This window comes from Emys orbicularis, chromosome 24 (assembly GCF_028017835.1).
Source record: "Emys orbicularis isolate rEmyOrb1 chromosome 24, rEmyOrb1.hap1, whole genome shotgun sequence".
Lineage (NCBI taxonomy): Eukaryota > Metazoa > Chordata > Testudines > Emydidae > Emys > Emys orbicularis.
Genome location: NC_088706.1, coordinates 10396140 through 10536529, shown reverse-complemented (window position 1 = coordinate 10536529; position 140390 = coordinate 10396140). Strand labels below are relative to the sequence as shown.

The 140390-nt window shown below is 50.8% G+C and overlaps 6 protein-coding genes across 7 annotated transcripts; 3 read left to right on the top strand and 3 right to left on the bottom strand.

Moving 5' to 3' along the window:
- Positions 1-2880: 2880 nt before the first annotated feature.
- TLE5 (TLE family member 5, transcriptional modulator) lies at positions 2881-23558 on the bottom strand. 2 transcript variants are annotated; one of them, XM_065422029.1, is made up of 7 exons: positions 23495-23558; positions 20042-20139; positions 17921-17984; positions 14865-14909; positions 12476-12538; positions 5369-5443; positions 2881-4208 (listed from the first exon to the last, which is right to left on the bottom strand). In XM_065422029.1, exons 1-7 carry the CDS (start codon positions 23519-23521, stop codon positions 3987-3989), a joined length of 594 nt encoding a protein of 197 aa, XP_065278101.1. In that variant the 5' UTR covers positions 23522-23558; the 3' UTR covers positions 2881-3986. The 2 variants fall into 2 exon arrangements, with proteins under 2 accessions (XP_065278101.1, XP_065278102.1); XM_065422030.1 differs by having other exon boundaries at positions 2881-4205.
- Positions 23559-60083: 36525 nt separating this feature from the next.
- On the top strand, positions 60084-75522 carry GNA11 (G protein subunit alpha 11). The gene is made up of 7 exons (XM_065422310.1): positions 60084-60219; positions 66077-66261; positions 68232-68386; positions 69707-69835; positions 71495-71624; positions 72437-72590; positions 74689-75522. Exons 1-7 carry the CDS (start codon positions 60084-60086, stop codon positions 74877-74879), a joined length of 1080 nt encoding a protein of 359 aa, XP_065278382.1. The 3' UTR covers positions 74880-75522.
- Positions 75523-87813: 12291 nt separating this feature from the next.
- GNA15 (G protein subunit alpha 15) lies at positions 87814-93404 on the top strand. Its single transcript, XM_065422343.1, has 7 exons — positions 87814-87961; positions 89255-89439; positions 90338-90492; positions 91359-91487; positions 91951-92080; positions 92327-92480; positions 93163-93404. Exons 1-7 carry the CDS (start codon positions 87814-87816, stop codon positions 93402-93404), a joined length of 1143 nt encoding a protein of 380 aa, XP_065278415.1.
- Positions 93405-97536: 4132 nt separating this feature from the next.
- On the bottom strand, positions 97537-106407 carry LOC135894147 (granzyme-like protein 1). The gene is made up of 5 exons (XM_065422195.1): positions 106300-106407; positions 106051-106198; positions 102627-102762; positions 101539-101790; positions 97537-98752 (listed from the first exon to the last, which is right to left on the bottom strand). The coding sequence occupies exons 1-5, from the start codon at positions 106361-106363 to the stop codon at positions 98621-98623; spliced, it is 732 nt and encodes a 243-aa protein (XP_065278267.1). The 5' UTR covers positions 106364-106407; the 3' UTR covers positions 97537-98620.
- A 3411-nt stretch (positions 106408-109818) lies between these two features.
- LOC135894278 (tryptase gamma-like) lies at positions 109819-127537 on the bottom strand. Its single transcript, XM_065422342.1, has 10 exons — positions 127474-127537; positions 127220-127367; positions 125648-125786; positions 124461-124712; positions 123721-123851; positions 112988-113115; positions 112734-112881; positions 112436-112571; positions 111782-112033; positions 109819-110740 (listed from the first exon to the last, which is right to left on the bottom strand). The coding sequence occupies exons 1-10, from the start codon at positions 127535-127537 to the stop codon at positions 110609-110611; spliced, it is 1530 nt and encodes a 509-aa protein (XP_065278414.1). The 3' UTR covers positions 109819-110608.
- Positions 127538-134503: 6966 nt separating this feature from the next.
- On the top strand, positions 134504-137432 carry S1PR4 (sphingosine-1-phosphate receptor 4). The gene is made up of 2 exons (XM_065422199.1): positions 134504-134604; positions 135713-137432. Exon 2 carries the CDS (start codon positions 135789-135791, stop codon positions 137097-137099), a length of 1311 nt encoding a protein of 436 aa, XP_065278271.1. The 5' UTR covers positions 134504-134604; positions 135713-135788; the 3' UTR covers positions 137100-137432.
- Positions 137433-140390: the final 2958 nt, after the last annotated feature.

The window sequence follows — 140390 nt, the reverse complement described above, 5'->3', positions numbered from 1 at the left end:
AGTTAAAGGAGAATCGCCATTAGCAGTATAGGGCCTAGGACACACAGTGGAACAGTTCTGATTCTCTCCAGCAGAGGGCGGTGTACACACTTGCCATTCATTACACCACATATATAGCACTCTATCTCCCAAGATCTTTACAAACACCAACTAATTAATTCTCCAGACAGAGAAGTATTATCCCCATTTTACATATGCAGACCAGTTAAGTGACCCAACCAAGGCCACAAAGAGAGACTGTGTCAGAGCTGGGATTAAAACCCAGGAGTTCCTGGGGACCCTCAGCTGTTCTGTGATCCCCCTTCTGCTCTTTCTAGTGACATAAAACAAAACAAAAAACAGCTCCAAAGAACTAAAAAAAAAAAAAGGCCACAAAAAATAGCTGCATGCGGTTGATTGACCCTGGACCAAGTGAGTATTATACAGGGCCATACGCTGCCCCCATGGTGCAGGGAGCTGTGCCCACAGATGGAGTATAAGGCCCTGCAAGGCAGTTGTGAAAGGGACATCGAGGACCTGCCATCTAAACCCCATTTCTGAAACTGACAAGAGCAGCCTCAGATTCGACAGCCACCAGTTACTGCAATTTGACAAACCCACTTCCCTAGATTTTAAAACATTTTTCCCTCCCCTGTTGGCGTGTGAAAGCCCCCCACACCCACGCATGACCGTCACACACTCCATGGGAAATGATGAAATGCTCCAGGTGCAAAGTGCTGTCGAATGCACAAGGTACATGTAAATGAAAAAACAAAGCCACCCTCCCCCCAAATCGCTGACAGAGAAGCTTGAGGTTATTGAGGGAGAGGTAAAAAAACTGTTTCAGGCAGCAGTGGGATTTTTAAGTGCACAACCTCCTTTAGAGCAGCAGAGACACAAACTGGTCTCTTATAAACCTACCTTGTTTTTTCAGGCCAAGCCTAACAAACTCCAAGGGAAGGGGAGGGGAGGGACCCATGTTTACTATGTAGCCTCTTGCACAATTTGCCGGTGGATTATAGTCTACACCCCTCCACACATGCACACACCGTTCTCCGAAGCAGCCCAAGGCAGGATTTGCCTTGCCAAATGGGACCAATCTTCTTAAAAGGGGATGATCTTTGCTAAATGCGATCGGTTTGCAGGCCTGGTGGCTCACGCTCCCCGACAGCCAGCACGCAACGTTACCAGGGCCTGAGCCTGCTTTCCCCTATCGACTTGAGATCGTGCCGCCAGGCAGCAGAACTCTCCCCACGCCAGCTGGTCTAAGAGATACCAAGAGCAGAGCGATGTTATTGGAGCCAGAGGACAGCTACGATTAAGAGCTAGCAGCCAATTCCATTAGCGTGATCTCAGCCCCAGGGCAGCGAGGGTCTGGATTGTCCAGAGGTGATGAGATGCTCTGCACCTCTTGGGGGTCGGGGGGAAGTATCAGGCCTGCAGCATTTCATGGAGGGGACTAGTCGTGCGTTATCTATAGAGGTCACATTATAAACAGCTGTAGGACAGCACAGATCATTTGCACCAGCCACGTCTACCGGCCCAGCGCTGTAACATCCAGCCCTCAAGAAATCCCATCACAGAACTTGCTCCTGGCCAACCCTGGCATCAGCTGCTTTTCCCCAGGAAGTCGCCTGCTCCTCCCATTTTATCTTCTCTTCGGCTTGCTCCTGCAGGAAGCTGTCGGCCTATCCCTATGTCAGGGACATTTGTTTCACCTAAAGCACCAACAGCAGCAGCTGCTTCTCCCACAGCGCAGCAGCAGCTTGGGGCGCAGGGTGAACGTTGACAACGTGGTGCAGTTGCAGAGCTCCGCACGCTGCCAGCGAAAGGCCCGTGGGCTGATGGCTTGTATGAGGCCAGATGGCGGCGACTGTGCCCTGGTGAGTGGGAGCGCAGAGTGGGGAAGGGAGGTTTTCCTGAAGCAGGGAGAGCAGAGAGGGCCCATCGCGGTTCCTGGCCGAACCGCGCGTGCCAGCACGTGAAAGGTGCTGGGGCCCAGACAGCAAATCCTTGCACAGCCTGTTAGTCTAAGCACCGCAATCAACCCTTTGCTCGGTTTCACGTGCACAGACGGTGAGATTTAACTCCTGTGACAACCACCTGACTGAAGGTGATTCAGGCTCCCAACCCGCCTCTGAAAACCCCAACGGCACAGAGACTCTTCTCCGAGAGACAAGGAAATCTCACTGCCACTGGAAGGCCAACTTCAGCTGTAGCCCTGGTTTGGGGAAACCAGGAAGAGCACACGTAGCCAGGTGCAGAATTGGGGCAGGGCTTCCCAGCCTCAGAGACTCCCAGCAGAAGCCCCTGTTGAGGACAGGGTACTGGAGCAGATGGCCTCGGGGGGAAAACCCTTCCCCATGTTCAAAGTGCACCTGATTCCTATGGCCGCCGGAGCGTCCACTCACGTGACACCGAGCGCTCACAGCCTGATGCTATGTGACAGCGCTGCAGGATCGGGGCCTTCGGAGTGTTCTTCGCCCACCATTCCGAGCACCTGGCAAAGGCAGCACCGACCAGCGAATACAGCGCTGAGCAGTCCAGGGTGCTGACCTGTGGGGTGAGTCGTCTCCTCTCTCTGTGCCTTGTTTCCCTCTCCCATCCTCCCTCTCTTGTCTTTAAGTCTAAGCCCGTTGGGACAGACCCCGCCTCTCACTAGGTGCTGGGCGCTGTACATACACAGCAGGGCAGTGATCTCAGTTGTGTCAGCCACAATATGAAGGCCCACCCCCCTTTTACAGATGGGGAAACTGAGGCACAGAACAGGGCCGTTCACGGCCACACAACCAGTCAGGTACAGAACCCAGGTCTTTTGTGTCTGCCCGAGGGGGGAAGAACAGAACCCTCCCTCTCCCCTTTTATTTACCAAGGGCCCAAAGAACAGCAGCTGAGTCGCGGTTTTAACCAACCTTCTTATTTCTTTATTTGAAAGGCACAGCTAGTAACATCCTCAATACAGCATTTTCAGTTCCTCTTAGTATAGGTTGAGTGATTAAACACAAAAAGCCAAACAAGATTTCTCTCTAAAGGACTATATACAAACACGAGATTCTTTTTTTTTTTTTTTTAAATTCCATTTTGTTTTTTTGTTTGTTTTTTTTTAAAAGAAAGACACGCTAGCGCACTGAAATAGAAACAGAGAAAGCTGCAGTATCCTTTTCCAAATGGTGGGGGGCAGGGAAGCAGAGGGAGGTTCTAAGCTGGTCTGATTTCTCCCCCCACCACCCACTCCTCCCTTCCTCCCACCATCTTAGACAGCCAGGTCCACTGCTGAGGAGGGCCAGCGGGCGGGGGAACTCCAGCTAGAAGTGGAGAAGCAGCGCGAGGAGACACACCTGGCACCTGAGGGCACTGGACTAGTATTGTGCTCCCAGGACTGGTTAAACAGGGATACATGCAGGACAGCAAGGTGCAGAACTGGCATTAGTGCAGGTGGGGGTGCCGAGACGGAACAGGGCCCAAACCAGTGAGACGCAATCGAAACCTACAGAGGTCGGGGCGTGGAGGGGCAGGGACAACGGGGCTGGAGAATGGGTTTGTATCTTTAAATACGCACCGGGGCCGGGGAGAGGGGGAATGGTGCCACTGCGCTTGCATGCAGTACATGGAGTCTGGACACGGCTGGGCCCATCTGCCCAGCACGGGGTCAGATCAACGTACTGCGGGCCAAGAGCTGGTGACCGCAGCGCTCGGTGCGGGAGTGACTGAGCGAGCCCAGGCCGGCGAGGGAGCTGGGGGAGAGTGGAATTTAACAGCCCCGTGTTCGTAGCGGTGGCGTTTATTGCTGCCGCGTTTCTATTCCGTTCTCAAGGGAGATGGATGCTGAGACCCCCCCCCCCCCCCCCCATCATGGGCATGGGGGGAGGGGGGGCCACGCACCGCATGGGTTGTGTGCCTGGCAGGCTGCCACCGTACCGACTACTGCAGTTCTGCGGAGCGTTGACTAGAGTGATACTGCATCTTTTACTGAACACCTCTTCCCCCCCACCCCCCAACCCCTCACTTTAATCCGACTTCTCCCCGTCGTCATCTTGGTGGGTGTCCCCGTCGTGCCCGTTCTTGTCCTCCTTGGAGAGGTGAGCTTGGGAGCCCAGGGCAGACAGCGAGAGGAGCCCGGTGCCGGCGCTGACAGCCGGGAGGGAAGGGGGCTGGAGGCCCACGGGCAGTGGAGTCAGGGGGAGAGCCAGAGCCTGGAGCTGCGAGAGCTGGTGAGCTTGAAGCTGCTGCTGTAGAGAACGATAGACAGACAGACAACGGGAGAGGGTCATGTGTCGTTTGGAAAGCGTGCGGCCCCCACTCCCACTAAGGGCCCCTCTCCCCTGGGGAAGCCGCTGCCGCTGGATAACCCAGCTACAACAGGGCTTCAGCATAGAATCTCAGGGCTGGAAGGGACCTCAGGAGGTATCTAGTCCCACCCCCTGCTCAAAGCAGGGCCAATCAAAGTGCCATCTTGGCCAACAGCTGGGATGGAACCCGCGACCTCCAGAACTAAAAGCGTAGGCTGCTCCAGCTCTGTACGGCCCTGTAACCGACTCGCGCCCCTCTGCGGATCAGGCACAGAGGGGGACCGGTCACTCCCTGCCACTCCTCAAGAGTTACACTCATGCCTGAGCCACGTCCAGACCAGGCTACAGCTTTAGGCGCTGCCGTGTTCCAGGCCCTGTGGGTGCGTGGAGCCAAACCTGCCACCGCGCTAGCCCTGCCTCATGCTTTGACCCTGTGCGGGAGCAAGGCCGCTGGGCAGCAGCCAGGCTCTAGCCCTGTTCCTGTGCTGTGTGTCCTGGAGCCAAGCCAGACGGACATCCACAGCCCTGTCCAGACGCTCCCATCCCCGGTGCACACAGCTCGGCTGCTGATGGCTGAGGCAGCTTAGAACACGGCCTGGCCCAACGCAGCCCAGGTCGGTCTCTTATCAGCCCCTGTTATTACATGCGCTGGCCGGGCCATGCCAGCCTGAGGCCACTCATACAACCCAGCCTGGCCAGGGCAGAGCTGCAGCCAGCAGGCTTCAGCGGAGGTCAAATGCACTGCCGAGGGCACATGTGTGCGTGGGGTCTGTGTATGATTTGGTGAGCAGGGCTTGGGGGCCATGCTGCTGGCAACAAGGGTGTGCAAAGACCCTGCGTTGGTTTGGATGGGGAGGGGGGCAAAGGCCAAGGGGACGGAGCTCAGAGCCCCACCGGTCCCCCTGTAGAAGAGCTAAAACCTTCTCCACTCTGGCCACACCCTGTGGCATGCCAAGGCCTGTCTGCTTTAAAGAATTCAGGCGGGTGTCACTTGGTTCCTGCACCGCGTTTAGCCAAAGGGATCTGAGCCTGGCGTTCACGCTGCCCTCCCCCTCCCCCCCGCTCCTCCCCACAGCCGCTCCTAACCACGCATCACGTACACGGATGATGGAATTCAGCTCTGGGGCGGTCACTTGCTTGGCTCGTTCAATGGCTCCCAGGACCTGCTGTTGGTGCTGGGGAGGGGGGAAGGGAGAAGAGAGGGGGAAAAACAAGACAGCCTTTGAGTCATTTAAAAATCGCTGGGCGTTACTCAGCATGGCTGGGTCCAGCCCAGGCCAGTGACCCCTAGGTTCCCCCAGCAGGTTGCACTGCCAGGCAGGTTAAACTCATCCCCACCTGGTTAATTCCTGTCCTAGGAGAGGCTCAGGCGAGGAGGGAGATTGTAGAAGGGCCTGATCCTGCAATGCTCCCTGTGTATGAATGGCAGGAGGGACGTCCCCCCTGAGCGTGCGCTGCAGGATTCGTCCCCACATACGGACACTGCTGGGGGTAGCAAGCCGAGAGATTCTGCTTGCAGGAGCTGAGCTTATTCCCTACCGGACGCCCCTGCCCCCTCTGGGTTTACTTGTACCTGCACATGTGAACTCTGACCCAGGGAAAGGTGCCCGCTCGCCAGCCCTGGCGACGGACGGCCTTCACCTACAGAACACACAGCACCGGCAGGGCAAGATCCCCCCCTTCTGCCCCACCCCGATGACTCGGACCCTGACTCCGTTCAGTCCTCTGCCTACGTGCCACGGCTGCCAGCGAGCAGCCCTCTCTCGTGCGACACCCCTCCCCGCCCGCAGCATCAGACGAACTGCCCAGGGGAGATACACAGCAGGAGAGTGGGCAAACCAGAGACAAGGGGTGGGACTAACTGGCACCTTAATGGCCGGGGAGCAGAGAGAGCAGGCTAGCCTCCAGCCCTAGACGGAACAGTCCCTCCAGATCAAGGGGGAGAGAGACTGGCAAAGCCGGGAGCAGTAGAGGGGCAAAGGGAGGCCACGTGGCCACTGCCCGCACTGCATGGATGGCAGGCGGCTTTCGGGTTATCAGCCTGGCACGTGCCCAATCACAACATTCACGTGAGGTCTCAGGGAGAGAAGTTGCCGATTAGTGGGCTGCCTTCCCCTCCCCCACCCTGAAACAGCTCCCCACCCCATCCCCAGTCACCTCAGCTGCATTTCCAAGGAACGGACGCACCATTTTGCAATACTTTCCACCCCTACCCCCGCCAGCCCATCTCAACACAAACAGATCCAGCAGCCACAGACCAAACCCTTGTCTGTTGTCCAGCCCCCTACAGACCCCGGAGAAAGAGGGCCCCGTTAAATGGCATAAGCACAACACAAAGAGTTAAAAATCAGAGGATCACCCGACATCAAGGATCAGCCACACGCTACGGAAAGAGAATCAAAGGGCAAACTGCTGCCACAGCACACGGGGCACAGGCTCGTACTTAGTCAGGAAGCTGCAAATTTCCTGCTTCTTGGTGAGAGAGTTCCAGGTTCTCCGCTCCAGGACAGATGCCGTCCCTGGAGGGAACGGAGGAGCGGAAGGAATGGGAAGCTTCCCCAAGCCTGAACGCTTTAGCATTGGCTTCCCCTACAGAGCTACAAACCCAGTCATGATTATGGCTGTTATTGACACTATGGGACACCTACGCATCCCAGCTTAAACCAGGGCCCTAGGGTGATAAATGTGAGAGAACCTCTGTCCCTAGGAGCTCACGAGCTGAACAGGCCGGTGTTACCCCCTCTTCACCGATGGGGAACCGAGGCACAGAGAGGGAAGGCCCAAGAAGTCTGTAGCAGAGACAGGAACTGAGCCATGAGCTCCTGGATCCCAGTCCAGGGCCTTCACCGCAGAGCATTCCTCTCCATAACACAGCCACCAGCCCAGACTTTTCCAACAGAGTTATGCCTAGGCCAGTGGACTCCTGGGTTATGGTTTACAGCTAATGCAGAGCACCCACTCAAAGGCCTATGTATTGTTTCAGGCCTGTTTATGGCCTTGGGGGACATCTTCTGTCTAGCATAGTTAGGGGCATGGGGCTCTACACTCCCTCACCTTCCCACCACACATGGTGCCAGAGGTTGCCTCGGACTACTCATAAAAATGGCCAATTGGGTCAGATCAATGGTCTGTCTAGCCCAGTAGCCTCTCTTCCGACAGTGGCTGGTGCCAGGTGCCTCAGAGGGAACTAACAGGATAGAGCAATTATCGAGTGACCCATCCCATCATCCAGTCCCAGCTTCTGGCAGTTGGGAGGTTTAGGGACACCCAGATCATGGAGTTGTGTCCATGACCATCTCGGCATTGATGGACCCATCCTCCATGAACTCATCTAGCTCCTTTTTGAACCCAGTTATTCTTTTGACCTTCACAACATCCCCTGGCAATGAGTTCCACGGGTTGACTCTGTGTTGTGTGAAGGAGTACTTCCTTATGTTTGTTTTAAACCTGCTGCCTAGTCATTTCATTGGGTGACCCCTGGTTCTTGTGTTATGTGAAGGGGTAAACAACACTTCCCCATTCACGATTTTATAGACCTCTATTTTATCCCTTCTTAGTTGTTTCCACCGCCCCGACCTCAAACTCCCCTACCAGCACATGGCTCATGGCTCGGTAGGGTAGATCGATTTAAATCAAAATGATTTAAAATCATCAATTTTAATCATGATTTAGATCAGCAAGCAGCACCCTTGATTATAATAATCCATTTTAATCTTGTTTTGCATCTGTACTTTCTAGTTATTTTCCTAAAGAAAGGTGGATTCTCATTGGTTGGTAACAAGTTGATTTGCAACTAAATATACCCTTTAGCCTAAATTAAGTGCTTCTTTTTGCCACCCAGGAGGATATACTGTATCTATTCACGTTTACTTAAGCAATTCTATAATGTTAGAAGATGGTGAATGACTCATTTCTTATTTACTAGATGATTAATTTTTTAATTGTGGTGTGTCAAGCTCTTCCACTTGGGTGGAAATACAAAATTAAAAAATGCACAAAAACATTTTTAAAATTATTAGTTAAATAAAACTACATTAAATGGGCAGGATATGTGAGAAAAAGTTAGGTTTAATCAAAACATGTTTTGCATTTAAAACTAACGGATTTATTAAACAAATGAAGTATTACCTGTAGTTAGTGAACTGAACTGATTGTTTCTGGTCACTGTGTCGTTCAAGATATTAGAACTAACAGATCTCATCCTTTCAGACCTCATTTTTATATATAGATTGGAAAATGATGAAGAGGGAATATGATAGAGGTCTATAAAATTATGAATGGTGTGGAGAAAGGATAAACAACACTTTACTTTCACACAACAAGAGCCAGGGGCAACCAATGAAATTAATTAGACAGCAGACTTAAATTTAAGATAAGGAAGTATTTCTTCACACAACACAGTCAACCTGTGGAACTCATTGCCAGGGGATGTTGTGAAGGCCAAAAGAATAACTGGGCTCAAAAAGGAACTAGGTAAGTTCCTGGAGGATAGATCTATCAATGGCTATTAGCCAAAATGGTCAGGGATGTAACCCCATGCTCTGGGTGTTCCTAAACCTCTGACTGCCAGACAACGGGGGATGGATCACTTGATAATTTCCCTATTCTGTTCATTCCCTCTAAAGCATCTGGCACTGGCCACTGTCAGAAGACAGGACCCTGGGCTTATGGACCATTGGTCTGACAGCCTGGGACCATTCTTATGTTCCCAACAAACGTTCCTGCTTTTTCCAATTCCCAATTGCTTTCTCAATTTTGAATGAGTTAGTCCCCGAACTGAATAAGTTGAATAAACTAAAATGAAGGCAATGTTCCCCCCAAACCTGCAGAAGAGGCTACAGCAGTCAAAAGCTGAGTTAGCACTTCAACAAACTCTGGTTAAAGGTACTTCGCTGGTGCCTGCTACCAGCTCAGTGGTTTGACTTTAAGACTTCAGGTGCAAATATGTGCTGCTTAATACGATTTAAATTATTTTACCAGACTAGAGTAAATTTAGGCCTTAACACTTTTGTCACAATGTCAAATTTAATTTTAAATCTATTTATTTTGAATAAATTGTATTGAAATAAAAAAACAATTTTTTTGATTAAAGAAAGGATGGATTTTTATCCACCCTGGATCCCCAGTACAGCTGGACTCTGCCACCTGGAGGCCCCATGCACCCCCCCTCCCTAAAAATCTCATTTCCAATGCAAGAAAGCACCACGGAAGAGGGGTCAGGATTTGCTCCAACTGGACACAGGTCCCTGTACAGCACCAGAGCGAGTTTTACCCTTTACTTGGACCATGCAGCAGACTCCAGGCTACTGCCGGAAGCAAAGGGCTGCTTAGAGGCCTCAGAGCCCCCATGAAAAGCAGCAAGGAAGAAACACTGGTTAGTTTAAGCACCCAAATATTTTCTCCAGAGATCAAACGCTCTCTGCCCTGGAACGTGACCTGGGCACAAATTCTGAGTGACAGGCAGCTTAGAGAGCCATTGGGAAGGCTGGCACCAATGCTAGAAAGATTCAGAACAGGAACAGCAGCAGCTATATTCAGAAAAGGTACTATTGTAATTGGCCCACGGAGGTGGCAATAGGAAAAAAAAGCAACTCCAAATATAATCTCCAGCAAGTCGATTCTTCTCAAGCTTGGCATAGGGGCAGGGTGAGAGCCCTGCGATAAGAGAGAGAACGTGTAGCTGTGGCTAAGTTACTCGAGAGCTCTGATCTGCAAGTTCCTTAAATTCTCCCCCAAAGGAGAACAAAGTACCCCCCCTCCTCGTACCACTCCAATGGCGAATTCCGACCACAATTCCACTGCGCGTCACATTTTATGAGACTTGTACTGCAAAGGTAAACACTCCAAGTCTGCTAAGTCAAAATCAAATTGAGGTGTCAGATTCTCCCCCAATGCCCTCCACCCTCTCCAATTAATCTTTTTTTTTTTTTTTTTTTTTTTTTAAGAGACAGGAGAGAGAGAGAGAGAGAGAGAGAGAGAGAGAGAGAGCCAGCCAGTGTATTAATTAATGAAGCAAAGGAGCTAAAATATTAAGGAACAGCCACATGGAGGTTTTTTTTTTTTTTTTTTAAATACACACTCCATCCTCCTAATTAGCTGCCAGCGTGCCCCAACCATAGGTTCACAGAAACAGCCGATGACTCTAATCATGGGAAACGCACGGAGAGAGAACAGAGACCATCTTTGTCTGTGGCTGCTCCACAAAGGATAGGATATTTTAGCCATAACATGCAGGAGGGAGGAGAACACTCAAGTGCTATTTTAAATGTTTCAGGCCAGAGTTTCAGAAGGGGCAGCTCTAGGGCTGTCGATTAATCGCAGTTAACTCATGCAATTAACTTAAAAAAAAGTTAATCGCGACCAATCGCAGTTTTAATCGCACAGTTAAACAATAGAATACCAATTGAAATTTATTAAATATTTTGGATTTTTTTTTACATTTTCATATATTGTATTTTGTGTTGTAATTGAAATCAAAGTGTATATTATTTTTTATTACAAATATTTACACTGTAAAAATGATGAGAAATAGTATTTTTCAATTCACCTCATACAAGTACCTTAGTGCAATCTCTGTTGTGAAAGCGCAACTTACAAATGTAAATATTTTTGTTACATAACTGCACTCAAAAACAAAACACGGTAAAACTTCAGAGCCTACAAGTCCACTCAGTCCTGCTTCTTGTTCAGCCAATCGCTCAGACAAACAAGTTTGTTTACATTTACAGGAGATGCTGCTGCCCTCTTCTTATTTACAATGTCACCAGAAAGTGAGAACAGGCTTTTACATGGCACTTTTGTAGCCGGTGTTGCAAGATATTTACGTGCCAGATATGCTAAACATTCGTATACCCCTTCATGCTTCGGCCACCATTCCAGAGGACATGCTTCCATGCTGATGACACTCGTTAAAAAAATATCATGTGTTAATTATATTTGTGACTGAACTCCTTGGGGGAGAATTGTATGTCCCCTGCTCTGTTTTACCCGCATTCTGCCATATATTTAATGTTATAGCAGTCTCGGATGATGACCCAGCACATGTTCGTTTTAAGAACACTTCCACTGCAGATTTGACAAAACGCAAAGAAGGTACCAATGTGAGATTTCTAAAGATAGCTACAGCACTCGACCCAAGGTTTAAGAATCTGAAGTGCCTTCCAAAAGTCTGAGAGGGACGGGACGTGGAGCATGCTTTCGGAAGTCTTCAAAGAGCAACACTCCGATGTGGAAACTACAGAACCCGAACCACCAAAAAAGAAAATCAACCTTCTGCTGGTGGCATCTGACTCAGATTATGAAAATGATCATGCGTCGGTCTGCACCGCTTTGGATTGTTATCAAGCAGAACCTGTCATCTGCATGGATGCATGTCCCCTGATATGGTAGTTGAAGCATGAAGGGACATATGAATCTTTAGCACATCTGGCATGTAAATATCTTGCGACGCCGGCTACAACAGTGCCATGCAAACGCCTATTCTCACTTTCAGGTGACACTGTAAACAAGTGGGTAGTATTATCTCCTGCAATGTAAACAAACTGGTTTGTCTGAGCGATTGGCTGAACAAGAAATAGGACTGAGTGGACTTGCAGGCTCTAAAATGTTACATTGTTTTATTTTTGAATGCAGTTTTTTGTGTACACAGTTCTACATTTGTAAGTTCAACTTTCATGATAAAGAGATTGCACTACAGTACCTGTATTAGAGGAACTGAAAAATACTTTTTTTTTTTTTTACAGTGCAAATACTTGCAATCAAAAATAAATATCAAGTGAGCACTGTACACTTGGTATTCTGTGTTGTAATTGGAATCAATACGTTTGAAAATGTAGAAAACATCCAAAAATATTTAAATCAACGGTATTCTAGTATTGTTTAATTGCGCGATTACTTTTTGAATCGCTTGACAGCCCTAGTCAGCTCCCATGGAGGCATTAAAGCAAGTGATCCCATCTTCCAGATTTGGTGCATTGGGTGCAGAGCTCTTTGGAAACAACCTGGGCCTCATCAGGAGGGCTGAGCGCTTGAAAATATCTGACCCCACCTACCCAATTCGGTGGGTGGCTCCGGAATGCCCACTGAACTCAAGATCTGAAGGCACTTGGCAACTGGCAGGATCGGGCTCTTTTAAGCGGTGTTTTTAAAGCCCCCGGCCGCTCGCGATTCACAGTGTAAAAAGGGATGGGGAGTGGGGAAAAGGTTACCTCTTGAGACAGGTAGGGCAAGACTTGAGCGCAAATCCCGTTTAACCGCTTGACAATTTCAGCCTGGAATTTAAAAACAACAAAAAAAGTCAGACAAGACTGGCACATTCCCTGCAGATTATCTGCCCTGATCAATATCCATCCACCTGAGCATCTCCCCCCCCCCCCCCGCCCCAACCTCCCAGCAGAAGCCACCCAGCCTCGTTTAGAAAAAAAAAATATTCACTCCAGACCCTTGCAAAAATAAATCCTGTTGATCACACCGAGCGAGTTTTCAATATTCTCCCTTCCCTCTCAGGGACTCAAATATGCATTTAATAAAGAAAGCAGGGGCCTATAGGAAGGAAATTTATTAGAAACCAGGCTGGGAAGTGCTGAATTATGTACGATGCTCAGATCTAGACAGACATTTGTTTCACTGCGGCTCTCACTTCCAAGCGGGAGAGGCCGTGATGAAATTAGTTGTAGGCCTCCTTGGAATCATCTCACCCCCCCACACACACACATTATTTTTTTTTAATTCTATAAATCTTGAGAGTTTGCACCAGGAACGCTAGCAAGTGGGAGACTTGGTTAATAACAACCAATAGGCCCAGGGAGAGACAAAGGCCGATTCTTAATAAGAAGGGCAAAAAGAAAAAAAAACTATAGCAGAGATCAGATAAAACAACAGTGTCGGCTGGTTCCCATGGGGTTTACTAAAGAGACTCTAAATGTTTTTTTAACGCTCTTCTCCTGGGAAATGAGCAAAGCTGTTCATTAAAAAAAAAAAAAAAAAAAAATGTAAAAAGAAAGGCCGGATTCCGACTGAAGGGAGAGGAATACGGGGCCAGGTTGATGATGCAGACAGGCACCTACTGGGCTTTACAGAAGCCATGAAGCGGGTTGGGGACTGAACGTGAAAAACTAGAGAGGATTCAGAGAAGAGCCAGGAGAGAAATTAAAGGATTGGGAAACATGCCTGGTAGCGACAGACTCGAGGAACTTATCAAAGAGAAGGTTAAGGGGTGACTTGATCACAGCCGAAGCACTTGCACGGGAAAGAGGCATTTGATAAAGATCGAGGGCTCTTCACACGAGCAGACAGAGGTCTGACAAGGTCCAATGGCTGGAAGTTGAAGCTAGACAAATTCAAACTAGAAACAAGGTGCAGACAGAACCCAGTTTTCGGTTTTATTTAAATAGCCGTGGAACGAGGGATTCCATGTGTAAAAATAGAGACCTATATTGCCCAATAGGGACTGGTGATTTTTTGAGGGCTCAACGTGACACAACAGAAGGGGCTGGGTATTTCCTTAGGGGCTTTTTGAAAATCAGGCCTCCAGAAAGCACTGAAAACAGCTGCAGTATAGAAACTGTGCCTCATGGCCCCGACTTGGGCCTGCCAAATTCTGCAGCATCTTCCATCCAGAGCAGGGGCTTCCCTTTAACTAGAAACATTTATTTTGGATTGGTGCCGGGGCATAGGTCAGCAGCAGGGGTTTGAAGTTACCCAGAGGCCCACAGAAGAGACCTAATTTTACCATCCCCCACCCCAAAGAGAGATTTAAGAGGTGCATAAAATCCGCAACCTCCCAGACTCTCCCCATCAAAGAGACTCCCTGTCCGCCAGCACCTCGCCCGTCCCTGGGGCTGCCGTACGACAGCCAACCACAAGAATTTTCTACGGCCCGGGAACAGTTAAACAAAAACCCATACAGCACAAGCCCTCGTGAATCACAGGCTACTTGTTTTCAAAGAATCTTCAAAAGATTCTTCCTGCTTCCCCAGCCTTTTCAGCGGAACATGTGACAGGGAGGAAGCAGCAGCTGCTGAGATCAGCAAGTCCAAACAAGATTTCAGGGGGGTTATGATCTAGGCACGTCTCTGTGTTGTACTGAGCGTTCCAACAGCTCTCCGGAGGGGAGGCCGCTCAGCCTGGCATCACACCCTGCAGGGCCCCTACCTTTGATCTTTGCCCGTCTGTGGGCCGCTGTGCCTCCCCAATCCCATGGAGATGCCCACCTCATTCTGGTCCCCCACCTCCTCCATTGGAGCCTAACATCTGACAGGAGATGCAGAGCGCTGAGTGTGTCCCCCTCCCCCAGCCTCCCCTCTCCAACTGGACTCTAACCCCCAATCCATGAACGGCAAGCAACGAGGCAAGCGTGCGTCCGTGCAGGGGAGCAGAAGGAAATGAATCCATCACAAAAGCAGCTCAAATCTTACGGACTAGAGAAGTTTCATGGCTTTTTGATGACTCCCACAATGAAATTAAGCTGGCAGAGGTGGGGCGGGGCGGGTCAGAGAGGTTCAGTGAAGAAAATAACTAACTTCTTAGAAAGTCCAACCTCCTCCCACCCTGTCCTAGCAGCTGCGGAAAGCGCCCAGAGAGAGAAGCTGGTCTCACCTGTTTGTGCATTTCGATATTGAGCCCGTAGGACATCTCGTAATACTGCAGGGGGAGAGGAAAGAGAAACAGCAACAACTCAGATTCCACACGCAACCCGCGTCACAAACTATCAAAGCTTTTATAACGAAGCTGCAAAGGAGCCGGACTGGAGCAGATCAGCGCTTTGCCGAGTCACTGAACATGGTGTCAGAAGAAGGTGCAAGAAAGCCTGCAGTAAGTAGTTCCAGGAGAACTGCTCAGGAGGGGATGTTATCTCCCCATTAGGGGCTGGCTTACGCCCTGGAGCATGAGGGTTTCACATCCCTTTCTGCACTCCTGGGATGAAATCCTGGGTCCACTGGAAAAAGCTTCCATCTGTTTCAATGAGGCCAGCGCTGCATCTCTGGGGTGTTCTCGCCGTTTGGCTCCCCTGATTGCTTCATTCCGATTAATGTCAACGTTCACGTGTGAGGAGTTTCTTCTCTTTCTTTTTAAAGCTGACCAGGGAACGGGGGCCCTCCTTAATTGCGATTCGAAGTTTCACGGCCACAGCAGCCAACAAATTCAGAAATAAAACCCTTCTGTTAGCTCCCTGCTAACGGGCTGCTGGCTACAATGGACAGAGGGCAACAGCGGACTGCAGGGGCCACGTGGGATTAAATTTAATGATTTACTTAGGTGGTCAGCTTTTTTGGGGGCAGGAACTGGTTTTTTGTTCACCTGGCACAAGGGGGTTCTGGTCCCAGATTGGGGCTCCCAAGCACTACCTAATAAATGGCAGGAATTCTCTCCCTCTCAGCCCCACCAATTGGCAGGTGAGAATTGCTGGTACTCACCCGCTCCTGAAAAGAATCTCATCCTTCCACATTGTCCCAAGCCCCTCTCCTCCACCACCTCTGGTTCAAAGCGCATATCAATGAGAGCTGGGTCTGGCATACGAAATCAAAACTTCCCCATCCCTGTCCAAAAAACCAGCTCTCGACACCCTCACCTCTCCGCACCAGAAATAATAATTTTAAAGAAGACACTAGCTCCCCTATATATATATAACACCCCCCAAAAAATGCTTCCTTCTCTTTCTTGTCATTGCCGCTCACCTGTACAGCTATGGCTCACGTCAAAGACTACATTTCAATCAATGGATATTTTTCTATCAGCCACCTCCCCTATGCAGGTAACAACCAAGGCCTGGGATTGAGGCAGGGGGATGTACATGGGGTGGGGTGGGGTGGGACTGCCCTTTTTATTTCTGCTTTTAAATCCATAAAATTAATGGAGATATCCTATCTCCTAGAACTGGAAGGGACCTTGCAAGGTCATCGAGTCCAGCCCCCTGCCTTCACTAGCAGGACCAAGTACTGATTTTGCCCCAGATCCCTAAGTGGCCCCCTCAAGGATTGAACTCACAACCCTGGGTTTAGCAGGCCAATGCTCAAACCACTGAGCTATCCCTCCCCCCATAACTCCTCCCAGAAGAAATTCTGCATTCATTCCTGCCTCTTGTCTCTCCATTCCAGGGCAGGTGCAGCAGCTGTCTGCCTGGCTCTGGTTCATCTTTATGGACAGCACTGAGAGCTTCCCATTAACTCCTTGAGACGAGCGTGTCAGCCCAACCCTCAGCACCAGCTGCAGACTCTGCACTTCCAGCCCCACCCCACCTGTGGCCAGGAGTTAAAGGTGCAGGTTTAACAATACACTACGGCAAATTCCCGTCCAAAGATGGCACTACGGAGGGCTGAGTTTTGACCACGCCTGGGAGAAGAACAGCAGAATAGTGTTTCCCTAACGAATTAAAATGGCAAAGCGTGCATCTAACAGCCAGTTCCCTGCCTGAGTTTCTCCGCTGTCCTTGCACCTTCACTCCAGCACCCACCGCTCTGATGTGGTAGCGTTTCACACCCACTCTGCGTTGGCCTAGATGACTGTAGGAGAGCAAGCCGGGGGTCTAATTGACGCCCAGCAGCTGTGCTACAAGTCAGCATTGTCTGGTGTTTGCATTACAAACCCCCGTTTTACAGCAGTTTCAAGCGTTGCTATTTTCCAATACACCAAGCGGAGTATAACAGTCTCGCCCCTGCCTTCCAGGCAAGGCGCTCACAGCCCTTCACCACCACTAGCAAGTCAAAGCCTCGCTACTTCCTATCAGGTTGGGACGGTAAGCGCCATCCCATTTTACTGACACACTGAGAGGTCAGTAGCAGAGCCAGGAATCAAACCCTTGGACCTTGATGCCCAGGTCTGAGCTGGAACTGCTCGGCCATGCTTCCTCCCAGCAGCTTGTCAGCTGGGGTTTTCCCAACCCTCCTGGGATTTCACTCCACTTCCATCTTCCTTAGCACATAACACCTCTGCTTCTCCACGGGCCGGCTGTCACCAAGTTCTTCTGCCTGTCGCTTACAGAACAAGGACATCCCTTTCCCAGGACTGGCAACTCCCCGCCACGTCTGATGATGCCCCTGCCAACACTGCCCCCGAGAACCCTCAGGTCTCCCCCAAAATTCCTCTGGGTCCGTTTTTAATGACCCTTCTCGCTGTGGTATCCGAGTGCCTGGAGACCATGTTCGGCTCCCTGCTGGAAAACAGCCCGTGACACGTGCGTTTCCCTTACTCTGTTGTCTTGTCTATTTCATTCGTAAGCTCTCTGGGACATGGACTGTCTGTACAGCGCCCGGCACAACTCTCCGCTGGCCCCATAATAATCCAACATGGAGTATTTCCTTACAAATCCAGCTATCTAACTTCTCCTCTCTTTAGGGCCCGTCAATTCTGTATTCCTAGTTTAGCGGTTCTCAACCATTTCAATAACACATCTGCCCTAAATCTCCCCTCCCACCTCGCCAGGGACCCCACCCTCACATGGCAACACAACAGAGGCAGGAAGGCGGTGACATCTGCTGGTCACCCACCAAGTGGAGAAGCCGCGTTCCAGTTACTTTGATTGGGGCGATGGGAGGGGAGTCATGGACTGGGTAGATCTGAGGGCTAGCGTTCTGTTTAACCGTGTCCTCCCACATCCCACTGGGGACGCCCCTCGCCTCCGCCCCACGCCCTCTGCTACTGGAGCAGAGCCTTACCATGACATAGTGACGTTGCATCTCTGATTTCTCGCTGGCCAGCTTGTCACATTCCAACTTCAAGCTGAAAGATCAAAAACAGACAGGGGCTCAGAGAGCTTGGCTAGAGATCACAATGGTTTTTGGGGAGCTACAACTCTCGGCTCATGAACAGTTGTTTCCTGTATGTTTGTACAGCACCTAACACCATGAGGCCCCCAAACACGACAGCAATCGAGCGGTTATAAAGAAGATCGTAAGCTCTTCGGGATACCGACTGTCTTTGTGTTGTGCCTTTGTACAGCGCTGAGCACAAGGGGGTCCTGATCCATCACTAGTGCTACCACAATACAGATAATTAAAGAGATACTCTAAGAGCATTAGACTGCCCAGTGACAAGAAGGGCTTACACCCGGTTACCCATTAGTCAAGCCTTTATTTTTCAGCAGAAACAGAGAACACTGGAAGGAAGGCGAGTTCTCCAACTGGTCCTTGGGTCCACTCCTGCAGCCCTTACTTAGGTGAGCCAAGTCACAGGTGTCAGGAAGGACTGAAGCATGGACTGATTTCCAGATCCTGTCAGGAATTATCACATGGGCTGTCGGGACAGTATTACACATACTCTCCTGAAAGATTCTGGGTGCATTATGGGAAAGTAACAATTACCTGACTAATTAATGCAGGCACTCAAAAAACAAAGCCAAACCAGCATCTTCTATTATTTAATGTATTTAAATTTAATAAAGCAGGTGATTTCCACTGCTAGAATTTCAGCAAGCATGTGCCATGGTTTTATATTTCAAACAAGGAACAGCTTTACCTTTACCTTCCCAGAACCTGTTTCTTTTCCAGCAGATTAGATCTCGCAAATGTCTCCCACTGAAAGACCTCCAGTCTAATGCAGCTGTATTTCTGGCACTTGCATACACCACATATGGCACTGCTAAAGGCAGAGGTGTTCTGGGAAATCAGCCATTTCTGAATAGCGACTTCTGACCACCACAGACTTCTGTTGTGATACTCTAGGCACGAACCTGCACTCCTATTGTCCAGCAGCAGCCCGATTGGGATGCAAGGCACGTGGGAAAGTCATAGCAGTGCTAGATGAACAAGCTAACAGCCACGAAAAGTCATGTCCATAAGGGCACAAAATGGACAGATCCTAACGGCGGCGTCGATAATTAAAGAGGATACCATCAGGTTGATTTAGGCCCCACATTTTAGGTGTTGTTACAATAAAAGCCAAATCTTAAGATCACTAGAAACGTTCCTTTGAAAAAATTGAAATTCTTAGATTTAAACATTCCCCTGCAGCGTTTGCAACCGAAACATTGCCACCACGGGCTAGTGCATGGGAACCAGGACGCAAAACCGACTAGAAACTCCCAACCAGAGTGCAACCGGCTAGCCCACCATCATCGTCAGAGCTGAGCAAAAGGACAAACCAACAGCACTGCTGCTCAAGGGAAAAATTTAAAGCATTCAGCTTTAATTATCTAAAGGGTTATAACACTGCATGATATTTTTTTCCCCACAACTTCAGTGCCATTTTAGCCATGGCCAGTCCTTGCTCTAATGCGCTCAATTACATTTCAAGTGTGGCCATTGGGAAGGAAGTCCTCTTCCAAAGCACATTGCTAGGGTCTCTTTCTCCTTCCTCGGCTGCTAGGATCAGTTCTATTTCCCTGGCAACTGCAGTGGGATACGGGGGGGAAGGCTGCAAGAAACTGCTCTGGTTCTTCCAACTGTCTATCATCACGTAGCTATCTAGCAAATCAGCTCCGAACAACCCTTCCCCTCCTGTAGAGCCCTTTTTTTAATTTTAAAGCTTCACACCAGAGGAGAACAAGTGACAGGCCCTTGGGACCCACCTGCGAAAGCATCATTTATCACCGCCATCTCTGGCTAGATATCGAGAGCGTCACAGTGACAACACGCAGCATATTGGGAGAGCATCCGTTACGGCTCGCTGGGAGGAGGGGCATCACCGAGACAACACGCACTTTGGCCTGGGCATTGAAAAACATCCCCGCTGGCTCCCGCCGGGTCCTTAGGCATGGAGAGCCGGACAGGGCGCAGAAGAGAGGGAGAACACCGGGCCGCCCACCAGGCTGCGGCCAGCCACAGGACACTCCGGCTCACCTGTGATACTGAGCCTGCAGGAGCTGGAATTCGTCCTTAATCCGGTCACAGGAATCGGAGGTTGTGAACTTCAGCTGCTGCGGCAGGTGAGAGGAGCCCTTTAACGACACAGAACAGAGCGCCTGGCAATGAGGCAGGAGAGAAAGCAATGCCCAGACGAGCCCTTCCCCTCCAGCACAGCTGCCCCCATGCCCCAGCACTGGGCAGTCACCCCCTGCTTCCAGGCCCCTAGCAATGACGGCAATAACAGCCCCCTTCCTTAGCACTTTTGCGAGCTGGAATTAAGCCGCACCCCATCTCTGAGACACACCTATTACCCCCATCTCTCAGCTGGGGAACGCAGGCCCAGAAAGGTGACATGACTTGCCCAAGGTCATGTAGCCCTGGCACTGACCCGCTGTCTACGGCACTTAGCAGAGGGCCAGATATCTGACCGCCTCCCAATCTTTAATGTGTTTATCCTCACGGCACCCCTGTGAGGGAGGGCAGGGCTCTTATCTCCATTTTACAGATGGGAAACTGAGGCACAAACAGGCTAAGTGACTGGCCCAAGGAACGGAACCCAGGTCTCCCCAGTCCCAGGCTAGCACCCTAACCGCTGAGCCCCCCTTTCACCTAGCTGATCACTGCTCACAGGGCCTTCGCCACAACACCTCCTTTAATAACAGGAACCTGGGCCCCTCTTCAACCAGGAAACACCCCACTGGAGAAATCCGACACAGAATTTTATAAGGAGAATTGACTGGGGCGGAGGTGGGTTTACAACATCCTCCTCCCCTATCCCCGATCTTCCAGCCTACTTTTTTTTTAAGGCAACATAAGAGTGACCATACTGGGTCAGACCAAAGGTCCATCCAGTCCAATATCCTATCTACCGACAGTGGCCAATGCCAGAGGGAGTGAACCTAACAGGCAGTGATCAAGTGATCTCTCTCCTGCCATCCATCTCCACCCTCTGACAAACAGAGGCTAGGGACACCATTCCTTACCCATCCTGGCTAATAGCCATTAATGGACTTAACCTCCATGAATTTATATAGTTCTCTTTTAAACCCTGTTATAGCCCTAGCCTTCACAACCTCCTCAGGCAAGGAGTTCCACAGGTTGACTGTGCGCTGTGTGAAGAAGGACTTCCTTTTATTTGTTTTAAACCTGCTGCCCATTAATTTCATTTGGTGGCCTCTAGTTCTTATATTATGGGAACAAGTAAATAACTTTTCCTTATTCACTTTCTCCACACCACTCATGATTTTATATACCTCTATCATATCCCCCCTTAGTCTCTTTTCCAAGCTGAAAAGTCCTAGCCTCTTTAATCTCTCCTCATATGGGACCCGTTCCAAACCCCTAATCATTTCAGTTGCCCTTCTCTGAACCTTTTCTAATGCCAGTATATCTTTTTTGAGATGAGGATTCCACATCTGTATGCAGTATTCAAGATGTGGGCGTACCATCGATTTATATAAGGGCAATAAGATATTCTCCGTCTTATTCTCTATCCCCTTTTTAATGATTGCTAACATCCTGTTTGCTTTTTTGACTGCCGCTGCACACTGCGTGGACGTCTTCAGAGAACTACTCACGATGACGCCAAGATCTTTTTCCTGATTAGTTGTAGCTAAATTAGCCCCCCATCATATTGTATGTATAGTTGGGGTTATTTTTTCCAACACTCCTATCCTACATGGCTCTAACTAGACGTGGGTATTAAAAAGTGGAGGAAGAACAAACATTTATTCTTTTCTGTCAGGATAATCATGGGCTCAAGAAGCCCCCACTGCAGAAAGGGGGGAGGGGGAAGAGAAATATTCCAGTAAGCACATCCCCCACCCCAAAAAAACAGAGGGAACAACGCAACCAGCTTTATGGAAAGGAAAAGAGCTTCTCAGGTAAATGTGCTGATTTACACACACACCCCAACACATCACACTCCCCCCATCCTGTCCCAGCCAGCACCCCCAGCTCCTGCATCCCACCAGCTTGCCCCACCTAGCACCAAACCCCCAACTTGTCCCAGCCAGCACCCCAAACTCTATCTACCACCCCTTCCACCAGCCTGCCCCAGCCAGCACCCAACCCCCAGACTGCTCCAGCCAGCACCCCCACATTCCAACTGGCACCCCCAAGCATGCAACCCCACAGCTGGCCACAGCCAGTACCCCCAGCATTCAACCCCCCAACTTGTCCCACCCAGCACACCCATCTCTCTCCCAGCTTGTCCCACCACCCCACCCGACTACCCCACTGCACCCCAAAATATGCCAAAACACCCCCTCCCCACAGCAACAGCCCCTTTCCCTGCTGCCAGGGGCTAGGCCCCTCAAGCACAAGGAGGTACAGTAGTGGCAGCTTCTCCCAGCTGCACTTCCTGGGCCAAGGGTACCACCAGCCACCCACTTCCTCCCAGTGCCTTGCTGCCCCCCCATGCCACCCCCACCCTATCACTCCCTAAGCCCCCTCCCTACACCCCACCTCCCCCAGGGCCTCTCAGCCATGAGCCACCTGGCCCAGCCCCTAAGCACATACCCCCAGTACCCCCTTCACCTCCTGCTCCTATGCATCCCCTTACCCACAGGGGCCCCCTGCATTTACCCCAGAGCCCCCCTGATCAGACCCCCCCATGCACACACTCCTGTGCTCCAAGTCCCCCAGACATCCCCCCTCCCCACCAGTGCACCCAGCCCCTCCAGGCATCCCCCCCATGCACACTCTAGTGCGCCCAGCCCCCCCCCAATTCTCCCCACACCAGTGCACCCAGCCCCTCCACGCATCCCCCCCCAGACCACTGCACCCAGCCCCTCCAGGCATCCCCCCCACGCACACTCTGGTGCGCCCCCCCCCCCAGGAATTCCCCACACACCAGTACACCCAGCCCCTCCACGCATCCCCCGCCCCACACGCACACCCTGGTGCGCCCAGCCCCCCCCCCCAGGAATTCCCCCCCAGACCAATGCACCGAGTCCCTCCACGCATCCCCCCCACGCACACTCGGGTGCGCCCAGCCCCCCCTCCCCACGCATTCCCCCGCCCCCCCACGCACACTCGGGTGCGCCCAGCCCCCCCCCCACGCACTCCCCAGCCCCCCCCCACGCACACTCGGGTGCGCCCAGCCCCCCCCCACGCACTCCCCAGCCCCCCCCCCACGCACACTCGGGTGCGCCCAGCCCCCCCTCCCCACGCATTCCCCCGCCCCCCCACGCACACTCGGGTGCGCCCAGCCCCCCCCCACGCACACTCGGGTGCGCCCAGCCCCCCCTCCCCACGCATTCCCCCCCCACGCACACTCGGGTGCGCCCAACCCCACGCATTCCTCCTCCCCCCCACGCACACTCGGGTGCACTCATTCCCCCGCCCCCACTCCGGTGCGCCCTGCCCCCCCCCAACGCATCCCCCCACTGCGGTGCACCCATTCCCCCCCCACACACACACTCTCTCCAGCGCGCCCCCCCTCACCGAGTGCCGGCTTTGCGGAAACATCATGTCAGGCTCGGACTCGGCTCCGGCTGCTGCCGCTGGTGGTGCCTGGGCCGGGACCCGCCTGCTCCTCCCGGGCACTGGGCGACCCGCCGCCGCCTCCTCGCGCCGCGCCGCGCCTTTGTCCCCCCTCCGCGCAGCGCCCCAGCCTAGGCCGCGTCCCCCCGCTGCGCTGCGCTGCCCCGGCGCGGGGCTGCAGTTTCACTTCGCTGCGGCGGCGGCTCCTATTGTTTAATGGCGGCTGCGGGCTCCTGTCCTGCGGCTGATCAGCACCACCTGCTGCTGCTGTTCCCTCTGCTGCTGCATCGCCCGCCCTGCCCGGAGCCCGTGTGCGCGCCGCTCCGGCAGCCTCCCCTGCCGCCGAGTCACTGCCGCAGCTCGCCGCCGCTGCCCGCCGCTCGCTCGCTAGCTCGCAACAAACACCCCCTTGCGTTCGCCTCTGACGCTGCCTTCGCCGGCTCCTGGGCCCGGGGTCATCCACTCCCTCCCTCCCTCCCTCCGCCAGCACGGGCGGGTGGTCGTGCCAGCCTCGCCTGGGCCATCCACTCCCTCCCCGGCTCCTCCACCCTGGGGCACAGCTCCTTCCCCCTTTTTCATAGGGACAGTCCCCATATTTGGGGCTTTTTTGGAATATCTGACCCCACCCCGATTTTTCACACTTGGTGTCTGGTCACCAGGGCCGACGAGAGGGGGGGAAGCCAGTACAAATTACCGGGGTCCGGAAGGGGGGGCCAACTATGTTGCATATGTGTAAAGATTTTTAGCCGGTCCGCCCGTGCTGGGGGCCCCGAAAAATGTTTTTCACCGGGGCCCGAACCTGCACTCGGCGGCCCTGCTGGTCACCCTACTGGGCTGTGTTCAATGCAGCTCCCTGCTCTAATGCATCCCCCCCCCAGGACTCTGTTTAATGCAGACTGTAAGATCCTTGGGGCAGGGCTCCCTTTTCTGTTCCCTGTTTGCCCACGGCCCATCACAATGGGGCTTGGGCCTCTAGGCCCTACTGGAATACAAATCAATCACCATCATCATCCTCTCCGTCACTAGACTGTGTTTTCTTCCCACGCCGGGTCTCTTCTCCTGCGCTGTGCTGAATGCAACTCCCCTTTAAAATGTCTCCTTCCCTGCTCTGCAATGTGGGAGCCAGGGGCGGCTCCAGGCACCAGCGCACCAAGCGCGTGCCTGGGGCGGTAAGCCGTGGGGGGCGGCCTGCCGGGTCACCGTGAGGGCGGCAGTCAGACTGCCTTCGGCGGCATGCCTGCGGGAGGTCCACCGGTCCCGCGGCTTCAGCGGCAATTCGGTGGCAGGTACGCCGAAGGCGCGGGACCGGCGGACCTCCCGCAGGCATGTCGCCGAATCCTCATTACCAGTGGACCTCCCGGAGGCATGCCGCCGAAAGCCGCCTGACTGCCGTGCTTGGGGCGGCAAAATACATAGAGCCGCCCCTGGTGGGAGCTGGAGAAGTTACCTGAGAGTCCCCAAAGACACTGACCGTTTCCTGGCAGTGAATTGAATTGGGTTTCTTCAGCCTGAACACAGCCAATGAAACCCAGCCATGCAGCAGGCCTTGGACATTACAGTCTCACCCCCTTGGCTATTACAATCTCTGTTATGGAGTGATAAAGGAAGTGCCACAAGATCTTTCATTTCCACCGTTTAATGTCATGCCCGCGACCGGATGGCCCCTCTAGCAGTGCGGTATTCCTTGAACTGCAGCGTCAGCATTGGGTAGGCGCCCACACTGCTGCGGGACTTGGCCTATGGACGGAAGAGCCATATCAGCTGAGCTATTGTAACATGTTGTCTGCAGGGGCCTTGGTTTGTGTCCTGGCGATGAATAACTCCAGAACTGAAATCTGACATGGAGTCTAAGGCTAGGAATTTTCAGACCTGGAATTCCCAAATGGGCTGTAACAGTAGCCACTGGAGCGAGTGGATGCTATGTGCCTGCCAGGTGAGGGGGATATAACCTTTTATAACCCTGCCCCCACAACTCTCGCGTGTCACATCTTTATTACGTGGTCTTGAAGGGAATCTTTGCCTCAAATGAAGCTACCTGCATCCTGAAGATTAGAAGGGCACCAGGGAGAGATCTGGAGCAGGGGTACCGTTTGCAGCACTGTCAAATTCTCCTGGAAGCAAGTGGCATGGCAGAAAAATCTGAGAGGGTGAAGTTCCCCACACTTTTGCCTGGGACAGGCCCCAACTATTGGTGAGCTATGGTACAAGCTCATGGTAGCACAAAGGGGACTTGAAATGGCCACATGCAGCCATTCAAAAATTCTTGGAATGCTATGATCCATGCAAGAAAGTCAGTTGGGAAAAGCACATTTTTCTTTGGTGTCAGATGAGACCATTGATCATTATGTTACAGGCCTGTGTATTAAAGCTAAGCCATGTGAATTGGAAGAGTTAATAGATATACTGTATACTAATTAAAGACTAAATTACATAACTGATAGATAAATAGGTCAAAGCAAGGTTATTATGAGAATTGGATTTGACTTTGCAAAGGACTGGATATTTTCAAGGCTGGTGAAAACTGCTTCTCAACGTGTTAAAAAGCAGTGAAAGAACTGAAGTGCAGCTAATTAAAAATGCATAAAGACAGAATACAAAGGTAAGTAAACAGCAGAGATTTATTGTTTGCAGTGAATGCAGAAGCAATCATAAGACAGGAAGGTGTGGAGCCCAAGGGATGTGGTGTCATACACACAAGAACCATTTTGCACAGGGTGTTGCTTTCAGCATAACCTGAAAAGACATATAAAAACAAAATACGTTCATGGACAGACAGCGCTGAAGATGATCTTTGATGGACCCCTTACAGAGCAAGTTGATACAACAGGTTGGTTCGTGATGCTGGAAATAAATGAACAAAAAGTGAATGAATTCCAGAGTAGATGCGGGAGTTGAGTGCAACATAATCACACTTGGCAGATACAAAAATATTAGTGACCACCCAAAGTTAAAATAAAAATCTCTAAGCTTGCTTCATAAAGCAAACACATGATGAGCCCACAGGCCTAAGCTATCCCGGTGTATCAGCATAAAGACAGGTTCCACTCCGGAGAGTTTGAAACATTGGACTGAGAAGGAGTGAAGAGAGGACTCAAAGACATATATTGAAATGGGTGCACAACCTGAACAAGATGCAAGAGAGATTCTGGGAGTGTCTGGTAAGGTATTTGAGGGGCTTGGATGCTTCAATGCATCATATTGATCAACTGCCCCAAATACCTGGTCTATGTAAAGAGACAATGTGGGGGAGGTAATATCTTTTAGTGGACCCTCTTCTGTAGGTGAGAGAGAGAGACCAGCTTCAGAGCTTACCCAGAGCTCTTCTTCAGGTCATGTTCTATATAAAGTCCAGTTAGCACTGCCACTGAGCAGTAAAGTAAAAACTGAACTTGGCCAGGCAATAAAATTAAATGCGACCGAGTGAACACACATTCCAACTGCTTAGGTTACTAGTATGGTCACCATAGTCAAACCAAGGAAGTTAGGGATTTGCCTAGATTTGAATAAGGCCATCAAACATTAGAGCTACCCCATGAGAACAGCTGCAGAAGTCATGTGTAACCACTCAGTTATTTTTCTTTTAACTGAGCTGTTGCACATCACATCAAGTAATAGTAAGCCTAGCTTTTATATAGCACTTTCCACAAGTAGATCTCAAAGTTCTTGACAAAGGAAGTTACTATCACTAGCTCTTGTTTTACAGATGGGGAAACTGAGGCATAGCAAGGTGAGGTGACTTGCCCAGGATCACCCAGCAGCAGAACCAGAATAGAAGCCTGGTCTTCTGAGTTCCAGGCCAGTGCTTTAGTCTCCGGGTGGTCACACAGTTTGCACATTGTGGGATTCCAGCTACACAGATGATAAACTGGCTTACAGTTCACTAGTGGCTCATTTTGGCAATTCTCTTTGATATATCAGTTTAAGGACCACAGGTCAAGCCATCACCATGTAGAGTCCAGTCGGTCAGCAGGAAAGTCAATGCACTCAGCAAAGAACACAATTGTAAGAAGTCTTTGCAATTTCAAAGGATCCATACATCCCACTGTTAGAATAATGCAATGCACCACATAATGCTTTGGGTCTATAATCAAAGCTGGACGTCTCCTAAAAGATACACTCGACTTCAACCACAAGCTGCTGGGCTAGATGCAGGAATCGCTGGGTGAGGCTTGTGTGATTGTCATTTACATGAATGCCCCTTTTACATGTAAAGTGAGTGAAAATGTAATTTGCTGCTCTGGTAATATGATGAGGGGCCTTAGTGTGAACGAGAACCAGACCCTATGAATTGAAGATCATGAATAGAAATGGCCACGTTTCACACAGCTCTAGTATCAACTTGGAATATATTCGTGTGTGTGTGTGTGTGTGTGTGTGTGTGTGTGTGTGTGTGTGTGTGTGTGTGTGTGTGTGTGTGTGTGTGTGTGTGACACAGGAATGCAAATGAATAATAATATATAAGATACAAAGTGTGTGTGGGGGGGAGAAATTTCCGTCAATTTCATGCGCTGTCTTATGCATGTGTCTTGCAAATCAATGCATTTTCCGAATAAAAATAAAATGCTAGACGTCATGGCTCCAGCAACTTGGACCAGGTTGTTGTGGTATTTATTTTTAAAGAGAACAATATAAATGCCTGAGTTATTGTGACAGCTACTGTGCGTTGTGCTGTAGCATCTATTCCCTTAGGCCTATCCATATTAATGAACAGTATGACAGCTTCATGTCAAGGATTATTAATAGTACTGTGAGTCTTTGCATCTCTGTAGCACCTTTCATCCAAGGATTACAAAGTTCTTTCCAAACCCCCAAAGCCTCCCAACCTCCACCCCCTTCCAGTTTGTGGTATCGTTACCCCCATTTCACAGATGGAGAAACTGAGGCACACAGAGTTGGGCTCAGTACAGGAGTAACTGGATGAAATTCTAAGGCCTGAGTTATACAGGTCAGACTAGTTGATCTAATGGTCCTGTCTGGCCCAAAATGAATCAGGAGCAGAGCTAGGCCTTGAATACAGGGGACCTACCTTTCAGTCTTTACCACTTAACCAACAGACCACAGAGAGCTGGTATGGAGTTATGTACAAGTAGCAAGGGACAGTTTAGTGGGGGCTTCTAGCACTGTATTGGATTGAGGAGGTGAACCTCTTTGGGGTACTGTCTGTCATTTATGATATGTGTGAATGGGCACCTAGTGCAACGGGGGACCAACCTGCTTGGCCTCTAGGTACTACAATATCAATGTTAAATCATAATATTAAGAAGGCTGCAAGTCCCATGACTTTCTGGGACCTCCGTGACTTCTGCACCAGCCCGTAAGGCTGGCCTGGGGGCCACCCAAGCAGCTCAGGCAGCCCCCAGGCCAGCCGCACCGGCTGCTGCTAAGGCAGTCTCGGGCCACCGTGCCCCCCACCACCACCTCTCCCAGCAACAGCGGCAGTCTTGGGCTGTGCACCAGCGTCCCCCCGCCCAGCACCAGCGGCAGTCCCGGGTTGCCCCTTGCCCCAGAGCACCAGCGGTGCCCCCAGGCTGCCCCCTGCCCCAGAGCACCCATGGTGCCCCCGGATATAGAGCACCCAGGATTTAGTCCAGGGTATATTATACAAGTCATGGAAAGGTCATGGGCTGTGAATTTTTGTTTACTACCCGTGACCTGTCCACAACTTTTATTAAAAATACCCGTGACTAAATCTTAGCCTTAATTATTAATACTTACTAATAAGTCAGGAAGTGCATGTTTTAAATAAAGTGAACCTGATTTTTTATTTATTTTTTCCCTGTGGATTTAGGGTGGTAAAAAGCACCAGATTGACAGCTCTTGACCTTAATGTCCTCTTTGCTTTGCTTTTTTTTGTTTTTTTCAGGTAGAGCATGAACAGCAGCACAAGCTGGTGTTTCCTGGGTGTAGGATCCCTAACAGTGATCATCTTCCAGGGGCAGCAAAGCCCCTATGTGTATTTAATTCAGTTTAAGCCACTCCTTTTTTCACTTTCAGAAGGGCTCTGTCAGAGGGCATGACCCTCCCATCACATCCCCTTCCAGTCAGACATGGAGCTGCAAGCACGCCCTGCCTCAGTTTCCTTCTCTGAGGCGGGTCCCCTCCCTTCCCCACGCAGGTCGGTGAGGTGGTTCAGCCCTCCACCCAAGTCATTAAACAAATTTAATCCCTTCTTCCAGAGTAATAAGAGTCCAGACAAAAGCTTCTTCCACCCCTCTTGGGCTACTCTTCTGCCCACCTTCTGGGCTCGGGTCTCAGCACCGTATGGGGCACCTTTAAGTCTTGCCCTGCTTTGTCACAGAGCATCGACTCCCAGCCTGCTTTTCCTGGTGACCCCCTCGTAGTCTACCACTCCCTGGAGTTCCTGCTTCCTGCAGAAGCAACTTCAGAGCCTTCCACAGCAGCTGAGCTGAACCAATCCCAGCCCAGCCCAGCCCAGCCCACTCCCTGTAGCTAAACTCCTATCTCCCAGTTCGCTCAGTCCTTTTTATGAGGCCAGGTGATCATCAGGCTATCACCTGACCCCATTAGTCCCGCCCCCCTCAGGCCGGGAGGCAGTTAATTATGGCACAGGAAGGTCTGTCCCCCTTTCCCCTCAAAGGGGCTGGTCACCCTGTGACAAGCTCATCTGTTGTTAGAATAACAATTCTTTTTATTTTTAATTGTGCGACTGTTGACACGCATAGGGCGGTGGGGACGGAGGGGCACACATTGCTGCAAGTTTAGAATAAAAAAAAAAGATTCTTTTATCATTATTTATCTTACAGTAGCGCTCAGGGGACCTAACCAAGATCAGGGCCCCATTGTGCAAGCCGCTGTCCACATGCATAGTAAGAGATAGACCCTGCCACACAATCTAAATAGGCAAGACTGACAAAGAAAGGATTATTATCCCCATTGTACAGATGGGGGAACTGAGGCAAAGAGAGGCTAAGTGACTTGCTCAAGGCCACACAGGTACAGCTTTGAACAGGCTCCACCCACATTTTTTCATACCTGCGATTGGCTTATCCCAATCATCATTCGTGGGGATCACACATTGGTCAATACTCTGGATATTTTACTATTCGCATTAGCACCATCTACTGTTAAGCACAGAATAAAATCATCCGACTGCATCAGGCTGGGGGCCCATTTTGTTCCTCCTGGGATAGGGGAGCTCCTTCCATCACTGCTTACTGGCATCATTATTTTGGGGGTGGGAGAGATACTAGGTCTGTGTGCAGGGAGGCTGCTATCTAGATTTTTCTTTCAATGTGGGACATTTTGTGTGTGTGTGAAGAGGTGTCTTTGAAATGAGACCTTAAGAACTGCGGTGGTTTTATGCAGACGCTCATCCATCACTTTCTAAAAGAGCTGTGTGTAGCCCTCTGTATCCCTGGTTATGTTTTTTATTGGCTGAAGTCTCTACCCCAGAGGTGGCTGCATTTCAGTGAACCTATGTGAGTATTATCTGTGAAATGCTTTGGTATCCTCTGAGATGAATATCTATTGAATCTAGCTATCTATCATCCTTTATTCTTTTGATTTTCTTCATTTCATCCTTTTCCCCCGTGTATGCTTGTTCACTTGTAAGTGGCTTTTTTGTGTCTGTTTTAATTGTTTAAAGGTTAATGGTGTCTTGTCTGCACGAGATAGGGCGCTTAGGCAGGACAGTAATTGTTGCTAAGTAAAAACCTAAAACAAGTAGATAAATGTGGTTAACATCTGGGGTGATATCCTGGCCTCATTGAAATCAATGGGAGTTTTGCCATCAGCTTGAACGTGGCCAAGATTTCACTTTTGGTTTACATACTACGTTAAAAACAACAGTAAAAAGATGAAATCACAAAAAGAGATCATGCTAAGGAACTATTCCAACCCCCCCCCGCCCCCAAGTCACTGGAAAGATTCCCATTGACTTCAGTGCAACTACACCAGTTTGCACCCGCTGAGGTGGATCTGACCTAGAACATGCAGAGAGTCAAGGTGAAAACTACCCTCTGTGATTTCCAGCCTGGCTCTTCAATAGCTTATGAGAGACAGCCCCTACAGGCAAGCGGGGGTTAAGGAGAGAGTTCTAACCTTGACTGGATTTCCTGGCTGTTGCGGGTTTGAGTCGGCTGTTTAACCTTGACTGATCAAAGTAATGTTGTGTCTTTACAGTCTCCAGTATAACCTGAGCCCTTTGGTTTCATTTCCTTACTATGTTTCAAGCTATGTATTTGCAGCAGCTTTCTGTGGCTCCGTTCAAATGGGAAATGAAACATTATTTGGCTGGCTTTTATGTTTGTTACAAAATATTATCTATCGGGGTGGGGGCTTTTCTTGCTTTCTCCAGTAACAGCAATAATTTATGGTATAATCTTGGCAAGGCTAAATTCAGGAGGATACAATTGCCTTGAGCCGGATGACGCTCTAATTAGCTGGGTTACAAGCAGGCCAAGGGGCACGTATTTAAAGAAGGGTGAATTATAATATCGGCTTTAAAGGCTGGGTGGGCAGTTCTGGAGAGGGAAGTTCTCTGTTTATCAGCGCCGTGGGCAACGCCAGCCCGCATTTCTTGCACATCTGCCAGCTAACAAGCCTTGATCCTCACATGAAGTGGACCATTTGCAGGAAAGCAGGTCTCCATGGCTTATTCAGGTTCTCATTCAGGAACAGGCAGGGGGCTTTAAGCACATGCTTAAGGGCTTTCCTGTCATAATCCTTGGCCTCTCCTCTGGGAGAACCAACAAGGGATTTATTAATTGATTGTTATTATATTTTATGATAGTGCCGAGAAGCCCCAATAGAGGAATCGGGTCCCGTTGTGCTAGGCACTACACAGACACAATTACTGCCAGTGCCAATCACAATTAGTGCCACGCATGGTGGTTTCAGGACCTGGAATCCTATCCATTAGGAGCTAGACTGAGAATGACCAAACTTGCCGATTGGAAGGCCAGAAGGGAGCTGCATCTGAAGAAGTGGGTTTTTTACCCACGAAAGCTTATGCCCAAATCAATCTGTTAGTCTTTAAGTTGCCACCGGACTCCTCGTTGTTTTTAAGGGAATATTATGACCATCTACTTCGGCCTCCTACCTAACACAGGCCAGAGAGCGTCACACAAGTGATCCCTGCATCTTGGGGTCAGAACTACAGCAGATCTTTTAGGGGGTGTTTATACTGCAATCGTGAGGTGCCACTGCAGAATGTGTAGACAGACACGAGCTAGCTTTAGTCTAGATTAAAGCTAGTTTGGGGACATCTACACGAACGGCCGTCACAACCCGCGAGCGCAGTGTAGACACGTCCTTTGGAACATTCATTTTGCACAAGCCGTCAAAGTGTGTTGTCCAAGTGGCCCTGTGTTGTATTTATCCCAGCGACCTCCGGGTGCCGTGTCCGATTCCCAGTCCAGCCCCCGATGAAGAGACATGCCAGTGAGGCCAGTGCGTCTCCCTCTTTGTTCCTAAAAGGAACATTCTAACAAAGCTGCCAAAAATAAATCTGTTTAATGAAGAGCCTTTGTAAATTATTCAGATATTATATCCCACTTGGGCGCTGGCTCGCGGAGACAGGCTATAAAGAGCTGTTCTTCTCTGAAGCGCTGGTTGCAAGGTGAATGTCACACGGTCCCTGCAAGATCTTTGTTAGCTTGGAAATCCTCAAGAATGTGAGCTCACCTCTTTGTTACCTTGAACGGAAATGAAAAGGCAGGGAAGGGGGTTAGGGAGAGAAATGCTGGCTCTCTGCACACACACTGCCCTCCGATGTGTCTCACCCCTGAGCGGGAGAGAGCTCTGCTAGCGGTGACCTGGGCCAGTGCTCAATTTATACTGAAAGAGGCGCTGGAACTCAAGCAATATTTTACTTTCATACCTGACACGGCGAGCCCAGAAGTGCCAGATCTATGAACTGCCAGGCCCAGAGGCACCAGGGCTCTGAATTGCCAGGCCCAGAAGTGCCGGGGCTCTGAACTGCCAGGCCCAGGGGTCCCGGGGCTCTGAACTGCCAGGCCCAGAGGCACCAGGGCTCTGAATTGCCAGGCCCAGAAGTGCCGGGGCTCTGAACTGCCAGGCCCAGGGGTCCCGGGGCTCTGAACTGCCAGGCCCAGGGGTCCCGGGGCTCTGAACTGCCAGGCCCAGAGGCACCAGGGCTCTGAATTGCCAGGCCCAGAAGTGCCGGGGCTCTGAATTGCCAGGCCCAGGGGTCCCGGGGCTCTGAACTGCCAGGCCCAGGGGTCCCGGGGCTCTGAACTGCCAGGCCCAGAGGCACCAGGGCTCTGAATTGCCAGGCCCAGAGGCACCAGGGCTCTGAATTGCCAGGCCCAGAGGCACCAGGGCTCTGAATTGCCAGGCCCAGAGGTGCCGGGGCTCTGAACTGCCAGGCCCAGGGGTCCCGGGGCTCTGAACTGCCAGGCCCAGAGGTGCCGGGGCTCTGCCTTGGCAAGCTGTGGCACATATTAAGCACTGACTAAGTCCAGTCTCGGTAGCCCATTCAGTCCTGGGCCTCTCTGCTGGCGGTTTGTGTGGTGTGGGTGGCCCACTGGGAACCATGCTGAGGCCCTTCAAACTCATTTTGGGTCGGCCACCAAGCAGCCATCAGCTGGGACTGATTGCCCTGGATTCAGAGCACTGATCTGGCTTTGAAAGAGTCCCTAATCCATTGCTGCCCCCAACCAACCCCGCCTTCTCTTTACTGACTCTTACCTCACCAGCTGGTTGTAAATCCCCATTGTGGGCCCAGCAGCCCTCCCTGTACCACACCAACTCCAGCACCCTATTCCACAGGCCAGCACCCGACTCCTCTCCCACCCACTCAGCTTTCCCAACGCATCTTCACCCAGCTGCAAGAGCCTGGTCAGAAGGTTACAACTCCCCCAGAGCTCTGCAGCTTGACTCTGGTCCAGGCGCCAAGCTCCGCAGAGCTGCTGCTGCTGCTGGGAGCTTCCAGACACCCGCCGCTTTGGCTGGTACACCCCGACCTGGGTCGTTCTCACACAGCAGAAAAAGGCTCATGCGAAGTTTCCCGTGGGCTTTAATGGGGCACCGCATGGTTCAAAGTGCTTTGAAGCTGCAGGGTTAAATTCCGGTGGTTTGCTTCAGTCTCCCAGGACCACTTCTTTCTTTCTTTCTTTCTTTCTTTCTTTCTTTCTTTCTTTCTTTCTTTCCCTGCTGATCTAATCTTCGGCTCCTTGGGGTCAGTGATTTTCTAACACTGGCAGTGGACTTCACCCCAGGGGGGTCGGGGCAGTTCTTTGTGCACAGGGATCGATTTACCAGGACAGGGCTCGGATGTGGCTGGGATGAGTTTGATTCGTTTATGGGGGTGACGCAGTTACAGCCTGGATTCAGAGGGTGGCATTCACCCCGTCCCTTCTTCCCTGGGTTCTGGAAAGCAGGGCGGTCCCATAGCCTCCCCCCATCCCTTCTCCAATGCGAGGGCTCAGCATACAGACTCATTCATAATTCCCCTCCTTCTGGGCCTCAGTCTCAGGGCAGGCTGCCCTCGCTACCTGAGGCTAAGTCCATACTGCAGTTGCAGCGTCGCTGGACAATACCTGAGCTAGCTTTAATCTAGCCCAGGCGGGTACCGAAGCAGCGAGGCCGCAGCTCTGTGAATTGTACAAGCCCCGCTGGGTAGTCACTGCTCTGGTGCGGCTCCAGGAGCCGTAATCACACCTCATGCTGACAGTATATTAGACATACCCTCAGAATGCCCCTCCCCGTCCAACCTCGCCAGAGTCGCATGCCCCCTACCTGGCTGCCCCCACCCACCCAGGAGGGTATTTTGAAATTGACACAAGTTTGGCATCAGCCACCCACAATCATCCCTGACTGACGTTTCTATCTCAGAGGCTTCCTAATTCACGATGGCTGCATGCCCCAGCAGGGCAGGGCAGGAGGGCTGTGACTCAAAGCTGCTAGATTCTAACCCCAGCTCTGACTTGCTGTCCTGGAGCTGGTCGCTTGCCTTCTCAGTTTCCACATCCCGTAAGTTACCATTATGCAGCACCTCTCATCCCAGACTCATTACATACACGCAAGCACCACTGTAACGCAGCTGCTTCTGGGGAGGTTCTCTACAGGCAGCACACTACGCAAAGGGGGCCACGGGGGAGGGGAGTAGATTTGGGGCTAAGTCACCAGGGCAGATCTTGTACTAAAAGTGTCACTGGGAACATGGAAGCCCAAGCCGTGCGGAGGGTTTTAAGGTCTCGTTGGAAAGAACCGCGCAGAGCAAGCTGCATGGAGCTGGCTTTATTTCCCTAGGCCAGGGCTGAATCAGCACCACTGGGATTTGAGCCCATGGCTGGAGGGATTCGAGGTCCGATGCACAGATGGATGAGCCAGCCAGCCCCGCTGCATCAGTTTACAGGCCAAGCGCAGTGGGGAATGAATGCAATATGGAGACAGCCCCATGACGGCATCACCAGAGCAGCATTTTCACCCTGCCTGGGGCTGACTGGCTGTGCCCTGGTGGGGGCAGCTGCAGCAACTCTCAAAGCGCAGGAGCTGGTTTGCGTTTCCTCCTCAGGTTAAGTATTTGGCAGGGCTCTGCTGGGCGATTCCCAGTGACCCCCCAGAGGAGCCAGAGACAACTCCAGCCCTGTGTTACCAGCGCTTGTGAGGTCACCTAAAGCCCCAGCGCCTGGAATCGCATGACTAGGTGAGAATCTCAGCTTAACATTTCTAGCCCTGGCGATGGGGGAGAAAAGCTTGGAAACGGGCCCCCGAGTGCCCCGTAAGGACAACGACCAAGAACCCCATGTTGATTCTATTTTTTAAAATCTCATGCTTTGTAAGCCAATCTTATGATTTGGGGGCACCCGAGTTACACCTGGTCATGGCAACACTGCAAACCAGTCCTCCGGTTAACCCCCTCATGCCTGTGCAGCTGTTGGCACTCCACTGGTTCCTCCTCCCATTCCTGTTCTCCTCCTGTTGGGGGGGAGAGGTGTCCGCCCCATCCCCAGCGCCAATGACCCTACATTGTTGCTAGGGGTAACGCTTCCAGGTCAGCAGCGCTGCCCTCCTGAACGTAAGGTGCCACCCTCTGGCCCTGCTGCCCTGCAGGAAGTGAGAGGATGCTCAAAAACTACCCTCCCCATTTCTACCAAATATACCAGGCCTTGGACAAACATGCAGCAATGTGCTCCTTTCATTCTAGCCCTACACCTACAGTTCGCCTTGCGGTGCAGTGAAAGCCTGGTTCAGGCAAGGGCCTGGGTTGTTCCTGCCTCTGCCACAGACTCCCTGAGTGACCCTGGCCAAGTCACTTCTCTTCTCTGTGCTTCCGTTCCCCACCTGTACAATGGGATAAATAACTCTTTTGGTCTGTTTAGACTGTTAGCACTTCAGGGCAGGGGCTGTCTCTCGTTGTTTAGATGTACAGAACCTAGCACCATAGGGCCCCAATCCCAATCAGGGTCTCCAGGTGCTGTCATATAACTATTAACAATAAGATGAAGCTATTTACTTCTACTGTAGAAGAGGCCAGGTCACAGGGGTTCTAGGCCCAGTGGTGCCACTGATTCATTGGGAGCCCTTTGTCAAGTCATTTAGGCACAGATCCTCAAAGGCACCGAGATGCCGGGATCCGTCAGAAATCAACGCCTTTGAGGATCTGGGCTTTAATGTCTTCGTACCTCACTCCAGCCTCCGTAAAACTGGTCTCCCGGGGGCCGGGGCTGTCGTGAGGTCAAATCCGCTCACGTGTGTGAAGCAGTGTGAGAGCCTTGAGCAGATGGGGCTAGGGAAAGGACTGGTGTCTTCACTGTCTATTGCGCTGTGGTGTCCCATTAGGATTCCATCTCAGCTGGCCCCTTCCAGTGAAATCACCTGTTCCCCCCCTTACAAAGAGGCCAAGAAGGCTGGCTCGCGTTGAACGAGAGGCAACGCTGCCACCTTATCCTTCTCCCTCATCACTGGGATTATTGGCTTTTTATATTAAGCCCTCTCCAGATGGGATAACGAAATCAGCAATAAGGTTAGCAGAGGCTTGTCGGGCTGAGTACTGATTTATAAGCAGCCTGTCTATTGTCTCTCTCTCACTCGCGCACACCAGCTGATTTTTTTCCCTCCCCCCCAGCCACAATTTGTATTAAAAATAAAATCTTTCCCCAGCATTGCAGGGAAGGAGGCACCCCCACAAATGAATGCCCGACAGGATGCAAATCTACTCAAAGAGAGAAGTAGAAATGGGCTCCCCACTAAGTTCCCTCTGCAGATATGACATTCGTCGTCGTTTCCTGGCCTAAACTGCTTCACAGTGTTGCTGTGCGCGGTTGCGCAGCCACTGCGTTTCACCCCAGAAGTGGCTGTGTTTTAGTGACGAGGGCAATGCTTCATGGGTATGCAAAGTTGGTAAAATACTTTGGGGTAAAAGTTGCTTTAGAAATGTAAGTTTATTTGTATCGATGGTTGAATAGACTGTTACAAACTGCAAAGGCTGAAAGCCTTTTGTATGGCACCTTTTACCAATAGGGCACAGGCTGTTTTCTATCTATCTCTGTCTGTCTATCTAACCAGCAGTCTCTCCAATGCACTTTTATTGAACCCATCCCCTTGGTATCTGGGCACCGTATTCACAATTTCAAAAGCATCAATATGCGAAGAAGTTCACAAGAGCGACCTCTGCTGATTTGACACCGAGGTTACAACAACAACAATGAAATAATAAAGTAGTGCCTACGATCTCCAAGGTTTTTGAGCACCTAACTCCCTTTGATGTCAATGAGAGTTAGGCGCCTAAATACCTTTGAGGAGGTGGACCTACGTAGCTCACAATGGCATCAAGGCTCCATTATACTAGTGGGAGTATGAATAAACAGCACAAAACCGGTGCTTGCCCCAGAGCCTCACAATCTGTGATTTAGACAATAGGCAGCAGGTGAACGGATAAACGGAGCAGAGAGAGGACAACGTACCAATATACAGACAGGTGCATAGACATAGATTGTCTCCACAGCCGCAGCTGCCTGCCATCCCAGACGGAAGTGATTTGGATGCACTCCGTTTAGGAAAGGCGGTGTGGCCTAGTGCATAGAGGCCTGCCCCAGGAGATCTGCATTTCTACCCTGTGTCCTGCTGCTGGCTGACTGTGTGACGGTGGGAAAGTGGCTTTCCCCTCTCCGTAGTTCGGTATCCCCTTTGTCTTGTCTAGTTAGATTGGAACCTTCTTGGGGCAGGGACTCTCTCTCTCTCCGTGCTGGAGCAATCTCAGCTGGAGCTGCCAGGCACTAGTGTAATCCAGATAATAATGACAGCATAGGGGCGTTTTTAAGGAGGTGTTGGTATTTATGAGGCCCATTAACCCTCCCAAGTGCTTCGCAAACATTAGCTAATCAGTCCTCTCCCTTAGAACCTCCCTAGGGGGGTAAGTGTTATCAGCCCCTTTAACAGATGGGAAACTGAGACACAAAGCAATTGGGTGCAGGTAACACAGCGAGTTGGTGGAAGAGCCAGGAATGGAACCCAGGAGTCCTGATTCCCACACCTCTGCGCTGCCCACTGGACCCCAATCCTCTCCCAGAGCTGGGAATAGAACCTAGGTATGCTGTCGCCACTGCCCCTGCTCTAACCCATAGCCCACACTCCCCTCCCAGAACTGGCAACAGCACTCAGGAGTCCTGACTCCTCAGCCCTGCTCTAACCAGGATTTTAAATGAGAGCTGCACCGTTTGCTCAGCATGGCAATGAGGCGGCTCCCCGACCCGGTACAGAGTGCAGGTCACATTCTGGTTCAAAGTGACCCTTGTTTCCTTTCCTGCGCCCACCCCTGGCCGGGGCCATCTGGAACTGAAGCCGGGCTGCAAACCGGCCCCAGGGTCTAGCAGCCCCTGCCCGTTCGTCAACCCAGAGTCAGCAGGGGGCGAAGAGGATCAGCGCAGCCTGCAGGAGCCTGCTCCGCAGGGGCAGATGCGTCTGTGATCCTGGCCACACCAGCAGGCTAGTCCTGTTACTGCGTCCCACCCTTCAGGGTGCTCAGAGTGCAGGCGCCCCCAGGGGGGAGGGGTCTGCCTTGGCTGCCCAGACACACAGGGCGAGACGGTCCTTATCCCAAAGAGCTCACAACAGGCAAGAGGCAGGGAGGGGATCAGAGCCACCGAAAAAGGAAGACGAGAACAGAACCCCGCCAGGCTCCTGACGTGCAGCCCAAGGCCCCATGGGCGGTGGGTGAACAAGCTGTTGGGGGAGGCTAGCCCCTGGCCCCATCCCCTGTGCCTGAGGCCCTGCTCCTCCCCTTCCCCCCCCCCCACCGCAGCCCAGAGCACACACACCCTGCGCCGGACAGGCGGCGCAGCCGGAGCGTGACCCCAGCTCCAGGCCTTGTGAGCACCGGCCCCAGCCTCTCGGCCATGGAAGAGCTCGGGAAGCAGTCTGGAAGCAGGCACAAGGGCGTCTGGGGGCAGAGCATAGGCGGGGCCACGCCAGGCTGTTTGGGGAGGCACAGCCTTCCCCGGCCTATGCTACCCTCCACCCAGGCAGGGCACTATCTGCTAGGCCAGTGGTTCCCAAAGCTTCTGCTAAGGGGACCCACCAACTGCAGTTGGTCTTTTTTTTACGAGCCACCCATGTTCCAAATTCAGGAGGGGGGCGGGGAATCATAGACCAGCATCCTTCTCCACTGCCACCTCCTCCCCGCTGTGCCGGGGGGGCACCAAACATGTGGAGCAGCACCCTCCGCCCTGGCACTGCAACCCTCATCCCGGCCCAGTGCGGAGGGGAGGGGAGAACCCAGAAAGGGCAACTCCTGTCTCACGGGGCTGGACTCAGCAACCTGCTCTGGGCCTTGTGACCGAGCGCCTGGATCCATAGCGCCACTCAGGTTTGGGCTGGCCAGCCCTGTGCACCAGGTCACAATGTCCAGAGCAGGGAGCCTGGCCCAGCCTCACCCGAGACAGGAGCTGCTGCTGTGGGGGCGAGTGTGGGGTAGGCTTATTCTCCATCCCTTCCCCCCAGCCCTCCCGAGGCCCAGAACCTTCCCTTGACCCATTTGGGAAACCCTGTGCTAGGCCACAAGACACGGCCTTTCATTGCTTCCCTCCGCCTACGCACATGGGGGAAATCCTGCTCACCCGGGCTCCTTCTCAGCAGGCTCTGGGGTGCGCTGCATGGATTGCGGTGGGTTATTTCTGGAGCGTATTCGTGGGCGTCTCTACATGTTGTATAAAGCATATGTGCTTATGTTGTTACTTCTGTCTCTGTGCCTGGGTGTACTGCCACAGGCGTGGTTACGCTGTCCGACCCGTGTGCGCGCACATATACAGTACGGGAGTATAGACGCATGCACGGACTCTTTTACATATGCACATGTGGTATGTAGCTATTGTGCATTTGTTCTATGTCTGTGTGCACATGCATCTTTCCGTGTGTGCGTTTGTAAACAGCAGACAGGAAGGTGTAGGTTTCCAGTGTGTGTGTGGTGGAGAGACATACATGCCCAGGGCCGAATGCTCGACTGCCCTGCACCTGGGGCATTTACGCCCAAGCAAGCTGGGTAAAAGAGACGGCAAAATTAGAATGGCAACTCTTTGCCCTGGCATGAAGACTGCACATAAGCTGGCAGGCAGCGGAGAATCTGACCTGCTGTGGATGTGCACACTGAAGTGTACGTGTGTGCTTGGGTATGTGCAAGAGTGTGCGTGCAAGTGCACAGTGCACACTCGCAGGGCCCAGGTTTTCCTTTTGCTCAAGCATCCAGCCAGCCTTCTTCTGCACACGCCTCCCAGCCATTGCATTATTGGGATTCAGTTGGGGTGTCTATGGGAATAATTAGAGCAGGGAGATTCAGAACCTACAGCTGCTGGGAAACAATGCAGCAGAATAGGCTGGTTTCATCCCTTGTTAAGGGGCCACAGGGAAGTGTCCTTGACAGCAAGGGACGGATCTGGAGAGCCTTTTAAGTGCTTCACTTTTGCTGGAGGAGGAGGGGAGAGGATTGTCACAAAAGGCGAATTCTCTGCAGCAGCAGCAGCCCAGGCGAGGGCTGAGGAGAAGAGGAGAGACAAGGGGCCCTGTGTTAGGCTGTCCTGGAGCATGAGGTGTGATGGGACCATCTCGCTGCAGCTTATGAGACCGAGAGGTTCCTCCTTTGGCACTATAATTGGGTGACAGCCGCTGGGTTTGTTTCCAAATCCAGCCAGGAAAATATCATTCCAAAATGGAGGCTTTTTGAGAAATGACGCTGGAAAGCAGAATCCTAGGACTGTCATTCGACTGCTGTGGAACACTTCTGTTAGTGATCTAACACGTGTGCACATGCATACACGCATGCACTCAATGCCACACTTGGTGATTACACACTTGTGTACACTCTTAGCAATCATATACACACAACCACACGTGTACACGCTTAGCAATCATACACTCACAACCACACACTCTCTGGGTAATCACACACTTGTACACTCTGGTAGTGATCATACACGCAACCACATGTGTACACTCTTAGCGCTCATACACTCACAACCACACACTCTGTGGGTGATCACGTGTACACATGTGTACACTCTGCTAGCAAACATACGCTCACAGCCATACTCTGTTAGCAGTCACACACACACACGTATACTCACACTCTCTGCTAGCGATCTTCCATGCACAAACCCACCTAACGGCCAGGGTTCGGAAGAAACTTTCCCTATAAATAGCTTAGTCCAATATTGTCTATTATCCAGGGCCGGTGCAAGGAAGTTTCACGCCCTAGGCGAAACTTCCACCTTGCACCCCCCACCCAGCCCTGCGGCAGCTCCCCGCACCCCCCCCCCCCCCGCGGCAGTTCCCCCCCCCCGGGGAGCCGTGCGGCAGCTCCCCACCCCAGCTCACCTCTGCTCCGCCTCCTCCCCAAGCACGCCACCCCCACTCTAATTCTCCTCCCCTCCCAGGCTTGCGGCGCCAAACAGCTGATTGGCGCTGCAAGCCTGGGAGGCGGGAGAAGTGGAGCGGCGACCGCGCGCTCGGGGAGGGGGCATAGGAACGCTGTAAAAAAAAATTGAGGGCACCGCTTTTTGGTGCCCCCAAATCTTGGCGCCCTAGGCAACCACCTAGTTTGCCTAAATGGTAGCACCGGCCCTGCTATTATCTAGTTTCTCGCACCTTCTGCTAAAGCATCTGATCCTGTCTGCTGTCAGAGACAAGGTATTGGACTAACTAGATGAATTGTTGATCTGATGCAGTGTGTGGCAGTTCCTGTGTTCGTTCTCTCTCTCTCTCTCTCTCTCACACCCCGCCCCCCCGAAGGTGCTAAAACTCCACCAAAGGGAACCTGATTACAATAACAGAGAGCATAAAAAAATGCCTTGAAAAGCAATCCGGACACATTCCAGACCAGAGAGTAAATGCAAAGCCAGTCTCTCTCTCTCTCTGTTTTTTGGCACTCGTCTAGCTCATGCACAAGCAACAGGATTAGGAGGCTGTATCCAAGCCCAAATTGAAACGTCACATGTTTCAGCAGCACGCAGCTCCATTTCAAACTGTAGTTTCTGCTGCGTCCATTGGGAGGCAGTGTCTTCTCAGATCAGAACAGAGCAAGCCAGAAAGCAGCTGCTGTTTGCACTATTGTATGTACAGTTCACAATACGTACCCTGGTTGGTTTGCTTTGCCCCTTACCTACAGTTCACCTGCTGGATTTATGCACCATCCTAACCCTAAAAATCCCAGCGGTTAGATACAAGGGGCCAGATTCTTAGCTGGTGTAAATCAGTGTAGCTTCATTGACTTCAAGCTGAGGATCTGCCCAGGATGGGGCAATGGAAGGATGTATGTCTAACGGTTAGTGCAGGAACCTAGCAGTCAGGAGTGGGGGTGTGCAGCAGGCCTCTGTGGTTTTGCTTCACTGTGCTCCATGTGAGCGTTTGGTCAATGGAGGAGGGAGGACCCTTGATTGCACTTTGTGACAATGCCGAGCAAAGTCACTAATTGTGCAATTGGGCCCAGGTTTGCATCAAACCAGGCCAGGATCACTCCAAAGGTTGAGAAATTTTCCCTGGGGCTTGAGTTCCTAACAAAACCCAGAGCAAGGTGTGATCATAGACTATCAGGGTTGGAAGGGACCTCAGGAGGTCATCTAGTCCAACCCCCTACTCAAAGCAGGACCAATCCCCAGACAGATTTTTGCCCCCGATCCCTAAATGGCCCCCTCACAACCCTGGGTTTAGCAGGCCAATGCTCAAACCACTGAACTATCCCGCCCTGGCGCTACAGCTGACTCACTGCATGCCCAGTGGGAAGTCACTTTGACCCAAACTTCGAAGAGTGGCTAATAATTTGGAGCGACTCAGATATTGGGTGCCCAACCTGTGACACCTTGGGCCTACATTTTGGACAGGCTGAGCACCTGCACGGCCCTCCGTGCCCCGATTTCAGGTGGCGTGACCCTGCCAAATCAATCAGCGTCTCAGACGGGGCACGCAAAGGCTAAGGCAGGGGTGGGCAACCTATGGCACGCGTGCTGAAGGCAGCATGCGAGCTGATTTTCAGTGGCACTCACACTGCTCTGGTCTTGGCCACCGGTCCGGGGGGGCTCTGCATTTTAATTTAATTTTAAATAAGCTTCTTAAACATTTTAAAAACCTTATTTACTTTACATACAACAATAGTTTAGTTATATATTATAGACTTATAGAAAGAGACCTTCTAAAAATGTTAAAATGTATTACTGGCACGCGAAACCTTAAATTAGAGTGAATAAATGAAGACTCGGCACACCACTTCTGAAAGGTTGCTGACCCCTGGGCTAAGGCATCCCCAATGACTGACATTTTGAAAATTTGGGCCTTGGGAAGTGCTGAGGCCTGCCAATTCCCCCAGAAACCAACAGGAGTTGCAGGAGCTCCACGCATCTTCAGAGCAGGTGCTCAGTGCCTCAGTTTCCCCACTGGTAAAGTGGGATGGATAATCCTGTAACAAACCCATGGCTACTCAGGACTCTGCATGTCTCCATCCATCCATTTTAGGTATCTATATGCCCAATTACCATAGTATCTGAGCCCGTCAAACATTTAACCTACAGTCATAGAATCATAGAATGTCAGGGTTGGAAGGGACCTCAGGAGGTCATCTAGTCCAACCCCCTGCTCAAAGCAGGACCAATCCCCAGTCACTGTTTTGTATTCCATAGCCAGTCACAACCTTATGGAAACAGGATTTAGATCACCTTGCTCCAAAATCACCCATCCCAACCTCTGGAGCTAAAGGAAGATCTCCACTAGCTATTAGCAGTACAGAGCTCATGGCACACAGCTGATCAGTTTTAATACCATCCAGTGGAGGGCAGCGGTGCCACACGCACACTAGCCAGTTCATCACAGTGCTTTCCTATTGTACAGCCCTGTGGCAAAGCTTAATTAATGACTCATTAGTAAAATGCTCTCAGATCCGCAGGAGGAGGAGGAGGAGGAGGAGGCTGCTAGAGGCAGTGGGCATTATTAGCATTTTGTTATAAACAAAACACCTTGTTGGTTGCAATAGAAACAAACAACCTGATAATTCCCCCCTCCCCTCCGCCTTCTGTCCTCTCACAAAGGAAATCAGAAATTGCACAGCATGGGGGGGAGGGAAGGGGGTGTGCAGCCTTCACCTGGGAACACAAGGGTATAAGATCAGCAGGAAAGAGCCTTCAACAGAGAGCTGTTCACAGCTGGCACAGGCCCACTCTGCAGATCAGCCCCTCCCCTCCCCCCCTTTTCCTTTCCTGCTTTCCCACTTTCCCTTTATCACTGACTTGGAATAATTGGGACCCATTAGTCTTTGTGTCAGCATTTCCCTCCCCACTCCCCTTTGCACTGTACAGTGTTTGCTCTGCAGACTGATTAGAGGGTAATTATCACCTTGTTACCAGTTAAGGTGTAAGGAACATTTCTCACTCAGAGCAGAAAGCAGCAGAGAGATTTTACAGCCCAGACACCCTGATGAACCCGACCAAAAAAAAAAAAAAAAAAAGGCAGAGGTTTCCCTGCGGCTGCCCATGCCTGGCACAGCCAGTGGGCCCCAAACAAAGCCCCTTCCCTAAACATCAGTAGCACCTTTAAGGTGCTGCCCAGGTAATAAAGAGAGGCTCAAGAGATAAGATGGGTGGGACGGCTCAATCAGTTGGAACCTTTGACCGCAGATATGCCGCCTGCCATGATTAATTCCCAGAAGCAGCCACTTAAACCGCGCTGCACATTAAACAGAGAAAATCCAGACAGGCCCAATCTTGGAATCAACTTGGTGGGGAGAGGAGGCAGTGAGCTCTCATAATGACTGAAGGAGGAGGCAGGACTCCTGGGTTCCATTCCCAGCTCTGCCGCTCGTTTAGGATTTGTAGGGTGGGCGCCTGGCAGCCCGAGTCAGGGCTCAGTGCGTGGTCCTGTACAAACACTGAACAAACATATGGGCCCTGCCCCAAACAGCTTACAGCCTCAGAATGAGAGAGGCAGCAGGTGGAGACAGACAGATGGAAGAGCACAAAGGAAATGAGAAGACAGTACGGGGTAGCACGCCGGGCCGTGGGCTCAGCATGCCAGCAGCCTCCCCATTGTCACAGCTTTAGTAACCCCCATGGTAAAGGAGAGATTTCAGGAGGGATTCGAAAGAGTATAAGGGGTTCGTCTGGTGTGTGTTTACAGGAGCTCCCCTGCTGATCGCAGTGTGGGAGAACGCCGGAGGGTGACTGTCACTGGCAATTTCACAAGGCGGGGAATGGAGGCTGACATCCCGGGCTGAGCAGAGGCAGCCTTGCTGAATGAGCAATAACCCGTATGGTGGGGATCGGCCAAAAAGAGCCTTGCCAGTGAAGACAAAAGCTTATTTCTGACAGGAGAGAGAATAGGGAGCCACCGGAGGGAGGAATGACCTTGGGCAAGCCATTTCTCCAGTCTGTGCCTCCGTTGCTCCATCTGTAAAATGGGGGTTATGACTCACAGACTGTCAGCAGGACCATTATGAGCAGCCAGCCTGAATTCCTCTATTACACAGGCCAGAGGATTTCACCCAGTAACTCCTGCATGGAGCTTATGGGTGGAACTAGAGCACTAGTGAAACCTACTACGCAGGATGGCTGGGAGGCTAATGTTTACAAAGTTCTCTGAGATCCTTGGGGGAAAAGCAAAGCATTAAGTCCACAATCCTCTCACTGCACCTGGTTAGTTTAGCAACTCTATCCATCAAGGAGGAACTAACATTTCTTCCTGACCTCAGCTAATGCTCCTCTTAAGCCTTGAAGCATGAGGATGGATTGATTGTGCCTTGAGATTTTTATTTCCAATCCTAGCGTAAATTCCTTTATTTTGAAATCTACATGCCATGTGAGTGTAGTCTAATTATGTGCTTTGGGATCCTTTGGGATGAAAGGAACGACATAAGTGTAAGACTGTTATTATTTATAATACTCCGACGACAGACACAAAGTGTAGGGTTTAAAATTTTAATCCAACAATTGATGTCGCATTCTATCTGTCTCAGTGTATTTGATCTGAACACTTGCCTCTATTTTCAGAGAGCTGGAGCCTTCTTGTGACATTTTGCTACGATGCAGTAACTGAGAATCCTTTTAAAAAACGATTCCAAAACATTTATTGTCGTTTGGCACCTATGGTAACACTGCATCATAACAATAAAGACACTTTGTACCTCCAGAGCTGAGATTTCAAGCTCTTTGCAAATATTAATTAAGCCCCATGATACTGCTAGGCGGCGTTTATTTTACAGAAGGGGAAACTGAGGCACGGAGTAGGGAAGTGGCCTGCCCACCATTACACAGTCAGTCAGGCCTGGTCTACACACAGTTTTTGTGCTGGTAGAACTATATCAGTTATAAAGGTGTCCTATACCAATATAGCTGATGCCCCTTCCCATATGGGAATATCTATACTAGTATACGGCACCTTTATGCTGATAGAACTGCACCCACGTGAAGAGGGTTGCATCACTTTAACTATCGCGGTATAGTTCATTCATTCATAGGTTTAAGGCCGGAAGGGATCATTACATCATCTCGTCTGACTTCCTGGATGACACAAATCATGGAATTTCTCCCAGTACTGAGCCCAATTTCTGCCCATTGGTTCTTCTGCTTTTCTCTGGTAAATTAAGTCCTTTAGTCCCTGGATTTTCTCCCCTGGAAGGTATTTATGCACCACAATCCTGTCCCATACGGTACAACTTGTGTGTGTGGCCAAGCGCTCAGTGGCGGAGTTGGGAATAGAACCCAGGAATCCGGATGCCCGGGCCCCTACCCTCACTGCCATACGGTCGCAAACTCTGCAAGGTGGCACCAGGCTTTAATTTATATGGCTGTGGCAGTTCCCTCTGCCTGTGTGTCAATGCTTGCACGGCCACGAGGGACCGGAAAAATGCTTGCCTGCCCATGTGCGCTAAATATTGCTGCAAATTGATTGGTGCACGCGTTTGAAATTGACGGCTCTTTAGTCTGCTACTATAAACGGCTCCTCAGGAAGGGCTGAGGCTTGAATGAGAGCGCAACACATGCCCTTTGAAAGCTGTAATTGTCGCCTATATATAGTCCCCCTTGGTATAGAACACCGTGTCAGGGATGGTGCCTCCTGGGCCCACAGAAATGCACAGAATGCTGGCAGAGGATAGAGGAGGAAAAACAACTCAGAGGGGAGGCCGGTGTAAAGGCAGAATGGCAGGGAAAAGGGCAGGAGAGTGGAGGCGACAGAGGAGAGAAGGGAACGGCTGGCAGTGAAGGTCAATCCAGATCAAAGGGGCCACAGTGGAGCATGGAAACGCACCAGGCACTGATGCGGGGCATCGGGATTCCTGGGTTCCCAGATCTGCCACTTACTCGCTGTGTTGCACTGGGCAAATCATTTCCCCTCTCGGTGCTACTTTGCGCTTGGAGTAGAAGGTGGGGACCTGGTTGCAAAGGCTCAGGCTGGCCCCCGAGAAAGATATGGCTCCTGCTCAGACGAGCTTTACCCTTATTCCAGAAAGTCCCAGGATGCCTGAGTGGAGCCGTCAACCAAGATCTTCAGCCCAGAACTCTAGACTCTTTTAGATACCCTGAGTCCAGGCCACTGAAGATAAGGACCGAGACTTTGAACTTGACTCCTCTACTTGACCTCGAGCAGCCTCCACTGTAACCGCTAGTGAGAGAACACATCTCCCCTCGACAGCTGGCTGAAATTTGCGGAATGAGGTGGTTTTGGTAAAAATGAATTAATAAATCAACTTTTCTCAAAAATGAAAGTTTCCCACAAAAAACATCGACGGTGGAATTTTCCCTTTTTTTGCAAAAAGCTCCCAAAAAATAACCACCCCCCCACCTCTTCCAAAAACAACACCAACCCAACAAAAACTTTTGAAGCAGTTATCCACATTTTCCATTGAACTGCCATTTCAGTGCATGAAAAACAACAACGTTTCCCATAAACACGCACGAGTGTTTTAAAAGACATCTCCTTTCAAACATCAGGGGGTAGCCGTGTTAGTCTGTATCTACAAAAACAACAAGGAGTCTCGTGGCACCTTAAAGACTAACAGATTTATTTGGGCATAAGCTTTCGTGGGTAAAAACGGAAGAAGTGAGGTTTTTACCCACGAAAGCTTATGCCCAAATAAATCTGTTAGTCTTTAAGGTACCGCCAGACTCCTTGTTGCTCCTTTCAAACACACTCCCACAAATACAGGATTTCATTTCTCCATTGCTTTTTCAGCCCCCTGGTTTCCCCTCTTCATCATGCAGATTGGGTTTGTACCTCCTGCTCTAGAGACGCGAGAGACTTTCTTTGGCTTATACGGAAATATTCCATGTCTGTAGCTGGGCTGAGCGAGCCCAGCTCGGGATGGGGCAGGAGCGGCTTTCGGGCTGTCTACATCCACTTTGCATTAACATCCCTCCATGGGCCTCGCGTTTCTGCTGTGCTACGGGTGGGATGAAGGGACGTCCCTGAGGCTGCTGAAACGTCTCAGCATGGCTCTCCGCCAGAGGCTGCTTCCATTGATCCCAAGCCCTGTCTCCTCCTGCTCTCTGGTTAGGCCTGATCACAGCCCACAGTAGCGTTTATAACGATTCCCCCGAAAGACTTGGCGTGACGGAGATGCTCAGACCCAGGAGCTGCAAAAAAGCTGGGGCTGGAGCCTCAGAAACACTCGGGAGGGGCTTTTCAAAACGTGTTATTTTAAATGGAAATGGGCGAGCAGCGTGGTGCCTGGATCAAAGAGAAGAGAGATCTGCCCCTAGAATGACACCGTTGCATCCCGGCACAAAGCGCAGCAGGCAGCACAGCTGCTGTGTGGAATTCAAAAGGTATCTTACCTCCGAGAGCGGCGCCGTACGCTTTTGATGTGCTGTCCTGCCTCCCTGCTGCCAGGTGAGTCAGTCACATTGATTAGGCTGATGACAGCAGCAGGCGCCTTGGGGCACAGCCCGAGGTATGTGTCCTGTGCAGCCCCGTAACCGGGGCTCAACGGCATGTCGCCGCAGGGATTTTGCTGGCAAAGGCTGGCAGCCTTTGGTCTCGGAGTTCGAAGTCGTGTCACCAGCACGTGTTCCCTGTCGTTACACGTTGCAAAGGGTGCAGGCCAATGCAGTTTCCTGGGCCCAAGCGTAACACTGGGATTATCCTGACATTGCGCTCTGCCCTCCAGAGATGAGCACCTCCAGCCATGATGTGAGGAGACATCCCCCAAGAATGGCCAGCGAACCACAGGAACTTAGGCCTAGATCCCCAAAGGTATTTAGGCGACTCCCACTGAAATCAAAATACCTTTGAGGATCTGGCCCTTAGGAATGGCCAGACTGGATCAGATCCAAGGTCCCTCTCACCCAGTATATGGTCTCTGGCAGTGGCCAGCACCAGCTGCTTCAGAAGAAGGTGCGAGAACCATGTAGTGGGTAGTTATGGAAAAACCTGCCCTTCAGGGTAAAATCTACCATGCAAAGAGGGGCCAGTTTCTTGTTAGCCCCGTGAAAGCTACGTACCCTGAAGGGAGCAGGCCCTGGGGTCCCAGACAGGGTGTCCATGTCCCCTCAGCCCAGTGACAGCTACGTACCATAAAGGGAACAGGTCCCGGGGCCCCAGACAGGGTGTCCACGTCCCCTCAGAAGGGAGGCAGAGTGCAGAAATGAGGCTAACCCAGGCAGTAGTTCCCTGTTCACTCTCAAACCCTCTGCAGCCTTTGCCATGGGGCCCTGGAGGGTAGCCTGGCTCCCCGTATGTCTTACCTGTTTTTTTAAGCCCTGCTCTAAGCCGACTTGTATTTTTAGGCGCAACACAGTGCTGGAATCAAGCTGCCACTTTTGCCCCTGAGGCTCCCATGAGCCACGTCTGGCTAACAGTTGCATCAGCTAACAATTCGCAGCATCCCACCTGCCCTCCGCTGACAGCCCCAGCAGGACAAGGCGGCTGCCTGATGCAGAGAGCATTGCCTAGTGCTCAGGACTCCTGGGTTCTCTTCCCAGCTAGCTCCCAGCCCTGCCACTGACTTCCACCTCTTGGTGCCTCCGCGTATCCTCTGGATGCAGGGCTAAGGATGCTGAGCTGCCTGGCAGGCTTGGTGGGTGTGCGCCAGCTCGAAGGACAGCAGGTCAGCAGCCTTGTGAGACGAGAGGCCGGGGCAGCAGAAAAGCCATTTTATTTCCATTCCTAGAACGAGTTTCTCCCTGTGATGGACCCGAGAAGCCGGCGCTCGGTGTCGGCCAGACACACTACAACACTGCCCTCTGCTGAAAACCAGACAACGCAGCAAGAGGGACCAGCAACCTCAGAGGCACAGCAGGGAGCTGAGGGAAACAGGAGAATTCTCCATGGGGAGCCCCAAGCCATGGACCTGCCTTTTCTCTCCCTCTCCTTCAGCTCCATCAAGCCCTTAGCAGCCTCCGGTACAGGGTCCAGAACACGAGCCTGCTTCCCTGCTCTGCTTTCCTAGCTCCCCCACCCCGTTTATTATCCACCCTCTACCAGCCCCGCAATGGAGCCGCCCCCAAGAGCCCTGCTTCACCCAAATGGCCCCCCCTTCCTTCAGCCTGCATTCAAAGACTGGCTGAGTGGCACCTAAAGTGCCCTCCCGCATTCCCACAACACTCCACCTGATCATGGTTTGTAGCAGTGTTACCTGGGTGCCTTGGAGACCTGGGGCCGGCCAGAGGCAGGAGGGTTCAGTAGTTAGGATGCTGGACTGAGAGTCAGGAGACTTTGTTCAAGTCCCAACTCTGCCGCTGACCGGCTGACAGACTTCAAGCAAGTCCCTTCCCCTGTCTGGGTATGTCTACATGGCAGCAAGTCTCATCCTCACCACCCCCCGCCCCAAATTTCAGAGCCCGAGCTCCCAGCCCGAACGGGAATGTCCACGCGGCTATTTTTAGCCCTGCAAACCCAAGTCTGCAGACCCGGGCTCGGAGACTCTCTGCGGCAGGGTTGTTTTGGGGTTTTTTGCACTGTAGATATACAGTCTGTGCCTCTTTCCCACCCTTGGTCTACTTAGATTGTAAGTTCTTCAGGGCAGAGACGGTCTCTTATCCCGCTCTTGAACGGGACCTTCGGGCACTGCTGTAAAACAGTTAGCATAGGGTTCTTTTCTAGGCTGTCTGGAAGAAGGGATTTCACTTAAACGAAGACACTTAAAACAGACATTCAAGTTAGCTGCTGTAGTTCTGCCAGAAGGCTGAATTTTCCCCTGATAGGTTGCTCCTGGCAAGGGCTTTGTGATCATAACATGCCAGCTGTCTCTATTTTCTATTCCCCCTCCCTCTCTCACTTCGCAGGCCAACTCTCCTTGTATTCCTTATTCCCTCCTCCCTCCCTCTCCTTTCCTGCTCGTTCTGGCCTTTCTGAGTATTCCTTGTGGTCTCCTTTCCAACTTTCAGTCTGTTTCCCCGTCACGTCTAGCCAAAAGGGTGCTTCTGCTTATCAGACAAGACTTTAAATGAAGGTCCGGGCTACTTGTGGCTTTTAATGATCCCGTGGTGCTTTTTGGTAAGAGTTAACTCTGGTGTCCTGGCCGCATCCGAACTCGGATAATTATATTCTACCTCAGCTCCAATTCCCAGTTAGACACCGAGGAGTGAAAAAACACACTGTAGTTCAAAATAGCTAGACGGGATTATAATTTCAACTGGCTCTTCCATCTTACTGAACAGATGTGTTGTTTAAAAGATAGTTTTAAAAAGATATCGAGCATTCCTCAGTTATAGAGGATTTTTCATCTGTAGATCTCAAAGCAAGTAACACATAAGGCATAGCTTTAATGTGCTCATTTTACAATGGATCAGGGACGTATTTGCCCAAGCTACAAGTCAGTGGCCAAGCTATGGATAGGACCCAGGAGTCCTGACTCCCAACCCTGCCCTGATTCAACAGATCACTTAAGCAGCTGCTTACCTTTAAGAACATGCTTAAATCCCACTGATTTAAGCCTGTGATTAAGTGGTTTGTGGAATTAGAGTTTCTGTGCCCAGACTACTAGATCACATTCATTCCTTGTTTAAGGAGAAAAATGTTTCCAGTCCAGTTGAAAGCAGCTGTAATGCACTGAAAGTCTGACCTTGGCTTTAAACGGTGAGACATTCTCCATGCTAGTCTCAGGCAGACAGCTGCAACAAGATACAAACAGCAAATTTCTAAAACACGGTGTTATTAGTTGTTTTCTGAGAGGGCAAAAATGAGCTCGGCTCCTCTCCCAGAGGAGCAGGAGACCCAGTAGCTCTTCAGAGCAGGGAATACAAATCTAAACTGCTCAGACACACGAAGCAAGGGTGAAAAATGGAGGAGGGTTGAGAAAGGTGACAGTAGCCAGACTGCCCAGTTAGCCAGAAAGGTCTGGCAACATCTTGATGGGCCCAGTGAAAGTGTGAGCGAGGATCTCTTACAAGGGCTTGGCAACAGCAAATCACTGGCCATCTTTGGGTCCTGGGCATGGGCATTCACTTTCTGCGAGGGAAGACAGATGCTGTGCTGGACCTCCGTGCTAATTAGCCACTAAGGATATAGGCTGTGATGACAACTGCTATTGCTCTGAATTTGCCTGCACGTTTGAGATCATGTTTATGGGCAGCACATTCTCATTTATTTGCAGGGGGCGCCCTTCACACACCACACTTGAGAAAGAATCACCCCACAAACAAAATGCTGGGAAATTACACTTGGAGCAAGCAGAACAGCCTTGAGGGGCCCGCACTGCACGGGCTAACAGAACTGGCAAACAGAAGGTGGTATTTTTAGAGAGCATCCAGCAAGAGGCAGTGAGACCGAAGTGCATGGTTGGTGGCATTTGCTGATAGTGGCCGTTAGGGCCAACTGGGGGCAAGCCAGGACCTTGAGATGGGAGAGAGAAAGTCAGATAAATTAAAGAGACCAGGAAGATGATTAGAAAAGAAGCCAGAAGGAAGATACATTCTGGAGTGAAGAGAGGCAAGTGAAGAGGAAGGGTTGGAAAGTAGTTGTAGAGGATGAGGTGAGAGGGACATAGAAAACAGAGAAGACAAATAAATTAAAGGACAGCAGCCCTATTGTTATTTGTATTATATTGCTTAGCTGCCATAACTGAGATTGGAGTGCCATTGTACCACACTCCAAAACAGCTTACAATCAAAGCCGACTAGACAGACCAAGGGTGGGAGGGGAAACTGAGGCACAGAGGCGGGCATTGACTTGTTCAAGGTCACCCAGCAGATCAGGGAACAGAATCCGGGTCCCCAGGCTCCTCATTCAGTGCCCTACTGACGAGACCATGCTGCACTAGGATAGCGATAGCAAGAGAGAAAGTGAGAGGGATATAATTGCTTGAAGAATGTATGCTTCTATTGTTTTAGCAGTTTATAGTTGAGCAGGAACCATTAAAGCAGATGCCTATCAGTGAGAGACAAGCAAATGGCCCCAAGAGGTCATAGGACAAGGGCAAATTTGAATTTTTCCTTCTTTTCTTACCAGGGTTGGGGTTGTGGAAGTTCCTTTTGTGTTCGCTATCTCCTGAACTTCGGATTTCGGACCTGCGCATAAGAGATAATAGTCATTTTAATCAGTTTTAGAACTTACATCGCACTTCGCAACTTCAAAGCAATGTAGAAACATTAACTACATAGCCAAGTCTCCCAACACCCCTGGGAGAAAAAAATATTTCTCCTCTCCCCCATTTTACAGTGGGGGGATGCAACGAGGTTAAGTAACTTGCCCGAGGTCACAGAGGGAGGTGGGAGTGCCTCCTTGTCACGCCTTCAGCCCACGCTAAGGCCATGCAGTGAACTCTGCATAGACTCCCAACAGCCAGGTGAAGTGCACAGGTCAAAAGCCAGCTCCAGCTCCAGCCCCTGTGACCAGGAAGTCCCAGGGCATTTCTGCCCCGTGGAAGTGCTCCTCGCTGCGAAATCAGAACTGTGCTCTCACCTTGACTCAGCCCACAGCCACACGACAGAGACTCTAGCGCTGTAGCTATGGCGGCAGAACTCCGTCGTGTAGACACAGCCGTTCCTCCATTTTCCAAAATGGCGGTTTTCCCTTTCTGTAGGAACAGCACCTCCCCTAACAACGGTTGCTATAGCGACAGAAGCATTCTTCCACTGACATAGCTGCGTCTACCCTGGGGGGGTAGGTTGGCGTAGCCATGTCAGTCAAGGGGGGGGCTGATTTTTCACACCCATGACCAACATAGCTACGTCAACCTAATTTTTAAGTGTCGACCAAGGCGTATTCTTCACCTCTCTGGCCCGAGGAGGTTTGTGATGATCTCCCTATGAGCGGGGAAGAGAGAACGCCGGGGGAATGTCTACACTGCAGCTGGGAGTGAGCCTTGTGCTGGCTAGCCTACTAAAAACAATAGCGTGGGCATTGTAGCCTTTGGTAAGCCACCCAGGTCCAAGCCTGCCCCACACGCTGGGTCCACCAGAGCCACCGCTAATGGCGCAACAGCCACATGGCTATTATTAGCGTGGTAGCTTCAGCGGCGCTAGCGTGAGTCTGTCTGCTGGGCTGCACGGTTCACTCCCAGCTGCAGTGTGGACGTACCAAGAAAGGCCGTGGCCACCGGGACCAACAAGGGACCATTGGAAACGAGGAGTTATGGGAATGGCCGTTGGAAGCTGAGTCATGGTAACTGGAATGGGACAGATATTGGAGGGACAGTTGGAATGAGACGCACAACGGAACCAGCCAGTCATGGGTATGATGGTTTGAACCAGGGACTAACAACAGTTGGAGCTGGGCATTTATAGAAGTGGCAGCTCAGACAGGAGCGTAACAGTCGGTCACTGGGGGTAACAACTGGAGCCAGGGGCTTGACAGTGGGAACTGGGCAGATTTGAGAGCTAGGAAGATGTTGGAGGCTAGGCCTTCGGGCAGTAATGGCTAGAACACCAGGCAGTTAAGGGAACGATAATCAGAACTGGGAAGATACCAGAATCGGACCCTTTGTGGGAGCAACAGCTGGAAAAGGGTGTTTATTGCGCCTGGTTACACCAGAGAGTGACGGGAGCGGGATTTTACCCTGGGAACGGCACTTTGAATGGATGGAGCCGAGCAAGTAGGGGAAGGACAATTAGATAATCAGCATCGGGGGGGGGGGGGGAACCCCAGCAGAACCCACCTTGGAGGAAAGAAACAAAGAACAGGCAGGAAAGAAAAATGAATAGGAAGCTGGATAAAGTTCAGGAGAAGAGAAATGAAAGTGAGGCAACCGGGAGAGGAAAATAGGATTAAGCAGGACTAGTCCCCTTAAGATCGGGTGGCTATCTTACAACAGAAAAACTTCAAAAACAGACTCCAATGAGAGACTGCTGAGCTGGAATTGATTTGCAAACTAGATACAATCAACTCAGGATTGAATAAGGACTGGGAATGGCTGAGCCATTACAAACATTGAATCTATCTCCCCTTGTAAGTATTCTCACACTTCTTATCAAACTGTCTGTACTGAGCTATCTTGATTATCACTTCAAAAGTTTTTTTCTCTTACTTAATTGGCCTCTCAGAGTTGGTAAGACAACTCCCACCTGTTCATGCTCTCTGTATGTGTGTGTATATATATCTCCTCAATATATGTTCCACTCTATATGCATCCAAAGAAGTGGGCTGTAGCCCACAAAAGCTTATGCTCTAATAAATTAGTTAGTCTCTAAGGTGCCACAAGTACTCCTGTTCTTTTTGCGGATACAGACTAACACGGCTGCTACTCTGAAACTTATTATTTATGTAAATCAATGGGGCTTGTGGGTTCCAGATGAAGTGGAATAAATGCCCAACCCTGGTTACAACAGGAAGAGTGTAGCTTATAACAGTGTGTGGATCTTGTCAGGTCCTGGTCTCTCTCGTTCCTAATTAATAGGTGTGGTAGGTGGGAGCTAGTGCACAGGGAGTATCACAGCATCTATCACACTGGGGCGCATTGTATGAGTGAAAGAGAAAAGGAAGATGGTGGAAAAGAAAGGAAGTGGCTTGGAAGGAAAGGGGAGCAGTACAAAAAGCGACTCGTGCGAAGAGTCCCCCATCAGGAAGAGACAAAGAGGAAGTCAAGACTAGAGAAGAGGTCAGACTAGACAGGAAGGGTCTTGAGAAAACCACGATGGGAAAATAGGGAGACTTAGAAGGGAAGGCAATTAGAGCCCAAGATCTAGGATTGCTCCAAGATTTCTGGCCCTGGGGGGAAAGTCAAGGTTCAGGAGAGCAACAGTGAAATCAGAGATGTGGAATCAAGAGGACTTTTCACCAGGAACATGCACTACAGTTTCGGATCCATTTATCAGTAACGTGACCTAGTCATAAGGTGACAATCAAGACTGGCAGAGAGCAATCAGAGATTGATAAAGAGAAGCAGTAGAGTTGGGGGTCACCAGCACAGGAGTGATGTTCAAGGTTGAAAGCTACCTATGAGATGTCTCTGTGGGACAGAGAAAAGTACCAAGGACAAAGCTGTAAGGGCTCTTTAACAGGAAGAAGAGGGCATGGGGGGAGATATCGACCACTGAAAGAAGCATGCTGGAGGCACTGCTTCCTTGGCTGGGGCACTCCAAAAGTGCAGTGACAGTCTAAATTGGATGCTTCCCTGAGATCAAGTGGGGATAGCAGAGAGAAGGATCTGTAATCACAAGCAGGACATAGGTCAAATCTATCCCTTAACTTGCACAAGTGGCAGGCAGAGGTTTGGACAATGAGACAACTCATGCATCTCACCCTCATAAAGTTTGTGGCACGCTGGCACATCACGATGCAATGACAATGCCTTGAAACACTATCCGACCGTGGGACTGATGTTACAAAGTTGGACCAAGAGTTACAGCAGGTACATCTATATTGTAAAAAAAAAATTAAAATAATAACCAAAAAACCTTGCATCAGTGTGTCTCAGAGCCCAGGTCTACAGACTTGGGCTTGCAGGGCTTCTGCTAAGGCACTAAAAATAGCCATGTAGATGTTCCCCCACTGGCTCTGAGGCCCACTGCCCCACCGGGTTTTGGAGCCCAAGTGGGAATGTCTACAGCGTACAGCTATTTTTAGTGCCGTGGTGCGAGCCAAAGTCTGTAGACCTGGACTCTGAGACTCGCTGCTGTGGGCTTGTTTTTTTTCAGTCTAGACGTACCCTTAGAGTCTTAGTGACATCTTCCAAACAAGATTTGCAGGACAAGACATCATCCATTAAAATTGGGACAATCTTGCAGGGAGGGAAGGAAAATGGAATGGGTAGTAGTGACCCGCTCTCCTTCTGACGAATGACAGTCTCTACATTCAAGGAGATTGTTTGGGGAACGGTATTCCCCAAGGCTCATGCCTGCTTATGGTAATGCCACCGCAGTCTTCTTTTCACGTGCCCCAAATATGTATGTTACCCCCTCCCCACCGCTTGAGTTGAATAATTTCTGGAGGAGGAATGAACTATTGTAGGAGGATCTACATATCTAGGTTTTTATGCACCCAAGAGGCTCTGAGGGGTACCTTCTGCAGGAAGTTTTGTTGATTATATCTGCAAAGGCATAAACAAATGCTCTTCTGAAACATCTTTAAGAGCCAAGGGATAAAACCCATGGCACAGAGAGGTGTGAAATAAGAACAGGCCTAAGAGCCAGGAATTTCCAGCTCTGAGGCATCAGGGAAGTTACTTAAATTATCCGTGCCTCAGTTTCCCCCTCTGTAAATCAAGGGTAAAACAATGTTTACCTACCACACAGGGATGGCAGGGAAGACTAGTTTGTTAAATTTCAGAGTAGCAGCCGTGTTAGTCTGTATCCGCAAAAATAACAGGAGTACTTGTGGCACCTTAGAGACTAACCTTAGAGTGTTAGTCTCTAAGGTGCCACAAGTACTCCTGTTATTTTTAGTTTGTTAAAGTTCTGCGAGGATTACAGGCCCTGTATGTAATTACATTGTAATTCGCTTATCTTTGTGTGAAGCAGCAGGTAAACCCCTGGTGCTACCAGAACTCATTTTATCTCTGGCGGGGATGGTTAGCCAAGGAGCGGGTGGATTACTCTACCAGAGCCAAGGAAGTCTCGACAACCCTCCCTGCCCTTAGGCACACATTCGCCACCCAACTCCCATCCCTCCAAAACAAGCCATGTTTCTTGGGTCTGTCAGCCTGGGACCATCGACTGGAATGGACTGAAGCAGGTCCCCAAAACACACCCAACAAACACCTCTCTCGCAGGAAGGGTAGGCTCTGAAGTCAGCCTACAAACGAATCTGCCACGAGGGAGTCTAAAGGCGTGAGGCCTGACCGTTCTGATAACTGCTGCTATTGTTTCCCTCCTGTGGGGAAAGCCATGCAGTCTTTCAATAGGAGTTCAAAATAAGGAACGCTCCCCTTCCTCTGCCTGGCTGGGGTCAGCACTGCTCCCACAGAGCTCCCCCATTTCCCTTGGGGACTGCAAAGGAGCGCTTTCCCCTAGGTGTCAGTCTACATTAACCCTTTCCTTCCCACAACCGTCTGATGGTACCTCTGGGCTAGGTGCTTGGCCATCCCTCCTACTTTCCCTCCCCCCAGTATGCCCCAGCTGGTGGAAGCAAGGCCCAGCTCCCCCACATATGGCCCAGCTGGTGGAAGCAAGGCCCAGCTCCCCCCATATAGCCCAGCTGGTGGAAGCCCCCACCTTCTCTGCTCCCTCTTTGTCCTGCTCCTCCCCACAGCCCAGCTTGCCCAGTAGCGCCCCCCCTCTCCCCAGCTGTTCAGCCTCCTCCCACTCACTCCCTCACCTAGCCCCCCCTTTCCCATAGTCCTCCACCATCCCACAATGCCCAGCGGCCCCACGCCCCGGCTCCTGGACGCGCGTCCAGCTCCCTCCTCCCTTCCTGCTCGGCCAACCAAACTTGCACCCTGCGGGCCCCGCCCCGGGCCGTTACAAACCCCGCCCCTCCCGGCCAAGAAGAGCTTCCCATTGGTGGCGGCAGCAGTCAGTCAGGCCTTGTTTTCAGAGGCAGCGGGGTAGGCTGTGCGCGCTTGTCGCTCGCTCGGCGGGGCTGAGGGGGAAGGAGGGAGCGGGCGGCGGCGGTGGCGGCGCAGCCGGGCGGAGGGGAGAGCGCTGAGGGGTGGGAGCGGTGCTAGGCCTGGCAGGAGGGGGCGCAGGGGTCCCGGGCTCGGGAGTGGGGGCGAGGCCGAGGCCGGGCCGGCGGGGTCCCGGGCTTAGGAGGCCGGGCCGGGGGTCCCGGCGGCGGGGGAGCCATGACTCTGGAGTCCATGATGGCCTGTTGCCTGAGCGACGAGGTGAAGGAGTCGAAGCGCATCAACGCCGAGATCGAGAAGCAGCTGCGGAGGGACAAGCGCGACGCGCGCCGGGAGCTCAAGCTGCTGCTGCTGGGTGAGGAGCCCCCCGCGGCCGCCGCCCCGCGCCAGGCAGCCCCTCCCCCGCGATCCTTTCCGTGCCCCCCCCCGCCCTGGATCCCCCTTCGCCCCCCCCCGCCCTGGATCTCTTCCTCTTCTGGGGGCCCTGCTGGCCCCCACCCCTTAGCACCCGCCCTGCTCTGGATCCCTTCCCACCCCGACCCCCTTTTCTTCTCCCCCAGAGCTCTCGCCCTTCTCTGGATCTTCCCCTGCCCTCCGACCCCAGCACCTGCCCTGCTCTGGATCCCATCCCTGGATCTCCTCGCCCCCATCCCTGGATCTTCTCCCCTCTTCCCAGCGTTCCCACCCTGAATCTGGCTTTCACTCCCCTGCCTCAATTACCTTCTTCCCCAGGGATGATTGCTGTGAGCACATCCCTTGTGGCTATATGGGCAGCCCCCTGCATATGTTAAAATAGGGACTTTTCGCACCCATCACATGCTTTAAAAACGATGTCCCTTTTAAGCTCTACATGTATTTGTTGTTGACAATAATCATTGTGTTTATTATACTAGTGTCTGAGGCCCAACAAAGAATGGGGTCCTATTGTGCTAGGCACTATACTAACTACTCAGTAGTAGCCATCCTTCCTTCCCCCATCTTAGAACCCACATGTTAACCTCTAGTGACTCTCTGGAGGCACATCTATGCTGGTCAGACCCCCCAACTCCGCACACCTTTTTCTACTTATCAGAGTTGACAACTGTCAGGCACTTTGCTGTTGTCCAAAATATAACTCGTGAGGAAAAACAGTTTGGGAAATTTAAAAAGAAGGGCATGGTAACTTCTAAACAGTTATCTGCCTTATTCATTCTACATTTGGAGTAATTTTAATATTCAATCTGGGGGTTGACTGGTTTATTTGTTTTCTTTCATAGTGGATTTTGTGTTAAAATTGCTTTTGACCTAAGCAGAAACTTCAAAATTGAAATGACTCTCAGTCTTAAAAAAATCCTCTTGGAGAACTCTTTTATAGGGGAGTTGGACCTACTGCCTTATTTGTGCATGAGAATTTTCATTAGTAAAACTGGTGTAATTATATATTGTTGGCAGGTCCCTGGGTACCATTCTTTTCCTCACATTCTCTCCTCCAGCAGGCACAGAGATCTCTAAACCAGCCTACAGGGAGGGAGGGCGGGCAAGGAGAAATAAAGATAAGGCAAAGTAAATCTGAAGTCAAATGGAGTCATAAGAATGGAGCAGGATTAGTACTGGAAAGGAAAATAGTCAGGACTAGCTCTAGGAGTGGGGCTCCACTGTACTAGGATAAGGACATACCTGTTCAGATACCACACTGGTGGGGTGAGAGTGTCATTTAAGTATGTAAACAAAATTTTGTCTATGTTCATATCTCCATCAGCATACTAAGGTGTCTCATAGTACCGCCAAGGTTCCAAGTGGATAGGGAATCAGTTCTTCTACATGGTTTTCGGAGAGCTGCCATCATAAGTTTTCAAAAATTAATAGATTACAGACTTTGTTAGCAGGAAATGTGATGCTGGGGTGCAGGTAGCCCATAAGCTACTCTTAAACCATGAGACCTATGAAAACACTAAGTTATTGCTGCTCTCTTATACATTCTGTCATGGGCCTTGTCATCTATTGTGTCTGTGATTTCAAATCAAAATGGGAAGCAGGTCTGATTAAATAAGGCTGTTAATTTGGTATGTGTACTGAACTGGCATGCCAGTCAGGGATGTTTGAAGGTGTAAGGTGGTCCAGTTCCAAATCCACATGTGGGTATGTCTGCATCAGCTTTCACAAGCTAAGCGAGGCTGGGTCTGGCCAGGAATGACTGAATAGGAATATCTAGGTTGATGCATAGTGGTGTTACTGATTGAGTAAATGGCGCACTTTCTTCCTAGCCATTAATAGTACAGTATCCCAGCAGCATGTTAAAAGCATGTTGGAGGTGCTGCTGTCCAGGTGAAATGTAAAACCAGGTTTCTGATCACTTGTCAATTTTCTTAAGGCTGTGTCTATACTAGAGAACTTTCCTTCCCGCAAATCTAATTGGCTTTAAAACTGTTAATGTGAACCAGTTTTAAAACTGGTTGTACCATGGTTAGAGTAAGCTCCAGGAGGTCTGAACCATTCCTTGACTCAACTAGTTTGAAAACTGATTCATTTAAAAACAAAAAACCTCAAGCTGTCTGGACCCTGGTCTACAACTGGCTCCAACCTGTTTTAAAATCAGTTCGGCTAAACTTTTTAAAAAACTAGTTAGGATTTGGGGGGAGACATCCATCGTCTAGACAAGGCCTAAGAATAACAGTGTTAGCCCTAATAACTGCATTCTGTCTCCTTTATATTCCATTTTCACTTTCAACAGGATATGGTACTCTTCACTGCCTCTCCTAAACTGTTACGTAGTATTGTGCACTTTTAAGCAGGAGTCATGTTAGCCCATAAAGGGGGTAGTTCTAGTGGTGGGTGAAGTTAATTTCCTCTGTCTGGTTCATAAAGTCATTCGGAATCCTTTGGTGTGTATGGTGCAGCATAAATGCAGATCATATTAGTTAGATAGAGGCATTTTCTTGGTGAAGAATTTTGGGGAGGGCAGGATATATTTTAAGAGAAATCATATAAACAGTAGAGTATCAATAAGAATGTAGGGTAAGCAGAGGTAATTTCTTCCACACTGCTTCGCTGGCCAGTGTGGTGACAGTTGGTTTATATTGAAGCCTGAACCAGAAATATTGAGTGAAAAATAGAAGTGCTGTTATGAGTTGGAATGCTAATAAATAGTGCTGTTTCAGTGCTTCAGTTACTGCCCACTGATACTGGGCATACATTAATCTTTTTAATGAAGAAAATGAGGTTATTTTTCTTGTGTAAAGTTACTTTGGTCCCAGAATAATAGGAAAGTAAGCAATGGGTGCCATTGACCCAACACATGAGTTCGTTTTCAAATGCATTTGTCATCAGCAACACTTATAAACTATGTGGCTTTTATGGGTTGACTGAAGGAATGGTGAGCTCAGATTATTCCCTTATCTCAACATTATCATATAAAAAAGGTTGTTATGTTCTTATGAAGACAGGAGACTATCCTCACTGGCATTTTTGGTGTTCCATGATGGTGTGTATATTGTTGAGGGACCGAAGCCAAGCAGGAGGCATGTATTTAAAAATGGAAGGTCAGGGGTTGTGCATTTGATCTCTTGTGTGCTAGAATAAGTGAACCTAAGTTAGTGATCTGGTGCTGAAGTTTGTATCACAGTTGCATCATCAAAGTGTTTTGAGCCGCCTCTACTCTTTGTTGGTTACTGTGGTAAAAGCACGAGGAAGTGTTTCTCACCACAGTGTACTCAACCGCAAAAGATTTCACTTTCTGATTTTTTTTTTATTACTATTTTTTGTGTGTGTGTGTGGTGTAACTTTCTAGAGGAGACCAAGATAGCTAGTTAGTGGCAGTTACATAATTTATTTTAATGTTCAGTAAACTGAGACATTAAAAATTCTGCTAGGCTCTTTAGTCTTTTCTTGCTCTTTCTGGTTTGGTGTTTGTTTTTCTTTTTTCTTCTTGGGTATTTGTTTATTGCCCTGCAGAATAGACATAGGAACTTCAGAATCTACTCATAAGGAGTTGTTATGTGCATTTGTGATAAATGAGCCTCTGTCTTTATACGTAGAACCCCCCTGATTTCTAGTTGGAGATCTGATGGTTCACGTTGCTGAAGCCAGGGATTTTCCATAGATTGTGTCCCTGAATCTGGAGAGTTGAAGGATTTGTTACCTTCCTAATATTTCTCAAGATGAGCGTGCGCCTGGGTTCATTACCCTTGTAATCTAGTAATACACGGGCCAATATAATCAGCGAAGCTCCATATTGAGGCAGCTTTTCGTTAAATGCACATCAACTGCAAATCTGGGAAAACTTCCACAAGAGCATTCTGTAGAATGAACATACATATTTCTGGAGATTGGACAGCGTACAGTTGAGCTATTGCTCTGTGAAGGAATTAGCTGCAGACTGTGTAAGGTGGCTATGGGGGGGGACAGTCTGTGGAAGGAGTATATGGTCAATCCTTACAGCTGATCAGTAGCCATATAAATGAATACACGCAGAAGGGGGAGAACGGGGTTTTCTCCAGTGGCCTCAACGCTAGTTGGGTCCTGATTGTGACAGGGCTGTGTGAAGCCTTTCTTTGCCCACCCTTTCTCCCTCAAGATAAGAAGGTTTTCACTTTGTCCCTTTCCCGCTCTTTATTTTCATCACTGGACTGTCACCTGATGCAGCTTACATCTTCCTAAGCCCCTAATGGCAGGAATGTTGATCTGCCCACCTGACTGCATGTACAGAATGCAGGCTTTGAAAGGGTTAGGGATGTATGAAACATCCAACCAGTGCAAATCTACCTGGCCTTCACAAACCGGTATTAAAGCAGTGTAATGAGGGAGGCTTGTACCATGTGATGAGTGGTGCGTTGTCTGCATTGTACTTTGCCCAAGCAGCACTTGCAGCACAGCCTTTTTGGTTTCAGAGCACATTCTTGCCATCCCTTTTCTTTTATTGGAGATGTTCGCTATTTGTGCTTGGCTGTGTTGAAGCAACACTCACTTGAAATCTAGTTAATTTTAAAGTCTATAGTTTAAGGTATTGCACCTACCACAGAGTCTGCAGAGCCTTCGCTGCTGTGCAAGAGACTTGCGCAAACCGGGAGACTGACTAGGCAAAGTACTCTTGAATGCCACAGTGTAACAAACAGAAGAAACAAGGAAGACTCTCAAATCTGTGGGTTAAAGTAATCTTCAATGTTACTTGGAACAATAGTAGGTAAAAGCTTTTAGGCAAAAGAGTAACTTTCCCTAAAACTTTAGCAGTCCTCTTGCCAAAATTAACATAAGCCACCTATCTGCTTGATACCAGTTGTGTCCCTCTTACTTAGCCCCTAACTGATAAAGGATGACTTTGTCCATTTCAGCAGGGATAGAGATTGTGAGTTCAGATGTTTGCGGCATCTCAACTGTGTCTGGACTCTTTATTTACTAATTCCTGCTGTTTGGCCTGCTGGTCTGTTTTTCTTTTAAAACTCTGCTCAGCAGTAGAGATTTGAGATTTCCTTTCCTTGTCCCCTTCGCAAGTTGTTTCTCATCTGAACTTCTGAAGATAGTGATCACAAACTAATCCAAAAAGGATTACCACTTCACATGACGATTTTTTTTTTTTTAAATATTTCACAGTGGTTTCAGGCCCCTGAGAAGAAAAATATGTGGTGCAGGTAGTCTTTTGATCCCTTCTTTCTTTTAGAGCTGCTCTTTCTAATATATCGAGTTCATATCTAGTAAGGAGGCATCTAGATTGGGTAGGGAAAGAGTGATTGTACTAAAATAATGAGAATTCTACTGGAGCTTTCATGATCTAACAGCCTTCCCCCACACCCTTTGGCACCCCAGTTTGTATAATGTACTGATTTAGGAATATATCAGGGAGTTTAGCTGGAGCTGTGATTATAGCATCAAGCTGGATTGTATGGTAATAGGTCAGGTGTGACGGAGGGAGGGGGCTTTTTGAGGTAGGATATGTGGGAGTAGCTGTAATGTAAGATTTGGAGTGAGTACCAGAATTGCTTTAAGCCTGTCAAAAAGAACAAGTGCTCTTTCCATCATGGTCAGTTAGGCTTATGGTTGGCATCGGATGGGCCCACCAGGACCACTATATAGACTTCCAAAAAGGAACTGGAGAAGTAATAATCAGTGGAGTAGATCCACTTGGATACATTAATAGGTGCAGTGGAGTAGGATGCAATAATAGCTTTACTCCCTCTGTACCGAACCTCATTTGTGATCTCTACTGACTTTTTCCCTTTGTTTGGTCTCTTCATTTGCAGGCACTGGGGAAAGTGGGAAGAGCACATTTATCAAACAGATGAGGATAATTCATGGCTCAGGCTACTCTGAAGAGGACAAAAGGGGCTTCACCAAGCTGGTGTACCAAAACATCTTCACTGCCATGCAGTCCATGATCAGGGCCATGGAGACCCTGAAGATCCTATACAAGTACGAACAGAATAAGGTGAGCCGAATTGCAGAGCTCCATCGAGCCATCGTTTCGTCGCTTGGTGGATTTGCTTCACCAGTTCATGTTTGTCTGAGGGTTTTTTTTTGTAGGGCACAGCTGTAGGTTCTTGCCCTGTATTTGTGCTGCCTTTTGTACTATATCCGCTACCTGTTCAAACTTCCTGATAATTGGCCCCGTATGGCAGTTGTATCCTCCACTGCTGCTGTGGTACTATGCCGCTCTATGGCTTTATTAATAGGGGTGTCAATAGGGAGTATAACCGTTTTCATTTGACTAGACATGTGTGTTCTACTTCTGTGAATTGTCCCACATAAAAATTTCTAGGGGTGGGAACTGATCTGCACCCACCTCACAAAGACCAAAGCATTTTGAATGTGCTGGGCCTTCCTCTGTATGACAGGAGTTATTACCGAATGCCAGAAGATGCATAAGGGAGCTGTTGTAGAGCCCAGAAGATTGCACTAGTAGAGTGACACCTACTAACAGCTGCAGATGGAGATCTGTCAATTTTCCTTTTATTAACCTTTTTTTAAGGATTTGTAACTCAACACAAACATTTATTCTGGGATGAAGCTTGGTTTACAAGATTTTAGAAACTTTTGGGCCAAATATGGTTTACATTCATTCAGCTGGCTGTAAGGTATATGAGTGCAGATGATTTTAAGTGTGTGAATGTCAAGAACGTAGATGTTGGTATGCTCTGCTGTCTCAACACTTAGTGGATTTATTTTTCAAAATGAAATTGTGCAAAAGTTATACCAGGTGTATTGTAGTTGCTGTATTTTAACTTTTTTAATAGCCACATAGGGACTGGGAGGCTTTAGGGGATTAGTAATAGGATGTGGCACCTTTCTTCTCTAGATCATTGGTCCAAATTGAGGCCCAAGTCAGTATAGACTTGAAGATATCATTATTAAGTGGTAAATGGAAGAAGAGTTGAAGGGCTCAGATGAGTTCTTAATGACCAGGTATCCACATCACAGCTGCCTCTAACTGGCCCTCTTGTTCGCATTCTCAACAGAGGGGCCAAGGATTGAATGGTTCTTCAAGGCTTAACTCCCCTTTGGCCTTTAGAAAGAGTCTGTCTGTCTGGGTCAATGCTGAGGCATGGGCGTGGTATGAGGATGCTTGCATTACCCGTGTTTTCTCTGGGGTGTGGTTAAAGGACTCTAGGGGCTATAATCTGTCACCTTCCACTAACGCTTAATGTACATAGGAAAGCAAACTAGATTAAATTCTCTCTTTGAAGAAAAGTATAGTGTGGGTGAACAGAAATTGCTTCTCATTGCATCCAGAAAACCCTTAGGAATTGCAGTATTGGTGTGTGTAGTAGTTGTATTAATACAACAGGCTGCAGTGATGACTTCAGTCCTGCTCCACTTTGTGGTGTCAGTTTTGTTCCAATTCTCTTTTTCCTCCTCCATAAAAGAAGAGGCCTGGATTATAGCAGACTGCAGTAAGGTCTCCCACACTCTTAAAAATGTAAGCTAAAATCAATTAAAGCCTTACAATGAAACACTAGGCAGCTACGTTCTGGTAATAAAACTGACTGCACTCCCCAATCCGGCAGTCTGGGACGCCACACTCTCAGATCTGTGCTTGGGTTTTGGTGTTTCTAAACAGTGGGTGACTTATGCTCTAGCACAACTTGGTAAGTTAAATTCAGAGAGTCTGTTTCCATTTCTGTTTAAATAATTTCTGTTAAGGATCATGTGATGCTTCCAGGAGCTTTTACAGATGTGGCTGGTACTGAGAATATAAAATTGGTGTTTTTCCTTTTAACCTGTTGGAGGTCTAAGTACAAATTGAATGGATAATTTTTAGATGTCTAGTCTGCCCATTGCTGTCCTGTTGCAGGTGATGTAAGCAGCTTGACCAGCATCCAAGATGTAGCATTCCTGGAGCCCTTGCAAGAGGATCTAGGTTAATGTATACTCACTTGTCTTTCACCCTTCTATCCTCAGACCAATGCACTGCTGATTCGGGAAGTGGACGTAGAAAAAGTCTCAACCTTTGAGCAGCCATATGTAAGTGCAATTAAGACATTGTGGACTGACCCTGGAATCCAAGAGTGTTATGACAGGAGGCGAGAATATCAGCTCTCCGACTCAGCTAAGTAGTAAGTACATAAGCACTCTGGTGCGCTGCTGGATATCAGGGCCACGTTGGCTAAACAAAAGCTTCCTAAAACTTAGCTGATGTCTACAGATGCCTGAATATGGTTATCACACTGCAAACTGGCCCTGCTGTCTGTCTTTTAGTTTTTGTAGACTATCCTCTTTCCTCCTATTACTTCACCCCATGATATAGGTGTATCTATCTGCTAATGATTTAGTCTGGTGGGGTAATCTAGGCAATGTGGGTGTATGCTTCTGAGTTTGAACTGTAAGCATATGCCTCCCTGCCTTTTCAGTAACTCTGGTTCCAAACAACTCTTATCACCGTGCTTTTTTGATTCTGGTTTTGTGGCTTCAGTTGTTACACACAAAGAGTTTGGGAGCAGAGGATGGGATGGGATACGTTTTTAGTACTGGAATGTCTGGAAGATCCGTACACTTTTGTAGCACCACCAGCTGCTTTCCACGAGTTCGGTTGGGTGATAAATGGAGCTGTTCACACCTCTGTCCCAGGATGTGCAGGTGGCTATGGAGCGTCCACCCAGACCATCTCTGTACCCTGTTCCTGGTTCCTACACAGCAGAAATGCCACTTTCCCCTGTTGATTAGTCTTATGGAGCCATGGGTTGAGGGGGATCAGGATTTGACATTTGGAGCTGTTGCAGAATGTCTGAGCGCATAGAGACTCTGGAAGATGGCAGTGCGTTGGGTCATAGAGATTTTTTTTTTTTTATAACCAGAAGGGCTAGGTAGTTCATTTTAAATTAAACTGAATTCTGCAGTAAACATTGGAAATGCCAAAATCCATCCTATAGCAAGGACTTGCTACAGCACCGATTTCCAGAGACCTAGGAGATGGTAACGGTTTCCTAAATCTGTTGCCTTCATGCTTCTCATTTGAAGCAACAAGTATGAGAAGAGCTGCTTGTATCTGCTGCTTTGCACATGGCCTCCTCTCTTCCCTTGATTGAGATAGATATTGAATGTTTGGCTGTAACTTTGTGAGGTGTAACACATGGTAGTTACTACGTCAGAAGAGATTCTGGGGAGTTGCTGTCAATTGATAGAAGACAGTCATAGAAATGTACATGTGGAGAAACCTATTAGGCCTCCTTGGGATTCAGTATGACTTCCAGTACTTGGTCCTGTCCCATTTTAAATGATCCTAGTGATGCTGCTAGCAGTCAGATTTCTTTTGGTCTCCTTAACGTGTGCGGGGGGAGAGCGGAATCTATGGCTATAATGTGTTGAAACCCCCATGAGTGTGAGCTACAGTCTAAGGTGCTTTTTTTTTTTTTTTTCCCTTCATATGCCTCTCACAGCTACCTTAGTGACGTGGATCGAATCGCAACCCCAGGATATCTACCAACCCAGCAAGATGTGCTACGGGTTAGAGTTCCTACAACCGGAATAATAGAATACCCCTTCGACCTAGAGAATATTATCTTCAGGTACTGAAGCTGTAGTCCATGCTATACTTGTTCTCTCAAGTGGGACTGAACTGGGGGAGCACTGTTCTTAGCTAGGGAAGACTTAAGAGTGTGTTTGGGAAAGGGGGGAATATTCTGTGCGGTCCCTAAACATGGTATGATTTTTAAGTTGATTAAGGGCATCTGAGTGAGAGGAGTTGAAACCAATGGCTTCTGGAAATTGAGGAGGGTGTTGGTTAAATGGCATAGTTTTGGTACTAGACTTGCTGATTCTATCCAGAGAACCTGAGGTGGGTGTACAGCTGGAATTGTGGCTCCTCCTGTGATATGTTAACCTGCTGGCATCTGATGAGTACATAACAGCTCACCAGCCCATTGGACAAACTGTTGGTAGCTTAATCCACCAAAGGAAAAACTAAGTCTTCTTCTGGCATCACTGGTTTGAAACATAACCCCTTGCAAGAAGTTCTTCTGTCTTCATGCAGTGTTGAGGTTCTTTGATCCGTATGTCTTTAACTTTGATGAGAGATCCTGCTTTCTCTGTACTGATTCTTTTATGTGTATTCTCCAGTGTGTGTCTTCCGAAGGTGGTCTCCTAGAAATAGCTTGTGCCATCAGGATTTGACTCACTTCTTCATCATGTGTGTATCTGTAGGTTTAACTGTGCCTTTATACGATCTCCAAATAGACAGAAAATACAGAGGCATGATAATATGTTTGCTACTTTGCAACAGGCATTCTCCTTTATTCTATCTAGATACTTATCTGGTCCATGCTGTCATAGCTTCTAATGTTGTAAATGGGGGAAGAGTGAACAAGTGGTAGAAAGAGAGACTAGAAACCTGGACTTGGGGTTCAGTTCTTTGCTTTGCCATACTCTGAGCAAGTCACTGTCTCTGATTTGTATTCCCCATCTGTGAAATGGGAATAATGCTCCATTGAGATATAGGTTTTGGACTTGGTTGGCTTTGTTTTATAATTTTTTTTTTTTTTGGAACTCCATTTATAAAAGGTGCAATAGAAGTGAGATGCAGGTGTAATATAGTGGTTCAAATTACGGACCCAGTATCCTGATGGTTTTTCTTCGGCATATGGTGTGACTGTGTGGTTGACTGACTGGGTTTCATGCTTTGCCTATGGATTAGCATGACTCCATTCAGCATAATGTCCTGGGGAAAGCCCAATAGCCAAAGGACGTCCTTAACCTCAAACTTTCTCTCCCAATCAGAAGTTTTAATATGAAGCCTTAATATCAAAATGTAAATAGCTTTGGCTTTTGGTAGAACAGGATTTGAATGGATTTGCCATAGTTTCTTTTCAATCTCCATAGTTCAGGGTGATGGATGAGCCTGGTTCCAGAAGCTCTGCTCAGTAAATGAGGCCAGGATGCAAACAGGAATGAGGATGCTTATATTTGCTGTCAGTCTCCCAGAAAAAAGAAATGGGTCAAACGTGGAGGTGGCCATGGAATTAGCATTCAGAGAACTTCCTGTTACGCTGTCTGAGCACAACTGCTCGTAGAGGACGCATGTCACTGTATCCTGATGCCTGCTTCACTTGGGGGGAGAAAGTTGTGTTTCTCTCGTTCATATCCTAGTGCTTTGGGTGCAGGCAGAGACGCTCTTATTGATCCTTGACAGGCTATTGCTTTGACGGATTGTATGTCTTTCTCTTCCTTAGAATGGTGGATGTTGGGGGTCAGAGGTCAGAACGAAGGAAGTGGATCCATTGCTTTGAAAATGTGACCTCCATCATGTTTTTAGTAGCCCTTAGTGAATATGACCAAGTTCTAGTGGAGTCTGATAATGAGGTAAGCCTGAGCAGGAGTAGGCCCTAATGATGAGGGGAAAGTGGAGAGGGTCTTTCTGATTTTCTTAGAGGCTGGTACTAAACTGCTTGGTGCCAAGAGAACTGGAACTTGAATTAGTAGTAACTGTTGTTTTTGGCCTTCAGCTTTTCCCACTACAAAGAGAGAACCTGGGGCTAAATGGGTCATGACCCTTCTGGAAGCAGGGTACAAGATAGTTTGAAATGCACAGTGCAGAAACATTCTGATGTCCCACATCTTAGATTCTCTGCGTCCCTGATGAAAAGCCCTCAAGATCTTGCACACATTCCTTTTTTCCCTTCCATGTTAAATTTCCCACCCTAGATACCTTGTATCATGGCAACCATCTTGCCAAATAATGGCTAGTCTCTTTGCGAACATCATTCTAGTGCCTTGACCAGCTAGAAGAGTGGCTGTTAAGCAGCAGCAGGTGCTCCTTCTTGTGAGCCAACACATACCTTTGCTGGGAACAAATCTTCATGACCAGAAGTTGATCCCAGATCTACCACATGATAACGAAAAGCATAAAATGACTTGGGCCAATAAGAGAGCACGTTGACTGGCAAGTAATTAAAACCAGTCAAATTAAATTCAAGTCAGTCACAGATGTTGCACTTGTTTCCTACGTACACACTCCACTGGACCAAAACTGAAATGGGACAAAGGTGTTCCACACAAGACATCTGAGAGATCTGGGATGATGTGGAGGAGTTCATGTGTCTAGGATCAGAGATGGCCAGGTTTTCACAAATGAGGGTTTTTGGTGTGTTGATGTGGTTTATTTCTTGCATCAGAACCGGATGGAAGAGAGTAAAGCCCTTTTTCGGACCATTATCACCTACCCGTGGTTCCAGAATTCTTCAGTCATCCTCTTCCTCAACAAGAAAGATTTGTTGGAAGACAAGATCCTGTACTCCCACCTTGTTGACTATTTCCCAGAGTTTGATGGTAAGTGATTTTTAAAGAGGATCTTTCAAACTAGAATGAACCTTCTAAATAAGGGGAGGGGGAAGAAAACAACAACAAAAAATACTTCACCTGTGAGATTTTTAATTAGGTATTTAATTCATATGTGAGTGGGCTTCTGTTTCCTGCCTTCTTCTGTTTGATTTACAGTGAAATCATGATGCTATAAAAATGAGTCTGTTCCAGATTCAGGGCTGAATTTGTTGTAGGATCGAGTGGCATTGGAAGGAGACAAACCCTTCGTTGGGTAGAAATACTTTTAATAAAGAGCAAAAGTGGCGAGTAAATTTGAATATCTTAATCTTCATGTAACTTGTGGATTCTGACAGAAAAAACAGCTGCAAACTTTTCATAGATCAACAATTTAAAGAAGCTGTCAAATGTCACCAGAAATGCTGCTTTCTGTAGATCTGTGCATGGATCTCAGTTGAGCTGCGATTATTTTGATTTCAGAGTATTAATTTCCATACTTGAAATATACATACTGGTGTAGAACTTTATAGACATGCAAGAATTTAGTGGTAGGAGAGATGGAAAACACCAATTAGACCATCAAACCCCTCCTTCTGCCAGAGCAGGGTGCAGTCCCTTCACATAGGCTAATTTGTGGACTGGTCAAATCATCCAAGTCTTTTTGATGTTGGTGTTGAAAAGCTTCAGGCAGGGTAAAATCCCTGTCAATCTGCTATTCCCAACTTTGGGCTGATAATATCTTCATGATGCAGGGAAGCTCCCATTTGGGGTTAAGCTCTTCAGCATAAACAGTGTTTTCTGTAACCTCTGATCTGCAGATCAGTCTCCCACTAAATTGGATGATGCCAACTCTGTATGAGATTGAAGGTATATGGGGGACAGGAGAATAAGGTCAGACAAGCTTTTTTTTTCTAAGCCCTCTCCTACCAACTCTTAACCTTTTGAAGCAGCTGAAAACTGCTGTCCGGGTAAAGGGAGCGCCATTTTTTGTTTGTTTGTTTTTGGCCATAGTTCACTGGCGGCAGTTAGAAATTTCTTCAGGGGAAAGAGGATTCTCCATCTGTTCGGTCTTCCAGGCAAGCTGCTTGCATCATTATGGAGTGTAACAAAACAGGTCCTAATTAGTCTTCTTTCCAGCCCTGGAGTCTCCTGCCCCCTGGTGTCAGGAAGTACAGACATCTCTGAAGTCTTTACTTGTGGTAAATGTTAGAGGTTCTCACACTAGTCTGGAGATCATTGGTTGTCCATGGTGAATTCATATCTTCAGCTGCTAAATCACAGTAGAAGGTAGCAGAAAAATATGTGAAATGCTTTCCTAATATTACTTTTCCGTATAACCAATTGCTGTAGCTGCCAAAGGATGCTGTGTGATTGTGAATGCGAGGTGGTCGATGATGCGCTCTCTCTCAAGGTGTGGTCCATGCTATGGAAGCAATATGAGAACACCAAGCACTTCAAATAGACTAGAGAGCATCACCAGGTGTTTGTCTAAGGAGCTACTAGTGGCATAAAGTGAACACTCACTGCAGCTGCAGTTCATAGCTCTATAAACTGGCTGGTTAGAGAGGAAATGCGACAGTTGGTTGTCTTAGGGTTGTTTCTTGATTCCAATCTGATTTTGTTAGGCATGCAGAAATAATGGGAACTAGATCTTGTGCTTCAGGGCATGAGATGATTACTACAGGGATCAGGAAGAAATCTACAATCCTCAAGATCTGCATTATTTTACAATTGACTAGGTATGTTATAGGAGAGATTCATTTACAATTACTATTTGCCATTTCAGTATATGGTCCAGATGGACTGTTCTTCTGGCAGGCTATGTCAAATTCTCTGTTTCATAGATCAGAGTCCAAAGCAGCCTGTCAGAGCTTGGTATTCTGAAGCTTAAAACGCACCTCCTAGGATTTGACCAGTTAGTATTCGGCATAAGATGTTCCAGATTCCACGACCGAGGGAGCTACATTTCTTCTTCTCCCGTTTGGTCACATAACCTCCTCCCCTTGGGGTGGGGGGGTGGAGAGAAAGCAAGCTGGCAATTCTGGGGGTTCAAACCAAGTAATGGACTGTGCGCAGTGCTGTTTACTGTTGCCTTTGTTTGCTGCAGGCCCGCAGAGGGATGCTCAGGCAGCCCGGGAGTTCATTCTCAAGATGTTTGTGGATTTAAACCCAGACAGCGACAAAATCATCTACTCTCACTTCACATGTGCCACAGACACGGAAAACATCCGTTTTGTCTTTGCTGCCGTCAAGGACACCATCCTACAGCTCAACCTGAAGGAGTACAACCTGGTCTGACCTGCTCTGCCCCTCGCCCCCTTGGAGGCCTCCTTGTGAAGAAAAGACAAAAAAAGAAAAATTTAAAAATTACAGGAAAAAAATCTTAATTTTTAATGATGTAATGATTGCAAATTGTCTGATCTGTGGAGTGGCGAATTTGCTCAGTGTTATCCTGGAGTCTCATGTCTCTGTCCACAGAGTAGTTGATTTCATATTTTTAACAAATTGCTTTTATTTCACAGTTAATGGGGGGGGATACACCTCACTCTTCGGCACCTTGTTCACCTCTTAATTTTTGCCAAGGCAGCCTCATCTTGGGCTTTACTTTGTCGCTTAGCCGCTTTTATTTTCCTTTTCATTCCCGTGGTATATATAGAGATCTATAACTTTTCTGGCCAAGATTGTAAATTCACTGGACTGTGGGAGTGTGGAATGCTACTGGTCCCTTTGCCTTGTGCCATAGGGTGCCTCTGGTGTAATTATTAATCCTGCTTGCTTTTTGTTCCCACCCTGCCCTCCCCAAGGACACGCCCCATGGTTCACTGTGATGAAATGTTGGGGAGGAACAATTGCTCTCCATCTATAGCAAAAAACCCACAACAACAACAAAAAGCCATCACTTTTCCATTCTTTGTACGGTTTAGTCTGGGTTACTTTTTTTTTTCTTATCAATTATAAAAGGTATGGAGACTGTGATTATTATTATTATTTTTTTTTAAATTATTGATGTTCTATACATAGTTTGCTACATATTGCTGTATTTTGTTCATGGACTTTAAATGATGGGAGCTCTTGGAGCAATAGCTGCTGAGCCTGGGGAGAAGTGCCTGACTGTATTATTATTATTTTTTAAAAGTAGGCTCAATTTATGGAAAGAAACTTTCACTCTGAGTGGAGTGTAAGGCATCAAGTGAGCGACTTCTCTATGCAGCGAAGATCAGAAGCTCACTGCGTAATTTTGTGGCATTTAAACACCAAATTTTTCCAGATTGAAGACCTGAGATGTCACGTGCCACGCTTTGGTTCTCTTGCGTGCTGTGAACAGCAAGGAAATCCTCATCACATTTTGTGCCAGCTGTGTGCATTTGTAAGGGTGCTTCATTCCTGCCCAGCTCGCAAATTGCCTAGAAAGGACCAGAGTTGGGTGACACGGACTCTGGGGTGTGGGGAGGATTCTTACTGCTTGAAAAGATTGTGAAAAGTTTTAGGAGGAGTTGGGGAGTTCTATTACTATTTTCCTGTCTGTGCTCTCCCTGAGACAGATTCTGCTGTGGTTTTTCTTTAGAGGAGCATGGATTCTCTTTGGAGCACTTGCACAGATATTTGCTCCAGAGGTGCAGGGTGCCTGATAATTGAGAGTACAGCAGCCACTTTTGGAGCGTGTTGCTGAAGTGAGAATCCTGTGGTGGGATGGACAGCAGGCTAGTACGGGGAAGGCAGCTGGGTTTGTTGATACAGGTGTTACTCAGAATGGATTCTAGGTGCCATATTGAATTCCACTCAACTGAGGGCTTCAAGCCCTTCTATCTCGTTTTATAGGCTTCCAGAAGCTCAGGTGAGTGAGCAAATGTACCAAAGCTCTGCTGCCTCTTGTATCTGCCTAGAGGAAGACTGCAATGGCAAGGCAAGCAGTGAGTAAGAAACAGTGGCATCTGTCCCACCTCTGGACATATGTGAAATACGGGCAACACTAATGGTTTTATTACAATTCCAACGAGTAGCATTGGGTCCAAATTCTCTGGATAAACCAGACACGGCTTCAGTTGCTTCTAGACTGCTGTTGGTCGCTTAAGGCTAACAAAGGCCCTAATCTCCCAAGCTGCACGGTTGAAGGGGGTGTCCAATATTTTGTTGTCTCATTTGTAGACTGAGCACTACATCGGTGTTTTGCACAAAATGTAATGAAATTGAACTGCCCCAGATGCCTTTGATGTGTAACACTAAATCTGGAGTTCACACTACTTTCCAGTCGTTCTGTTTTAGGGCTCCCTCGTGTTTTCCAAAACAGGAGAGGGAAGACTGCTGTATTTCACCGAGCACTACAGAAGAAAGAAAGCTCTTGGAGGTGATACCTGGCCGTATCAGAGAGCTGATATTGGAGTAATAGCCTTGGGGCCAACAAGTAGAGAACCCAGGTCTGGCTGAGAGTAGGGCAGCAGCTGCTTGTAGAATCACTACATTCCTGATCCTGCCTAATGTTTAGGAGAAACAAGGGAGGGATTCTCTCATATGCCAGACAGCTTTGCACCAATTTTACCGCGTTTTTGTCTTTATGCCAAAATGATCCTTTTTGTCGAAAGTCTTCTATGAAGAGGATTTTATAATCCGTCTTGGGTCTATTCTAAATGCCGTTCTTCTGGAACATATGGTGTGCCAGTTCTCCTGCTTCCCTGATCTTACGAATGGTTTGCACTGCATCCAATTGCCGGCAGTGGACTTGGCGCTAAGAGATTCAGATTCTTGGAACAAATTTCCCAGAGGTTTCTTTCCAAGGTTAATGATGGTGGCACTTCCCACTTGAATCTGTGTGGGTATCGTCCCTCTACCTGCCAAGAGAAGAGATGTTGACCTGGCACAGAAGGAAGGATCTTGCGTCATCCATTGTGTGGAACAGAGTGCATTTGTCTAGCTGTGATGAATTCTGGAAGGATTTTAGGCTTTAGTAAAGATTGGAGCACATGCTGTTTACCCTCCTGCTCCGTTGCTTGGCATAGCTATTGGCCTGGTCACCAGTTGGGCTTGAGGGTAATTGGGTGGGGATATCACATGTCAGGGCTGTCCCGCAACATGTTTCTGAAATCTCATCTGACCTAGAGAAGGAACAGGTCAGAGTTATGCACAGAATCCAGAGGTGTCTGTGGGTTGTAGCATAGAAGAGAAGGCTGGGGAATTAGCCGGCCCTGCGTGGCGAGAGATGTTTTGTTTGCCTTCTTCTTAGATCGTGAAGCATTCTTGCAGAACCAGCGCTGCTCTGCATCTCTTTGGGCAGACCCCACAACAGATGCCTGCTCTAGTGAAAGTGCCAAATCAAAAACCAAACTTGCCTATCTCATCCTCTTCGGTGATAGGGCTGGTCAGGATTTCCCAGGAACAAGGGATTGAAGCTCAGGACAGAAGTCTGTTGAGATTCACATGTAAGAATCCCGAATCTTAGGCTGAGGAAACAGCCTCTTGGCCAAGCTCAGTTCATAGTGCACTTTCTGAAACAGGCCTACTCCGAGTCATCCTAAACTTTACAGTGGAGAGACCCATGGGGGGAGGGAGGTGTGGAGAAGATCGTCCTGATTTTCCTTGCATTGGCGTCCGGTTTCCTTGCATCATTCCATAAGGATCAATCATATGGTGAGCAACTGCCCCTCCCTGTTTCCCTTTCTCCTGGAATCGGATTCTTCGGTCTGCTGTTGTTGCTTCCTAGTGATGTTGGCATTACCTTCAGCTACGGGGTAGTTTTTTTTTCCCCCACGTGTTTTATTACTTGGTAACTTTTTAAAATGTGCTTTCGGCGTGTGCTGACCATCGTATTGTACTATACAAACCCAGGTTGTTAGAGTCCAGCCGAGGTAAAGTCTGTAATGCAGCACCCAGTTTTAAAAGTATGGTTTGTGCCAATGCCCCTTCTTTAGTAGTGCCAGAGACTCTTTACAAGTGCCAATGTGGTGGAAATTATTTGGTTATACTTGTATATTATAGGATCCTGATTTAAACAATTTAAACATCCTATTTAAAAAGATGCTATATAAAATGCTGTTTTTAAACCTTGTCATTTGAAATGCATGTATTGTTGTGCGTGTTAGGGTGGGGGGGAGGGGATGGGGGAGGGGAAAGGAGTTTCTGAATAAGCTGCCCAGCGCCCGGCTCCAGACTCTCTCTTTTCCAGTCTAGGAGTGTGACGATTTCTTGGAACAGTCCTGCTCTGGCTCCTGGGCAGAAATACCTGATGGAAATTGATTTTCATATCTTTCTCCTGAAATAAATTCTCTGTTTGAAATTGGAATAAATTTTGTTCCTAAAACCTGTTCTGGTGATGTTTGTTTGCTACTCCCCTCCTCCCACCCCCAGTTGGCTAAGTAACTTCTCCAGCAGGTGGGAGCTGCCTCATATCGGTGAAGGAGCCGCTTGAATGTTCTGACCTTCTGTAGCACCATTTGTCTGCAGGAGACAGTTATCCCCATTTTACAGCTGGGGACTCTGAGGCACAAAAGTAAAGTGACTTGCCAGGTGCAACCTAAGCCTTTGGAAATGTGACTAGAACCCCACCCCTGAGAGACGTTGTCATGCCAACCTAATCCCCAGTGTAGACCGCATTCGTTGACAGAAGAATTGTCGTCTCTGCAAGCTTCACCTGTACAAGGCCTGGCATGCACTGCTCCATCATGAACTGGTCGCTCATATAAACATGGAGGGTTGTGTGCTAGGAGCTGTAATTTCATAGCCGCTTATTAACTGAAGAAGTCCTGGGCTTAGTTAAGCATTATACAACAATGTCTTGGGCCTCAGACCCTCGCTGCCCTTGTCTTCGCACCTTGATGTTCTCATCAGGTGTGTTTAGCGTGAAATGTTCTATCCATGTTGAGTGAAATGCATTTCCCAGAGTTCCCTGTCTGGGTCATGCTCTCTGCCTTTTTGCAGCTGGACTACTACAATCCACAAAATATAAACCCAACCTGGTGGATTGATTTCTTGCTACTTGCTCTTGGGAGAGGCATTGGCCAAGGCTATTGAGTGTATTTCCTAGCTGCCCACCAGATGTCACTAGTAACACTCAGGCAGCTGCTTGGCTTCTGTACATAGAAATGTTGGTGAGCCACTTGTTAAGAATTCCCCCCCCCCCCACACACACACACACTGTTGGGGTGGAGGTGTGAGGAGAGGAAATAGACAAGGTAGGTAACGTAACTCTTTTGTACCATCAGGTACATTACTGTAGAGAAAGGGAACTTTGTTACTTTGTTCGGCCTTAACTTTCACTTTTGGCCTGTAAGCAGGGCCGGCTCCAGGCACCAGCTTAACAAGCAGGTGCTTGGGGCGGCACCTGCGGCAATTCGGGGGCGGCAGGTCCCTCACTCCCTCTAGGAGCGAAGGACCTGCCACTGAACTGTCGCCGCCGATCGCGGCTTTTTTGCTTGGGGCGGCAGAAATGCTGGAGCCGGCCCTGCCTGTAAGGGACATGTACGCATTCAGTGGGGAAGCAAAATTACCCCTTGTTATATGGGGAGAAGCTTTCCTTTTAGACTGTTACTGCTCATGGTCACTATGTTACACTCTCTAGCATAGGGGCGGGCAAACTTTTTGGCCTGAGGGCCGCATCAGGTTTCAGAAATTGTATTGAGGGCCGGTTAGGGGAGGCTGTGCCTCCCTAAACAGTCAGGTGTGGCCCGGCCCCCACCCCCATCTGACCCCCCTCTGCTTCTTGCCCCCTGATGGCCCCCCCTGGACCTCCCACCCCAACTGCCCCCTGCTGCCCCTTCCAACCCCCCCCCTCTGACTACCCCCCGCCCTCTATCCAACCCCCCTCCACCATTGCCTGCCCACTTACCGTGCTGCCTGGAGCACCGGTGGCTGGCGGAGCCAGCCACGCACCGCGCAGCACAGAGACCGGGTCAGGCCGGGCTCTGCAGCTGCACAACCCCAGGAGCTCGCAGCCCCGCTGCCCAGAGCATTGTGCCTGCAGCGCAGTGAGCTGAGGCTGTGGGGAAGGGGGAACAGCGGGGGAGAGGCCGGGGGCAAGCCTCCCAGGCCAGGAGCTCAGGGGCCAGGCAGAATGGCGGTAGTTTGCCCACCTCTGCTCTAGCAAGAGGATTGTTTTAAACATTCCATAGAATAGTGTTACCATGGCTTCCTGGCTGGCATAGCTAGGAACTGAAGTTTATTTTGGAGAGGCTTGCTTTTTTGTGTGTGGGTGGAGATTGCTTACTTCAACCACCTACCCTCTGCTATGGGCTTTATAAAGCATCAGTGCAACATCCTTTCCTGCCCCTCTACTGTTAAGCCTGCTCTTCAGAGTGTAATCCAATCCAGGGTGCTTCACCAGGTCTGGTATCTCTGCTGATTAGCAATGTAACATCTCACCAAATTCCCGATATCAAGAATGATGCATCAAGATCATGAGTACTTGGAACAGTAGGCTTTTGAAGACACGTACTGATCTCTTGCACTTAAGGCCATTGGTCACAGGCGGAGAAAGGCCTTTAAAACATGGTTATGGAATATTTCTTCCAATGAACAAAGTTAGGCAAAAGTGCTCTTTGGGGCAACAACTGTTCTCTTAATACAGTGCCTAGTGCAATGGGATCCTGGTCGTTGAGTGGAATTCCTGGGGGCCGTGATGACATCGCTACTAGCGCTGTTGATTTAATCGCAGTAAGCTCACGCGATTAACTCAAAAAAATTCAACAAAGAGTCCTGTGGTACCTTATAGACTCTGTTGCTTTTTACAGATCCAGACTAACACCGCTACCCCTCTGATATTCAAAAAAATTAATCGTGATTAATTACAGTTTTAATCGCACTATTAAACAATGGAATACCAACTGAAATTTATTAAATATTTTGCATGTTTTTCTACATTTTCAGATTGATTTCAATTACAACACAGAATACAAAGTGTACAGTGCTCACTTTATATTTTTATTACAAATATTTGCACTGTAAAAATGATAAATAGTATTTTTTCAATTCACCTCATACAAGTACTGAAGTGCAATCTTTTTATCATGAAAGTGAAACTTACAAATGTAGACTTTTGTTACATAACTGCACTCAAAAACAAAACAATGTAAAACTTTAGAGCTTACAAGTCCACTCAGTCCTCCTTCTTGTTCAGCCAATTGCTAAGACAAACAAGTTTGTTTACATTTATGGGAGATAATGCTGCCGGCTTCTTATCTACAATGTCATCTGAAAATGAGAACAGGCGTTCACATGGCACTTTTGTAGCCGGCGTTACAAGGTATTTACATGCCAGATGCGCTAAACATTCATATGCCCCTTCATGCTTCGGCCACCATTCCAGAGGTCGTGCTTCCATGTTGATGGTGCTCGTTAAAAAAATAATGCATTAATTAAATTTTGACTGAACTCCTCCTTGGGGGAGAATAATATGTCTCCTGCTCTGTTTTACCCACATTTTGCCATGTATTTCACATTATAGCAGTCTCGGATGGTGACCCAGCACGTTGTTCGTTTTAAGAACACTTTCACTGCAGATTTGACAACATGCAAAGAAGGTACCAATGTGAGATTTCTAAGGATAGCTACAGCACTCGACCCAAGGTTTAAGAATCTGAAGTGCCATCCAAAATGTGAGAGGGACGAGGTGTGGAGCATGCTTTCAGCAGTCTTAAAAGAGCAACGCTCCGATGTAGAAACTACAGAACCCGAACCACCAAAAAAAGAAAATCAACCTTCTGCTGGTGACATCTGACTCAGATACAGTAGTGAAAATAAACATGTGTTGGTCTGCACTGCTTTGGATTGTTATGGAGCAGAACCCGTCATCAGCATGAACGCATGTCCTCTGGAATGGTGGTTGAAGCATGAAGGGACATATGAATCTTTAGCATATCTGGCATGTAAATATCTTACGACGTTAGCTACAACAGTGCCACGCGAATGCCTGTTTTCACTTTCAGATGGCATTGTAAACAAGAAGCATGCAGCATTATCTCCTACAAATGTAAACTAACTTGTTTGAGCAATTGGCTGAACAAGAAGTAAGACTGAGTGGACTTGTAGGCTCTAAAGTTTTATATTGTTTTAGTTTTGAATGCAGTTTTTTTATGTAATTCTACATTTGTAAGTTCAACTTTCATGATAAAGAGATTGCATTACAGAACTTGTATGAGATGAATTGAAAAATACTATTGATTTTGTTTTTACAGCACATATTTGTAATAAAAAATAAATATAAAGTGAGCATTGTATTGTAACTAAAATCAATATATGTGAAAAACTTAAATGGTATCCTATTATTGTTTAACAGTGCAATTAATCGCGATCAATTTTTTAAATTGCTTGACAGCCCTAATTACTACTATTAACAGAAGCAACGGTGTAAACTAATGAAGTCCAGTGTTCCAGCCCTCCCTCCCTCCCTCCCTTCTGTGTGTTACTTTGGAAGGGCCATTTCACTGTATTTTATGAAAGCCAGGGGAACCCTTCTTAACAGAACTGCAAAGTGAAAATGGAGGGTTTCTGGGGTGGGGAGAACTTCTGTGCTCAATACCCCACTAACATTAACATTTTTAAAATTGTTTAATTTTTCTTCTACGATTCAAATCCCTTTGGCACTGTTTCACTTAAGTTATCTACCACAGTTAGCAGGAGGTCACATTCCTTGCCCTGAAGAGTTTACACCTTCAAACAGTATCTGGCTCATGGAGACCTGTACTGTCTCTCATGCATTTGCTACCTTCAATCAGTTCATGCTACACCATCTTCAGCACCAAGTGACTTTCCAAGGAAGAAAATAACACAAGGCTGTGACCTAATCCTGGAAACCTCTATCCATGTAAATGGTCCTGTTAACCTCAGTGAGGCTACTCATGTGAGGTAAGAGATACAGGAGGAGACGGAAGTTTTCAGCAGAACAAGTTGCAGCTTACAAACAGCCTGGCTAGAAATTATTTGTATTGTGGTAACGCTTAGGAGCCCCCATTATGGACTAAGACCTAATTGTGCTAGATGCCATGTAAACAGAAAACAAAAAGGTAGTTGCTACCCAAGAGCTTCCAATCTATCTGAGCTGGCTTCCTGGGGTTTTCTGAATAATACCTCTTAACAGCCAGTTTAGAAATCTGGGTTTAACTCCGGTTTTGCTTTGCAGTTCTCGGTCAAGAACTGAGATGAAAGGTTTTAAAGAAACCTTAACAAATAGGAGTGCCTGTCTCAACTGAGCAGCTCCCTTGTTCCGCTTAGTATGTTGCTAATTCAGCCTTCGTTAGGAAAGCGCTTTAGATACACATACTAATTTAACTGTCTGTTTTAGAAAGACCGTTTGGAAGGATATAAGCTGCTACTGGCCAAAAGAGGGCAGCACGTGCTCACAAACTCTCCAGCCCAATTGAAGCCAATGTCAAAAAAATGTCCTAGTTGAAGTCGGTGAAAGCGGGATTGGTCCCAGCACTGTCCACAACAAAAACCGCCAATAACGTTGATTACAGCCTATTTTCCTCCAATCAGGCTGGCTCACAAGGCTCTTTAAGGAGTTTGAAACATGTGAAAAGCTTCAGGGGGTAGCCGTGTTAGTCTGTATCCACAAAAACAACAAGGAGTCCGGTCGCGCCTTTAAAGACTAACAGATTTATTTGGGCATAAGCTTTCGTGGGTAAAAAACTCACTTCTGCAACTGAAGAAGTGAGGTTTTTTATCCACGAAAGCTTATGCCCAAATAAATCTGTTAGTCTTTAAGGTGCCACCGGACTTCTTGTTGTTTATGTGAGAAGCTTGAAATTACTTCAGATGGTAAATGTCTTGAGGCAGGGATTATGTTTCCTTTCTGCGTGCATACAGTCCTGGGATCATAAAGGCTGTTCTTACGCAATGGGGAGATGAACATTAGACGAAAGTAAAATTTCAGATCGGACTCATTTTTATCACCTTGTAACTTGAAAAAGTCAATTGACAAATACTCTTCAAAACTTTAACTCAGAAGACAAAGGAGAACATTTGTTTATTTTTGTCTGTAATCTGGCAACTTTCAGATCAAGTGAATTTTCCAAACCCAAAATAACAGAGCGGGGTTAAAATGGGGGTTTAGAATGGAAGCTGGTTGCAGCCGTGGGTCAGATTTACAAAGGTATTTAGACACCCAACTCCCTTAGCGCCTTGTGGTCTTTTTCTGCATCTTTGTAAATGTGGCCCCTTTTTCTGTAACTGCCCTTCCCTAATTCTAGTGTTTTCTAACAATCTACTTGTGTTGGATTTTCTCTGTTGTAAATTTGACCGTCTCCTCTCGCTACATGCTGCTGACAACACTTGTGTAGTAAAATTCAAGAATTAATAAGCTACAAAACCAAATGGCCAAGAGTGGGACGGTTCTTATGGTCATCCTTTCATTGCTATAAAGACCCCTTGTACTCTGTTCTGTGCCTACAATTCAGGTCAATCTAGCTACATCACTCAGGGCTGTGAACATTTTTTGCACCCTGTGCAATGTACTTAGGTCAACCTAACACCAGGGCCGGCTCCAGGCACCAGCTTCTCAAGCAGGTGCTTGGGGCGGCAGCTCCGGAGAGGGGCGGCACGTCCAGGTATTCGGCGGCAATTCGGCGGACGGTCCCTCACTCCGCCTGGGAGCGAAGGACCTCCCGCCGAATTGCCGCCGCAGATCGCGATCGCGGCTTTTTTGTTTTGTTTTGTTTTTTGTTTGTTTTGTTTTGGCTGCTTGGGGCGGCCAAAACCCTGGAGCCGGCCCTGCCTAACACCTCCCACCCACCCGTGTCCCCTCCCCAGCCACTGCTACTTTAACAGATACATTTTCCCCCTGACCCAGCTACCACCTCTTACATTGACGGATGGGATGTACCACCCCGCAGGAAGCCTCCACCTGGCAGTGCTACAGCAGTACAGTAGTGCTGTAGCATCATAGTGTAGCCATCCCCTTGTTTCCTCACCTGCCTGGCTGCCTCCTCTGCCACTGGCCCATCCTCATTCCTTGGGCATGAATCATGCTTCATGCATCAGCAGTCCAGACATCCTGTCAGATTTGTGGCATCCCTGAAGGCCCAAACTTTAATCCTTTCCTTCTGGGGCGGTGGTTTTTCTCACGGATCACTGCAACTGTCAGTTATAGGCTGATGCGGTGCAGAGTTAATTGTGATCGGGGCTGAATAAGAGAAACACTCCTGTGGATGCTTGTTTGAATCTTCGCCAAAATTTTGGCCTGGAGATCTCATGATGACAAAGTCCTTCAACGGAGCGTCCCAGGATGGGTCTGATTTCTTCCCTTTTTAAAAAAAAATTATTTCCACTGGCATTGGAAATAGGACAGGCTTTCGTAATGGATCTTCTCTCCAGTTCTCGGCAAATCCAGGATGCTTAGTTGTGCACCTGGAAAAATAAAACCCAAATCGAGCTGGTTCTGATCATGTCGAGTCCAAGCGGACAGGTGCCCTCGTTACAAACCTCCTGCAGACTATCGGCACTGAATGTTCACTCTTGTGCTGGAGCAGCTGTTGGCTAATTGGTTCATGCAGACTTAATCCCCTTCTCACTTCTCTGGTTCAGTGTTGAAGAACCTCACTGGTGCACAAGGGGGGATTGAAAGCTCCCCCTCTGACTGCCAGTGCTTGTCTTGGGGTTATGTAGAGGACAGACCCGTCAAACCAGCCCCATTTACTGGCAGGAAGTTCCCACGCTTATTATCTGAACGTGTAACTTCAAGACTCTTGCATTTGTATTTTCTCGTTTCAAGTTTTTGACACAGTTTCTTGACTCGCTTCTCATTTAATTCCCCACCGAGTGTGTTTCACTTCCATTGTGAACAAGCAGAACCCAAACTAGCCTTGCCCTCCCCAGGCGTGCATGAATCATCACCACTGATTTCATGGACTCTCGCTGCTAGTAGAAGCCAAGGGATGGCTGGTTTATGGGCTGCTGGTACCATTCTTACTCAAATCAAGTGGTACCTTACTCTGGCCCGAGTCCCATTGAGTCTATTAGGGATACTCGCAGAGTCAGATAGTTCTCAGCTAACACAATTAGCCCCAAGTGCCTAGAGTGAGGGACAGTGACTGGATTCCTAGTTCTGTTGCTGGTTCTGTCATGGACTTCCTGTGAGATTCATGGGGAAGTCATTTAACCTCAATCACTTCAAACAGAGCAGTTGAGAGGCTTCAGTTGCTGATGTTTCTGCAGCACGCTGAGATCCTTGGGTGCAAGGTGCTGTGCAGTGCAAAGAATGATCTTTCTGCAAAATTTTCATGCTCCATCAGCCAATGAGCTGGGATGGAACGTGCGGTAGAAATTGAAAGACGGTTGACACAATGCAGAAGAGAATGCTCACCGCATGGGCGGGGTGGCCTGTAGTTTGAAGAACTCAACGCTTTAGATGTCTGAGATTCCGTTCCGCTCCCCTCCTTGGCCAGAGGATCTGTGATGTACATTGAGGAAGGAGAGAGCTGTTTGTGCATAGGGGATTTTCCCCCCATCGAGCTGTCTTATGTGAGCAGGGAGTGGGAGTTTCAGTACTTCTCTGCGTTAGTCCAGACCTGTTGCCCAGGCCTGAGAAGGAGGGTGGGGTAGCAGGTGCGTTTCTCAGAATGGAAGGGTTTCTTATTCATCACTGTTCCTGACACAGAGAGCTCCCTTACGGTTTAAGCAAGAGGCAACCTAAATATCTCTGTCTTGGAAACTGGATTTGTCTAAGGAAGGACAAGCCAAGGCATGTTTCAGAGAGGCAGAATTTTGCTTTGAGAAGGATATTTTAATCGTCATCCTGGGGGAATTTTAAATCAAGATCATTTGAACGCTTCTTGGAAGAGAGATTCCACCCCCACCCCATCCTTTCTGGTTTCATTTGTTTTTCTTATGAAATTTGAAACACCTGCTACGACGAGAGGTTCTGATTTCCCTTCGTCGCCAGTAACTTTTGCAGAGCTGTAGAACGTTCTGATTTTCTGCGGGAGGTGGGGGAGGGAGAGGTGTAGAGATGGATCTTTGCCTGAAATGGCAGGAAAAGAGGCGTGCATGAATTGAATTAATGTCCGGGGATGAGTAATCCCCGCACCAGAAACCTTTGCTACCGCAGTTCTCAGAGAAGCTGAGTGGCAGAGACCACGCACGTGTGATTAAGTGCTCACCAAACATTCCCAAGCCCAATTTAAGAGGGCACTGTGGTGGGTACAGTCTGCCTTGCTCCCTATTGGGAGGCAGTGTACAGCCACCCCTCTGTGCTATAAAGTGTGGTGTTTCTCTCTGCTTTCCCCATCGGGGATCCGATCTTTCCCACTCCATGGCTTGGTGCTTCTGCTGTTGTCGGAAGTGCCCCTATTTCCTGTCGGAAGAAGATAAAGCTGCTGTTGTGTTAGATAAAGAAATCAACAAAATACTAAGAGACCAGAAAAAGCGAGACAGGATGGAGCTGAAGTTACTTCTACTAGGTGAGTTACTCTGTGGCCCACACAGCTTTGTTTACACTGGATGACCGTTTGGTGGAGAACATGGGGGAGGGGAGCAGAGCCATAATGAGGGATTTATACATTTTAGCCAAAGGGGAGGAAGGAAGATGGGTCTCCCCCAAATCTCTGTTGTCCAAAGGTTTCCTTCACTCCTGCTCTCCAGCCCTCATCAGGCCTGCATTGCAGAAACTGCTTTTGCCGTCGTATGGGAGAATTGTTGCAGATGACTACCGGGCTTGCTCCAAGAGGAGCATACGGCCTTCACCAGTCCCTGCTGTTCAAGAAAGAGGATTTCAAACTGGAACAGGTTCAGAGAAGGGCTACCAGGATGGTCAGGGGACTGGACGGCCTGTCTTATGAGAGGAGATTAAGAGAGCTTGGCTCGTTTAACCAGCAAAACAAAGGCTGAGCGGGGATCTGATTGCTCTCCCTAAATACATCGGGGGGCGGGTGTGTGTGTGTGTGTGTGTGTGTGTGTGTGTGTGTGTGTAAAAGCCAGGGAGGTATTTAAGCTAAAGGAGAATATTAGCTAAAGGACAAATGAGGTAAACTGACCATGAATCAACATAGTCTGGAGATGAGAAGGAGGTTTCTAACCATCGGGGGAGGAAGCTTCTGGAACAGCCTCCCGAGGGGAGTAGTGGGGGCAAACAACCGAACTAGCTTGAAGCCGGAGCTTGATGAGTCTATGAATGAGATTCTACGATGGGGTGACCTGGGATTAGCAGGGGACTGGACTGGTGGCCAGGAGGCCCCTTCCAGCCTATGGAACCAGCCTTGGTCTCAGATCCCTTGTGTAATAGGACAGAGCTGGCTGGCATTCCCCACTGGTGTGCCCTTCAGTGCCGGCGAAAGGAAGAATTGGCCCGACAGTCCCAGAATCTGAAGTCTCCAGGCGTCTCCAAGGCTGGCAGGAGAGCTCAGGCTTCAGAACCCCTGCAATCCTTGTCCTCTCTGCTGAGGCTTTTCCATGTGGAAGAGAATTGGGAGGCTTCCCAGAAGGGAAATGCACGTCTCCTGCAGCCTCATGGAGAGACAGCAATAGGATAGTTAAAATGGGGAAGGGGCACGTGATCCCCCTCTCCCCCTCCTTGATGAAGGCATTTATGTCACAGACCATTTCCTGTCGCAACCTCCCATGGTCAAACAGTCTGTGGGCTATGAAGTACCTGCCCCTTGACTCTCGATGGTGGATGAGCCTCGGGTTCCCCACCAGGTTCATGACCCCATCTCCCCGAGGAAGTCTAAGGTCTCTCTCCTGTCTGAGGCCAACAGGCGCTGGGGAAAGCGGGAAGAGCACGTTCATCAAACAGCTGCGGATAATCCACGGGGCGGGCTATTCGGAAGAGGATCGCAAAGGCTTTGCCAAGCTGGTGTATCAGAACGTCTTCGCCTCCATGCAGGCCATGATCGGAGCCATGGAGACTTTGCAGATCCCTTATGCCCAGCCAGAGAATGTGGTAAGTTCGGAGGGCGGGCGGGCCAGACAGGGAGACCCCTGCCAGCAGTTGCCCCGGATGGGGAGTGGAGGCAGCGGGATGCCTCGAGCCAGACGCGCTCCCTGGGTGTAAACCGACATAGCACCATTGCAGATAATGGAGCGGTGCTGGTTGACACCAGCTGAGGATCTGAGCCCCACCTGCCTGGAAGGCTGGAGCCTACTAGAATGCAGCAACACGCCCCTCTTTGTCCAGGGAGGAGCCCAGCCAGTCCGCACAGGAGAGCCAAGGGCCGTTGGTGCAAAGCAAAGGGAGGTGTCGCAACAGGACAGCGTATTCCAGAGCTGGTCTGTCAAGAGCTGGAGGTTGAGCGAGCGGCCCCTGTTCGCTCCACGGCAGGAGCAATGGCTCCTTGTCCAGGAAAAAGAGGTGCACGCTCCCCCCTCCCCCCCAAGGCTGAGGAGACTAGTAAAGAATTTTCCTGCTTCCTGACTTCCTGTGTGACCCGGAGCAGGCCGCCCCGTGCCTCAGTTTCCCTTTTGTGAAATGGGAATAGTAGCACTGCCCTCCCTGCCAGGGGGCCGGTGAGCATATATGCATTAAGGATGGGGAGATGCTCAGATCCTACAGTAATGCGGGCTGTGCGTGTGGATGGAAAACCGAGCCCTAGGTTACGTGGCTAGGGCTAGACAGCGAATCAGAGGCAGGGCCCTGACTAGAACCCAGGAGTCCTAGCCCCTTGTCTCATGCTCAGTGCACTAGGCCGTGCTCCCTCTCTTAATATAACCCCCAGGCCTGCGCTGTTTGGATTTGTCCTTGCAGGGAGGGGAGAGAATTTTCTTCAGGAAGATTCCAAGAAGGCAGCTGCTCCTTCTTTATGTAACTCTCCCCCCCCCCCCCCCATTTCTCCTGCTTCTAGGAAAACGCCAAACTGGTCATGGGGGTGAACGCTTCGAAGGTGGCGGCCTTGATCAGGCCGTACGCAAACGCCATTGAAAGCCTATGGAGGGACGCGGGGATCCGGACCTGCTACGAGAGACGGCGCGAGTATCACTTACTGGATTCGGCCCTGTAGTGAGTCACCCCTGCAGGCTGTAACGTGCGCGTGAGACCACGGCTGCCCCCTGCTGGGTGGCACGTCAAACAGCTTTCCCAGGGTTTCAATTTGCCTAGCAGTCGAGGTTTCCGGGACGAAAAGGGGTTTGCTGGAAGAGGCGGTGTGACCCGCTGCGTAGGGCACTGGGCTGGGGGTCCGGTGACCTGGGTTATTCTCAGCCTGACCTGCTCTATGACCTTGAGCAAGTTACTTCCCCTCTCTGTGCCTGTCTCCTCTTCCACCTAGCCTGTCTCTTTTAACCTGTAAGAGAGTCAGGGCAGAGGTTGCCTCTTACGATGTGTATGTACAGCACCTTGCACAGAGGATCTCAGTGTCTGCTGGGCGCTCTGGATGCTGCGGTAATACACACAATAAACCCCATTATATTTGAATGGGTATTTTAAATTTTCCTTTAAATATTTAAACACGTTTTTGGTTATGTGCTTGGTCCATGGCCTGAAGTAGCAACGAATCATAAGTCTCCCGAGTCCAACCAGATGCAGAAACCTCCCAGGTGTCTTCTCTGAACTGACATTCGCTGGGGTTTGCCCATCAGTGATAAATGGCTCCAGGCTGCCGCAAGCTCCGCCCAGCCTGTTATGCCTTAATAGGAAGGGGTAACGGTTGTGTGGTTCGAGCACAGGGCTGGGAGTCAGGACTTGGGAGTTCTCTTCCGTGCACTGCCTCTCTTCACATCTGGCTTAGCTTCCCCTCCCATCTGCGGAAACGGGGACACGATCACTGGCTTACTGTAGGGCTGTGTGTTCTGTAAAGCGCTTTGAGATCCTCTCGGATGAGGTGCCAAAGGGACTGACTTCCTCCTCGTTTCATGGCTGTTTTGCAGTTTTCTGTCCAGCCTGGAGCGTATTGCAGACGACAGTTACATCCCCACAGCTCAGGATGTCCTGAGGAGCCGCATGCCGACGACCGGCATCAGTGAATACTGCTTCTCCATGCAGGAGATGATCTTAAGGTGAAGCTACTGCAGAGCAGTCAGAGTGCATGGGATTCCCTACCTTGTCTTTGCTGCTGTTTCTGCACAGATTCAATACAGGCCATGTCCTGTACATGCGAGTGAAGTGTCATGTAAGCAGCTAGGTTAGGAGCTCCTGGTTCCAATCAGGCTGGGTGGTAACAGAACCTGATAGCCCAGGACAAAGAGCCCAGCAGGTATCTCTAGTCTGCCTTCCTCACAGTCATGTCTCCTACCCCCTCCAGCTTCAGGCAGGTGAATCCCACCCCGGGTGTTGCTGTGTGCTGTGGAATTGCTATCCTCCACCCCAGAGCTGGCTGCTTGCCGCTGGTGCTGCACCCTTCTGGGGCAAAGGGAGTCCTGGAAATGCTGCATACTAGGAGTAAATCCCTCTCAAAGGCAGCTCCACCCCAGCAGCGTGACAGGTGCCCGCTAATGCCCCTGTCCTCCCGGCTCCCTGTAGGATTGTGGATGTGGGTGGGCAGAAGTCGGAGCGCAAGAAGTGGATACACTGTTTCGAAAACGTTATTGCCCTGATCTACCTGGCTTCCCTCAGCGAGTACGACCAGTGCCTGGAGGAGAATAGCGAGGAGGTAAGGAGCCCTAAGGAGATGTGCCAGGCCCTTCCCTGCCACAAGACCTGGGTGTATATATCTCACTAGCAAGCAGGTCTGGAGGGGCTCCGCTCTCTACTCAGATGTCTGGCTCCCTCCCTGGATCTGGGCTGCTGTGTTCCTTGTCTGAGTCCTCTCTGACTCACACCGGGCATTCTGGGAGTGAAGGGGGCTGAGGAGGGGGGGCTGATGGGTGTTGTCTTTGTCTCCCACCCCCGGGTGCAGAATCGGATGAGGGAGAGCCTGGCCCTGTTCAGAACCATCCTGGAACTGCCCTGGTTCCAGAGCGCCTCTGTGATCCTCTTCCTCAACAAAACCGACCTCCTGGAGGACAAGATCACCCACTCGGACCTGGCCGCCTACTTCCCCAGCTTCCCAGGTAACTCCCGCCAAACCCTGCTGCATGAAGACCGACGTTTGGGGGCTCTCCGGAAGCAGAGCCCGTGCCCGCAGAGAGCAGCTCTGGAGCAGATCGCCCCCGCTGTCTGTTACGGAAAGAGCCACAAGCGAACATCTCCCCAGCGCGCCTCCCACACTCAAGCCATCGCAGAGAACGCTCCCTGCACTATCATGCCATTCTCTGCTTTGTTACTGGGTTACTTGCTTTCTTGGCATGCAGAGAAATGGGGCGGGGCGGGGCGGTGAATGCCCCTGTGTGTATTCTCTGTCCTTGCTCTGGTCCAGAATAGCCTAGACTCCTGCAGGTAACACGTAAACGTCTCTCACTAACTCTGTGGGGGGGGGGGGGGGGGAGGGTTCCCAACCAGGGACGGCTCTGTAAGCTCTCGGGGGCACAGGCTGTTGTCTTCTTGCTGTTTATTGGCACAGCAACTAGCCCAATGGGATGCTGCTCTTTGCCTGGGGTTGCCCGGCGCTGGCTTAAAATGAATAATCAAGGTTTTGTTGCCAAAGACCGAATGGGGAATGCCCCGTCCACAGTCACTCGTGCAGAGAATGCCGTGATCGCCACTACCGTGACTTCCCGTTCTGCCCGGTGTGACGGAGCCGGCCTGGCTTTCAGTGGCAAAACCCTGCTGAGGTCTGTTCTTGTTCCACATCAGGACCCAAGCGAGATGCGGCGGCGGCGAAGAAGTTCATTCTGGAGATGTACGTGGACACCTACAAGCGATGCTCCGCTGTCCACTGCGACGCAGGGCAGAGACCCTCCAAGACGGCCTCCAAATCCAGGTGCCTCTACCGCCACTACACCTGTGCCACGGATACGCAGAACATCCGCAAGGTTTTCAAGGACGTCAGGGATGTGGTCTTGGTCGGCTATTTGGACGAGATCAACCTGCTGTGATGGGAAGGGCTCAGGCCAGGTTCGTGCCCGGCAGTGACATATCAGTGCTTGGCGTTGCCAGTTCACAAGGAGACGACTCAGCGGACGTTGGCTGCTGCTGCTCGTAAAACACACGTGGAATGTTCCCTGATGCTGTGTTTGGACGGGCGCCGGCCTGGTGCTGGGAGCGTGTGAGGGGAACGGTCTCACTTAATGCCGCCTCGGCTCAGAGGTCTGTGGAGCTGCCTTTCTCACGGCGTCCTGCCAGAGTCCCTGCGAGGCTGCCTGCAAAGCGCCATCTCAGGCCTTTCTCAGGGGTCAGTTTTACCCCTTTCTGTGGGAGATGGGCCCAGCACTGACTGGGGATTGGCTCCTATGATGGCGTGTAGCTTCTTCAAGGGCTGTTTTCTCCATCCCTTCGTGCTGGTGGAGGGGCTGCTTCTTGCCGGGACGCTGAGCCCAGCTTTGTTTTTATTGTCAGGGTTTTTTTTTCATGTGGATTTAGCCCTAGGAATAGGTGCTGGATTGAGAGTCCTGGAGACCAAACTTCCCTGTTGATCCACAGGCCCGGGGTAGCCTTCCCCAGCACTGCCCAGTCAAAGTCCTGCCCCTCTGACCTACGGGGTCACCTTTAAGGATGAGAGGGGAGTTCGACCACCGTGGCTCATTCAGTCATTGGCCTCCTCTGCTTTCCTGCAGGGCAAATAGGTAGTGACTCCAGCTCAGCGGGAGAAGAGAAGGCACAGCTGCTGGTTGGACTCTGCCGGGAAGCTGCCGTGTGTGTGTAATCCTTCCAGTTCCCAGGAGTCTCTAGCCTACCAAGGCATCATGGGGGACGGCACTTCATGTTCTGACGCTCAGAGGAAGGCGTGAGCAGTGATGTGAGCGAGTGTCTCTTCTGGCGGGAGGACAACCACCGCCCGGAGAAGGAGTGGGAACTTCTCTAGAGGGAGCTGGAGCAGGTGTCTGTCCCACCGTCCGCAAAACCATCTCCCCAGACAGGAGACCCAGCGTGAGCCTCTGAGCACGGGCAGAGCGGAGGGGTGAATTGAATAGGGACTGTTGTGAAGGCCAATTTATGAAGCAAACTTTATGGGGTTGGGGGAAAATTATGTTAACCCCCCAATCAATTCTCTTATAGTTGTCTGCAGTTCTCTTCCTTCTGGTATCTGCAAACCACACTACAGCACCTCCTTAAAGATCCTTCTAGTTCAGCAGTTCTCAAACATTTGTATGGGTGACCCCTTTCAGACAGCAAGCCTCTGAGTGCGACCCCCCCCCCCTTATAAATTCAAACCACATTTTTTTATATTAAACACTATTATAAATGCTAGAGGCAAAGCGGGGTTTGGGGGTGGAGGCCGACAGCTCGCGACCCCGCCACGTAATAACCTCGCGACCCCTGGAGGGGACACAACCCCCAGTTTGAGAACCCCTGTCTAGTTCATACGTTTGCATTGATACGGGCTTTCTGCTGAAATGTGAAATAAAGAGGAGCTGATCTTATCTGACGTTTTAATTCCTTTGCATATATTCTGGTACAAACTGTTTATGCCTCTCTGGAGCAGGACTCCTGGGTTCTCTTCCAGACTCTGCCACTGACTTGCTGTGTGACCGTGGGCAAGTCATGTTGCCAGTCTGGGCCTCAGTTTCCCCATTTGCAAAATGATGGGGACATATGATACTTCCCTCCCGCAGAGGAGCAGTTGGGGTTAATGTCTTGCTGGAGTGTAGGTGCTTTTATAAATGACAATTGATGATTGTAGTTAAAAATGTGCTGGCGTAACTCTAACGGTGAGGGCATTTAACCATCGGACCAAACTCCCCAGGGAAGTGGTGGATTCTCCATCCCTGGATGTCTGCAGATCAAGACTGGATGCCTTCCTGGAAGATATTCTTTAGTCCAACACACGTCTGGCTCAATACAGGGGTAACTGGGTGAAACTCTATGGTGGGGAGGGGTACGCAGGAGGTTAGACTAAATGATCTTCTTATAGTTGGTTCTGGTCTTAAAAATCTATGAATCAGCTAGTTGGTGGATCATGTTGAGATAAATTTATTCTGGTTGTTTCTTAGCGCCCCGACTGTGCCGTGAAGTGATCTGTGATTGAAAAGAGGCCATGAACTGGGATTCAAGAAACCAGAGTTCTGTTCCTGGTTCTGCCTCTGGCCTTCTGGGTGAACCTGGGCAAGTTACGGCACCGCCCTATGCCTCAGTTTCCCCGTCTGTACAATGGGGATAATAGTGCATCCCTCCTTTGTAAAGTGCTTTCAAATTTTCTGTTGTAAAGTGCTAGATGAGAGCTGGGGATTCCCAATCAAAGTTCCCAAATGCTAATATAACTTGGGATCAGAGGGTTTGATCCCTGGGCGTATGTCTCCCCCTCTAGTTTTGGAACTTAACTACAGCCTTGCACCACTTACACAGGCAATCAGGAATTGATTTCATGGCATGTGTTTACTAGATTTTTCCAGTCCCTTTAATGGGGACACCTGGGAGACCGTATATTGGAATAACAGGGACAGCTGGAAAATGCCTTTCCATTGCTTTTCCGACTTGGAGTTAAAAGTGCCAGTGCTGTTGAGTCATTTTCAAAAAGGGCCCCACTGACTTTTGGGGAATGGCCATTTGTGGGGACCCCTGGGGCTGAGCAGCTGCTGCTCCCCCGAGAGCTGAGTGACCAGCCTGCTTGAAACCAGGCCCAATGTGTCTTAAGCTGGGCACCCAAAATGAGAAGCCAGTTTGGAAGAACCTTCAGCGAGGGCGCATATGAACCTGGGCGCGGTTTTTTTGTGGTGTGGTCTGTTTGCACTTGCTCGTGCGGAAACCCCGGCTTCTTTTATCAGGGATATTTGGTTAACTGGGTGGGGACACTTCTTTGTCACCAGAGCTGCCCTTGCTCTGAATTCTACACTATCAGCCTGGCATGGTGATGAGCTGGAGCCTGGATCGTCATTGGTCAGGTAATAAGTGAGGCACCGAATCACTGATGCAATGAAAAGGTGTTTTGAGGACAGAAAAGGCATATAAGGGCGTCCTGGCTCCATTGACATCAATAGAACCCTGAGCAGATACAAAATTTTTATCTGCATCCAATCTGCAAAAATGGTCCGCGGATGTCTGCAGATTTGCAGGGCTCCAGACGTCAATAGCAAAACTCCCATTGAGTTTAATAGGGAAGGGGTTTCACCCCGTGTGTGTGGTCCCGAACTCTGTGGGGATGTCTCTCTGACACGGAAGAAGGCTGATCTTGCGGGGAAAGCCCTGGACTGGGACTTGAGCTGGGTTCATTCTCCAGTTCTGTCACATACTCCCCCTTTCACATTGGACCAGCCCTCTGACATCTGTAACATTCCTTACGTAAGTTCTTAGGGGAAGCCGCAGTCGCTTACCTCTAACTCCTGGCTTCTGCCAGAAGAGGTCAGGTTACTGTTTTTTCAGCATCGCCGATGTCCTCACTGCTGAATGAGACCCGGAGATAAAAACAGAAGCCCTGACCCGAAAAGCTTAAGTTCTGCTTGGGGTTTGGGGAACAGGAGGAGAGACAGATTGTGGGGGAAGGAGGGAGAGGATTAGGGTTTCCCTGAGCCAGGGCTTGTCTACGTGGTCTAGCTAAGCTGGCAGAGCTCCCCTAGTGTAGGCTGGTGAAGAATTTTTCTGCCACTGTAGTAACACCGCCTCTTTGAACCACATTAGCTGGGTTACCAGAAGCATTCGGCTGTCGGCACACACCTCTACCCCGATATAACGCGACCCGATATAACACGAATTCGGATATAACATGGTAAAGCAGTGCTCCGGGGGGGCGGGGCTGCGTACTCCGGCGGATCAAAGCAAGTTCGATACAACGCGGTTTCATCTATAACGCGGTAAGATTTTTTTGGCTCCCGAGGACAGCGTTATAATGGGGTAGAGGTGTAGTTACATCTCCACCATTTTGCCAGCCTCGCTGCCCGTTGGCGGTGTCATTCTTTTCATGCTCCTAGCCCATTTACAGCTGCTGGCCAAATTTTGTCGTGTAAACTAAGCCCCAAACTTTCTAGCTGTGAATGAGACTCCGAGCGATTCCCGGGTCTGGAAATAATTGCTTTGTCTCACGTTCTCCGAGCAATGTCCGGAAACCCCCAGGCAATGAGACTCGGACCAGAGAAGGACCCTGAAACACAGCGGAGAGTTTATTTTTCATGCTCGGGACAATCCGGCAACACAGCAACAAGGCAGGAATGAAGCAGTGATCAGAGCAGGGGCTACGCGTGGGTGCAGGCATTAATCCTGGCTCGCTGGGGAGGGACACAAGCTCCTGCCAGAATTGGGAGCATCGGCCCAAATTCAGAAATGTGCATGATGGTGGAAGTTAGACTCCCTTATACCCACTGGTCTGGTCCTCTATGCTAATATTCCCCACCCCCCACATATATTGCAACTACCCATGCAGCTGCGCCACTGGGAGCACTAGTGTAGACAAGCCCCTGGCGCTCGTTTAACCTTTGTCATGTAGATCTGCTCAGAGCTGGCTTATGTGGGGGGAGGCCCTATTGTCTCCCATGCCCTGCACCTTGTGGGGTCATTGACGCCCACCCAAAGTGGTAGTCAAGTGATGGCAGGCAGGATGGATGGCTCAGTGGTAAAGTCATGGGCCTAGCATTTGAGAGACCGGGGGTCAAGTCCTTGCTCCAGCTGCGTGACCTTGGGCAAGACTTTTAACCTCTCTGTGCTCAGTTCCCCTTCCGTACAATGGGGATAATAGCACTGCCCCATCTGCCGGGGGGTTGAGAATAAACACAGAGTGAGAGGCACTCGGATGCCATAGTCATGAGGGCCAAAGTACCTTGGACAGCAGGTGCAGGACAAGGGAGAATCAGGCCCCTGGGGTTAAGAATGCTGATGGCCCCGGGCAACCATGTCTACCTTAGCGCTCCCAATATAGATGCCACAGATGGAATCAGCAATGGCTCATCTAGGACAAAAGGCTCATCTAGGCACCTTCCCAGTGGGGTGTAAGCTGCAGCCGTAGCATTGTACGTAGATGTTTGTACGTCTAGAGGGATTTATTTTTTTGTGACGAGGACAAGGGGGACTCCCCATCGGCACCACTTCTTGTCTTAGCCCTAACTTGCCACTCAGCACCCCAGAAAAGGGAGGGGGAAAAGCCACCAAATACAGCACAAGGAAACGCCCAACTTTCAAAGGCAGCCGATGATGCAGGAGAAGGTTCAGCCTCTTCCTCTCCTGTTTGTTACTGCATGGTTTTCTCAATCCAGGGAAGGTAGGAGGCAATGCGAGTGTAAAAGCCAGGAGGGCGTTTGAAATCATAGGAGAAGATTCCTTGTGCTGTCCCTTTGCAGACTAGAGGGCCACCATCATCCCCCTGAGAAACACAAGGAACATGTGCACAAACATTCACTATATATTTTCCATATAAAAACCCACTACATTTAAAAAGAATGGAACGGCTGCAAAGGCTAGGAAATGCCGAACTTAAGATAACCTCTATCACCTTAACTCTGTCCTCTAGCATGTGCACGCTGCAACACAAGCTGACAATATGGCCCCATTGAAATCAACAGCAAAGCTCCCATTGATTGAAATGGGGTCAAGATTTCACCTCTAGTCAATGACGTGATCATATACCTATCTTCAGTGGACTTGGAGAACAATTGATCACCTCTGAGGTAGCGAAATCCGCCAGGAAGTGCGGGACCCACTGAGACAAAGTTGGAGCTCTGCCACACTACTTTACTTCAGTCTACATTAAAAAGGTTAATTATGGCCAGCTACTTAGCACAATTAATATTAACAACAAGGGGGAAGGAACACAAGCCAGAAAAGGGAAAGACCGGGTTAAAAAATATTTAGATAAGTTAGATGTATTAAAGTTGGCAGGGCCTGACAAAATTCACGATTGGGTTCTTAAGGAACTAGTTGAAGCAATTATCTTTGAAAACTTATGGCAGGTGGGCAGGGGCGGCTCTATGTATTTTGCCGCCCCAAGCACGGCGGGCAGGCGGCTTTCGGCGGCATGCCTGCGGGAGGTCCGCTGGTAACACAGATTCGGCGGGAGGTCAGCCGATCCCGCGCCTTTGGCGTACCCGCTGCCAAATTGCCGCGGAAGCCACGGGACCGGCGGACCTCCCGCAGGCATGCCGCCGAAGGCTCCCTGACTGCCGCCCCCACAGCGACCAGCAGGCCGCCCCCCCCGCGGCTTGGTGCCCCAGGCACGCGCTTGGTGTGCTGGTGCCTGGAGCTGTCCCTGTGGGTGGGTGAGGTCCCCGAGGACTGGAGAAGAGCAATAGCTCAGTGGTTTGAGCATTGGCCTGCTAAACCCAGGGTTATGAGTTCAATCCTTGAGGGGGCCATTTAGGGATCTGGGGCAAAAATCTATCTGGGAGATGGGCCTTGCTTTGAGCAGGGGGTTGGACTAGATGACCTCCTGAGGTCCCTTCCAACCCTCATATTCTATGATAGTACCTCTCTTTAAAAAGGGGAACAAAGAGGACCTGGGGAATTGTAGACCAGTCAGCCTAACTTCTATACCAGGAAAGACACTAGAACAAACTATTAAACAATTAGTTTGTAAGCAGTTAAATTATAAGTATTAGCCACCATGAATTTGTAAAGAAGAAATCATGTCAAACCAACCAAATTTCCTTCTTTGATGAAGTTACTGGCCTAATGGATGTGGGGAAGCAGTAGAGGTGAGATCTTGATTTTAGTAAGGCTTTTGACACAGTCCCACGTGATGTTCTTATAAACAAACTAGTATCTAGTGGGGTCTTTCTCTATTCAAGAGTTTCATTAATGACTCGGAGTGGAGAGGATGTTTATAAAATTTGCAGATGACACCAAGCTGGGAGGGCTTGCAACACTTTGGAGAACATTAGAATTCAAAATAATCTTGATAAATTGGAGAACTGGTCTGAAGTCAACACGATTCAACGTAGTAAAGACAAAGGACTTCACTTAGGAAGTAGAAATCAACGGCATAACTGCAAAATGGGGAATAACTGGCTAGGTGGCAGTACTGCTGAAATGAGCTGGGGGTTATGGTGGATCACAAATTGAATATGAGCCAGCAATGTGATGCAGTTGCAAAAAAAGCTACTATTATTCTGGGGTATATTAACAGGAGTATTATATGTAAGACATGGGAGGTAAGCGTCCCGGTCTACTTGGCAGATGAGGTCTCAGCTGGAGTGCTGTGTCCAGTTCTGGGCGCCACACATTAGGACAGACGTGGACAAATTGGAGAGTCAAGAGGAGAGCAACAAAAGCGATAAAAGGTTTAGAAAATTTGATCTATGAGGAAAGGTTGAAACAGCTGGGCATGGTTAGTCTTGGGAAATGAAGACTGGGGCGGGGGGGGGGACATAAGTCTTCAAATATGTTGACGGTTGTTATACAGAGGATGGTGATCAATTGTTCTCCAAGTCCACTGAAGATAGGACAAGAAGTAATGGGCTTATTACTGCAACACATGAGATTTAGATTCTATATTAGGAAAAACTTTCCACTCTAAGGATGGCTAAGTACTGGAACAGATTGCAAAGGGAGGCTGTGGAATCCCTGGCATTGGGGGTGTTTAAGAACAGGTGGGACAAACACCTGTCGGGAATGGTCTGCATTTACTTGGTCCTGCCTCAGTGGAGGGGGCTGGATGGATGATCTCTCGAGGTCCTTCCAGCCCTGCTTTTCTATGATTCCCCCTGCCTTGCCCATGGGGTCGTCTTTGCTTCCACCTGCGCAAAGTGGGTACCCATAGGAACAGGAGTGTCTTTGGCCCACTCGGTACAAGTGCGAGTGACCCCATGAGGGTCAAGTCCAGGGGGAACCAGGCTCAGGATACAACACAGGCCTGGCGACAAGTTTCTGGAGCGCCTTTTCAGCTAACGTCGGCAGGGCCAGGAAGAAAAGGAGACGGACCTATGGAAGAAGAGGTTACAGAGAGACAGAGGAGGAGAACAGAAGTTGGTAGGAGAGACAAAATAACCAAGACAAAGGGACAGGCACCTGTCCTGGCCAGAATGTTGTTTTAAACTAGCGATAGTAACCCAGATAATTTACAGAGCAAGATCTTCCAAGGTTAGGCTACCACCCTCTGGTAGCCCTCTGGCCTGCCTCCCCTGCCATCCTCCCCTAGACGCGGCTGCTACTGACCTGGCTGCAGTCCTTGACCCACTGTTCGCTCACTGCACAGATTATGCCGTTAGTTATCCCGGGGTTAAAAGAGCGGCATTGCTTTGGTGGCCGGATGGTGACGTTGGTCTCAAAGAGCTTGTCGGTGGTTTTTCCCTGGTCGATAAAACCCCATCCAGCTGTGGTGCACTGGCTCCATGGGGCGACATCTCTGTTGGCCTTGGGCAGGTCAATGACACGGACGTATTTGTTTAGTTTGGCTTTCCCCTTCAGCTGGGGTGGGGGAGATCCAGAAATGTGTTCATGTTTTTAAATGTCGCCCAACAAAGGCTCGGTCACCTGCATGTTTCTAAGGGAGCAGAAGGCCATGCCGCCTCAGCTGCTCCTCCTTTCTCCATCGCATCAAACCGAACTACTTTCCAGGCCCCTCCTGGCCTGTTCCCACCCAATGCCCTATCCTCGCTCACGCAGTCAAGAGCTTGACTCCCGCCTCCGACCACCCATGAGACCAACCTCCATCACCCATTTGTGATGCTCTCACATAAGCCCCTTTGTGTTCTCTCCCCTGCTGCCCCTCTCGCGTGGGAGGAGCTCCCCATAAACATCCCCAAAGCCACCTCGTTCCCCTTCCAACACCTCCTCAAACTCTCCTTTGGCACGATGCTGACACAAACCTTGACAATCAGTAGGCAGCTGCTGTGACCGCTGTCCAGCGTGCTGACCGATTAAATACCGTCTCCTTTGTTTCCTTGTACTCCCCCGTCCATCTGTCTCTTGTTTAGACAAAGCTCTTTGGGGCAGGGCCTAGTGCAACTGGGTCGTGGGCCATGTCTTGGGCCGCTAGGTACTACCACAATACAAATCTTCATCCAAGTCATGCTCTGCAGGGCGGGGTCTGTGCCCTCCATCCCAACATCAGAACCCAGGTGATGGACCTACACTGGCACCCCTGATCCAAACTCTGGGGAAAGGGCAGAGCCAGCTCTGCACACTGTGTCTTCAGCTACCCTTTGGCATAAATTACCCCTGACCACGGCCAAGCGCCAAACCTCACATGGTGCCCAGAGGTATGAACCTGGAAGTGAATATTAGCCCAAGAAAGCGGTTACCTTCAGCAAAAGGATGTCATTGACTCTAGGACGTTCTTCGTAGGCGGGGTGCGGGTGATAGCTTTGAACCGCAAACGTTTGCTGGGAGTTCTCTTGCCTGTGGATATTGTGAGCTCCTAAGGTGACTGTCAGGTTCCTGAAATTGGCGAAAGCAAATCAATCGCTTTTCCTTTTATTTATTCATAGAATCTCAGGGTTGGAAGGGACCTCAGGAGGTCATCTAGTCCCACCCCCTGTTCAAAGCAGGACCAATCCCCAGACAGATTTTTACCCCACTTCCCTAAATGGCCCCCTCAAGGATTGAGCTCACAACCCTGGGTTTAGCAGGCCAATGCTCAAACCACTCTGGCCTGCTCTGTAACCATGTGGTAGCTGGTCCTGACACCCACCCGCTAGCTGCCAAGAAAAGATGCTACAGCCGTAAGGCAAAGAAAACCTATTACCCAGCCTAGGGATTTATAGATAATGAACATCTGTGAGCTGATTGCGAAGGCCCTTAATGTGAGCACATGTTCCCCTTACACTGCCAGAGTCACTAGCGGGTCCTGAATGCACTTGAGAATCGGGCCTGTGTCTGGGAGTTTGGGGAACTTTGGGCATCAGGACTCCTGGGTTCTATTCCTGACTCTGCTGCTCACTCACTGTGTGGCTTTGGATACATCACAGCCCTTCTGTGCCTCAGTTTCCCTGGCTGTAACGTGAGAGTTAAGGGTATTCATCTGAGGGTTAATTAGCATTTGTAAAACCCTTGCATGCTGATGTAATTAAACCGTGCTGTGTTTGTCAGCAGCAATAGAGGCGGGTCATCGAGTGGGGTCTGTTTCCACTGGAGTCCCGCAGGGATCGGTTCTTGGCCCTAGCCAGCATAAAACGATCACCGATAAAGTTTGCAGACGGCACACGAATTGGGGGAGTTGTAAAGGACCAGGAGGGACAGGTGGCTGATTCAGAGCGATCTAGGTTGGCTGGTAAACTGGGTGCAAGCAGCCAATGTGGTTTTTAATATGGTTAAATGTAAATGTGTCCATCTGGGAGCACAGACTGTCGGCCATACTTCCAGGATGGGGGAGTGCTATCCTGGGATGCAAGGACTCTGAAAAAGACTACGTTGGGGAGTGCGGATAATCGGCTGAGCACGAGCTGCCAGTCAATCTGTGCCCAGAAGGGCTAATGCAACCAACCGTAGGCTGCATAAACAGGGGATTCTCGAGTAGGGAGTACAGGGTGTGATACAGCATGGCCGGAGGGCAGCAGGAGAGTGATCGATGGGAGATACGTAGGCCCCAGGATGATGAGAGCCTTATTCCCTGTAGAGGGAAGATAGGCTGCTACAGTTTAATTAGCGCACCTGAAGCCAATTAAGCCAATTAGAGCACCTGAAGCCAGTCACCTGATAGAAACGCCCTGCTTCAATCAGCCAGTGGGAGGAGTCGAAGCAGAGTGGTTTGGTGTTGGAGCAGAGAGCAGTTTGGAGGGAAGCAGAGGAGAGTTTGGAGAAGTGCTGTGGCGGGGCCAGAAGACCAAGACCCTAGGTAAAGGGAAACCCGGCTTGTACAAAGCAGAGGGACTCCACAGGCACAAGGGGTTGGGGGAAACCTGGCCCAAGCGGAGAGAGGGCAGGAAGCCCCACAAGCTGAAGGGCCGGAGAGGGAAGTAACCCAGGAGAAGGAATCGCTAGTTCAAATGGTTCACTGCTATCCCTAGAGCCCCTGGGCTGGGACCCGGAGTAGAGGGCCCGGGTCCCTCCCTCTCCACTCCCCTCCTCTGGGACACTAGTGGGACAGTTAATAGCCCAGATCAGGGGTGAGAAACGGCGCCCTGAACACCCCCACAAGAAGAGAAAGTGCGGGACCCATCATAGTAGTGCCGGCAATTTGCCACACGGGGTTATTTTACCTCTGAATTTGGCACTGGTGCGGCCGCTGCTGGAATCCTGAATTCAGTTCTTGTGCCCAGAATTGAAGAAGGGTGTTGATAAATTGGAGAGGGTTCAGAGAAGAGCCACGGGAATGATTAAAGGATTGGAAAACCTGCCTGAGAGTGATCGACTCAAGGAGCTCCATCTATTTAGCTCAACCCAGAGAAGGTTAAGGGGTGAGTTGATCACAGTTTTTCAGTGCATACACAGGGAACAAATATTTAATAATGGGCTCTTCAGTCTAGCAGGGAAAGGACCAACACAATCCAGTGGCTGGAAGGTGAAGCTAGACACATTCAGACTAGAAATAAGGAATATTTTTTTCACAGTGAGAGTAATTAACCACTGGAACAATTTACCTAGTGTGGGGGTGGGGGTGGATTCTCCTTCACAGACAACTTTTAAATCTACTTCAAACAGATCTGTTCTAGGGATTATTTTGGGGGCAGCTCTCGGGCCTGTGCCATACAGGAGCTCAGACTAGATGATCACAGTGGTCCCTTCTGGCCTTAGGAGCTATGAATCAATAGTTATAAATACTTTAATAATTCTGGAGTTAAGCACTAGAAAGCGTTTTCAGATAAAACCAGATGAAAAGGCAAATTCTTCCTCTAATTCTTCCTTGGCCTGGTGATCCCCCACCGGAGAGAATCTCTCTGCCATTCCCAGCTCTGTAAGTCAAAGTGGGACCCCCCCCCAGGTGCACTCTGCTCCTAATGTGATGGAATTAGAGGAGGGCAGAGATGGGTGACAAGCTTTTGAAGGATGATGCTCTACAGTAGAGCTGAGCAAAATGTTTCGGACAGAAGGTTTCTGATTGGTTTGGTTTTGCGTTTTCTTCCCCCCCCCCAAACAAGGTTGATTTGGCGACACTGAAAGATTTTTGCGAATTTGCGTCCATTTCAGTGAATTGTTTTGGCCAACAAAAGTCTGCAAAAGTCAGTGTTCTTCAGTTTGAAAATGTCAAAACACTTTTTTAAAAAAAATCTTTGGGGGGGAAGGTCAAAATGACTTTTAGAGCTTTCTTTCACTTTTATCACAAAATGCAAACACCTGAAAATACCTCTCAACATCAAAATGTTTTGTTTGACACCCCTCCCCTTTTTTTTTTGTCACTGAAAATTTCTTTAAAAAAATCATTCAGATTGACCCAAAATGATTTTTGTCAATGTTTTTGGAATGGCCAATGAATCAAAAAATCCGTTCTGTGGTTCTAGATACAAGGTGGGGGAGGTAATATCTTTTATTGGTGAAGAGACTCTAAAGCTTGTCTCTCTCACCAACAGACGTCAGTCCAATAAAAGATATTACCTCCCCCACCTTGTCTGTCTAATACCCTGGGTCCACTACAGCTACCCCACCAGTGCATAGATTATTTGGTTCATCTGCTGTACATGTGAGGTTTAAACCTGAGAGAGGTATTTATTATTCGTACTGTGGGAGTGCCTGGCATTGATCAGGAGCCCCTTGCGTCAGGTGCTGTACAAATACCGAACAAAATCTTACCCCCTGCAGTGAGCAGCCGTCATCACCCAGCCTGGGTCCACCAGAAATCCCCCGCAGAAATCCAAGGTGGTCCTCTTCAGATAGGCCATGTAGGGTCTGGAGTGGGGCTTGGCTTCATGCCCCCCCACAATCTCACTCCATGAAGCTCCTGAAAGAGAGACGCTCCTGATGATGTGATTGGTCTGTTCTCGCCTCACCTGGTGCATGGACCCCAGGTGGTCGTCCAACCCCCTGGCTTTCTCTACTAACCAGCATGGGCGGAAGTGGGGGACAGCAGAGCGAGCAGGATTAAGAGGCTGCAGGCCTGTCTCATCTTGGAGTTCTCAACTTAGCCAATCCCCTTCCAGCCTGGGTTGCAGTTAGGGTCTCCGGCAGCTCCCTGCCTGGTTTTATAAGCTGAGACCCGTGAGATTCAGCACCTAGGAAACCACAGGGTTTGGGCTCATCTGACTAATCAACGTAGAATCAGTTTGCTCATGCACAGCCCTGGAGCACTAGCTACAAAGTGCATCTCTCAGCAGCATGGTTATTGCGGTCAGGGTAAAACTCCCTCCGTACGGAGCCAGCACAAGCCTTGGGTCTCAGTCAGATCCCACCCAGGACCTCTTCTGAAAGCTAAAGTGGCACCCTCTGCACGGGGCATTTTAGCTTTGAGTTGTAGGTTCCCGGGGGAGGAATCAATTTCATTGAAAATAATTATTTGCCGCCCTCATGTAGCAATTTCCTCCAAGCTATTTACAGTGGTGCCAGATCACAGTTCAGGGCGGCTGCACCTGGACTCCCCCTCTGGGCTCCAGGCAGGGCACCCATGCTCAGGTCTTCGCCTCTCTTGGGTGGGAGACACGTGTCTCTCTCTCCCTTCTGACCAGGGTATTTCCAGGCTGCACAGCTCCCTGCCTTCACCATGTTATTTCAGGCAAAAGGCAGGCTATCTAAGCAGACCTGCTTTGTTTCTGCCCTCAAGGCCAGTCAGGTCACCACCATGACACCCTGTCATTGCTGCAGCTAGAAGTCACCAGCTAGGCCTTTCTAAGCAAGCCGAGTTTATTCTTCAGATAAAAGTACTGCAGGGAAAACATACCCAAACCCATAAACGAACCTACCTGCATGCTAATAAGCTGACTGGAGATTCCCCCTGCCCCCGCCCCCAACATTGGCTCTGGCAGAAGCCATCCTCCCAAACCTCCCCCCCCCCCGGGGGCTTTCCTGTGGTTTCAAGTTCATCAAACCCTTTGCTCAGAATGACAACCCACTCTCAGTAGGCCAAAGTCCTTCCAGTCGTTCCCTTAGGACTGGGGCCCTCCGGGCACCAGGCGTCCTGTCCATTTAAGGTCAGGCTTGACAAAGCCCTGGCTGGGATGATTTAGTTGGGAATTGGTCCTGCTTTGAGCAGAGGGTTGAACTAGATGACCTCCTGAGGTCCCTTCCAACCCTGATATTCTATGATTCTATGATTTGCTGGATCAGGGAGGAGGCCCTGAGTCAGTTTAAACTCAGGTTATTTATCCCAACCTCTTTTCTTTATCTGCTAGTCTCCAGATCCATCTTGAGCCTTTGAAGAGACCGGGAATCGGTGTCAGCCGACAATGGGTCCCCTCCCCGGGGTGATGCTCCCCAGGGCTGGTAACCAGAGGAATTCCATCAGCATACCCCCTCCTCCAAGAGGTGGTCCATACAATCTCACAATCACACAGGAACAATTGCATTTTTAATACAGTGGACAGCTCAAGGAGCTCAGTCTGTTTAATTTAACAAAGAGAAGGTTAAGGGTGACTTGATCCCACTCTGTAAGTATGGAAATCGGAGCCAATATTTAATAATGGGCTCTTGAGTCTAGCAGAGAAAAGTATAACTCGATCCAATGGCTGGAAGTTGAAGCTAGACAAATTCAGCCCGGAAATAAGATGCACATTTTTAATGATGAGAGTAATTAATCATTGGAACAATTTAATTCAGTATGGTGCGTCCAGGATATTGCAGGAAATTGCTGTCTGTCACAGCCAGCTCTTGTGATTTGATCCTGAGTCTTGCAATATTTAGGATTGTTCTTAAAGCCCCAGCTTCTGGAGTCACATGATTATGTGAAAATCTCAGCTCTTGGGGAAGGGGGAGGGGAGTAAGTTTCTAGCCCTTATTGTTGGGGAGAAAAAATGGAAAATGTGACAAGAGTGTGATCTAAAGTCTCAAAATCCAGGAGGCCAAGAACCTAAAATGTATTAATTAAAAAAAACAACAACAAATACATGATTTTTAATTCAGTCTTGTGAATATTTTTTGGAGCCTGGTTTATCATTTCTGATGTTTGGCTGTTGTTTGTCAGTGTAACTTATTTGTCTTACATGGAAAAAAAACAGAGACAATCCTGAATGATTTCCTTACCAGCATTGTTCCCCACTACATTTTTTATAGCATCTCAAACCATCCACGCGGCATCTTTGCTGGGGGGTTTAAAATCTTAAAAGCAACTTTCCCTGCTCCCCTTCAAAGCTTTCCTTACCAAACCTCCCTCCCTTATCAACCTACTTCCATTAGGGTTCTGGAGACAGAGGGAGCTGGATCCCCAGCTGGTGTAAGTCAGCTTAGTGCTACTGAAGCCAAGGGACCTAGACTGATTTACACCATCTGATCTTGCCTGATGATTTGCTGCTGATTGTGATGGAGGATGGGCGATCTGGGCGGAGCCTGAGAGTCTTAAACATTGGGGTTTGGAGATAAAGTTATCAGCGATGGTTGTGATAAAGTTGTCACGTCTACATGTTGATAGCATCCTTTCCACGTTCACAGATTTTTTCCCCTGGTGTCTCGTTGTTTTTGCTGATACAGACTAACACAGCTACCCCTCTGAAATCTGCCATTTAGACTGTTATCAGAAGCCATGTGCCTTCTCTCCACTTGTATGTTTGACTGACAGCTTTAAACCCAGTTAGGAACGGATGAGTTTCTCTCTGTGGCACATGAGTGCCTCTAACTCCCATGTGGTAAATAATGAGGTGCTCAGATGGGGGGGGGGGGTAACGGGGTCCAGATCACACCCCAAGTTCCTAGTCCACTGTCTTGTCTCTAACAGAACCAGCTGCTTCAGAATAAAGCGTAAGAAACCCAGTTATTAGATAAATTACCCCAGGGAAGCTTCTTCCTATCCCCCATGGTTAGCGTTGGGCTAGAAACTTTTTTATGAAATGGAAGCTGAGAAAGGAAAACCCCAGGATGTCATGATTGGCAATGAAATCACGCGAGTTGGTAACGCTGGACGTGCTCAACACTGGCCTGACTCTGCTCCGACAGTGGGAGTTTTCCTCCTCTCGAGATTTTTCTAGCAGCGATCAGTGACAAACCCAGGACCACAAGAAAAGCACAAGGAGGCAGCGGGCAGCATGTGAGAGGGTCTGTGTCTAAACTGAACGGCACAGCTAATCCGGTGGGTTACACATTCCCAGCAATAAGGACCACGAACACCTACAGACCGTGCCCCTCCCACTTGCAGAGTTCCGAATAGACAGGACATATTAATGGCTGCGCAGTCCGGAATCAGAAAACCACATGGGTCTTTTTCAGTTCTCCTGGGGCACTTCCCTCCGTGGCCTGGGAAGTCGAAAGAGGGCTGTTCTCCTCTAGGCCCAGTTGCTCATTTACACCCGTGCAACCCTCTGAAATCAAAGGGCCTGCCCCGTTGCAACTGGGAGCCGAATTTGGCCCCTTGTGTTTATCTGGAGAATGATCAGAAACCCACTGAAACAAGCCGTTGTGAAGCAGGAGAACGAGACACTGTGAAATGCAGATTGGCGTTTATTTTTCAAGCTGGTTACATGCCCGGCATCGCAGCGAGCGACAGAGAAGGAATGGAGCAGTGACCGGGGTGAAGGGGGTGTGAGAACATAGGGTTGGGGAGTCTCCCCCCTTAGAGGGACTGGCAGCTGCATTCTTTGCTCTGCTTCTGCTCGGACAATGTGGCACCAGCTGAAATTGCCAGGGAGAGAAACTCCCTTGTAAACCCAAGCGAAGCCCAACCTCAGCCTGGGACAGAGCCGGGGAAACAAACCAGGGAATGCCCAGGAGGGAGCGAGCATGGGGCAGAGCCTTCCCCTCCAGGTGATCCAAAACCACCTCCTTGGGCCGATTTCAACCCACTTCAGTGCCTCCTGCTCTAGAATTATCCCTGACTCTGCTCTGATGGTCTTAGCACCATCCCAGAGACTGGGCAGCTGTGCCCTATTCAAGTCAACAGGGGCAGAAGGAATCCTGAAGCCCCTCAGAACAGCAAAGCCGCTGCTTCTTCAGGGGACCAGGCAAGAGAATATTAACTCAGGGGGCTGAAAACTTGACATTCCTCTCCTGAGCCAACAGAACCCAGGTGACACGGGAACTGCTGGGCCTGCAGGCCTTCAGGTCTACAGTAACAAGGCCATAGAGGCACCTAGAGAGAGTCTTGTCCCCTATGGTTTCAGACTACACCCCGAAGGGAGAAAAAGCCGGAGGATGCAGCATAAGGGAAAGCAGCACAGGTCTCCAAGGCAGAAGATGCTGGAGGAGAAGCTGGAGCATCTCCCTCTCCGGTCCTCTAGCCCATGATCTTTTTGATCCACGGAAGGTAGTTAGCAATGCGGGTGTAGACAGCAGGAGGGGCGCTGTAGCCAAAGGAGACAATTCCCTGCACCACCCCATTGCAGATCAGAGGCCCCCCGGAATCCCCCTGCCAAACAGAGAAGAGGAGAGACTTCAGAGGCCCTCCAGATATGGGGCCAACTTAATCCCTAGCGTAACTTGAATGACTTCCATGCACTTACCCCAGGGGTCAACCTGTTAAGTTGGCTGTTCTGCACAAACCCAATGTGGTCGCCCCATGTCACAGGCACTGCAATCACTGGGTGTGACTGCGGCTCATGACTGATGTTCCCGAGTGAGCATTACTGGAGCAGTGAAGCTGTAGCAGCGTAGGCTGTACGAACCTATCCAGAACCCAGGGTAAGCACTCCCAGGTCTGGCCCATGCTGTGGTACCCGAGTCAGCTAAATTAAAGCTAGCTCGGCTACATGTACATCAGTGGTGATCGCCCCCTGTGCCCGCGGCAGAGACACACGGTCCAAAGAGGTCTGCCCTAGAGCTGGGCTAATAATGGAGTTTTCATCTCGTGCCAGTTCCAAACAGCAGCAAGGAAAAAAAGGGGTCTGGGCTTGGAGCGTTTTCAAGGAAAACGGAGGGAGGTTTCCAAAGGGAGAGGTGTTTCGAATCGAAAAATCAGAACATTCTGTTTGGAAAAGGTCAAACCAACGTGTTTCGATTTGGTTCAGAAATGTGGTGGGGGGGGGGAAGGGAGGGAGTTGGGTTTTTTTCACCGAAACCATTGGGTGAATTGAACACAACTTGGTGCAATGTTTTGGTTGACCTAAATCTGCATGTTTTGGCCAAAAAAAAGGGGGGGAGGGGTTGAAATTTTTTGCCCAGGTCTTGTGTAGATGGGACTTACTACGGAATCCATCGGTGCTGGGCCGTGTGCTTCCACAGATCTCCGGGCTCAGCAGCAAACCCTCCTTCAGGAGCTGAATGCAGGGCTTGTGTCAGCCTGGGTAGCAAGAAACCACACGGGGGAAACCCTTATGGGAGACACATGGGCTGGCAGGAGATTTGCATCCACGAGCGTCCCTCCTCTTAGAGTGGAACCTAAGTAGCTTGCCTGGGAGTCCCAGCTTACACTTCCCCGTTCCACCTGTTGGCCGGCGTTCCCAGTACTGACCTGGCTGGAGTCCTTGAGCTGGTGGAAGCTGCCGGCGCAGAGCATGCCGTCGTTGAGGTTGGGGTAGAGGTTGAGGCATTTCCTGCGGCTGTAGATGGTGATGTTGGTCTCAAAGAGCTTGTCGGTGATCCTCTCTTTGTCAATGAGGCCCCATCCCGCGGTGCTGCACTTGGTGTCGGTGGGGACGTCGCTGCTGGTCTTGGGCAGGGGGATGACCTGGACGTATTTAGTCAGCTTGGCCTTCGCTGTCAGCTGGGTGGGAGGAAGAGGAGGAGTATTAAGCCCCAAGCAGCAGTCAATGGCATCTGGAGGCAGGGGTCACGCGGTGAGAATGGCTCAGGAAGATGTCCAGTGGCCCTACCTGGCCAGGTGATGGGAGAGGCTGAGCATCCTCAGAGCCAGTGCTCAGCAGCTTACAGCAACGGGCCCTGAGCACTTACACTGAGCAGCCTAGGGGACAGGAGGGAGGCAATACTGGAGAACATGCAGCTTGCAGGGGATGTGGGACAGTGCGGCTGACACTGGGGGATCTATTCTGAGTGTCCCTGACCCCCAGGGAACTCCAGGAAGGTTGAGGCTGCAGGATCTGCCCAGGGCTTCCTTTCCCATAGCAGCTGTCGGGGGGACCTCCCTTGCTGCAGACAAGTCACTTACCTTTAGCAGCAGGATGTCGTTAGTTAAGAAGATGCCGTTGTATTCAGGGTGTTTGTAGTACGTCTCAACCCCCAGCACCTGCTGCGACTCCTCTGGCTCATGGATGTTGTGAGCTCCCAGGATCACGGTGATATCCCTGAAACCGGGAGGAGACAGCCTGGGTCACTTTCCCTGACACAGCCCCTTTCCCCTTCCCCGAGCAATGGGGGCTGGCTTCACATGGACTGCAGACGGCTCCTGCTTTAAAATGTATTCCGTCAACCAGCGTGAGAAGGACAAACCCGGCGACGGTACCTACCCCATGCAGTGAGCGGCAGTCATCACCCAGTCCGGGGCCACCAGAAACCCCCCGCAGCTGAAACCACCCGACATCTTCAGGGCTGCCATGTAGGGCCTCGAGTGGGGCTTAGCTTCATGCCCCCCCACAATCTGACTCCGCAAAGCACCTGAAAAAGACACAGTCCCCTGAACAGGAGGAGAGGGAATGGCTCCTTCCTCACCTGGTGCATGGACCCCGGAGAGTCACCCTCACCCATGGCTTCCTCTACTCACCAGCATGGGCCGAGGGGTAGGACAGCAGGGAGAGCAGGAGCAAGAGACACTGGGGCCGCTCCATCTCTAAGTTCACAGCTCCTCGGATCCTCTTCCAGGCTCGGCACCAACCTGAGCCTCCTGCTGCCCTGTGGCTGGTTTTATAGCCTCAGACCAACGAAACTCGGAAACCAGGAAACCACATGTGCTGGGCTGATCTAAATGATCCGGGCACAATCAGATCCTTGTGCGTCTATCTGCTACCGCCTCTCCACTTGCCTCTGGTCACTTGCTTCAGATGCTCGGAAGCTGGCCCGAATTGACAGCTCCTGGGGGCGTGCAGGACAATGCATCTCTTGTTCCCAGCGGGGCAGGCCAGTCAGCAGGACCTGTGGGAGAGTAGTCGCTGTGTTAACAGGCCCTGCTTAAAACAAACACAAACACTCCATAAAGCACCTTCCCAGTGTGACTTGCAGTCTATACGATTTTATAAAAATATGCTAATGAGTGAATATAATGTAACGGGAATATGCTTCATGCAAAAGGTCTCTTGTAAGGTATCATTACAAAGCTTATAATCTACTGAGTGTGGTCATCCTATGTCTATAAATGTATCCCTCTTGTATCTAAAACTAGAAATATGAAATATAACTCTGAGGGCCTATTGTAATTATGCAAAGTGGGGGCCATTAATGGTGGTTTGGAATCTTGATGGCTCCCATCAACCAGGACAATTGACTGTGGATGGCTCTGTTTGCAGGCAGGCCTTCCTGTGAGTCAGGCTGGGAGGAATGAAGGCTTGGGGTCTTACAGTGACATGTGATCATGTCACCTGAACTGGAATCCATCTTTAACCTGGTGCTTTTGCAGTGAGGAGGGGTGGGAACCCAGAGGGACAAAGGATTCCTGCCTTATGCAAAAGATATATAAGGGGGTGGAACAGAACAAAAGGGGCGGCCATCATGAGGAATCCCCTAGCTACCACCTGAGCTGGAACAAGAGCTGTACCAGGGGAAAGGATTGGGTCCAGACTAGGAAGGCATCCAGTCTGTGAAAGAAACGTATTGAAACATCTCTGAGGGTGAGATCTTATCTGTATTCAGTTGTATTACTGTATTAGACTTAGATTTGCGTGTTTTATTTTATCTTACTTGGTAATTTACTTTGTTCTGTCTATTACTACCTGGAACCCCTTAAATCCTACTTTCTGTATTTAATAAAATCACTTTTTACTTCTTAATTAATCCAGAGTATGTATTAATACCTGGGGGGAAGCAAACAGCTGTGCATATCTCTCTATCAGTGTTATAGAGGGTGAACAATCTATGAGTTTAACCTGTATACGCTTTATATAGAGTAAAACGGATTTATTTGGGTTTAGACCCCATTGGGAGTTGGGCATCTGAGTGTTAAAGGCAGGAACATTTCTGTAAGCTGCTTTCAGTTAAGCCTACAGCTGTTAGGGGACGTGATTCAGACCTGGGTCTGGGTTTGCAGCAGGCTAGCGGGTCTGGCTCAAACCAGGCAGGGCACTGAAGTCCCAAGCTGCCAGGGCAGGAAGGCAGGGGCAGGAGTAGTCTTGGCATATCAGTTGACAGCTCCCAAGGGGGGGTTCTGTGATCCAACCCGTCATACCCAGGATCTCAGAGCTAAAGCCCCAGCATGCACTGTGCTCGTGATAAACGCCCCCCCATACATCATGGGATTTGCCTGTGGGGCATGGAAAGTATGGGACCTTACAGGCCCTACACGGTGTGAGACAAGGAAGACAACGTTTGCAAACTGCCCAGTGATTGGGTGCAGGCGTAACTCCCCCCAGTGTCATGTGGTGCCTGATCCACTGCGATATGAGTTTGTTCCAGTCCCAGCTGCGGAGCCGTGACTTTCTAGCTCGAGCTACAGCCAAGCTGGTGCTTTTAGCTCCGGAGGCCGGTGGGGTGCTGGCGAAGAGGGTGGCTGTCACCCAGTCAGCAGGGGCTCTTTGGGGGCTAGCAGTGGACAGATGGAAATGTGCTCTGTAGAACATGGATAGTTTGGAGTGGAGAGGCCTCGGCCCTTCTGTACCATTCCTATCCTACGTCTATAGCACATCTCACCTGCACAGATCAAGGCACTTAAAAAGGCAGGCCAGGATCGTTATCCCCATCTTACAGATGGAGAAACTGAGGCACAGGAAGCCGACGTTACTTCCCCAAGGTCGCCCTGGGATGATGCAGTGCTGGTGTCAGCAGAGATTACATGTGGGTGTAAGTAAAGGCTACGCGCTGGGAGCAGCCCTCTGCAGTGAGCAGGAGTCACTCCCAAGCGCTAGGCCGGCCGTGTCCTCTATTCCCAGGAGCAGGGAATTCAAACTGGGCTGAATATGGGCCGAGACATGGGGTTAAGTGTGAGTCTCATGCCCTGTCAGCCCCCATTTGCCACATGTTGGGTCTTCAGCTCACGCCGGAGCAGCTTGTGTGTTTAGCACGGTAGGTGCCCGGTTCAAAACTAACGTGTTGCCCAAGAGGGTGGTTGTCACTGTTGTAACACCGTTGTGGGTGCAGCCGTGGCCTGGGACTCAGGAGACCCTGGTTTTGTTCCTGTCTCCACCACTGACGTGGCTGGATGATTTGGGGCAAGTCACAGCCCCGCTCTGTGCCTCAGTTTCCTCATCTGTACAATGGGGATAATAACATTCCCCTCCTTTGTAAAGCACTTGGAGATTTATGGCTAGATGAGAGCTAGGAGGTATTATTATTATTAAGCCCTGTGACTGAGTAGTTTAAATTGTTCCCTTGCGTGTGTCTACACTGAGTTTCATCTCCCATCAGGTAGCCAAGTCCTTAAGGAATTCCTCATGCTCCCCCCTACTCTGGGTTAATCTCACTTGTTCTGTGGCCACACCCGGTGTGGCCATCTCATTATTAACCCTCTGGGGCAGGCCGTTAATAACCGATTTGGACTGCACCACTGCGAAGTCCTGAGTCGTGGGAAACCCTGCTCCTCTCCTCTCCCGTTGAGAATGATCTGTCAGTGTCCCGGACTCCGCATGACTGCTGGAGCCAGCAATAGCCGTAATCGATCATGTAAAGGGCATGAGAAGGTGTTGGGTGGTGTGAGAGAGGATCTGTATCTCCACTCAAGTAGAAAAATGATGATGGGTTCTGTGCCTCCCTGGAGATAACGGTCAAGAACACCAGCCGGCTGATAGCATCCTTTCCGCTGTCACACATTTTTCCATTGGGCAGAAGGTGCTAACGGCGGCCCAGGCTGTAACCAAAAACCACACAGGCCTTTGCCATTTCATCGGGGGGGGGGGGGGATATTTATCTCTCTGCAGAGAGCCCACGTAAAGTCTGTGCACCACTTGGCTCCGATGCTACAGTCACAAGCACAATATTGGGAGGGAAGAGACTTAAGGCCTCACTTAAGCCGAGATTTTCAGTGGAGACGCCGTGAAGGGGGGCCTGATTTTCAGCCGGTGACTGCTCGGCGGTCTGTGGAAATCAGGCTCTTCCAACTGGGTTCCCAAAGTCATTCATCTTCTTTGGAAATCTTGGCCTTAATGACCTGAGGTTGATGGCGACAGTGGGACATGGAGGAAGAGAAGATGCTTCTCCCCTCTGCGCTCCACCAAACCCGTCCCAGGCATCTGCCCAAGAAGAGCAGCAGTCAGAAGCAGGAACTACCAGAAGAGACACTGTTACCTCTTCCTCACTGCAAACACCTTCAGCAGGAGGACAGTTAGCTGGCGCTGCTTGGTCAGTGCCTGGTTTGCAGGGGCTTGATTCAGCCCATCCCCATAGATCCCAACAGGATCAGACCCTAGGTAAGAAGAGGACCCAAGTCTTAGCAGAAGGGGAAGATGTCTGCTCTAGGTTCAGTGTCAGACCATTTGCGGGAAGGGTCCCTGGTTCAGCTTTGTGCCGGATTCTCAGTGGGGGTCACTGGGGCCATAGCTGCATTTGACATCAGCTGAGCATCTGGCTCTGGGACTCGGTTTTGTGACCCCTTGCTAAGCTAGTCAGGGAGGCAACCCTGCCCTCTGGGGGGTCACTAAACCTCTGACTGCCAGAAGCTGGGACTGGACGTCTGGGGATGACTCACACAGTAATTGCCCTGTCCTGCTCATTCCCTCCGAAGCCCCTGGCGGTTGCCACTCTCAGAGCCAGGATACTGGGCTACCTGGGCCATTGGGCTGACCCAGTCTGGCCGTTCTTACATCCACAGGTACAGACAGAATCCTGAACCCCCCTGCTAGAGAGCCTCATGTCCCCAGGGGACCAGTCAGGGGACTCTGAACTCAGGGGATTTAAATCTTTAAAGAGCACATTTTGCATATCTCTTAGCATGCTAATGATGCCCCCCCCTAATCTCTGCTCACAGGAGGGTGTGTTTGTCCCCAGGGAGAAGAGCCTCTTCCTCTAATGAGTGGAGAGCCCGTTAGCACCCTGCCCTGGGGAGGAATTAGGGGCCTTGTTTTATTCCTGTAGCTTCATACAACACACACACACACACCACCCCTAAGGGGGACACACACACACCACCCCTAAGGGACACACACACCTCACAGAGGCAACATAAGGAAAGCAGCACAGGTCTCCAAGGCAGCAGATGATGTAGGAAATTGGCACCTGTCTTTCCTGTCTTCTATCCCATGGCCTGGCAAGGAATGTAAAGTCAACTGGAAAGAATAAGGAACTATACACGCTGCTGGGACTGTGCACGGTCCAGGCATTATATAGAGCCCTCTAACAGGCTGATCCGCCACTTTAAATGCCTGGAGCCAGCCAGCCTTCTTCCATTATCAGACCCTGCTGAGAAGGGGGGTCAGGGGCTTTCTATGAAGGCCTCAGAGGGTATAGGTGGGAGCTCCTGGAGCAGCCTTCTTTCAGCACTGAGAGGCCATGGCAGATGCTTGTGGGAGCTGTAACCCAGGGTGGACAGAGGAACTGCTTCTGTTTGGTGTTTCAAGAACACAACTGTGTCCTGAGACAAGGGCCTGGGAGGCTTTGGATGTGGCATGAATCCTTCCTGGGCTGGGGAGTGTTGTAGTAAATTGGGGTCCTAGCAGACCCACCTCGATGGGGAGCCGGCCTGGGAAAGTGGGGAGACGTTTATAAAGTGTTCCGCTCCCCGGTCGCAAGAGTTGATGGGAGAAGGTGACAGAAAGACTAAGTTAGACAAAACAAAAAGGCCGACTGGTCTAACTGAAGGACTGGGCTAAGACCATGGTTGGGGAACAAAAGGTGCGTGGGACCAATCAATGAACCACAACTGGCGTGTTGGAAATTAGGCCTAATTGGTGGACAAAATAACGAGGGGATGGGTTATTCCACCCCTCAGTCCCTTCTGGGGTCCTTTAAAAAAAACTTTGGGGACAGAGAGAGCTGGCTGGCTGGGAGACAGGAGACCAGAAGGAGCAAATGAAACCCTCCTGGCTGCTATCCTCACCATCTCCTGGGACCCACTGCGACACCATTAGGCCTTTGTCGTCCTGATCCTGAGATGGGTCTTGGCTAGGATTGGGGGACTAATGGATTTTTTGGTTCGCTGGCAACTGAAAAAATAACATAAAAGTTTTTGGGTTTGGGTTGAACTGAAAACAAATTTTCCGGTGAATCACAAAGTTGGGAAAATGCCATGTCAGGCTGAGACAGAACGTTTTGTGCAGATGCAAAATGGTTTGTTTGGATTTTGAGCATTTTGACCAAATATCCTGGTGGGGGGGGGGGGGCACTGCCTTTTTATAGCCTTTAGCCCAGGGGGAGGGAACTCACCTGGGCTGAGGGAGACCCTGTTTCAATTCTTCTCTCTGTCTGATGTGGGGTCTTCCACATTGTAGGAGCATGTCCTAGCCACTGGTCTATGGGCTGGCTCAATCTCACTGGCTGAAGCTGTTCTATTGGGCCAGGGAAAAAGAGCACCAATGACCCTATAGCCTAGTGGTTAGAGCACGCCATTAAGACGGGGGCAACCCATGTTCAAGTCCCTGTTCCGATGACTAATTATTTAGGGAGGGTAGAACAGCTTCAAGAGAAGGGACCGACAGCGAGGTCTGTGCCGAGGGGCCGTAACTGACCCAAAACAGAGATAAAAGGGGAAGCCCTTAGATAAAACTCAGGCTGTGTTCTGGAGATAAGAACTCAGCATGCTGCAAAGCGCGGGCAGCCCAGCGCAGTTCCTCCACGCGTGCTGATCTACCGCTTGTCACGGGGGACCGCAACGGCTGCCCATGATTGCTGTGCTACTCACAACCGCAGCGGTCAGTGGCTGGTGGTTTTACAGCAGAAGTGGAGGTTGCTGGGGCTGACCCATCCTGTTCCTAAGCCTAGACCCCTAGGGGAACACACAGATTGCCAGGGCAGGGTCTGGGCTTCAGATTCGGAGAGTCCCCCCCAAATCAGGGAACAGCCAGAGGAGGAGCAGCAGGTAGGGGATGCTGGGATTTGGTGTGGGAGGAAAATCAGAGACTCAGGAACTGGAGGGCGGCCGGCGGAGCCCATCTGTAGGGACTGGGAGGAAGAGGTGGATGGGGCTCCAGGGGATAGCTCTGTCCGGGGGCTTTGTACTTCCGGTGGGCTGGAAATGTCAGGGGTGGGGCGACTGTGAGTCCGAATCTGGCCTGAAACAGGGTGGCTTGCCCGTGGGCTGGAGAGCCTGGGGCTAAGCCAGCCTTGATTGCACGAGGAGCCCCACCTGAGAGTGTGAAAAGTCAGACAGCAAGTGTGAAAAATCAGGACAGCGGGTAGGGGGTAATAGGAGCCTATATAAGACAAAGCCCCAAATATTGGGACTGTCCCTATAAAATCGGGACATCTGGTCACCAGGGCCGGTGCAAGGAAGTTTCACACCCTAGGTGAAACTTCCACCTTGCGCCCCCCGCCCCCAGCCCTGCAGCAGCTCCCCCCGCGACAGCTTCCCCCCCCGCCCTGAGGCACCCCCCCATGGCAGCTCCCCCCCACAGGGAGCCGTGCGGTAGCTCCCCACCCCAGCTCACCTCTGCTCCGCCTCCTCCCCGAGCACGCCGCCCCCGCTCTAATTCTCCTCCCCTCCCAGGCTTGCGGCGCCAAACAGCTGATTGGCACCGCAAGCCTGGGAGGCGGGAGAAGTGGAGCGGCCGCTGTGCTGGGAGAGGGAGTCTGAGCCGCACGTGTCAGCGCACCGCTGGCAGCCCAGCCCAGCCCAGGAATGCTGTAAAAAAAAATTGGGGGCACTACTTTTTGGCGCCCCCAAATCTTGGCGCCCTAGGCAACCCCCTAGTTTGCCTTAATGGTAGCACCGGCCCTGCTGGTCACCCTAGCTGAGAGGAATCGGGGGCTCCTGTATAAAAAGGCAGCGGGAAGCTGGGGGTGGTTGTTGAGGCTGGCGGGAATGGCCGCAGTGCTGGGAGAAAGCTCTCCAGGCCGGGGAGCGACTCTGGCCAGGAAGCAGGGGGAAGATGGGAAAGGCCTCTGGCAAAGGCCAAACTCCAGCCAGGAGGTACTGGGAAGCAGACAGACAGCTGGGGCCTGGGCTCAGCTGAACCTGGGGTCCAGGCTGCGTGGGTTTGTGTTGGATTCGTGGAGGAGAGAGACTGGGGCTGGGGCCTGAAGGGTTCTTAGAGGGGCCCTGAAGAGGTGGGATGGCCAGTGAGGCAGAGTGCTGTAGAGTGGCCTCTGGCCAGGAGAAGGCGCTCGCGAGGCAGTAAACGGTCAGGGTACTACCCAGCCCTATGGGTGACCAGGGAAATCCAAACGGACAGCACAGTTAAGATTCAATCCTTTGCTACAGCAATGCCTGCTAGTCCAGTCCTGGGCCGGCGCCCCCCGATCCCACCCCACACCCATCCTCCGACTCCGCTCCTGGGCTCCCCACACGCATAACTGTGCTAATGCACCTCAGTCCTGACCCACAACCCCCTTCCTGCTCCGCTCCTGTGACAATTGGGGCGGGGGTGGGGGGGGAGAATCGCTCTGTTCACAATGTCTGGATTCTGGTGGATGCCATGAACTTGTTGTTATGGAATTGTGGTGGTGGGGAATGCCTCTGCGTGGATGTGGAACCCACCAGCAGCTGCAGCAGATACCTATTGGGCCAGGGACAAGGCAGAATCATTAACCTTAAGATCTGTGCTCTGAGCAGACAATGGTAAAATGTGCTAAGGGGGTTGCCAAATCTCTCTGGTGAAGTGGAGAGTGAAAAAATCACCATTCGTAGAGGACCATATTGTGCTGGGTGCTGTCTGAACTTGCAGTGAGAGAGATGCCCTGCCCCAACCAATTTACAATCTTAATAGACAAAGGGTGGGAGGGGAAACTGAGGCACGGAGCGAGGTCAAGTGACTTGACCAAGGCCACGCAGCAGGTGCATGCCCGAGCCAGGGATAAAACCCAGAGCACCTGGACCCTAGACCAGTGTCTTACCTACTAAAACACCGTGCCTCTGGCTGGCGTCTTCTGCTTCAGTTGGGAGGAGAAACTCTAACCACAGAGAGGTGTGCCTCATCTAAAGTCACAAACAACTCTGTGGGGTTTTTCGGCTGCAGACACAGCCCTTCCGGGGGGCAGGAAGTGCTACCTTCACCTTGCATTCATCTCAGGACTTTGTTTACATCAAGCCCTCCTGGCCCACTTCCTGCTGTTAGAGCTGATTCTTCTGTGTTGATCAGTTTAGAGTTTGTTACCAACAGTTAAAAACTGTGTCCTGCCAGTGAGGTGAGAACAAGACAGATCTTCTGCTCATGCGAATCAGCTATCTCTGTGGGGTTACGGCCGCTTCCACCAGCAGAGACTCTAGCTCGGCGTATTAAGAGTTGAGGCCTGTTGTATTAAGTTTGATGGAATAAGGGGGCCCAGAGAGGCCAGAGTGTTAACGTGACCCTGTCACTGTACAATAGTAAAGCGTTAAACAAGGCTCGCGGTCTGGAGGTCAGAGACCTTGGTCTGCTTAGCTCTATGGCAGCACAATTCATGCCAAAGTTTGCAGACGTCTTGAGCAGGCTACATAAAAGAAAAAGCAGCAGTGCGAGACCTAAAGCCCTTTTTGGAAGGGAAACAGAGCAATCGTACAGACCTAACTTAGCCAAAACCTACCAGAGTCCCCTTTTCAGAGAGAGGATGTTGGTTAGTGTCTCTTATTTTTGCCAGACAACCTTTCTTGGGGGGGCGTGGGGGGAGGAAAGGGTTGTTGTGATGTGATGGATGGTCACTCTCCCTGCTTTGGACAAACAGACGCAAGGGGGAGAAGAGGCAGCGGCGTAAAAGTGGGGAAAACGCAGCTTTTGCTGCCATTCTCAAGAATGGCTGCTCAGTCACAGAGGGGGCTATGAGTCTCTCCCCTGCTGGTCTTTCTCCAGCTGGGCAGAGTTCATCTTGCCGCTGGGCTGGCGTGGCACAGCTGGTCTCAGAGTCCGGGGACAAGCCGAGAGAGGGAGAGATGACAGGAGGCAAATGGGGGTTGGGGGTGGGAAGGAACACAAAAGGGAAGGGGAGAGAGAGCAGGTTGTGTGCGTCTCAGGCTGAAGTCTCCACAGGTGCAGGGTTGAAACTCAGCACTGTTGCGTTGAGCTCTGGGTGTCCTTGCGTGTCTGTAGAATCCCCTTTCAGGGCTGCTGCGGGTCCCGGGGGGGTCAGGGAATGTAGCGTAGGGAAGGCTAATCAATATGTACGTGGCAGTAGGTGCATGGGGTGGGAATGGGAGGGGATCAGGGTTTGGCTGATCCAAGTCGTCTGGCTAAAAATGAGACCTGGGGCTGGTCTACACTGGGGGCGGGATCAATCTAAGATACGCAACTTCAGCTACGTGACTAGCGTAGCTGAAGTCGAAGTATCTTAGATCGATTAACTTGGGTCCTCACGGCGCGGGATCGATGGCCGCGGCTCCCCCGTTGACTCCGCTACCGCCGCTCGGTCTGGTGGAGTTCTGGAGTCGACGGGGAGCGCGTTCGGGGATCGATGTATCGCGTCTTAACGAGACGCGATATATCGATCCCCGATAAATCGATCGCTACCTGCCGATACGGCGGGTAGTCTGGACGTACCCCTAGTGTACTCTCTTCTCTTACTGGTTTCAGAATGGTAGGCGTGTTAGTCTGTATCAGCAAAAACAACAAGGAGTCCTTGTGGCACCTTAGAGACTAACACATTTATTTGGGCATAAGCTTTCATGGGCTAGAACCCACTTCATCAGATGCATGGAGTGGAAAATACAGTAAAATGTCAAAATAGCCAGTTTCTGCAATCTAGAAAAAAAAATCCTAATATTTTCTATCGGGAGAGTCCTCAAAGCCAGCCCTTAGCCACAGACAGTTTGGGTTTTGATGAATCAGCATTTCCCAACAAAAAGCCTTTGAATTGGGTGTCTGAACCCCGTCAAAATCCATGTGCTGTGAAACACTCCCCAGCATCGTGGGATTCGTGTGTGTTCTGACCCAGGAGGGGGCTGCTTGGCTGAGGAAAGCTTTGTTCCAATCCGTTTGGGCCAAATCTGAGTTCCTTGCCGTGTTTTTGCTCCCTCCTCACCCAGGCTAACCTGCGAGGTTTGCCCGTGTAAAAACTTGGCGAGGGGCTCAAGATTAAGCCTTGTATGTTCTTCCGGGGGGGGGGAGGGGGAAAAGTTCGGATCCACTAATGATGATATTTAAATGTAGAGAAAGGGGCAGCCCAAAAGGAGGAGTTGGTGGACCCTGCGTTGTTATCCCTACAGTTCCAGGGAACACCCCGGGGGAGAGAAAAGCCAGTGACTGCGCAGCATGCAGATGCTGGAGAAGCTGTAGCGTCTTCTTCTCCGGTCACTGCCCCATGGTCTTTTGAATCCAGGGCAGGTAGTGGGCGATGCGAGTGTACACCGAGGGAGGGAACTGGAAACCGTAGGAGACGACCCCCTGGGCCACCCCGTTGCAGACCAAAGGGCCACCAGAGTCCCCCTGAGGAAGACACAGGGGAAACAGGGTTAAGTAGAACGTCGACACTGGAGAAGCGCCTCGTGGGCTAGCAGGAGCGAACGCCGCATCTAGAGCCACTGGTGGCTGAGTTCCAATCCTGGCTCCACCACCGTGTAACCCCGAGTGACTGGCTCAGTGGCTTTGGTCTTGTGTCTACTAGGGAATATCTTACAGGATTTCAGGGGTGTGCACAAGGGTGGGGGCAGCTCTTCTGGCTGCTGGGGGGTGGGGGGCAGAGCCACTCCTCTGGCTGCGGGGGGCACACAAAGTGCCCCTCCAAAACGGACACATTTTTATTCCTGTGCACGCACGCCCCTGCAGGCTTTCCAGCAATGGTGTGGCTACAGCAACTAGCCCTGGGAGCTCTAGGAGCCAAGGTGGTAAATACCCCCCTCACTTCCCCCAGCACGTGGTCTATTCTACAGCTTGCCTCGTTGCTGAAAAACGAGGGCAACGTTTCCGAGTGCCCCTTTGGTGTCTCTGTGGCTCATGCGTACAGTGGGCCATTCGGGCGGCTGGGGATGTCCCTTCCCACCCGCCGACCTCAGGGCAGCATGACTGGGGAAGACGGGAAGGGACGGAGAGACGTACGTAGTTGACGTCACTGAGCTTGTGGTAGCTGGCCGCACAGACCATGCCGTCGCTGAGCTCTGGGTAGAACAGGAGACATTTCCTCCGGCTCAGGGCAGTGGCGTTGGTCTCGAAGAGCTTGTAAGTTGCTACCTCTTGGTCAATGTAGCCCCATCCCGACACGATGCACTTGGTGTCCGTGGGGATGTCGCTGTTGGTCTTGGGCAGGGGGATCACCTGGACGTATTTATTCAGTTTGGCTTTGTGGCTCAGCTGTTATGGGAGGGGAGCAAACGTTAGGCCCTGCAGGAGATGAAGAGGAAGGTTTGGGGGTTTTGTTTTGCCAGGTGCTTGCTCATCAGGAATCTGATTTGGGGCAGGGTGTAGAAATGGGGGTGATACCAGGTTTGAGGTTAAGCTTCAAAGCTAGACGCGTCCTGACCATCACCTTCTGACGTTGGAACACCCACATCCTTGGGTTGTGTGATGCCAGCCCAGGGATGGAGACTGGGCCGTGGCGCTTTCCTTGGCCGGCTACTTCCCTAGATGGCCCGTGCTCGTCCACTGGGAACGGGCTGTCCTGGGATTGCCTCATGGCGTGATGATGTCACTCCTGTGTGGCCACAACAGGTCAATCGGCGTTTGAGTCTGCAGAGCCCAAACCCGTAACCCACTGGTGAGTGTGTCCGGTGGTCACCTCTGTGCCAATCCACAGAGGGTGTGAGTAATGCTGCCTTCACTACAGAACTGTCGCTCCGGATGCAGCAGCCCATGAGGTTTGCTCTGGAGAATCCTGGTTCAGTCCCTGCTGTGGTAGTCGAGAAGATGGCTGTCACATAAGGACAAAGCCCAGAGAGGTGGATCTAAATACCAGAGGCACTCTGCAGCATATATAACCTACAAACCCTAAGAGTATGTCTACACTGCAATAAAACACTCATGGCACTCAGGGCCTGGGTCAGCCGGCTCAGGTGCAGGGCTAAAAATTGTAGTGTAGAGGTTCCTGCATGGGCTGGCTCCCAGGCTCGGAGACCTTCCCCCCTCGTGGGGTTTCGAAGTCCGAGCCTGAACATTGACACTGCGACTTAGCCCGAGTCAGCTGACCCGGCCCAGCTGTGTCCATGCCACAGATCTCTTACTGCAGTGTAGATGTAGCCTTAGACAGCGGCCGGTGCCTGGATTCACTCTCCAGTGGGGAGTCCTGTTACCTTTAGGAGAAGGATGTCGTTGTATGGCACATATCTGCTGTCGTATTCTGGGTGCGGATGGTAACTTTCAACTGCAAACGTCTGCTGGGAGGCCTCCGGGATGCGGTAATTGTGAGCTCCCAGGATGACGCTGATGTCCCTTCAAATGACAGTAAATATCACACATCAGGTCCACTCAAGTCAGCGTCTCTGCCTCGGAGAGGAGGGGAGGGGCCATATTTCACATTCAAACAGCAGCTTGCATTCAAAGCTCCTTCCGTGTAGGCAGCGTGGGCTAGTGGGCAGGGCAGCGTGCTGTGACGCAGGAGAGGGCGCGTTAATTCCTGGCCACTGATCTGCTGTGTAACCTTGGGCCAATCACTTCCCCTCCCGTCCTTCCTCTGGTTAGACTTCAAGCTCTCCAGGGGGCAGGGGCCGCCTCTCATTATGTGTTTGTACAGCCGCTGGCACAGCTGGGCCCCGGTCTCCATTTGGGCCTCTAGCGTCCAGGAGGAAATGGGGTCAGTTGTCGGGAGGAATGGCCCAGGAGGGAGTGGGCTTGGCAGCTGGAGGGATGCCCTGACTGGGAATGGGGACGTTTTGAGAGAGGATCCGGGGTACTCGCTGTGGGACTGGCTGAGAATCAGGGCTCTGAACAGGAGGGGATGGTGTCATGGGAGCAGGGAGTGCCGGGTGGCTCCCTGCCGGGGTGTCGGTTATTGGTCCCAGCCTTGGCTCTCGCGGGGGAGGTGCAGAGCTGGGGGCTCAGTGGGGGGAGGGACGTTCCAGGAGTTTGCTCTAAGAACGTCCTTGTGGTCTCTTGCGACGCCTGACCCTGTGAGGTGCTGAGCTCCCTCTCCTCCCACGGGAGGAACTCAGCACCTGCAGAATGAGACCGTAACACGCCTCCCCATCACCTGCCCCTGGTGCGGTCACTTACTCCTGTGCAAAGCCGGCATAAAGCGCTCCCAGGGCAGAATGGCAGTGACTTGCATTCTGCGCCCGCTTTGCCCCTGGCTGCAGGGCCATGGAGAATCAGGACCTAGCAACAGTTTAATTAAATTGATTTAGTGAAACCAGCGCAGACTCTGGGTGGACACTCCAGTCTCTGATTTCAGTTAAACATAAACCTGCTCCTGATTCACTTAACCAGCCTGACTTCAGTTGAGTTTAAAGTGAAAACAGCGTCTCCCCACAGCCTTTCCAACCAGTGTAGCCTAGTGGCTAGAACACTGGACTGGGTCTCAGGGCACCTTGGTTCTAGTTCCAGCTCTACCACTGGCCTATTGGGCGAGTCACTTCACCTCCCGGTGCCTCAGTTTCCCCATCTGTAAACTGAGGATAATGACATTAACTTCCCTTGTTGAGATTCACCTGTACAAAGTGCTATATAAGAGCTAGGGATTATTATAATGAAATCGACTTAAAATCACCCCTTAAGTTAAACAGATGCAACTCTCTGGCCAGCCCAGCCCTGAGTCTGCTGGACCCTTTCAGAGTGAGTTAGGCTCTTTAATGAATTTCCCAACACTCTGACATTTGTCTTCCAACCAGAATCCGTCCATGCGTTTGTGGGGAGGGGACGGGGCTTACCCCATGCAGTGAGCGGCAGTCATCACCCAGTCTGGGGCCACCAGAAACCCCCCGCAGTGGAAACGACTGGAAACTTTCAGGGCTGCCATGTAGGGCCTGGAGTGGGGCTTGGCTTCATGCCCCCCCACAATCTGACTCCGCAAAGCACCTGAAAGACACGCAGACTCCTGAGCAGGAGGAGATGGGACTGCTCCTTCCTCACGTGGTGCATGGACCCCGGATGGTAACCCTAGCCCACGACTTCCTCTACTCACCAGCATGGGCCGAGGGGTAGGACAGCAGGGAGAACAGGAGCAGGAGGCACTGGGGCCGCTCCATCTCTGAGTTCCTCGGTCCTCGTCCAGGCTCGGTGCCAACCTGAGCCTCCTGCTGCCCCGTGGCTGATTTTATAGCCTCAGCCCAATGAAACTCAGAAGCCAGAAAACCAGCTGAGCTGGGCTGGTCTAAACAATCCACCCAGATCTGCATCTCCCCTCACCTCCTGCCTAACCGCTGACCAGCACGCGCTGCCATCTCGTGCAAACTCTCCGTTTCCCGTTCTCATCCTTCCCTCCCGCAGGTGCATGCCTTGCTGCGTTGAGACCTACACAGTCATTTCTTGACCCCTACTGATATCTCAAGAGATAAATGACTAATGCACATCCAACCAATGCTGCTTGGGCTGTTAGGGGGATTAGAACCGGGGACTTTCTGCATGTAAAGCAGGCGCCACAACCACTTGAACTAAAGGGTAAGTTGCCTTTGTTGACAGCAGCATCAGACTCATATACGGAGCAGTCACTAGAGGTGGCTGAAGACCCATCCGGTGAGAGTAAGGTCTACATACACAGGGCAATACAAAGGCCTTTCCAAAGCTTGGTACCAGTGGGATTTTTCTATGAAACATAGAATCATAGAATCTCAGGGTTGGAAGGGACCTCAGGAGGTCATCTAGTCCCACCCCCTGCTCAAAGCAGGACCAATCCCCAACTAAATCATCCCAGCCAGGGCTTTGGCAAGTGCCTGACCTTAAAAACCTCTAAGGAAGGAGATTCCACCACCTCCCTGGGTAACCCATTCCAGTGCTTCACCACCCTCCTAGGGAAAAAGTTTTTCCTAATATCCAGCCTAAACCTCCCCCATTGCAACTTGAGACCATTGCTCCTTGTTCTGTCATCTGGCACCACGGAGAACATGCTCTGACTGGAAGGAGGATGGACAGGTCTCAAGGGAGAATGCAGTCAAAGACTCAGATTGCAGACCCAGGGTTCATGTGACTTACGTCTCTACACACCCATTTTTGCGTGAGAGCCTGAATGAGTCTGATACTCACCCCCGGCTCTTGTGAGCAGATGCCCAGTTAGCGAGGCATCAGAAGCAGATTGTGAGATTGGCTTGAGGGGAAAGGACAAGAACTGAAACAGAGTGATAAGGAAGAGCCCTGAGATAACACTCAGGATGTATTTGCAGAGATAGGGACTCAGAGCATCATCGAGTGATGAGGACGAAAATGCTGCTTCCACCCAGGCCGATGCAACAGGAGATGCTGACAGCTGCTTGTGACCGTTACCCGTCACTGCATGTGTCAAGTCCATATGACTCGCCGTTGGGCTGGTGGATTTATTGCTTCTCAGAAGAGCAGAGTTTCTCCATCACATGAAGCCAAACGTGAGCTGTGCTGCCAATCGAAGTGGTGTGGGTCGCTGTGCGAATCCAGGTGGGAGCTCAGGCTGGGATTCTCAAAGGAGACTGACTAGAGGCCCCAATTCCTGTTGAATTTCAGTGGGTCCTGGACCCCTAATTCCCTTTTGCCCCCTTGAAAATCCCAGCCACATTCCATAAATGACCTGGCTCACTGGGAAGCAGATTGTGCTGCTGGTGACGCACGGGTAAGTCTGGTTTACATGGGGTGACTGACAGCAGGATCTGGCCCTGAGCGTGGATCGGACACAATTCTTAGCAGACACAAAACAGCACCAGGAAAAAGAGAAGCCAGGCTGAGGCTGTTTTTTCAAAAGCAGACCCCAAAGGCCTTTCGGTTGTCCCATAGCCAAGGGACTATGGTTATCATTTTTATTGGTATTAGAATAATGCCTTAAGGCCCTGGCCCTATTGTGCTTGGTGCTGTACATACACATAGCAAGAGGCTGTCCCTGCCCCAGAGAGCTTACCGTCAAAGCAGACAAAGGGTGGGAGGGGAAACTGAGGCACAGAGCGGGGGCGATGACATGCCCAAGGTCACCCAGCAGGTCAGAGATGGGAATAGAATGCTGGTCTCCTGACTCATAGCCCATTGTCTTCACTACTAGGCCACGCGGCTTCCCAGGCGCAGGCCCAACGACAGCAATTCCGGGCCCCAGGCCGGAATAGTCGATGGGCCCCCGCGCACGCAGAAGCCGCGCCTGCGCGGACGCGGGCCACCTGACATTTCGGTGGTGATTCGCCTGCGCTGGCTGGTGCCCAGTGAGCTGCCGGCTGCGCTGCTGGTGCCCCCCCCTTCTTCGAAGCCCCGGCCCCTGCTCACGCCATTCCCCCACCCCCGTCGCTCGCTCTCCCCCACCCTCACTCACTTTCACCAGGCTGGGGCAGGGGGTTGGGGTGCGGGGTGCAGGCTCTGGGAGGGAGTTTGGGTGGGGGGGGAGGGATCGGGCTCTGGGAGAGAGTTTGGGTGTGGGAGGAGGTGAGGGGTTGGACTCTGGGAGGGAGTTTGGGTGTGGGAGGGGGTGAGGGGTCGGGCTCTGGGCAGGAGTTTGGGTGGGGGTGGGGGAGGGGTGCAGGCTCTGGGAGGGAGTGTGGGTGGGGGGAGGAATTGGGCTCTGGGAGGGAATTTGGGTGGGGGTGGGGGAAAGGGGTGCAGGCTCTGGGAGGGAGTTTGGGTGGGGGAGGGGGTGCAGGCTCTGGGAGGGCATTTGGGTGCAGGAGGGGGTGCGGGCTCTAGGCTGGAGCAGGGAGTTGGGGTGAAGGAGGGGATCTGGGGGTTGGCGCTTACCTCGGGTAGCTCCCAAAAGCGATCGGCAAACCCCTCTGGCAGCGGCTCCTAGGCGGGGGGCCCTGGGGGTCTCCAGGCGCCGCTGCCCGCAGGCACCGCCCCCGCAGCTCCCATTGGCTGCAGTTCCCAGCCAATGGGAACTGCAGAGTCGGCACTTGGGGCAGGGTCAGCGCACGGAGACCCCCTGTCCGCCCCAGGGGCTGCAGGGACGAATCAGCTGCTTCCAGGAGCGGCGCAGAGCGAGGGTGGGCAGGAAACCGGCTTTAGCCCCGCTGTGCTGGTGGCGGCTGGGGGCCTCCAGGCCCTTTTAAATCACCCGGGCAATTCCCCCCTTTGCCCTCCCCTGTCAGCGGGCCTGCCCAGGGGCCCCATTCAGACAAACCATCATAATTGGAATGAATTTGCCAGCCACCTCACACAGGGACAAAGACTGTATGCTCACAGGCCAGGCCTGGCGCCCGCTGACATGGGAAAGCTTGCCCTGCCACGGTGGGTAGACAGAGGGCTCCGTTCTCCAGGATAGGCAGATGCCACAGTGATGAGCGACTTTCTAAAGCCCCAGCCAGACAGTGGAATATGTATGCTGATGATGGACAGATAGTTAGATTTGTAGGTTCACAAATCCATAGGTTTTTTTTTTTTCCAGATCAGAAGGGAGCATCCAGTCTGATCTCCAGCACAACCCAGGCCGTAGGACTTCCCTGAATTAACTAGCGTTTCAAGTGCAACAGCTGGGTGTGGGGATGAACTAGGGCAGATCGTTCAGAAAAACATCCAACCATGATTTTAAAATGTCCAGTGATGGAGAATCCATCACAGCCCTTGGTAAGTTCTTCCAAAGGTTAATTACCCACGCTAGTAAAAACTGGCACCTTATTTCTAGCCTGAATTTTTCTAGCTTCCGTTTCTAGCCACTGGATCTTATTAAACCTTTGCAGGCTAGACTGAAGAGCCCACTATTATGAAATTTTTGGTCCGCATGTAGGTATTTATAGACGGCTCAAGTCATCCCTTAAACGTCTCTTTGATAACTAAATAGATTGATCTCCCGTTCCAAGGCCTGGCTTCCAGTTCTTGAATCATTCTCCTGGATCTTTGCAGAACCACCTTCAGTTGATCAACATCCGTCTTGAATTCTGGACACTGGAACTGGACATAGTATTCCAGCAGCAATCACACCAATGCCAAATACTAAGGTAATAACCTCTCTACAAATACGTGATATTCCCTTGTTTATGCATTAGCCCTTTTGGCCACTGGATCGCACTGGGTGCTCATGTTCAGCTGAGTAGCTACCGTGACTCCCACATCTTTTCAAGTTGCTGCTTCCCAGGCCAGAGTCCCCCATCCTGTAAGTGTGGGTGATGGTCTTTGTTCCTAAGTGTATGATCTTATCTTTGGCCATATCAAAACATGCGTTGTTTGCCTGCGCTCCTGCTTACAGAGCAATTCAGATTGTCTGTGTCAGTGATTTCTTCTTCATGATTTCCCACTCCCCCAATCTCTGCAACACCGATAAACTTGATCAGTAACGATTGTATGTTTTCTGCCAGGTCATTGACAAAAATATTAAATAGCAGAGGGTCAAGAACTGTTCCCTGTGGGATCCCACTAGAAATCGACCCGTTCCACAACGATTCCCCGTTTTGGGATCTGTCAGGAACCAGACTGTAATCAGGGCCGGCTCTACAGTTTTTGCCGCCCCAAGCAGGGCGCCAGTGGCGTAGCCAGGGTTGCAGCCGAGGAGAAGCGGCGGAGAAAAAAGGCGCCGGTCCTTTGGTGGCATTTCGGCGGCCCTGCGCATGCGCTGAAATGCCGCTGAAAGACGGAGCGGCGCATGCGCAGGGCCACCCCGCTTCCCCATCCGGAGCGCTGTCTGGAGCACCAAGACTCCCGGCCACGCTCTCAGGGCCAGAGTCCCGGCCGGAGCGCTGGGAGCCCGCGGCCCCGTTCCGCCGGCCGCCCGGAGCGCCGGGAGCCAGCCCGCGGTCCACAGGCGCCACTTTTGGGGAATGTGGTCAGGGGAAGCGGCCGCTTCCCCTGAACCCAGCTAGCTACGCTCCTGCAGGGCGCCGAATTGCCACCGCGGACGGCGGGAGCCGTCCGTGTGCCGTTAGGGCGGCACGCGCGTTTCCGCGGCAGCGGCAATTCGGCGCCAGCTTCTGTCTTCAGCCGGAAGACAGAAGCCACCGAATTGCCGCCACGGGCAGCTGAACATAGAAGCTGCCGAGGAATTGCCGCCGCCGCCGCGGAAACGCGCGTGCCGCCCTAACGGCACACGGACTGCTCCCGCCGTCCGCGGTGGCAATTCAGCACGCTGCTTGGGGCGGCAAAAACACACGGACTGCCGCCCCTTGCAGATTGCCGCCCCAAGCACCTGCTTGGAATGCTGGTGCCTGGAGCCGGCCATGACTGTAATCCATGTAACGTTCATAATTGAGTGACAGATAGATAATGTGTCTGTCAATTGTAGACAGATTCAATCCAGCACTTTTCATGAGCATCTTTACTACCACCCTTCCCACCCCCAATTTTTAAATCTATACATTTTTACAACACCGTTTCCTTGGTGAGGTTTTATTCTCAGTTGTCTCATCAGCTTCTCCTTGCTCGGGGAGGTAGGCAGGAACGGCACCTCCTAGTGCCAAGAGCAGGATTTACTTGCAAGTTTCCACGCCGCACAGCACCAGCGTGGCTTGCGTGAGGCAGAAGCAGCTAAGTGGGAACACAAGAGCCCCTGGTTGGCCTCGATGTGAGGGGGTTTCCCTTCTCAGAGGTGCAGGGGGCCAGGTGGCACAGCTGTGAGTCAGTGACTGAGAAGAATGCGATGCAAATCAGTCCGTACTGAGCAAGCAGCGTGAGAAGGACCCAGCTGAGTTCAGCCCATTTGCCTGCAGAAAGCCCCAGCAGGAGCGAATGGGTCCCTGATGGGACAGCCCCTTGCATGCACCCTTGTAATGCTTGGGACTCCTCTCCCGTCAGGCGTGTCGTGTTGGAACGGCGCGGAGTGGGAGGGTTTCCTGGGCCTGCTTGCAGGCTCAGGGCCTTGGCAGGAAAGGTGCCGGCAGAGTCAGTCTGGGCACAAAGCCGGGTGAGATATGCCTCTCTGCCTTAAGGGAGGGCTGTGATTTGGCTGCGGCCAGCGGTACCTGCCATGGGCAGAAGGTGGCCCCCATCCTTTCAGCGTGCGGCCTGCACCTCCGCGCCAGCAGGACGGGGGCACAGCGATGGCCATCTCCAGTCTCCTGCCCACCTGCCGGTGCCAGTGGGATTCTGCGGCTCTCAGCACCGGGACCGCTCGGCCACTGGGCGTGTTGACTGCGAGCGCCCCCAGCTGAGCGTGATTCAGCAAGGTGCTTGGGCAGTGCCTGACTCTCAGCACATGACCAATAGTCTTATTTGTGACCAGTGACCTCCGCAAAGAATCTCCTTTACGATCAGGGCACCTGGGTCCTCTTCTAGCTCAGGGGACCCCATAGCAGACCCCCCCATGCTGCTTACTACTTGTGACAGGCCTGATCCCGCAGGCATTACTCTGGCAGAACTCCTCTGACGTGGGGAGAGACCCCCCTGCTGCCTTTCAGCCCATGCCGAGAACCTCGATCTTCCCTGGACCATGCAGACCCCGCCCCATGGCCCCGTCCGAATCCAGCACTAGTACGGCATGGGGTGAACTCCTTAACTGCCCTGCCCCATGCTTGGGCTTCAGCACCACCTCCTGGCTGTCGTGTCCATACAGGGACTGGCGAGAGGGTGTGGTGTGGGTGGGGGTAGGTGCATCGTGAGGGTGGGGTGGGAATGGGAGGTCTGTAGGGTGGCAGGAGGGCGATGCGGGTGCCCAGGAGCAGGGAGAAGGGAGTGCAGAGAACCGGACAGGGCCCTGCCCCTGTAACTTTGCACCGGACCCTGCAGAAGCTGCCGCCATCCCTGCAGCATGGGGAGCTTTGTATTCTCCTCTTGCGCCCCGGATGTCTCCCGCCGTGGGTGCATCTCCGCCAACGGCCTTTGCACCTTGGTCCGTTGCTTGCTGGCAAGAGCGGCCCTTGCTCTCCATGGGGAGATGCTGCTGCTCTTCACCTAGAGTCTGGAAACCAGCTAACCTCCACCTCCCCCCGGCATGTCGTGAAGAGCTCCAGGAACATGAGCATCAGGGGAGATCAGGGAGGCCGCTTCTGCCTTGTAGCTGAACTTGAAGGTGCCCTCGATTGTTTTACGCTTCCTCCACCACCTCTCAGCTGTGTTGGGTGGGTCCATCCTGCAAAAAATGTGGTTAGGTTAAGGCGTGTTGCAACTTCCCCTTTTTTTTTCTTCTGCTAGGTACAAGTGCCACTTACCCTGCACGAGCAGCCCTCAATGCTACCTCTGCCCAGCGCAGGATCCAGGCTAGGCAGCAGAGCCTCCAGCCCCTTCCTGACAGGTGAGTCCAGCCAGAGCTTAATGGGGACAGGGGGTGGTGAGAGGTGGGGGGTTGTTCCTGATCCAGACCTTCCTTGGTTTTGAAAGCAGGTCAGTCATTAATACCAGCATTGCAATGTGGCCAGGACTCCTGGGTTCTACTCTTGGCTCTGCCCCTGGCTCCCTGTGGGACCTCGGGCAATCCACAGCCCCTTTCTGTTCCTCAGTTTCCCTGCCTATCAAATGGGGGTGATGTGACTTATCTTTGTAAGGTGCTTTCAGATCCTCAGATGAAAGGGACAATGTCAGTGCTAAGTAGGGTGATCAGATGGCAAGTGTGAAAAATCGGGACGGGGGTGGGGGGTAATAGGTGACTATATAAGAAAAAGCCCCAAATATTGGGACTGTCCCTATAAAATTGGCACATCTGGTCACCCTAGTGCTAAGTATTAATACAGGGTTTTCCAGCAGACTCTGGGCTCAGTCCTAGCCTGAGACCTGCAGATGCCCACAGCTAGTGCGCCTTCAAAGGGCTCTGCACCTCCATGTGTCTGTGTGCAAAGAAGCATGTTGCGCCAAGCACCCCTGGAAGCAAGCTAATGTATCTGAAACCGGAGGGCTGGGCCGGAGACCAGAGGGCCTCTCCTTGATGGATGCAAGGAGGGTGTCCGGGCACTGGTGGCCGAGGGAGGCTGGAGATTAGGGAACAAGCTCTCCATGCAAGGCCAGGCGTTGGGAATACTTTCACAGAAACGCTAAGATCCCAAAGTAGAGACCTTTGTGTAGGCGCAGGAATGGCAGTGCTCCCTTGCCCCCTTGGCTAAGGAGCTTTCACTCAGCCCGGAGTGACCCCATCCAATCAGTTAGCTAGAGTCACCATCAAGCCAGCTGTAGAAACAGAAAAGCCGGGCTATTGCTACATTCATGTTCCATCCGCCCGTGGTCCCATTTACCAATGAACCAGTGAAGATTAACCCAGCCCTTACTGCTGAGAAATGATTTCAGCTGAACTGGGCAGCGGTGATGCATTCACTCACAACAGGAAACCGTCCTGAACAACAGGAAGCCTTCACTATCATGCCCACACAACTGTGAGCATTTCAAAACATCTCATGTTTACTCTCTTGCAGAATCCCGGGCTGCCGGACGGAGGTGCCAGCTCTGACCTCTGCTCCATCGGCTGGACACGGGGCCGGCTCCTATCCTATGTTTGTGCTTTCTCTAGCTCTGGGCTTTGCTCTTCCTCAGGGCTTGCCGGTTCCTCAGAAGATGCCTGCTCCAGGGCTAAGCCGTTCAGTAGATCCCTCTCTCCCTTCTCTCCTAACTGACATCCCCGAGGCCAGGGTTAGCCTGCTGTACAGCGTGGACTCATGTCTGCAGCTGGCAGCCAGGCAGAACATCAACCTCATCCTGCAGCACTACAATTACACGGGGAAGCTGGGCAGACGGCGGCCCCAGGAGGACAGGATGGGCCTCCTCAAGGTGGCCTTCATCACCATTAGCTGCCTCATTGTGGTGGAGAACCTGCTGGTGCTGATAGCCATCGTGAGGAGCCTGCGTGCCCGCCGGTGGGTCTACTCCTGCATCGCCAGCATCACGGTGAGCGACCTGCTGGCCGGGGTGGCCTATATCTGCAACATCTGCCTATCGGGCAGCAGGACCTTCCAGCTGACGCCTGAGCTGTGGTTCCTCCGGGAGGGCGTCCTCTTCATCGCCCTGGCCGCCTCCACCTTCAGCCTGCTGGTGACGGCCATCGAGCGCTACAGCACCATGGTGAGGCCCATTGCCGAGAACGAGGCCAGCAAGACCTTACGCCTGCGCAGTCTCATCGTCTCCTGTTGGGCCTTGGCCATCCTCATTGGGATGCTGCCCCTGCTGGGCTGGAACTGCCTGTGTGACTTCCCCAGCTGCTCCACCCTCCTGCCCCTCTACTCCAAGAACTACGTCCTCTTCTGCGTGGTCATGTTCAGTATGATCCTGCTGGGCATCATCGGCCTCTACGCCGCTATCTACCACCTGGTCCGGGCCAGCTCCCAGCAGGCCATCACCCGCCACAGCCGCAATAGGTCCCTGCGGCTGCTCAAGACCGTCCTGATGATCCTGGGGGCTTTCATTCTCTGCTGGAGCCCGCTCTTCGCCTTGCTGCTCCTCGACGTCTTCTGCGAGTCCCAGACCTGCAAGCCCCTGCAGGGCATGGACTGGGCCCTGGCCCTGGCATTGCTCAACTCAGCCGTCAACCCCCTCATCTACTCCTTCCGCAGCCTGGAGGTGCGCCGGGCCGTGCTGGGCTTCGTCTGCTGCTGCTGCATCCGCCTCGGGCTCCATGGGCCCGGGGACTGCTTGCTCATGGCCGATATCAACTCGGGCTCCTCGACCGAGAGCTCCCTGCGGACTCGCGAGAGCTTCCGCCGGACTCGCGAGAGCTTCCGCCGCTCCATGGTGCTCAACGCCGGGGCCCGGCCTAGGGAGCCTCTCTCCAGCAACTCCAGCATGATAAGCAGCCTTACCAGTATCTAAGGGGATGGCGGCCGGCTCCAGGAGGGGGCCTACCCATGGGGACTTGCCCTCGTGCCCGGGACTGGGTGTCAGGAGTAAGGCCCAGCAGCTGCTCCCGCTCGGGCTCCTGATAGCCTCATGGGAACAGGTGGGCTGGGTCAGCTAGCCCGCCTGACGGACCGCCCCACCCGATTGACTGAAGAAGCCAGCAGGCTTGCTCTTAAGCCCATAAGCAGCAGCAGAAATTATGCTGGCTGCTCAAAACATTTTCCACGGCTTCTGCCCTGCCTGCCCTCCCTCCCTCCCTCCAGATAACCTGGTTCTGATTCCCGACTTCTGACGCTGATTCCAATCCTGGGCTCTGACTCCAGCTGTGACTCTTGGTTCTGGCCTCTGGCCTCTAACGCCAGCTGCTCTAACCACTAGGCATGGCCGCCCATATATCCTGGTCCCTGACACTGGGCACTTGCTTTGAGAAGCAGGTGGGGGAGGCATAAAAGAGACGACTGCAGAGAACTAGATGTCGGTGGATCCGGTGCCGGAAGGCGTATGACACCCCTAAGACTTGGGTTCAGCACAGCCTAAGGCTGAGCAGGGCAGTGAGCTCAGGGCAGCTGTATGTGACTGAGGCAAAGTCATTCCTCTTCCAATGTGTGTGTCAGCAAGTACTGGCTGGGCTATTGTTTCAGTGTGTCTGGGGTGTGCGTGGAGTCATTCCTCTTCCAATGCGTGTGTCAGCAAGTACCGTCTGGGCTATTGTTTCAGTGTGTCTGGGGTGTGCGTGGAGTTATGGGCTGGATGCTGCGTCTGGGTGTAGGCCAGGGGTAGGCAACCTATGGCACGCGTGCCGAATGCGGCACGCGAGCTGATTTTCAGTGGCACTTGCACTGCCCAGGTCCTGGCCACCGGTCCGGGGGGCTCTGCATTTTAATTTAATTTTAAATGAAGTTTCTTAAACATTTTAAAAACCTTATTTACTTTACATACAACAATAGTTTAGTTCTATATTATAGACTTATAGAAAGAGACCTTCTAAAAGCATTAAAATGTATGACTGACACACGAAACCTTAAATCAGAGTGAATAAATGAAGACTCGGCACAGCACTTCGGAAAGGTTGCCGACCCCTGGTGTAGGCTGTGCCCACGGTTATGGGGTGGGCACTGCTCCAGGCTCTGGTGCACAATGTGCAGCCCCAGGGCTGAGGGCAGCTTGCTCGCAGATTGTGGCGAGCGGTGACTCCCCCTCCCTGTGATGCAGCTGATGAACCGTGGGCGTTCGACCGCCGGGGAGCGAAGCCATCCAGCGATTCCCATCCCCGTCTCGCCAGGCTGATGCAGCCCCGCAGCGAGAGCCCGGTCGACGTGGCCGGGCGTTTGAATGAAATGAATCAGCCGCTTAGGTGCAGCCCTCAGATTCATGGCGAGCAGCCAGTGAATCTGCGAGTGGGACGGGGTTAACCACCCCCGGCCGGGGCATAGTTGCAACCACTGGCCTGACTCCATTCCTGTGGGCCTGGTGCTGTGCCGGGACGTACGGTGCATGTGTCACAGCCCTGGCAGCAGTGGCTTACAGGCCTCCTGCGCCTCTGGCCTGCGGCATAGGGCACGTCTGCAATAGGGGCCTGGCAGTGTTCCAGGCTGGACGGGCTGCCCGCCACGCTGGATGGGAGACCAGTGACAGCCCTGGCACCGATCCAGGGGGTGGGTGCAGCTCGGGGTGGGCCCCTTTTGGGAGGTCGGGCATGTTTCCAGCACACCGGCCAGCCTGGCACCCGCTCGGCTATCCCCGTGACGAAGGGCTAGCCCTGGTCACGGCGGAGGAGCTGGCTCCGGGCGCGGAACGGCAACGGCCGGGCAGGGCACTTACTCCCCGGGACTTCCATGGGCTTTGGGTCGGGCCCTTAGGGACGCGGGTCCATTTCCCCTTCCTCTCCAACCTGGCATGGAAATGGCAGCGAGCGCAACGCTGCGTCTTTCCAGGAACCTTTTGCAAACAGGGTTTTGCAACAGGCAACTTACACCATTGCATCAGGGGACCATGTGTGTGTGTGTGTGTGTGAATCTGTGCCCCAAACCCTGCGATACATTGTGTAGGGCGAGGATTCCCAAGAAGGAGAGAGGCATTTATGGGCCCGATCCTGAGGACTTTCCTCAACCCCCACCCCCCAAAGTCAATGGGAATTTGCCTGAAAGAAGCAGTACAAGATTTGCCCAGGTAATGAATTTAATCTCCCAATAGGCCAGTCCCCAACCTACAGAGGGGAAACTGAGGCTCCACGGTCACAGCTAGGGATTGAACCCAGGAGTCCTGTCTCCTACTCCCAGGCTTGAGCCACACAATCATCCTCCCTTATAACAGTGAGGAAGCCTGAGACTGCATTAGCCTCCCGCCTGCCTTGGTGTCTTGACTGGCCCATTGAGAGTGGCGTACTGGTGCTCGGTTTTCTAAGCCTGTGGGTGTCTCTCTGCCCATTCGGCCCTCACCTGGGGCTCTGGCCCTGATGGTTCAGCTGCGGCCTTGCTGGGTACCTGTGGCAGGGGAAGGGTGTTGCCACGTGGCTCCAGCATCGCGGGATGCTGCTGGCAGGGGCACTGCAGTGCTAGGCAGTGTAGCAGCAAAGGGTGGGCATGTGTCGTCGCTCTGCATGGGAACGGCAGAGCCGGCGGCCCTTGTGGCTGGCTGCGGCCGGAATGCAACAAGGTTGGACAGGTGGGGTGGCCCTGGCAGTGCCGGGTGGGCGTAGTGGCCGTACGGCCATGCTGAATGGGCGGGCAGGGCTGCATGGCAATCCAAAGCAGGTGGCGATGCTGGAAGCGGGTGGTCGGGGTGGCTGGGTCTCAGGGGGCTTGGGCCGTGCTTGACGGCTGTAGCAGGGCTTGCTTGGGCGCACTAGCACAGGAGGGCTGTGGCAGAGGTGCGTGGAGGGCTGTAGCGGGCTACGGGAGACATGCTGGGGGCACTGGCTGGCTGCATGCAGCAGGGCTCCACCATGCCAAACGGACATGCTGAAGGACGCCACGGGGGGTGTCGTCCCCCCGTTTGGTGCTGATGGGGGAGAGGGTTCTGGGGTAGGAAAGCAAGGCTCTGGTGTGGTACTAGTGGGCAGAGAGCTCTGTTCTGCATTGCTCCAGCAAAGCAAGGTGGAACTGCGCCTTCTTGTAGCTACTATGAGAAGCAATGTGCGGGGGGTGAGGGAGGGGATGCATTTCTTGCGGGGAGAAGTGTCTTTCTTATTTTCCATTCCCTGTTGCAAATGAAAGAGGAACCAGCTAACCTTGCTCGACCCTAGAGGCTGAGAGCATCTCCACT

Excerpts from the sequence above, each read along its gene's own strand:
- TLE5 (XM_065422029.1), bottom strand. The coding sequence starts at position 23,521 with ATGATGTTTCCGCAAAGCCGGCACTCG. Across the intron at positions 17,985-20,041 it reads CTGCAGGCTCAGTATCACAG|CTTGAAGTTGGAATGTGACA; the intron begins GTGAGCCGGAGT and ends TTGATCTTTCAG. Across the intron at positions 4,209-5,368 it reads AGCTGAATTCCATCATCCGT|CAGCAGCTTCAAGCTCACCA; the intron begins GTACGTGATGCG and ends CGTTCTCTACAG.
- GNA11 (XM_065422310.1), top strand. The coding sequence starts at position 60,084 with ATGACTCTGGAGTCCATGATGGCCTGTTGCCTGAGCGACGAGGTGAAG. Across the intron at positions 66,262-68,231 it reads ACAAGTACGAACAGAATAAG|ACCAATGCACTGCTGATTCG; the intron begins GTGAGCCGAATT and ends TTCTATCCTCAG. Across the intron at positions 72,591-74,688 it reads CTATTTCCCAGAGTTTGATG|GCCCGCAGAGGGATGCTCAG; the intron begins GTAAGTGATTTT and ends TGTTTGCTGCAG.
- GNA15 (XM_065422343.1), top strand. The coding sequence starts at position 87,814 with ATGGCTTGGTGCTTCTGCTGTTGTCGGAAGTGCCCCTATTTCCTGTCG. Across the intron at positions 91,488-91,950 it reads ATGCAGGAGATGATCTTAAG|GATTGTGGATGTGGGTGGGC; the intron begins GTGAAGCTACTG and ends GGCTCCCTGTAG. Across the intron at positions 92,481-93,162 it reads CTACTTCCCCAGCTTCCCAG|GACCCAAGCGAGATGCGGCG; the intron begins GTAACTCCCGCC and ends GTTCCACATCAG.
- LOC135894147 (XM_065422195.1), bottom strand. The coding sequence starts at position 106,363 with ATGAGACAGGCCTGCAGCCTCTTAATCCTGCTCGCTCTGCTGTCCCCC. Across the intron at positions 106,199-106,299 it reads CCCCACTTCCGCCCATGCTG|GAGCTTCATGGAGTGAGATT; the intron begins GTTAGTAGAGAA and ends TCTCTCTTTCAG. Across the intron at positions 102,763-106,050 it reads ACGGCTGCTCACTGCAGGGG|GAACCTGACAGTCACCTTAG; the intron begins GTAAGATTTTGT and ends CGCCAATTTCAG.
- LOC135894278 (XM_065422342.1), bottom strand. The coding sequence starts at position 127,537 with ATGGAGCGGCCCCAGTGCCTCCTGCTCCTGTTCTCCCTGCTGTCCTAC. Across the intron at positions 124,713-125,647 it reads ACGACATCCTTCTCCTAAAG|CTGAGCCACAAAGCCAAACT; the intron begins GTAACAGGACTC and ends CTCCCATAACAG. Across the intron at positions 110,741-111,781 it reads AGCTCAAGGACTCCAGCCAG|GGGGATTCCGGGGGGCCTCT; the intron begins GTCAGTACTGGG and ends TCTGTTTGGCAG.
- S1PR4 (XM_065422199.1), top strand. The coding sequence starts at position 135,789 with ATGTTTGTGCTTTCTCTAGCTCTGGGCTTTGCTCTTCCTCAGGGCTTG.